The sequence below is a fragment of the Humulus lupulus genome, chromosome 3, assembly GCF_963169125.1.
Source record: "Humulus lupulus chromosome 3, drHumLupu1.1, whole genome shotgun sequence".
NCBI classification, from domain to species: Eukaryota; Viridiplantae; Streptophyta; class Magnoliopsida; order Rosales; family Cannabaceae; genus Humulus; species Humulus lupulus.
In genome coordinates this window covers 3,523,603-3,659,457 of record NC_084795.1, presented here as the reverse complement: position 1 = coordinate 3,659,457, position 135,855 = coordinate 3,523,603, and the positions used below count along the sequence as shown (strand labels likewise).

Here is a 135,855-nt window from a genome sequence, read left to right as displayed (position 1 = left end):
GTAGACTAATCTTTGCCAATGAATGTGAAATTCTGATTTTTAAAATTATCAACTGAATTTAAATAAATAATTTAATTAATGTGGAATTATTGAATAATTATTTGATCAGACAGATATTCTGATATATCAGGATAGAACGCTGATAGACCAGAATATACGAACAGCAAGTTAATAAACTTAAAGTAACATGACACAAGAAGTTTTTTACGTGGTTCAGAAAACCTAGTTCATGGGCTCACGCTCAGAGATAAAATCAATTAGTAAAGTCTCAAAAGTACAAAGAGCAATTGACTTATACAAGTTTAGACTCCCTCTAAAACTTTGTCGCAATCTTGTACTCCACTTTAATAATCTGATTTTGATAATCACTAAGAGCACGAAATCTCTTCTGATCTTGATGAGTGCTTACTTCATCCCGAATGAAGTAAGACTTATGAAAATCTTCTCCCGAAGACTTGTATGTCACGTACACAAGCCTTATGATCTGTTCAAGAATAAACAACACAAAGCACAAACAAACAAAGAAATAGTATACCAAAAACTACTCTTTCCAAATAAATATCTCTTCAAAAGCATAAGGTGTTAGAAATGGTGAAGATGTGAGAATGGCTGCTACTTAAGCCTAGTATTTATAGAGTTTAAAATCCCCTAAGCCAGTCAATCTAATTAATAGCCTAAATCAGACCAAATCGGGAAGTTACTCAAAATAACTTCTCATTTCATTTTCATTTACTGTAGGAATTTTCAGATGTGACAGACAACCATTCTGTAGCATCAGAAAATGGACGAACCTGGTCTTAAAACCCAACCAAGTTCATTTCGAAATTTCCTTCCTTTGGGCACAAGCTTCATTCAATTTCCTAGACATATAAAATCAACGAAAAATATACAGAGAATAATAAAAAATAGTAGAGACATTGTTAGTTTCTTTACATGGCAAGAGCGTGATTTGGTTCCATTATGTGTGGGTTTGATCAAGAAGATGGAAAATATGCTCATTAAGGATAAACTTGTTACTAATATTGATTCTACTACAAATGTTAATTAAGATCCAATAACCTACATGAGAAAGTGTTGTTCTTATACTATAAACATAATCATCATAATAGTACCTCAATAGATTATCTACCACTCAATCATTGATCATCATAGTAGTTTGATTGAAATATGTATCACTCAATCTGTAATCATCATAATCTCATAAAGATTAAGTTTTGTTTAACTTTATAAATTTTTAGACAAGTTGTCGAAACTCACGACTAATTGTCAAAAATGTATAATTAATTAGGATCTAATTCTACATGATAAAGTGTTGTTCTTATACTATAAACATAATCATTATAATAGTACCTCAATAGATTATCTACCACTCAATCTTTGATCATCATATTAGTTTGATTGAAATATGTACTACTTAATCTGTAATCATCATAATCTCATAAAGATTGAGTTTTATTTAACTTTATAAAATGTTAATTGAGATATATGTTCTTTTATTGTGTTATTGGAGCATTTTTAGACATTTCAAACATTTTAGACAACCTGTTGAAATTTGAGACTAGCTGTCGAAAGTTTTAGACAGTCAGTCAAAATTTTAGACTAGCTGTCAAAATTTTTAGACAAGCAGTCGAAATTTCAGATTAGCTGTCGAAATTGTTAGACAGGCAGACGAAATTTTAGACTAGCTGTCGAAAGCTTTAGACAGGCTGTCAAAATTTGAGACTAGCTATCGAAATATTTAGACAAGCAGTCGAAATTTCAAACTAGCTGTCGAAAGTTTTAGACAGGCAGTCGAAATTTGAGACTAGCTGTCGAAAGTTTTAGACAGGCCGTCAAAATTTGAGACTAGCTGTCGAAAGTTTTAGACAGGCTGTCGAAATATAACACAAAGAGGTCTGAAACGGAAACATCCAACACAAGTAGTCTATAACAGTTTGCGGTATACCAGAACAGTTTTATACATAAACAAAATACCATTCCATTGCCTTTGCTAATAAATATCCAATACAAGTCATACTATAAGAGTTTGATACATAAATAAAATACCATTCCATTGCCTTTGCTAATAAATATCTAATACAAGTCATACTATAAGAGTTTGATACATGAACATTGTCATACTACAAGGAGAAGATGGCTGTCCGGTAGAACAATTTTGAAAGTAGGTTATTGGATCTTAATTAACATTTGTAGTAGAACCGTTCAGGATGGCACCATTTAAGAGCTTCCAAGATCACCATCAATTCAGCAGTGAGAGGGGCCTGATTTGAGCAAACTTGGGAGGTGTAACAACGAACCACTTGTCCCCTATCGTTCCGTATGATTGCCCCAAAGCCCAGCAACCCCTGTTGTACACATGTAGCAACATCGATATTCATTTTGAGGAGTGCAGGAATAGGAGGCTACCAAATACTGCCTATAGGGGGATAATCCATTGTTGAGTTTGGCAACACAATAGGAGGTTGGGTCTTGTCAACTGCTTAACCAAGAGAGCGAATAGGCTTGTGAGGGAGGGGTACCCCAATGCTATGAACTTGGAGCTTTCTTGGAACTCATAGAAGAAAAGGCTAGTTGCTTCACACATCTTCATTGGCTCACGCACAACTTCATCTTGGCGGGTGCAATTACGTTCAAACCAGATCATCCACATAACACACAAGTAAGCTTCAACATCTTGTTTGGACAACTGAATAATGACTTTTGAGAGCACTTGATGGATCAGGGCTTTCCTCCAAGATTCAATCATGTTCCCTCATGGTATAAATGACCAACAAGAAGCTGAGTAGGGGCACCCAATATAACATGGGTGACTGTTTCATTCGAAACTCCACATCTGATGCACTTGGGGTTGATTTTTATGCCTCTTTCTTGTAATGCGTGAGCCACAAGAATAATGCCATGGCTCCAGGAAAGGATTTAAATCCTTGAGGGAACTTGAAGCTGCCATAAGACCTTCCACCATTCACTGCTACAAAAAAGGGCAATTGTGTCAGTCAAACGCGTCAGTCAACGAAGTTGACTGCTGCTGTTGACCAAGAATTAACATTCGTGGCAGTTGGGCACTGCCACAAATGCGGGAGCAATTGCGTCATAACGTACACTGACGGCGTTGAACGGGATAGTTTCATTAATGGGCCACTGACGCTGTTAACGGGACCGTTTGCATCAGTGACCCACTGACGGTAACAGTCCGTTTGCGTCAGTGGGGCACTAATGCAAATTCCAAAGTAATACATAATGACTAAATTAGTCAAATCTCCAATTTACGAAAGTGGTACCCCTTTCAGAAAAATTTAATTTTTCTATTATGAATTCGAACAATATTTTGAAAGTAAATACTAAGCAAGCTACGAGTGTAATGGGCACAAAAGTTGTAGCCCTATATCTTAGGCTTCTATGTATAAAATTTCGTGCAATTTCGAGTTGTGTAGAGGAAGATACAACTAAAATAATGAAAGATGCCTCAATATTAGAGGAAAAGCTTGCGAAAATTGCCATTGAATAGTGGAAATTTTTCATATGTGGACTTAAGGCTACGTTCCACCTCAATCAGAAGCATTTACCCATGAGGTGTCATGGGAGAAAATATCAAATGAGTGTAATACATTACGGAAAAATTAGTGAAATCTCAAATTTACCAAAGGAGTACCCCCTTTAAGAAAAAATTGATTTCTCTATTGTGAATTCAATTACTATTTTGAAAATTAAGACTAAGGAAACTACTAGGGTAAAGGGAAAAAAAGTATTAGCCCTATATTTTGGATTGTATGTATAAAATTCCGTGCAATTTCGAGGTGTGTAGAGGGTGTTATGACCAAAATATTGATAGATGTCTGAATATTAGGAAAAATCTAGCGAAAATCGCCGTTGAAAAGTGGAAAATTTTCAAATGTGGAGTTAAGACTCCGTTTCAACTAAAATATAAATATTTATCCATGAGATGTCATGGGGAAAAATATCGAACGAGTACAAAATGAGTATAATACATTATGACGAAATTAGTCAAATCTCTAATTTCGAAAAGGGTACCCCTTTAAGAAATATTCAATTTTTATATTATGAATTCGAGCAATATTTTGAAAATGAATACTAAGGAAACTATGAGTGTAATGGGCACAAAATTTGTAGCCCTATGTCTTAGGATTCTATGTATAAAATTTAGTGAAATTTTGAGTTGTGTAGAGGGAGAAACGACCAAAATACTAAGAGATATCTCAATATTAGGGGAAAATTTGCAAAAATTGCCATTGAAAAGTGGAAAATTTTCAAATGTAGACTTAGGCTTCCGTTTCAACTCAAATGAAGCATTTACCCATGAGATGTCATGGGGGAAACACATGGAACGAGTAGAACACAAGTGTAATACATTATGACGAAATTAGTGAAATCTCCAATTTACCAAAGAGGTACCTCTTTCAGAAAAATTCGATTTCTATATTTTGAATTTAAGAAATATTTTTGAAAATGAAGACTAAGGAAACTATTAGGGTAATGTGCACAAAATGTCTATCCCTATGTCTTAGGATTCTATGTTCAATATTTCGTGCAATTTCGAGTTGTGTATAGAGAGATATGACCAAAATACTGAGAGACATCTAAATATTAGGGAAAAACTTGCGAAAATGAACATTGAAAAGTGGAAAATTTTCAAATGTGGAGTTAAGACTCTGTTTCACCTCAATTAGAAGCATTTACCCATTAGATGTCATGGGAGAAAATATCAAACGAGTAGAACACGAGTGTAATACATTATGACAAAATTAGTGAAATCTCCAATTTACCAAAGGGGTACCTATTTCAGAAAAATTTGATTTCTATGTCTTAAATTCGAGTAATATTTTGAAAAGGAAGACTAAGGAAACTACTAGGGTAATGGGCACAAAATTTGTAGCCTTATGTTATAGGATTCTATGTACAAACTTTCGTGCAATTTCAAATCTGTAGAGAGATACAACAAAAATACTGAGAAATGTATGAATATTAGAGAAAAACTTGCGAAAATTTCCATTGAAAATTTTCAAATTTTCAAATGTGGATTTAAGGATCCGTTTTAATACAAATAAAAGCTTTTACTCATGAGATTTCATTGGGGAAAATATCGTACGAGTAGAACAAGAGTGTAATATATTAAGGCAAAATTAGTGAAATCTCCAATTTACCAAAGAGGTACCCCTTTAAGAAAAATTTGATTTCTATATTATGAATTCAAGCAATATTTCATAAATTAAGACTCAAGAAACTACTAGGGTAATGGGCATGAAAGTTGTAGCTCTATGTCTTAGGCTTTTATGTATAAAATTTCATGCAATTTCGAGGTTTGTAGCAAAAGACACAACCAAAATATAGAGAGATGTCTGAATATTAGGGAAACATTTGCCAAAATTGCTATTATAAAGTGAAAAAATTTCAAATGTGGGCTTAAGGCTCCGTTTCAAATCAAATAAATGCATTTACCCAAGAGATGTCATGGAGGAAAATATAGAACATGAGTGTAATACATTACGGCGAAATTAGTGAAATCTCTAATTTACCAAAGGAGTACCCTTTCAAAAAAAATATAATTCTATATTTTGAATTCGAGCAATATTTTGAAAATAAAGACTAAGGAAACTACGAGGATAATGGGCACCAAAGTTGTAGCCCTATCTCTTAGGCATCTATGTTTAAAATTGTGTGCAATTTCGAGTTATATAGAGGGAGATATGACTAAATATTAGGGAAAAACTTGCAAAAATTGATATTGAAAAGTGGAAAATTTTAAAATGTGGGCATATGGCTTCGTTTCAACTTAAATAATATCATTTACCCATGAGATTTCATGGGGAAAAATGTAGAACGAGTACAACATGAGTGTAACACATTGCGACGAAATTAGTGAAATCTCCAATTTACCAAAGGGGTACCCCTTTAAGAAAAATTCAATTTCTATATTATGAATTCGAGCAATATTTTTAAAATGAAGACTAAGGAAACTACTTGGGTATTCAGCACAAAATTTGCAGCCCTATGTCTTAGGCTTCTATGTTTAAAAATTCGTGCAATTTTGAGTTGTGTAGAGGGAGGTACGACCAAAATATTGAGAGATGTCTGAATATTAGGGAAAAACTTGCGAAAATGGCCATTGAAAAGTGGAAAATTTTCAAATGTGGACTTAAGGCTCCTTTTCATCTCCAATAGACGCATTTACCCATGAGATGTCATGGGAGAAAATATCAAACGAGTAGAACACGAGTGTAATATATTACGGATAAATTAGTGAAATCTTTAATTTACCAAAGGGGTACCCCTTTAAGAAAAATTTGATTTCTACATTATGAATTCAAGCAATATTTTAAAAATGAAGACCAAGGAAACTACTAACGTAATGGGCATGGAACTTGTAGCCCTATGACTTAGATTCTATGTATAAAATTTCGTGCAATTTCGAGTAGTGTTGTGGAAGATACGACCAAGATATTGAGAGATGTCTGAATATGAGGGAAAAACTTGAGAAAATTGGCATTGAAAAGTGGAAAATTTTCAAATATGGACTTAAGGCTCCATTTCAACTCTAATGGAAGCATTTACCCATGAGATCTCATGGGGAAAAATATCAAACGAGTAGAACACGAGTGTAATACATTACAGTGAAATTAGTGAAATCTTCAATTTACCAAAGGGGTACCACTTTCAAAAAAATTTGATTTCTAAACTATGAATTCAAGAAATATTTTAAAAATAAAGACCTAGGAAACTTCTAGAGTAATGGGCACAAAAGTTGTTGCCTTATGACTTATGATTCTATGTATAAAATTTTGTGCAATTTCAAGTAGTGTAGTGGATGATACGACCAAACTATTGAGAGATGTATGAATATGAGGGGAAAACTTGAGAAATTTGCCATTGAAAAGTGGAAAATTTTCAAATGTGGACATAAGACTCCGTTTCATCTCAAATTGACGCATTTACCCAAGAGATGTAATGGGAAAAAATATCGAACGAGTAGAACACGTGTGTAATACATTACGACAAAATTAGTGAAATCTACAATTTATCAAAAGGGTACCCCTTTCAGAAAAATTTGATTTCTATATTATTTATTTGAGCAATATTTTAAAAATGAAGACCAAGGAAACTACTAGGGTATTGGGCACAAAAGTTGTAGCCTTATGACTTAAGATTCTTCTATGTATAAAATTTTCGTGCTATTTCTAGTTGTGTAGTGGAAGATACGACCAAAATATTGAGAGATGTCTGAATATTAGGGGAAAACTTGCAATAATAGCCATTGAAAAGTGAATTTTTTTTAAATGTGGACTTAAGGCTCCGTTTCATCTCAAATAGAAGCATTTACTCGTGAGATGTCATGGGAGAAAATATCAAACAAGTAGAACATGAGTGTAATACATTACGACGAAATTAGTGAAATCTTTAATTTACCAAAGGGGTACCCCTTTCAGAAAAAATTGATTTCTATAAAATAAATTCGAGCAATATTTTAAAAATGAAGACCAAAATATTAGGGAAAAACTTCGTGCAATTTCGAGTAATGTAGAAGATATGACGAAAGTATTGAGAGATGTGAGAATATGAGGGAAAAACTTACAAAAATAGCCATTGAAAAGTGGACAATTTTCAAATGTGAACTTAAGATTCCATTTCAACTCAAATGGAAGCATTTACCCATGAGATGTGATGAGGGAAAAGATCGAACGACTAGAACACGAGTGTAATACATTACGACGAATTTAGTGAAATCTCCAATTAACCAAAGGGCGTACCCCATTTAGAAAATTTTGAATTCTATATTATGAATTCGAGCAATATTTTGGAAATAAAGATTAAGGAAACTACGAGGGTAATGGGAACAAAAGTTGTAGCCCTATGTCTTAGGCTTCTATGTTTAAAATTTCGTGTAATTTCGAGTTGTTTAGAGGGTGATACGACGAAAATACTGAAATATGTGTAAATATTAGGGAAAAACTTGCAAAAATTGCTATTGACAGGTGGAAATTTTTTAATTCTGGACTTAAGGCTCCGTTTCAACTGAAATAATAGCATTTACCCATGAGATGTCATGGGAAAAATTATTGAACGAGTACAATACGACAAAATTAGTGAAATATCCAATTTATCAAAGGGGTACCCCTTTCAAAAAAATTCAATTTCTATATTATGAATTCGATCAATATTTCAAAAATGAAGACCATGGAAACTTCTTGGGTAATGGGCATGAAAGTTGTATCCCTATGACTTAGGACTCTATATATAAAATTTCGTGCAATTTCGAGTAGTGTAGTGGAAGATAGACCAAAATAATGAGAGATGTCTGAATATGAGGGAAAAACTTGAGAAAATTGTCATTGAAAAGTGAAAAAATTTCAAATGTGGACTTAAGGCTCCGTTTCAACTCAAATTAAAGCATTTACCCATGAGATGTCATGGGGGAAAATATCGAACGAGTAGAACACGAGTCTAATACATTACAGCGAAATTAGTGAAATCTCCAATTTATAGAAGGGGCACCCTTTCTGAAAAATTTGAATTCTATATTATGAATTCGAGCAATATTTTGAAAACAAAACTAAGGAAACTACGAGGGTAATGGGCACAAAAGTTGTAGCCCTATTTCTTAGGCTTCTATGTTTAAAATTTCGTGTAATTTCGAGTTGTATGCAGGGAGAGACGACCAAAATATCGAGAGATGTTTGAATATTAGGGAAAAACTTGCGAAAATTGCTATTGAAAAGTGGAAATTTTTTAAATGTGGACTTAAGGCTCTGTTTGAACTCAAATAATATCATTTACCCATGAGATGTCATGGGAAAAAATATAGAATGAGTACAACACGAGTGTAATACATTTTAGTGAAATTAGTGTGTAACGCCCCAACTCCTGGGACCGTTACGGTGTGCCTTGTAAACAGTGCTAAACTCGCTAATCGAGTCGTTTGGCAAAAAACGTGAACTAAGTATGATTAGCGGTTTAGGGATTAAACATTTTGGTTAAGATGTAACGTTTCACTAGAACGTTTAATTTATACATTGGGATCCCGAAAATATAATTTAAGAGTTTATTACAGAAAATATTTACAACAGGCCGTTCTAAGTGGCAAAACAGGGTTCAACCCTAGTTCCACTTTAAACCTCGGCCGTGGCGGACGAGCAACTGCATATGTACACGTCATCACCTAAGCTCTCCAACTCAAGGATGGTCCAGCTTCCTCTTGCCTTTACCTGCACCACGTAGCACCCGTGAGCCGAAGCCCAGCAAGAAAACACAATATAACATGATATAATATCAACTATAACCACAGTAGCCATTTGGAACCAATGGCCCATCCAGATAGGTGACAATAGCCAAAAGTCACAATAATGAGCATCGCCCCCTCTAGCCACGTGACGATAGGGTCACCATGGCTCAACTGATAAGTGTTTCTTTCTTAAGCTTGGTTAGGATAGGTGCATGGTGATTAGTCACCAACATAACCTTCCTCGCGACTCTAGAGTCGAAACTATGGACAACGTCCCTTAGCCATGTGACAAACGGTCACCAGGGTCATATACCTTGGCTATAGTCATCTGGTCGTAGACCAGGCAAGCGCTTATAGTTCTCATTGACCTTCCGGTCGGTCTAGCATTAATACCCCATATGAGTCATTCAATGCCGACCTCGATTAGATCCAATCTTTAATCGGCCCAGCGCTCACAGCGCACTGCCATTTCTGACCCTTGGGTCGGTAAAACACGACCAGTGCTCAGCCCGTGGTGAACTCAACTAATAAGTCACAGCTTCACAGACGGATCTGACACCATTGTCGATTCTGACTAATAAGTCAGCGCCATACACAGGTAAGCCATGCCACCAAACATATATCACATGTCAAATGTCAAATGTCCATAAACAAGGTATTTAGCATGCTTACTAACAGATACCAGTACAATTAGGACTATGCATTAACACAGAGGCTCAAGCTGTGAACGATATCACATCCAGTATACAAAGCATGTCCTATTCACATGTTTCTTATGCATCATATGCAATATATTCAACCATCAACCATGCACCAATAACAGCCATGCATGTCACGTTTAATAGTCAACCAACATGCATCAAGAATAGCCATGCATGTCACACATAATAATCAATCGACATGCATCAATGATAACCACGCATGTCATACTCAGTAATCAACCAACATGCATCATAATAGCCATGCATGTCACGTTTACACAGGGTGCAGTTTTCTTACCTCAAAGTCGAGCTAGAACGATTTAAAGAACGACCCTTGAGAACGATCAACTTTTAGTCCTTTAGCGGTCACCTAGCCATAACCAAATATAAGGTATCATCAATAAAAATGATCAACATAAGTTCCCAAATCAATATCTAGCCTCCGGGACATCAATCCCCACTTAATCGGGTACTAGGTTCAACCCCGAGGCCTATGGCTTGAATCCCCAAGCTAAAAACATGTTTTTGGTCAAAATGGCCTTAAGGGCCGCGACCCTCCCCTGCTGCGCCGCGGCGTGCCCTCAAACAGAAAGGCCCCCCCTGCCAAACGCCAAGGGCCGCGGCGCACCCCTGCTGCGCCGCGGCGCCCAGCCCAGACCAGCTAAGTCGGCCACACGCACCAGAATCTTAACCCTGTGTTTTCCCTCTCAAACCAATCCCTCAAACCATCTCTAAACCTCCTCCAAGCATATAATTAAACCCATAGACAACACCCATAACCTCCCCTCATCAAAACCCAATCTTATCATCCATCAAAACCCCTTTGAATCCAAACTTTTAGTAAGAAATCAAAGCTGAAAACCAAAGAAGAAAACAGATTATCACCTGAGTTCAAAGGCTAAAACTCACCTCAAACACAGCTTTGAATCCCCTTTGATGATTGTTACAGGTTCCCTAGCTGCCACCTTTAATCCCCTAGCTCAACACCTCCATTTGAGCTCTCAAAATCCAAAGAAAGGTGAGGGAGGAAGCTTGTACGGGATGGAAGGGAGAAAGAGAGGATATGCTCTGTTTTACTATGTATTTCCACAGCTTTCTAAAACTTAAAAGCTGATATAAATCCTTAAGGTCAAAAGACCATATTGCCCCTAGGCCAAACAAACCCCTTTAAAGACTTCCAAGGGTAAAATCGTCATTTCCCGCTTATCTCGTTAATTATAATTAACGCTCTCTAATTCCCGCTATTCTCAATATTCCCAAATACCAATAAATCATATCTCATTACCCTTTAATTCCCGGTAATGCTCTAATCATTAAACTCACCCCGAGACTCACCCCGAGCTTAAACCCGTTATGACTAGACCGAACACTTACATCTCATGATCGTCTCATGTCGAATAGCTCGAACCAACCCACCTTATAATGTGGCTATATTAATTAATCACAAGCATGCACCCAAAATATACAATCACGCCCACAGTGGCCAAATTACCAAAATACCCTCACAATAATAAATTCTCCCATATGCATGCATTCACCATCATATAATAATATAATTCACGTAGATATACATATAATCATTAAATACTATAATAGATCAGTTATGGCCCTCCCGGCCTCCTAATCAAGGTCCTAAACCTTATTAAGAAATTTGGGGCATTACATAGTGGAATCTCCAATTTACACAGGGGTACCTCTTTCAGAAAAATTTGATTTCTATATTATGAATTCGAGCAATATTTTGAAAATGAAGACTAAGGAAACTACTAGGGTATTTGACAAAAAAGTTGTAACCTTATGTCTTAGGCTTCTATGTTTAAAATTTCGTGCAATTTCGAGTTGTGTAGAGGGAGATACGACCAAAATACTAAGAGATGTCTGAATATTAGGGAAAAACTTGCGAAAATTGCCATTGAAAGGTGGAAATTTTTCAAATGTGGACTTAAGACTCCATTTCATCTCAAATAGATGCATTTACCCAAGAAATTTCATGGGAAAAAATATCCAACGAGTAGAACACGAGTGTAATACATTACGACGAAATTAGTGAAATCTACAATTAATCAAAGAGGTACCCCTTTCAGAAAAATTTAATTTCTATATTATTAATTCGAGAAATATTTTAAAAATGAAGACCAAGGAAACTACTAGGGTAATGGGTATGAAACTTGTAGCCCTTTGACTTAGGATTCTATGTATAAAATTTCGTGCAATTTCGAGTTGTGTAATGGGAGATACGATCAAAATACTGAGAGATGTCTGAATATTAGAGAAAAACTTGCTATAATTGCCATTGAAAAGTGGAAATTTTTTAAATATGGACTTAAGGCTTTGTTTCAATTCAAATAATAGCATTTATCCATGAGATGTCATGGGGGAAAATATTGAAGGAGTATAATATGAGTGTAATACATTACGGCAAAATTAATTAAATCTCTAATTTAACAAAGGTATACACCTTTTAGAAAAATTCAACTTCAATATTATGAATTCAACAATATTTTGAAAATAAAGAAAAGGCATCGTCACCTTATTTCTAATTGTGGGTATTAATCATAAAAGTAAAATATGTGGTTATTTATGGTTAAAAATCTGAAATTTGAAATTAGCTAATCAGTTTCCTAATCATTTATTAGTCATCCACACCGAGGTTGACTTATTAGTCATCTATACCAAGTGTGACTTATTAGTCACCAATGCATAGTGTGACTCATTAGTCACCTGTTCAGGGTATGACTCATTAGTCATCCATATAGAGATAGACTTATTAGTCATCTATACAGAGTATGGTTTATAAGTCACCTACACAGAGTGTGACTCATTAGTCACCTAGAAAGAGATGGACTCATTAGTCATCTACACAGGGTATGACTCATTAGTCACCTATGCAGGGTGTGACTCATTAGTCACCCACTCCGAGATTGACTTACTAGTCATCTATTCAAGAAGAAGGTCCTCAGAGAATGACTCATTAGTATTCTATTCAGATGCAGGACCCCATAATCATTTATTTGAACTTATTTGCATGTATGATGAAAGCTATTATTGCTAGACATGCACATTATGATTTGATGACATGTTATTACTGTTCATGAGCATGTTGAGTTTTCTTGCTAGGCTTCGGCTCACGGGTGGGCTTAAAGTGAAACCCCTATAGAAGAATTCTCATATATATATATATATGGAGGATATTTTTTATTTTTTTATAGTAATTCACTTTAAGCCTTACCGGTAGGGCTCTTAGTGTTTTCGACCTATGAATAGTTTTCGGTGAGATTTTTTTATGACCGTGTATATTGTAGCTATTTCGAGCATCGGTGCGATTTTTAGAAAATTTTGAATAGTTTACAATACCGAAAACTAGGTTCAAATATATTGTTGCACGCGTGACTAATTCTTTTTATGTGCGTGGAAATCAATATATTTGAACATAGTTTTCGGTACTGTAAACTATTCGAAATTTTCTGAAAATTTGTAGGATGCTCTAAATAGCTACAATTTACACGGTTATAAAAAAATTCGCGTCGAAAACTATTCACGAGTCGATAAACATTGAGAGCTCCACCAATAGGGCTTAAAGTGAAGCTCCTGTAAAAAAAATTGTCATATATGTACATATCTCTATTTAAGTTATGAAAATGATTTTTTTTTTATCAAAGTGTTAAGAAAATATTTCCCATTTTCTTCTATGTACTCTTTTATTTTGTTATTTGCTATCAATAAAGAAAAAGATCAATATAGAAATGTTTTTTTTTAATTTTATTATAAATAAAGGTTAAGGGACAATTCTTTACGAGTTATAAATACTGAGAGCCTAGCTTAAAGTGAAGCTTTATAAAAAAATTAGCCAAAGGTTAAGATTTGCTTGACATGATATAGAATAAGTTTTACATATTAGTAACACAGTGGGATCATATATATATATATATATATGTATGTATATATTGCTTTTGAGATCTAGGAGATCTGTATCCACATGTTTATTAACACTATTTTTATATTATAAAGATGTTAATGTAAGTGCTTTGTCGTCTGTTACACCAATACATATAAATATAATAAGAACCATTGCCTAAGCTCAATAACACACAAAATATCATCAATGTCTTCCTCACTCAACAGAGCTTTAGTGGTTCTCTCATTATTATTACTTCTTTCCCAAAATACCCTATCCATTGTAGAAGCTATAAAGTTCCAAAAAATGCTACTTTTCAACTTATTAACGAAGGAGAATTTGGTCCATACGTGGTTGAATACAACGGAAACTATCGTGTTAAAGGCTTCTTCAACTCACCATTCGAACTTTGCTTCTATAACACCACCCCTAATGCTTTCACCCTTGCCCTCCGCATGGCCACCCTCCAATCCGAGTCGCTCTTTCGATGGGTTTGGGAGGCCAATCAAGGCAATCCAATTGGCGAAAATGCCACACTCACACTCGGAGTCGACGGAAACCTCATCCTAGCCGACGCCAACGGCAGAGTGGCTTGGCAAACCAACACGACCAACAAAGGCGTTGTTGGCTTTGAAGTGCTTCTTACCGGAAACATGGTTTTACGTGGCTCAAATGGTCATTTCGTCAAAATGTAAAGCTCCCGGGGACATTATAGTCAAAATTCCTAGAATTTCCTCTTTATCTCAATAACTCTCAATTTATCATCAAATAACATCTTCATAACTCAATATCCCAATAAAAGACCCCCATTATGACTAAACCGCTAATTTATAATATAAGACCGTCTCATGCCGAATAGCTCGAATATATCTCCATAATAATAGAATTTCATACACAAATCACAATAAACCCAATTATACAAATATGCCATCAACAGACCAAATTACCAAAACACCCTAATAATCAAATGTGGACCCACATGCATGCATATTACATCATATTATAATATAATTCACATAAACATGCATATTACCATTTAATAACATAATAAATCAATTATGGCCATCTTGGCCTCCTAATCAAGGTCTTAATCCTTATTAAGAAATTTGGGGCTTTACAATAGAGCTATCAATGAACCTTTCTGGTATAAAACACTCAGCTTCAGTCTAATAATTAGGGTCTCTTCCAATTGCCCATACATTAATAAGCTCTTAGTTTTTGCAGGTATCACATAACCATTTATTTCATCTCTTAATATTAATTTTACAAAAATTGCATAAAGTTTTTATCATTAAGGTGAAAAAATATATTAGCTAGGAATCGTTTATTTTTATTTTTAATTTATAGAACTGATATTTATTACTTAACTCAATGTCTACACATAGGAAGAGACAATGACCATTAAGTATTACATAAATAAACTATTAAAACACAAAATAAAATACATATAACAAATTCTAATAATAAAAGTCGAAGTAGCGAGCAATCCATAATAATAATAAACCAAACTGACATTTACATCAGTGGGATACTGTCATAAATTTGACATTTTTGGCAGTTCCAGCGTTTGTGTCATGGGATTCTGTGTCACATATAAAACTGACACAAAATCTTAATTGTGGCAGTTAAAAACTGACGCAAATAACTTTTTTTGTAGTAGTAAATCTTCAGGAGTAATGTAATTAGCTCTAATTAGCAAGACTTAAGCACCGTCAACCATCTATAAATAGGGTTGGAGTCTTGTTGTAAATACAAGCCAACCTATTTAAGCATGCAAAAATGTTGCCAAATTGTAAACCCTAAAAGAGTTTGAACTTTACAAGTTCTTAAATCAAATAACATTAACTCATGGACTAAATCTATTTAAAGGTCCAACCACGAAAAATTATTGTTTCTCTTTATTATTTGCTTCCATATCTCTTTAAATAATGGTGGACAAAAACTTGTTCTAACATTAACATTTCTTAATAAATCGTTATCCATTTTTTCTTCTAGTATATATGTTGTATCTTGGATATAATCTCTCCATGAGATGATCACTCATGGCAAACATCATAATTATTAGAATCAAGCTTAAGAAAATATGCGGACTCAAGAATCATCACTTGGACAAAGATACAATTTAAAAAATATTTAGTGGGAGCAAATTAAAAATATTAATAAAAATATTGTTGAAATATATATATTTTATAAGAATGAAAGTAAAATTTAAACTAAAAAATATATAAAATTCTGAATTATTAAAGAGTCAAGCAGTGTCAGTCACCTCAATGCTCCACTCATCATAATAATCACGTGTTAATATAACTTGTCCAAATTATTTTGTGAAAAATAAACTAAAATATTGTTCTTAAAGTATATTCGAATTTAATGGGCATGGCAGCACCAACCACCAAATGCATCATTTTCAAAAACCAAAGTATTAATTGTTTAGTAATAGAATAATATCAAAAAAGGATTCACGTGTATGTTTAAGCTATAAATATAATATATAATTTATTTAAGTATATATATATATATATATATATAGGGGCTTCACCTTAAGTTCTACCTGTAGGACTTTCAGTGTTTTTCTACCCGTGAATAGTTTTTGGCGCGATTTTTTGTATGATCGTGTATATTGTAGCTATTTAGAGCATTTTGCAAATTTTCAGAAAATTTCGAATAGTTTACAGTACCGAAAACTATGTTCAAATATGTTGTTTTCCACGCGCATAAAAAAAATTAGTTACTGGTGCAACAACATGTTTGAACTAAGTTTTGGTGCAACAACATGTTTGAACTAAGTTTTAGATACTGTAAACTATTCAGAATTTTCTGAAAATCGCACTGATGCTCTGAATAGCTACAATATACACGGTCATAAAAAAAAATCATGCCCAAAACTGTTCAAAGGTCGAGAACACTGAGAGCCCTTCCGGTAGGGCTTAAAGTGATGCCCCAATAGAAGAATTCTCCTATATATATATGGAGGAATTAATTTTTTTTTTAGTAATTTATTTTAAGTCTTTCCGGTAGGGCTTTTAGTGTTTTTGACCTTTGAATAGTTTCCGGCGATATTTTTTTTATGACCGTGTATATTGTAGCTATTTCGAGCATCGGCGCAATTTTTAAATTTTTTTGAATAGTTTACAATACCGAAAACTAGATTCAAATATATTATTGCATGCGTGACTAATTTTTTTTATGTGCGTGGAAATCAACATATTTGAACATAGTTTTCGGTACTGTAAACTATTTGGAATTTTCTGAAAATTTGCAGGATGTTCTAAATAGCTACAATTTACACGGTCATAAAAAAAATCGCACCGAAAACTTTTCACGAGTCGAGAAATATTGAGAGTCCCACCAATAAGGGTTAAAGTAAATCCCATATAAAAAAAAAATTGTCATATATATGTACATATCTCTATTTAAGTTATGAAAATGATTTTTTTATTTTTATCGAAGTGTTAAGAAAATATTTCCCATTTTCTTCTATGTACTCTTTTATTTTGTTATTTGCTATCAAGAAAGAAAAAGATCAATATATAAATGTTTTTTTTTAAATTTTATTATAAATAAAGGTTAAGATTTGCTTGACAAATATAGAATAAGTTTTACATATTAGTAACACAATGGGATTATATATATATATATATATAAGTGTGTAGATAATGGAAATTCTTGGTTTTAACGGTTTTTTTAATTTTTTTCAGTTAACTTTAACGGAATATTCTTATATTTAACAGAATATTCTTATATTTAAGAATAGATTGTAAACATGACTTAAACTTAAATAAATAAATAATTAAACAAATTAAAATAAGATATTTTTGAGATATTTTACTATGATAATTATTTAAAAATAATAAAATCATATATTTTATAACTTAAATAAAATTTAATAAAATTTAATATTATATTAAACATATAATATATAATCATTTGTTGTTACTGCCACATTAAAAAACTAGAACAAACATAAACTTAAATAAAAATAAATTAATTAATTAATTAAAATAAGATATTTTAAAGATATTTTATGATAATTTAAATAATTAAATCATATTTATTTAAAAATAATAAAGACATGCATATTATTTTTTTATCTTATAAATTTGTGTGATAGTTTATTTTTATCAAGTAATTTGAGCTTTTTTTATTCATCAAATTCACCAAAGGACATTGCGAGATATATTAGAATCTAAAAATAGTTGATGCAGATATACTATTGTCTATACTATGGCTTTTTCTATTCTTATTTTATTTCTATTATCAATTTTTTTTTAAATATTATTCTATTATATATATATGTCATGTAATCATGCAAATATATAACTATGTCAATGTTATGTTTAGATGTCATATATGTAAAAATTATTAATATAAATATTTATATATAATATAGAACTATAATTCATTTGATTATAAATATATATTTTAAAAAAAATAATGAACCAGTTTTTATTAAAATTATATACAATGTTTACAATTTTAATTAAGCAAACGTGCATTGCACGTTAATCTTACCTAGTATATATATATATATATATATATGTATATATTGCTTTTGAGATCCAGGAGATCTATATCCACATGTTTATTAACACTATTTTTATATTATAAAGATGTTAATGTAAGTGCTTTGTCGTCTGTCACACCAATACATATAAATATATAATAAGAACCATTGCCGAAGCTCAATAACACACAAAATATCATCAATGTCTTCCTCACTCAGCAGAGCTTTAGTGGTTCTCTCATTATTACTACTTCTTTCCCAAAATACCCTTTCCATTGTAGAAGCTAAAGTTCCAAAAAATGCTACTTTTCAAATTATTAACGAAGGAGAATTTGGTCCATACGTGGTTGAATACAACGGAAACTATCGTGCTAAAGGCTTCTTCAACTCACCATTCGAACTTTGCTTCTATAACACCACCCCTAATGCTTTCACCCTTGCCCTCCGCATGGCCACCCTCCGATCCGAGTCGCTCTTCCGATGGGTTTGGGAGGCCAATCGAGGCAATCCAATTGGCGAAAATGGCACACTCACACTCGGAGTCGACGGAAACCTCATCCTAGCCGACGCCAACGGCAGAGTGGCTTGGCAAACCAACACGGCCAACAGAGGCGTCGTTGGCTTTGAAGTGCTTCCTACCGGGAACATGGTTTTGCATGGGTCAAATGGTAATTTCGTGTGGCAAAGTTTTGATTACCCAACGGATACTCTTCTAGTGGGCCAGGCCTTACGGGCCGGGGCCCAAAATAAGCTGGTTAGTCGCCTCTCCGAAGCGGAGAACAAAGATGGGTCTTATAGCATGGTGTTAGAGCCCAAACAAATAGCACTCTATTACACTACCAAGAACTCTCCAAGCCCTTTGCTTTATTTCTCATCAACTGGGAGATTCGGCTCATTTCAAACCCCTCCAACGAACGCGACGTTGGAAGCGTCGTCGGACCGCTACGACGGTTTCGCTTACGATATGACGCTTGTTGTCTCAAACGGTGGTGGAAATTACATTCTTTCGAGACCTAATTACAACAGTACACTGTCGTTTTTAAGACTTGGAATAGATGGAAACGTTCGGCTCTACACTTACTACGACCACGTGGATTGGCGAGCGTGGGAAGTGACTCTTACCATTTTCGATAGAAGATGGACTTGGGAGAGCGAGTGCCAATTGCCTGAGCGATGTGGGACTTTTGGCGTTTGTGAGGACAACCAGTGCGTGGCTTGCCCTTCGGAGAATGGACTATTGGGGTGGACCAAGAATTGTCAACCCAAAAAGGTAAGCTCTTGTAAATCAAGTGATTTCCACTACTACAAAATAGAGGGAGTTGATCATTTCTTGAGCAAGTACACCAAGGGTAGTGTTGTCAAAGAAAGTGATTGTGGCAACAAGTGCACTTCGGATTGTAAGTGTTTGGGGTACTTTTATCACAAACAAGCTTCAAGGTGTTGGATTGCCTATGATTTGATGACTTTAACCAAAGTTGACAACTCTACTCACGTGGGCTACATCAAAACACCTAATTAATACAAGGTTGATTATTGTTATTGTTTTCTTTTTATTGTTGTTTGTTTGAAACTTTGGCCTCAACTTAGTTTTAAGCTCTATTGATTTAGAAGAACCTCATGCCAAATTCCAAGCCTCAGTCGAGGATATTAGGCTTTGGAAAAGATGGTCATTGAGTTCCTTTTTATAAATTAAAGAATGTTCCATATGAAAAAAAGGAAAAGATGCAAACTATGTTTCAAGGTAATGAATTGTGTAACACTTTACTTTTATTATGTATTGCACTCTACTCAATATTTTGAAACACAAGAAAATTTCCCACTACATCAGTTTTCACACACCCAATTGCAAAAGCTTTCAAGCCTAAAAAAAATAGAAGAACAAGATAACAAAAATGAATAGGTAGAAACTATATACCAACTCAAAGATAAGTGATTAAGGGTTAGTTTGTTATAGCTGTGCTGTGGGGAAAAACAGTTGTAGGTGTACTGTGGAGAAAAATAACTGTAGCTGTGCTGTGTGGAAAAATTGCTGAGTATTAGGTAAATTATAGATATTAAAGTGTTGTGAGTTGGAAATGCTGTAGCAGAGTGTTTGGTAAATTATATGATTGAAGTGTTGTTAAATATTAAAAGACCAAAATAAATGTTATATATATTTTTTTATTTTATTTTAACATTGTATCTATTTAAACATGTTAAAATTAAAATATATTTTTGAGAAGGTACTAATAAAGTGATCATCAACAAAAATATTATATTATATATTACATACATATAATTGTATGTATATTATAACTAGTCACTCTAGTTAAAATTCTAATTATAATGATCATAGTATAATAATCTAGTCTTGATATAATCATAAATATGTAAAAAAATAAATTATGCAAAACTCAGACTTTTTATGTGTTTAATTATTATTATTATTATTGCTAAATCATGAAATTAATATGTGTTTGATAAATTATAATTTAAAAATACTTTGAGATGAAAAAAATAATATTATCATGTTTAATAATTTCTACATTAAATATTTTTTAAAAAAATCTTTATATTAATGTGGTTTAATTAATATAAAATTACTAAAATAAAAAATGTTTAAAAATATCTAATAAATATAAAAATATGTTTAGAACAAAATAAAAATATTTAAAATTCAAATATTATTTATGTTATTATTAAGTAGATATATTTAGATGAAAAAATATATATTTAGAGTATAATTTTTTCAAAAAACAATTTTTAGCTGCAGCTTCATCATAAAATTTTTAATAAATTGTTCATAATGCTGCTTCTAGGACCAAATTGGCCCTAATTGCATTTAATAGTGAAAGCACTTTCATCATCAAGTTAGAATTAACTTTGATGAGACGTTTAGTCCTTGCTAGTGTAATTAATATTGATAAAACCAATGATTAATATTAATTAAATTGGATAATGAAATTAGGACAACCTTATCTGTTCACTTTCCAACCTTATCTTCATTTTCCTGTCTACCAAATTAAATTAGGACATAATTAATATATCAATTTATCTCTTCTATATAATAAGTGGGTAGATAACTAAATTTTTTAACCATTTTTTACTTTTTTTTTTAATGTTAATTTTAATGAAATATTTTTATATTTAACATAATATTTTTATATTTAATTGTAGTTTGTAAACACTTAAACTTAAGTAAAATATAATAAATAATTAAAAAATTAAAAAAGGATATTTTAAAGATATTTTACAATAATAATTATTCAAAAATAATAAATAATTAAATAAATTAAAATATGATATTTAGAGATATTTTACAATAATAATTATTTAAAAATAATAATTAAACAAGTAAAATATGATATTTTTAAGATATTTTACAATGATAATTATTTAAAAATAATAAAATTATATGTTTTATAACTTAAATAAAATTTAATTAAATTTAAACTCACTTATTAGAATATTAAACATATAATATAATCTAATATAAATTAACAATAATTTAAAAAAAAAAAAATTAGTAAAGAACTTAAATTTAAAATTCACGTATAATATTTAATATTATATTAAATATATAACATTTAATCTCTTGTTGTCTCCCCAATTTAAAACTAGAACAAACATAAACTTAAATAAATAAATAAATTATTTAATTAAAATATAATATTTATATGATATTAAAATAAATTTAATAAAAATAATTAATAAATTTTATAAATAAAATAACATATTGCACCTTCTTTATATATATATATATATATATATAAATTTTTACTATTGTCATTACATTATTTTATTGAGAAGTACATTTACATTATATTGAAGCCGCCGAAGAAGATCAAAAAATTGAGACAAAAATGCTTTACTGCAACTTTGACCAGGACAGAAGATTCCACAACTCGATCTGAATAAATGTTATCCAATACATATCCAACTGTTATCAAAGATAACACATCATTTGTCAAAGTTGGCAACTACCCAATTGAGGTCATAGTATCAGAACACAGATAAGCACAAATTATTTGCTATATATATGAACCCTTGCCCAAGCTCCATTAACACACAAAAATATCATCAAATCAATGTCTTCCTCACTCAACAACAGCAGAGCTCTACTCTTATTACTTCTTTCCATAATTACCCTTTCCATTGTCGAAGCCAAAGTCCCCCAAAATGCCACTTTCCAATACGTAAACGAAGGAGAGTTCGGTCCATACATTATCGAATACAACGGAAACTACCGTCCTTTGCCTATCTCAAACTCACCATTCCAACTTTTTTTCTATAACACAACTTCTAATGCCTTCACCCTCGCCATCCGCATGGGCACCCAGCGATCCGAGTCGCTCCGCCGATTCGTTTGGGAGGCCAACCGAGGCAACCCAGTTGGCGAAAACGCCACGCTCACATTCGGTGCCGATGGAAACCTCGTCCTAGCCGAGGCCGACGGCAGAGTGGCCTGGCAAACCAACACGGCCAACAAAGGCGTCGTTGGCTTGGAATTGCTTCCTAATGGGAACATGGTTTTGCACGACTCCAATGGTCGTTTTGTCTGGCAAAGTTTCGATTACCCAACTGATACTATCTTAGTGGGCCAGGCCTTACGGGCCGGAGCCCAACACAAGCTGGTCAGTCGCCTCTCTGAAACGGAGAACAAAAATGGGCCTTACAGCATGGTGTTGGAGCCCAAAAGACTCGCTCTCTATTACACTACCAAGAACTCTCCGACGCCTTTGCTTTACTATGATTTCTCGTCATTTGCTGGCAGCTCGTTTCAGAACCCTCCAACGAACTTGACATTGGAAGCTTCTTCCGACTCTTATGATGGTTTTGCTTACGACATGTCGTTTATTTCCCCAAACGGTGCTGGGGGTTATTTGTTCACAAGGCCCAACTACAACAGTACGCTGTCGTTTTTGAGGCTTGGGATCGATGGAAACGTAAAGATGTATACCTACTACGACAAAGTGGATTGGAGAGGGTGGGAAGTGACTTTCATCCTTTTGGATAGAGAAATGAGTAATGGTTGGGAGAGCGAGTGCCTGTTGCCTGGGCGATGTGGGACTTTTGGGGTTTGTGAGAACGATCAGTGTGTGGCTTGTCCTTCGGAGAATGGACTTTTGGGTTGGAGCAAGAATTGTGAGCCCAAAAAGTTGAAGTCTTGTAAGCCAAGTGATTTTCACTTCTACAAAATCGAGGGAGTTGATCATTTCTTGAGTAAGTATACAAAGGGTAGTTCTGTCAAGGAAAGTGAATGTGGGAACAAGTGCACTTCGGATTGCAAGTGTTTGGGGTACTTTTATCACAAACAAGCTTCGAGGTGTTGGATTGCTTATGATTTGATGACTTTGACAAAAGTTGACAACTCTACCCACGTGGGCTATATCAAGACACCTAATTAAATTTCTAGTTTGTAGTAATCTTTATTTGGGAATAAAGTGAATCCAACTCATGTTGTATAATTTGAGTCTTTTGAATTCATGATTCTAATTTGAATGTTTTTAGTCAAACTAATAAATAATACAACATGAGTATATAACTCGTTGGCTAACTTCGCATTGTATTTTTTAGGCATGAATTGTTTAGACCACTGATATGAGTTCCTATTCATAATTTTAAGTGTGTTTTACCATAGAAAAAAAGAGGAAAAAATGTAAACAATGTTTCAAGATAATAAATTATATAACGCTTTGCTTTTTTTCTTTTATATATTTATAATGTATTTGCAGTATGCTCAATATTTCAAATCTCATAAAATTTCCCACTACATCAATTCACACCCCATTGGAAAAGCTTTCGAACCTAAAAAAAATAAAAGAAAAAAAAAATAATAGAAATGAATTGCTGCAAACTATACACAAACTAAAAGAAAATGTAAATTAGTGAAATCTTCAATTTACGATAGGGGTACCCTTTCAGAAAAATTTGATTTCTATAATATGAACTCGAGCAATATTTTAAAAATAAATACAAATTAATATTTCGCGTTAATGTATTTTCCCTCATTACATTCCATGGTAAATGCTTCTATTTGAGTTTGAACGGAGCCTTAAGTCCATATTTAAAAATTTTCCAATTTTCTATGACAATTTTTGTAAGTTTTTCGCTAATATTCAAACATCTCTCAATATTTAGGTTATATCTCTCTCTAAACAACTCGAAATTACGAAATTTTGTATATTGAATCCTAAGACATAGAGCTACAAATTTCGTGCCCATTACTCTCATAATTTCTTTAATCTTCATTTTCAAAATATTACTCGAAGTCATAATATAGAAATCGAATTTTTCTGAAAGGGGTACCTCTTTGTTAAATTGGAGATTTCACTAATTTCACCATAATGTAATGCACTCGTGTTCTACTCATTCGATATTTTCCCCCATGACATCTTCTTGGTAAATTCTTCTATTTGAGTTGAAATAGGTCCTCAAGTCTATATTTGAAAATTTTCTACTTTTTCATAGCAATTTTCGCTAGTTTTTCCCTAATATTCATAAATCTTTGAGTATGTTGGTCGTATCTCCCTCTACACAACTTGAATTTGCACGAATTTTTTTACATAGAATCCTAAGACATAGGACTACAACTTTTGTGTCCATTACCCTCGTAGTTTCCTTAGTTCTTATTTTCAAAGTATTGCTCGAATTCATAATATAGAAATCGAATTTTTCTAAAAGGGGTACCCTTTGGTAAATTGGAGATTTCATTAATTTCACTGTAATGTATTACACTCGTGTTCTACTCGTTTGATATTTTCCCCATAACATTTCCCTGGTAAATGGTTATATTTGAGTTGAAACGGAGCCTTAAGTACACGTTTGAAAATTTTCCACATTTCAATAGCAATTTTCGCAAGTTTTTCCCTAATATTGAGACATCTCTCAGTATTTTGGTATTTTTTCCCTCTACACAACTCAGAATTTCACTAAAATTTATACATAGAAGCCTAAGACATAGGGCTACAACTTTTGTTCCCATTACCCTCGTAGTTTCCTTAGCCTTCATTTTCAAAATATTGCTCGAATTCATAACATAGAAATCAAATTTTTATGAAAGGGGACCCTTTTGGTAAATTAGAGATTTCACTAATTTCGCCTAAATGTATTACACTCATGTTATACTCGTACGATATTTCCCCCATAATATCTCAAGGGTAAATGCTTCTATTTTAGTTGAAACGGAGCCTTAAGTCCACATTTGAAAATTTTCCACTTTTCAGTGGCAATTTTCGTAAGTTTTTGCCTAATATTCTGACATCTCTTAGTATTTTGGTCGTATCTCCCTCGACACAACTCAAAATTGCAAGAAATTTTGTACATCGAATCCTAAGTCATAGGGCTACAAATTTCGTCCCCATTACCCTCGTAGCCTCCTTAGTCTTCATTTTCAAAATATTACTCAAATTCATAATATAGAAATCGAATTTTTCTAAAAGGGACACCTCTTTGGTAAATTGGAGATTTCACTAATTTCGCTGTAATGTATTACATTCGTGTTCTACTCGTTCGATATTTTCTCCCATGACATCTCATGGGTAAATGCCTCTATATGAATTGAAACAGAGTCTTAAGTCCACATTTGAAAATTTTCCACTTTTCAATGGTAAATTTCGCAAGTTTTCCCCTAATATTCAGACATCTCTCAGTATTTTGGTCGTATCTCCCTCTACACAATTCGAAATTGCATGAAATTTTATACATTATAATTTTAGACTTGTGGTTTACTTATCAACGTGTGTGGTTTATGTTTTTGGCTTATGATTTACATTACAAAACCTAAACAGGTAAAATAGGTACTGTGATTAAAAAAATGGATATTAATTAATAGTTTTAAAGTTTTAGGTAACTACACTTAATTTCTTGTTGTTTTAGAGGCTACTAGTCTTTATGTTCATTTATCTTCGGTGTTTGCTCCTAAATGAATCTCTTACTTCTCCAAGCTCTTCTCATTATTCCTCATATTCAAAGCCTAATTTTGGGTGAACATTAAGGATGTTTGGTTTGGTATATAACTAGGTACAGCTTGCACGTGCAGCACTTTGAATATGAGATTGGGTTGATATGGAAATATATTAATTATGAAGAAATAATTATTGTTAGATATGAAACTCCTTAAAGTTTCTATTCATACTAGAATAGTTTTTAATTCATTTGAAAAAAAGAAAAGAAAAGTTTTTAATTAAATATTTTGTCTTATTTTTGTTGTATTTCTCTTTTATATCCTCATCCTTCGTGGTGAAATAAATAAAAAAATGTTGTGTAATAACCCCCAAAACCTAACAAAACTTAAAGAAATCTAATCAAGTGTGAACATAGGCAAGTCTATGTACACTATCCAATCACTGGTAGACAAATTTCTTTCTCTAGAGCAGAAATTAATGATATGTCCAAGGAATATACCGAGGAATCAATAAGGGTATAATGGTAATAAAATATCAAGATAACACCTATCTTCTTCCGAGAAATGATAAGGGGCAATACTGGTGTCCAACACCAAGAATGTGTCATACTATTATTGATGAAATCTAATATCGGGTACTACACATTTGAATCTAATAAATATTATGAGGTATTACTAACTAATCATAAGGTGCCACCTCATATGGTGTTGGATACATTAAGGTGTCAAATAGCAACACTCATTTTCTTCTTCATGATTAGTTTGTTTGTGATACTCTATATTTATTATTAAACTAAATTATGTAAGTTAAGGTATTGGCAGGGCCGGCCTGGGCATAGGCGGGCTAGGCCCTTGCTTAGGACCCACCCCTACCTAGGACCCAAAAATATCATGTAAACTCTTAAGTGTGTTCAAAGAAAAAAAAATTAAATTATTTAAATAAGGTGGTGTTCAAGAAAAAAAAAATTTAAATAAGGTTCAGCAGCCTTTCCTTCCCAGCCGGCCCAATTATTTAAAATTACATAAAAAAAATTACATATACAAAATGGTTCATTTTTTTCAAATTTATTAAAACCGTCTTAGGCCCACTTTTTTTCAGGGTCGGCCTTGGATATTGGATTACACCGAAAATAATATGCCAACTTCTGATTGTATTGTACACCAAATAGTTAAATAGTTAGATATATAACGCATATTATAGGATATAACCATTTCAATTGGCATAAGTTGTGAACTTCATACTCTCGAATCATTATAATCTATAATGAAGTTGTGAACTGATCTGATTTAATATGCAAATAATGTGGATTATGTTACATCAATTACTTACTATTTTTAATCTTAAACCATTCATTGATATTAATATATTTCAAGACAAGCAAAAAAATTGTCGACAGATACCACAGTAAAAAATTGTCCCAATAATATTGTGTGGACAAAAAGAAGACAGGGAGAGTTGAAGACCAGACTACTTTCTGTGAATAAATTCTATGCAATCCATATCCACAAGTAAACATCATTTGTCAAGATTGTCAACTACTCATAAATGACCAAAAATTATTTGCTATATATATATATATATGAACCATAGCCCAAGCTCCATTAACACACAAAAATATCATCAAATCAATGTCTTCCTCACTCAACAACAACAGAGCTCTACTCTTATTACTTCTTTCCATAGTTACCCTTTCCATTGTAGAAGCCAAAGTCCCTGAAAACGCTACATTCCAATACGTCAACGAAGGAGAGTTTGGTCCATACGTTATCGAATACAACGGAAACTACCGTCCTTTACCTATCTCAAACTCACCATTCCAACTTTTTTTCTATAACACAACCCCTAATGCCTTCACCCTTGCCATGCGCATGACCACCCGCCGATCCGAGTCGCTCCGCTGATTCGTTTGGGAGGCCAACCGAGGCAACCCAGTTGGCGAAAATGCCACGCTCACATTCGGTGTCGATGGAAATCTCGTCCTGGCCGAAGCCGACGGCAGAGTGGCCTGGCAAACCAACACGGCCAACAAAGGCGTCGTTGGCTTGGAATTGCTTCCTAATGGTAATGTGGTGTAATTTCCTACACCAATACAAGAACAGAATCCAATATATGCAACAAGACAATGAGAATCAAAATATTAAACAAGAAACAAATGAGCAAAATGAAAAGAAAGAACTAATCTGATGGAGAAAATAGCCAAAGGCAATGGCTGATGATTCCTTTATTAAATCTCCAAAGAATGATACAAATAGAGTCACAAGAGCCTAGCTTTACACAATTACAAATCAGCTCACACTGAGAGGCATTGATCAAATACACAATGCTCTCTTTTACAACCCTCCAAAACTCTCTTTTATGACTTAGAAAATTCAGTACGAAAATGAAGAAGCTAGGACTCTTATTTATAGACTCAGATTAAAGCAAAATAAAGCTAACTACAAACATTACAGGTAATTAACTAACTAAACAATGACATGTCAGCTGAGTTGGACAAGTGGTTGAATCATCACAACAAATCCACCTTGATTTGACTACTTGGACAGCAGCAGCAGACATAAAGAATTGAGCTTCAAAAGGTTTGAAGATCAACAACAATTATCAATGTTTAGGAGATTTAGACAGTGTTTAAACTTCTGGAAGGTCACACTCTTAGTCAGCATATCAGCAGCATTATCTTCAGTGTTGACCTTCTTAGCATGAACCTGCCCTTTGGCAACAATGTCTCTTATAAAATGGTACTTGATATCTATATGTTTTGATCTTTCATGTAGCATAGGATTTTTAATCAAATGCAAAGCACTTTGATTATCACAGTAGATAGATATCTTACTTGAGTCAAAACCAAGTTCATGAGTTATACCTTTGAGCCAAAGTGCTTCTTTAAAGGCTTCTGCTGCAGCTATATATTCAGCTTCTGTAGTTGAGAGAGCAACTACCTTTTGCAAATTAGATTTCCAGCTGACAGCACCTCCACATACACAGAATACTAAACCAGAAAGTGACTTCCTGGTATCAAGATTTGCAGCATAATCACTATCTACAAATCCAATAACATCTCCTTCTTGTTCTGTTTTCTTCCCAAAAATTAATCCAAGCTGAGTTGTTCCTTGAATATACCTCAGAATCCATCTTAAAGCCTTCCAATGTTCTTCTCCAGGATTAACCATGTATCTACTGACTACATTGAGAGCATGAGCCAAATCCGGTCGAGTACAAACCATAGAATACATGAGGCTGCCCACAATGTTGGTGTATGGAACCTTTTCCATGTTTCTTCTTTCTTTCTCACTTTGTGGGCACTGATCCTGAGATAATTTGAAATGAGGGGCTAGAGGTGTTGAAACAGTTTTGGCTTTATCCATCTTGAACCTCTCTAATACCTTCTCTAAATATTTCTTTTGATGCAGCATAATGATTCCTGGTTCAGGTCTTTCAATCTCAATTCCAAGGATCTTCTTGGCTTTGCCAAGGTCCTTCATTTCAAACTCATTACTTAGCTGCAACTTCAGATTGTGAATGTCTCTTTTGCATTTGCCTACAATTAGGATATCATCAACATATAAAAGCAGATATATGTTGTTGTTTAAGTAGACACAAGGGTCAAAGTTACTTTTGACAAATCCAATATTAGTAATGAATTGGTCAAATCTGATGTTCCATTGTCTAGGGGCCTGTTTAAGACCATAAAGAGACTTCTTGAGAAGACAAACCTGATTTGGATTACCATTTTCAAAACCTTCAGGTTGATGCATAAAAATTTCTTCCTTCAATAAGCCATGTAAAAATGCAGTTTTTACATCCATTTGTTCCACCTCAAGCTTATCTCTAGCTGCCTTTGCCATTATGATTCGAATTGATGTTTGTTTCACAACTGGAGAGAATATTTCTGTGTAATCTATTCCCTCTTTTTGTGTAAATCCCTTGGCCACAAGTCTGGCTTTAAACCTTTCTTTCTCAATTCCAGGAATTCCCTCTTTCAGCTTGAATATCCACTTGCATCCAACCAGTTTTTTCTTCTCTGGTTTTTCAACTAATACCCAAGTGTTATTTTTCTGTAGGGAAGACATTTCTTCCTGCATTGCCTTCTTCCACTGTTTGCATTTGCTACTCCTCATAGCTTCTTCATATGTCAGGGGATCTGTGTCAATTTCTTCTTCTGCAACAGACAAGGCATATGCTATAAAATCAGCATATCCAAGTCTTTCTGGTGCCCTGATGTCTCTCCTTTCTCTGTCTCTGGCCAGTTGATAATTATCAAGATTGCTGGTCTCATCTGTGACTTCTACAGATGCAATTGCACCTGTTTGAGATCTATCCTCAGGTGTTGTAACAGTTTGATCCCTTTGAGCATTATTGGCATCTTCCACCTGAATTCGAGCAGTCTGATTTGTATTGACAGGTTGAGCTGTAATAGGTGTCTTCATTGGCATTTCTTCTTCTCTGAAAACAACATCCCTGCTCACTATGCATCTTTTAAATCCAGGTTCTAGGCACCATAGCTTGTAGCCTTTAACACCAGTAGGATACCCAATAAACATGCATTTGATTGCTCTTGGCTCTAACTTGTCTTGTTTAATATGAGCATAAGCTGTACATCCAAACACTTTCAAGTGTTCATAGGACTGTTTCCTCCCTGTCCAGATTTCTTGAGGAGTTTTAAAGTCTAAGGCTACTGAGGGACATCTATTAATTAGATAGCCTGCTGTAGTGACAGCTTCTCCCCAAAATTTCTTTTCCAAACCAGCTCCTTTAAGCATGCATCTTACTCTTTCAATGAGTGTCCTATTCATTCTCTCAGCTAATCCGTTTTGCTGAGGTGTTTTCCTTACTGTCTTGTGCCTAGCAATGCCCTCTTGTTGACAGTACTTGGTGAATTCATTGGAGCAATACTCAAGACCATTGTCTGTCCTGAGTTTTTTAACCTTTTTTCCAATTTGATTTTCTGTCAACTTCTTCCAATTAATGAAAGTTTCTAGAGCTTGATCCTTTGTTTTTAACAGTAATATCCACACCTTTCTTGAGTAATCATCTACAATACTCATAAAGTAATTTGCTCCACCTAGAGAGGATACTTTTGCAGGCCCCCATAGGTCTGAATGTAAGTAGGCTAGAGGTTCTGTTGTAGTATGTATTCCTTTGCCAAACTTCACCCTACAACTCTTTCCAATAACACATTCCTCACAGAAGTCTAGTTTCCCACTTAATTTTCCACTGAGCAGACCTTGTTTTGTCAGTTCTGTTATACCTCTCTCACTTACATGTCCAAGCCTTTTGTGCCAAAGTTGAGTCATGTCAACATCCTTTTGAACGACTGAAGCAGTACCTGTTATTGATTTCCCAGCTAGAAAGTAGAGTCCACCTTTAAATTCTCCTTTCATAACCAGTAATGAACCCTTCATAACCTTCATAGTGTTACTTTCAATCTTTATTACACAGCCATTCTGAGCTAAAGTCCCAACAGATAGCAAGTTCCTTCTCAGATTAGGAACATATCTAACATTTTGTATTGTTCTGATCACACCATCATGCATCTTTATTGTGACAGAACCAATTCCTCTCACTTGACATGCCTTGTTGTTTCCAAGTAGCACAGAACCACCTAAAAATTCTTTGAAGTCTCGAAACAACATTTTGTTAGGACACATATGGAAAGAGCAGCCAGAGTCAAGAATCCATTCATTACCTGAATTTTCACTCGATACAACCAAGACATCTGCAGAGTCATATCCATCAGAAACTACACTAGTTTCTCCTCTTTCTTGACTTTTATCTCTGTTTTGCTTGTTCTTCAAGAAGTAGCACTCAGTCTTGTAATGCCCTTCCTTTTTACAGTAATTGCAAAACTTTCCTGATCTGAATTTTGCCTTTGGTTTCTGGCTGTTGTGCCTCTTATAGCCATTGTTACCTTTTACATGCCTTTGATCTCTGTGTTCAGTCCTGCCTCGAGCAATTAACAGCCCTTCACCTCCTGCTTCAGATCTTTCTTCTGATCTTTTCTGAATTTCTTTTGAGTTTAAGGCAGCTTTCACTTCTGCCATTGTGAGAGTATCCTTTCCATACAATATTGTATCAACAAAGTGTTCATAAGATCTTGGCAATGAACTGAGTAAGATTATACCTTGATCTTCTTCCTCAAGCTTGACACCAATATTGTTCAATTCCAAAATGATCTTGTTGAAATCATCAAGATGCTTTCTGAGTTCTTTTGCATCATCCATCCGAAGTGTATACAACTTTTTCTTCAAATACAATTTATTTGCCAAGGATTTCTTCAAGTAAATTGCAGCCAACTTTTCCCATAGACCAATGGTTGTATCTTCATTTGACACTTCTCTAAGAACCTCATCTCCAAGGCTGAGCAAGATTGCACTATGAGCTTTTACTTCTGTCTCACTGAATTTCTCTCTGTCATCCTCAGCTTTCATTTCATTATTGGGATCAATGGCCTTCGCAAGTCCCTGATGCACCAAGAGTGCTTTCATTTTGATTCTCCAAAGACCAAAGTCATTATGCCCTGTGAATTTGTCAACTTCGAATTTCACACCAGCCATTCTTGAAGCTTTCTTGAATTCTTGAAGCAAGTTCTTGATTTCTTGGAGCTTGAAACCTGGCTCTTGATACCACTTGTGGTGTAATTTCCTACACCAATACAAGAACAGAATCCAATATATGCAACAAGACAATGAGAATCAAAATATTAAACAAGAAACAAATGAACAAAATGAAAAGAAAGAACTAATCTGATGGAGAAAATAGCCAAAGGCAATGGCTGATGATTCCTTTATTAAATCTCCAAAGAATGATACAAATAGAGTCACAAGAGCCTAGCTTTACACAATTACAAATCAGCTCACACTGAGAGGCATTGATCAAATACACAATGCTCTCTTTTACAACCCTCCAAAACTCTCTTTTATGACTTAGAAAATTCAGTACGAAAATGAAGAAGCTAGGACTCTTATTTATAGACTCAGATTAAAGCAAAATAAAGCTAACTACAAACATTACAGGTAATTAACTAACTAAACAATGACATGTCAGCTGAGTTGGACAAGTGGTTGAATCATCACAACAGGTAACATGGTTTTGCACGACTCCAATGGTCGTTTTGTCTGGCAAAGCTTCGATTATCCGACTGATACTATTTTAGTTGGCCAAGCCATGAAAGCTGGAGTCCAACACAAGCTGGTCAGTCGCCTCTCCGAAACGGAGAACAAAGATGGGCCTTATAGCATGGTGTTGGAGCCCAAAAGACTTGCTCTCTATTACACTAGCAAGAACTCTCCAACGCCTTTGCTTTACTATGATTTCTCATCATTTTCCGGCAGCCCAATTCAGGACCCTCCAGCGAACTTGACATTCAAAGCTTCTCCTGAAACTGATGAAGGTTTTGCTTACGACCTGTCGTTTACTACCCCAAACCAGATTGATGGTTATCTATTCACAAGGCCCAACTACAACAGTACATTGTCGTTTTTAAGGCTTGGGATGGATGGAAACGTTAGGATATATACATTCTACGACAAAGTGGATTGGAGAGCGTGGGAGGTGACTTTCACCCTTTTGGATAGAGAAATGAGTAATGGTTGGGAGAGCGAGTGCCTGTTGCCTGGGCGATGTGGGACTTTTGGGGTTTGTGAGAACGATCAGTGTGTGGCTTGCCCTTCGGAGAATGGACTTTTGGGTTGGAGCAAGAATTGTGAGCCCAAAAAGGTGAGGTCTTGTAAGCCCAGTGATTTTCATTACTACAAAATCGAGGGAGTTGATCATTTCTTGAGTAAGTATACCAAAGGTAGTGCTGTCAAGGAAAGTGAATGTGGGAACAAGTGCACTTCGGATTGCAAGTGTTTGGGGTACTTTTATCACAAACAAGCTTCGAGGTGTTGGATTGCTTATGATTTGATGACTTTGACAAAAGTTGACAACTCTACCCACGTGGGTTACATCAAGACACCTAATTAATACTAATATTATTGTGTTTTGAAACTTAGACCAAGTTTCTAGTTTGTAGTAATGCTTAGTTGGGAATAAAGTGAATCCAACTCATGTTGAATAATTTGAGTCTTTTGAATTGATGGTTCTGATTTGAATGTTCTCAGTCAAACTAGGACTAGGGCTGAACATCGGTCCATTTGAGCGATTTTTTCATATTATTAAATCAAAAATTCGATTTTCGGTATAGATTGGTGCAATTCAAAAACCGACCGACCAAATCAATTAAAAAAAAAAACCAACCGTTTTGTATCGCAACTTGGTCGGTTAAACCGACCAAACCGAAGTTTTTTTTTTCCATAATTTTTTAGAAAGTTTTAGATAAAAAATTTTGGATTGTTGGAATTCATTTTTGTGCTTTTTTAAAATACAAATACATAGAATATAGTTACATTCACAAATTTAAAAGTGTGAAAACATAATTCAAAGTCCATAAGCTTAACATAACCTACATATATTTATAATTTCGGTCAGTTTCGGTTTAAATTGATCGATCCACATGGATTTTTCAAACTAAATGAACAGTAACAGTTTACGCCATTTACGATTTTTTCGGTGTTCGGTTTAATTAGTTTTGGTTTTTTCAATGTTCGGAAGATCAGTGTACTCAATTTTTTCGGTTTTAGATTTTATGCTCAGCCCTAAGTCAAACTAATAAATAAATAAACATATGAAAATTGTAATAAAGCATGACTAGATAACTGGTTGGCTAACTTCAAATTTTAAACAAGCGGTCACAATTCATTGTATTGTTTAGACATAAATTGTTTATAGAGCACTGATACGAGTTCCTATTCATACATTAAAAGATGTAAACCATGCTTCAAGGTAATGAAATATATAACACTTTGCTTCTTTTTTTTTATAATGTATTTGGAGTCTGCTCAATGTTTCAAATCACATAAAATTTCCCCACTACATCAAATTCACACCCCATTGCAAAAGCTTTCAAACCTAAAAAAAAAGAAAAAGAAGATAATAGAAATGAATTGCTAGAAGCTATACACCAACTAAAAGAAAATGTGAATTGGAACATCACCATAAACGAATTACCACACTCCTTTTCGTTTACAACTACCAAAAGCAGCCACCGCCGCCATTACCACAGTAAATTTTTATACCGGCGACCCAAAAAATTGCTTGACAGATCAAGCGCGGGAAAATCTAACGAGCACATTCAAACTAAACAGGTATCACATCATTCTTGGACGAGTCTTCACATCTCAAAACAATTCCTTCAAGATTAGAGGGAAAGATACACTGCATATATTGGCAACCTGTTGTCAATGGCTCTGGCGGAGGGACGATCATGAGTACATTATCGTTCCTTTGTACAACTCCCATCACACTAACTGTGCTACCTTCCTTGATGTACCTACAAAAATCAAAAACTTTCTTGTAAACAAACATTTGGCACCACATTCCCAACTTGTGTTCTCCCAATAGTCCCAATTGTCAACTTCGGACTCTGTTTATACATTACTTTGTAGAAACCAAAATAAACTGCAGGATATAGATTTTTACCCTTCTTTCAGTCGCATTGTACGCTCATCGCTTGAAAGATTTTTCTCCCTCAACCACTTGGCAAACTCTGGAGACAAGTGTTCATTTGTTGGGTTCACATCAACAACGAAGGAGTCATCGACATACGGAGTCACCCTTGCTCCATAACCAGTCTTAACCAAAGCTCTCAAGCCAGACTGAAAGTCTGATATGTAGAAGTCTACCACATGCCTCTGACAACCAACATAGCAAAGATTTTAATAGGCTTGATATTTGTCAAGAATCAAGGAAACCAAACAGAATGTCTCAAAGTATCCACCAGATCAAACATTTTATTTTTAATAAGCTAATTCTATGATTAACATTTCCTAATTTTCTTGATTCATCTACCGTTAAGTTTATGTTAAAAAAAACCCTCTAAAGAAAGTCGGAAATACAGTTTGTTTGTTCATAAACTCTACAGTATTAGTCTAATCCAATAAGCTCCATTCAAAAATTCAACCTCTACCTATCAACTATAAAAATAAGTTTTACGGTATGACACAACATATCATAAAACTTAATAGTTACTAATTTTCAATATATTTATACTATGAACAATTGCAAAAATAATATCCTACTCACCTCTGAGGATCTGACTCCCCAAGTAAAACGACGATGTGTGGAGTTTGCTGGTTTCGAACCCCATCCTCGGTACTCATACAAACTCGTTGATGTATAGACACACCTAGGAATTTTTCGGAAGGATGATTCGAGAGGCACATTACCACAAGTAACCACCTGTGCAAGTGTTACAAAATAACAATGTCATAAATTTGAAACATACTTGTGCAAATGCAAAAAGGAAATATGGTAGTCAACCAGACCAATAAACATACTTGAAAAGGTAGTAAGCATAATGCTTTTTTACTTCTCTAGATCTTACCCTTTACCCTTGCACTCTGACTCTCTTCACTACATCTTTTCTGCTGTTTCTCCCTATTGCTCTCTGCCATATTCTCGAGACCATTACTATCATTTCTTCAGAGTGGAATTTATTCTGAAGTATTTGACAATTTCCACATGCTTAAAGTCTTTAAGAAATTCTAACCGAAAGAGTTAAGGTATTACCCCAACAATAATCAAAGTAATGACAAACTAATTACTCCCATTCAGAGAGAAACTTCCCATCTATTACTAAATGGAATATGGTTTAACTAAAGAAACCACTGTGACTTATCAGCAGGTTATGTCTCTGTCTCCAACAGTAATTGCAATATCCAAGTTCTATTTTTCCCACTTTAAAATTCAAACTTAGAGTTTCTCTGGAATTCCTCAATTAGACTCTTCACTGCATCTTTCCCACTGTCTTTTCCTATCCCTCTCCACCACATTCTCGAGAGATTTTCTGCCTAATCGAATGTTGGCTAGAATATTACTATCATTGTTCAAGAGTAGAAACTGCTATGATATATTTGACAATTTCAACATGCATAAAGTCTTAAGAAACACAAAGAATTAAGGCATTACCTCAACATTAAGCAAAGTAATTACAAAATACATAAGCTGTCTAAATAATTTTCCCATTTAGAGATAATCTTACAGTAACTTGTTTCATATGATGGAATAGGGTTTTCAGTTAACTAAAGAAAGCAGTCTCATGTCACAGCAGGTTATGTCTCTACACTAATAATTGCCCAAGTTCCAAAAAACTTCCACTTCAAAATCAAACATAAGAGTTTCCCTGGAATGCCCCTATTAAACTCTCATTGTTCCACTCTGCCCAACTAACAAAATAAATACCACAAACAGCAGAGGATTCTACCATCACATTCTGTAACAATGCATGTGATTTCTCTAAACAAATGTAGGATCGATCCTTCCAAAAAAAAAAAAAGATTAACTGCTCTATCGGTCCCCTAGACTAATAAAAAAATGTCACTTTGGTCTCTAAAAGAAGTTTTGATTTAGTTGTTGTAAAGTTTAAGAAAGTAGACAATTGCAGCTTGAAGTGCCAGGCACACACACACACATATATATAATAAAGTGCTTAAAAGTGGGTTGGTAGAATAGCAATAAGAAGATAGGATGAAAGAACATACCCCAGAAACTTTCACAAGTTGACCATTTTTTGCACTTCTAAGCTCAGCATCTGGATAACTAGAAATGAAATTTACGACAGATGTTCTGCCCCAACAAGTATTCCAAGTGAATAATGCGACAACAAAGGCAAAGAGAATCACTACAACAATGAGAAGAACGGCATTATGAACTGCTCCAAGAATAAAACCACCAGCTATGAAACCCATCACGAACAACAGTATCACAGACCAAAGTACTGGCTTTGGAAAGTTCCTCCTAAAGGAAAACTCATCATCTTGGCTCAGGGTAGTGACAGCCTGATTGTGAACGACAGCGGAACCAGGTACTTTCATTGATCCCATAGATTCTAAACTACCAGATACTCTCTTAGGGGGTCCAGATGAATTCTGAGGGCCAGAATGAATTGGCCCAGATGTTAAAAGGCCTGTAGTGGGAAGATTTGGAACAGGGCCAGAGTTTTGGCGAGTGGCTCCTCCTGATTGAGGGCCAGATACTTTCTTCATAGGTTCCCCATGTTTGTTCAATGGTCCAGAATTTGTCTTTTTTAATGCAGCTGAACCAGAACCAGAAGATACAGGACCTGAAGTATAAACACTACGACCCGCAGCATTAGATGAAATAGGTCCTGAATGTGACACAGCACCTCCAAACGATCCAGTCCTCGAAGGAGGATTGTTGATGTGTCCAGATTTCCTAGACTTTGAACCATCAGGGACATTTAACATTTTTCCCAACTCTCCTGACTTCTTAATATCACCACCAGTATAGGGCATAGCTGTTGAGCTCATTGTGGGAGTCCTCTCTTTTGGCTGCTCAGGCCGGCCTGATACATACAACCCATTGCTGAGCTGATGAGATGGAAATCTGGAAGCCATCGAGGTTCTTTAAGGAGCACAAAACTACAAGATAACTATGCTGCAATGATTCTCGAAGTCCTACTGCGGACACAAAAAAATTGGTCATTGAAAGAACCCAAAAATAAAAAAAAGCAAGAATACTATAAGTTATAAACCAACAATTTTTTTTAAATGAGATTACAAAAAAAAATACCAAAAATTAATAAGAAAAAGAAAAAAGAAGGGGAATTAAAATGAACCGTATAAGAAAGAAATGAAACAAGTGGGTTGTAGATTCTATACCTCTTTTAGTTCAAGTAAGAAATCTATGAAACAATATTCAAGTAAGTTATATTTTTCTTTCAACAACGTTGGAAAAAGGTTTCCACTTTCCAGAAAAAAAAAAATATTAGAAGGATTTTTTAAAATACCTACAGAAATTCTTTTCCAATTTATTTCCTCAAATAGCCTAATGAGAGAGTTGACATGATTTTAAAATATAGACTAATCATCAAAATCTTGAATCATGAATTTAGACTATTAAATTCTCCCATCTTCATAGAATTTTGACAGTTTCCAGTTCAAGAACCAAAAGATTCTACAGCTGGAGCAAAAGGAGAAAAAATAAAAAGACAAACACTTAAAAGGCTCATGAAAATTGTTTTATCAAAAATGACATTTTTTTTTTATACTAAGCTCCCCACCACATTTGGGGAATAGGGAAACTACAGCAATTTCTATGTAGATACCCAGAGAAACTTGAACCTCAGACCTTGTGGGAGCAAACCAAATGCCCTCAAATAGTGAGCTATAACTTTTGGGTTAAAGAAAGAACAACTTCCTAAAAATTTCAGAATACCATACTTCATTCCAGAAGAGTTGTAAACCATTTTAGTTTAAAAGCAAGAGTTACTTCTTAAATTTTGTCTTCATACATGTTTTGAGAAACTAGCAGAATCCTGAACATAAAAGCATAAAGATCAAACCTTTAAGATAACAGAAGCCACAAAAACCTATTACAGGGTTTCCTGTTCTCCTTTTAGTAATGTTCCAATTCAGACAACCATTTGGAGAACAAATTAACAGGGCACATAAGATCTGAATCACCTTTTGGATCTCAGAAAATTGAGCAAGGTAAAGGAAATGAGCCAGATATTATCTAAAACTGGCTTCAATACATTAAGCAGTTTCCCAAGATCCAAATGGAGTTTAACAGCACAGTTCAGTGAAAAAAATTCAGCCAAAAGTCCCAATAATAACAACCACAATATATTTTATGCCCACTTTTCAGTAATTTCTTGTGAAAAACTAACAAGCTTCAAACTAGAAGATGAAAACCAAAAAGAACATTTTTTTTCCCCTAAATAGAGCTTCAATTAAAAAAAAAGTACATACCCAGATAATCATTTGGAGAAAAAAGGCAAAGAACATTACAATGGCGAAGATCTAAACGAATGTAGCATAGATTTCAAAAGGGTCTTGAAGAGTTCAACAATGGAGTCAGAAAGTAAGAAGAGAAAAAGGGCATAACTGGAATAGTAAAAGATAGTCCATTTGCATACCTGAAGAAGAAGATGAAGAAGAAGCAAAGTTGTTCAATTGATCAAACACAGTGGTTGGAAGTGATAACAGCAGTGATTGAGCTGGTGAGAGACTGAGATCCCATCTCCATAGCAGTCACCATCTCTCTCTCTCTCTCTCTCTCTCTCTCTCTCACTGTAAAATAGTTTCTCTCTCCAAAGAGCCGCAACAACTGGTGGGTTGTCTGATCCTTCGAAATCCACCAAACTGAAAAGGAAAAGAAAAAAAACGTATTTAATAGAATTTAATTTTTTTAGAAAATAATATTTAAAAAAAAAAATATATATATATATATATACATTTGTTGCTTAATTTTGTTAAGACTAAAATTTTGTTCCAAATATTTATTAAGTTAAAAACAACAAAATAAAAAAGACAAAACTTGGTTACGTTTTTACAAAAAGATTTGGAACAATGATTAAGTTTATGCGTAAAGAGTCAGTAAATATCTTAGTATCTCCAAACAAATCAAAATCTTAATAATTTCTCATTTCAATAAAGGTATCTAATGTTAAAAAGAACATTATTTTGGAAATTTTAATTAATTAATAATCTCTTCTTTGTTTTTTTGGCCAAATATTAGAAGGAAAAAAATCTGAATTTTGTTGGGTTTTAAGGAAAAACTATTTTTGTAAATTTTTTTGTTTTATTGTTATATTTTTTTTACAAAATAATAACACATAACACATATGGTATTATTCTAACATCAAATTGACTTGAAATTTATAAAAATAAAATAAAATTATAAGACGTTTAGTCCATTACTTCGTTTACTTTTAAACAAAATCAAAATATTTACTTCAAAGGATTAAAAAAATTCAAAATTCAAATAAATAAATTTATTTCTTTTGTTTTTTAGTGTTGAAAAAAATACCATTGTAGTTGCCTTTTTCTTTAGTCAGAAAGAACAAAACACTATGATACTACTTTATTGTATGATTTTAAAATAGAGTGAGGAATTTGAAATAAACACCTCAGCATTAGATATTTTATTTGATTTTTTTAATATCACCTTTTTTTTAATTATATGATGAGAAATTTAAATTATACACCTCCATATTAGAATATTAATTTATATTAATTATGTTAAAGAATTGGCTAATCACATACAACTATTATAGTTTATTAGCTTCTCTTGTGGGAGAAGAATATTACAACTATGGGACCCACTATAACAATTCCTTAAAGAGCCAGCAATAATCTCATTTTCCTTTTAATTTAATTTTCTTAATTGTTAGGATTTGTATTTTTTTATGAAAAAAAAGGTCAATGTATAGTATTAATATTTTCAAAAATGTTTTGGGTTGCAATTGAATTTTGAACCCGAGCTCATTAGCATTTTTTAATTGGTGGGTGAACCGATAAAATTGCTTGCTCGTCAAATATTTTTTTTAAATTCAATATTGACAAACAATCTAGCGTGTTATTGTTTATGTTCGAAACGAAAAACAATGCTCTACTAATTATGATTGTGATAGCTATAAATTCATTTGTAATTATTATTTAATTAAAATTTAAAAAATGAACTAGTTTAAATTTATTTTTTAAAACAATATAAGTGTGGAACAATTTAGAAGTATTTTTAGATTTTATTAAGATATTTTGTGAATATGTTTTTTATCACATTATAATAATAGATTGGGAAAGTTAGAGAAAGATGGGGAGACATTATTTTATGTAGTGATATTAAATAAAGTTAAAATTGGAATAAAGAAAAGATTTATGATCATTAGAGTTTAAGTTTAATTGCAATAAACTTATGTTATAAAAATAGTTGGATGGTTTTTTCAATTCATTATTTTCGGTTTCCATAATGAAAGGTTTGGATTGGTAAGTATTCATTTATGGATGTAATAAATTATCCCTAATTTATGGCCAAGAAGAAATTCGTACCATGTTTCAATTTTATTAGATTTAATTATAAAGAGAAAAAAAAAAGCTTAAGCTAAAATCAAATATATAATCACACACAAACTCCTATTATTGGGAAATTTTTTTTTGTTGAGAAAAGGAGTTTTTATTTTAGTGAAATGATTCTTATAGAGTTTGTTTGCCAAATAGAATATTTTAAAATGATTCTTAAAAAAATAGTATTTTTGAGTTACTATTATCCAGGGCCGGCTATGTGGCTGTGCAATCTGGTCTATTGTCCAGGACCTAATAAATTAAATGGCCAAATTCATTTACCTACCTTTTCAGTTTTTATTTTTTTAAATAAATGAAATGAAGCGTTGTTCCCACTTTTAAATAAACGATTATTAAGTTACATTTCTAAAGGCTGTTTTTATTCTCAATTCCACTTTTAATGTTAAATTGTTAATTCATAAATATTTAGTCAAACCCTTAATTTTGTAAAATATATAATCGTAACAATAATATTTGAAAATATTATTAGTTTTTAGTTAAACTTTTTTTTTTGTTAGGAGCCCAAATTTTTAGATTAAAACAGGGCCTCCAAAATATTTAAGATGGCCTGCTATTAACATTAAATTAAATGACCCTCAATGTCATGATTATATCATATTTGTGTTTTAGGGATGTAAATAATTATAATTACAATGATGTTTGCCCTTATTTGTCTATATTATTTTTATTTTAATAAGTAGTGTTACTAAATTCGAATACGAATTATTATTAGGTGTTGTGTTAAAAATTGATTACTGATAATTAAAATAATTAGTAAATGTAATGAATTTGTGACATTTGGCTTAAATTATTTATCCTCAAATTGGAATTCGAACACAAAGGTATTTTCTAATTTGAATAAGGTCAAAGACAAACACAAGAAATCTATATAAGTAGATGGAAAAAAAAAAGTATTAGTAATATCCTTACATCCCAACATCAATTTATAAATTTATTAATATTCCATGTGATTAAAAAGAACATGATTCACATTGTTTTGTTAAATATTTAGAAAATTTACTAACATCAATATTCAACCTAATGTGAGACACTCGTAATTAATATATAAGGGTATTTCTACGGTGCAACTCACAATGCATCTTTTTTTGTTTGCACCCTGTGAATAATTTACGATGCGAAATTTTTTATGGTTGTGTATATTATAGTTATTTAAAGTATTCGGTAAATTTTCAGAAAATTTCGAATAATTTGCAGTGATGAAACACAAGGTTCAAACAGGTTGTTGTACGTGTGGCTATTTTTTTTATGCGCGTGGAAAACAATATGTCTGAACCCTATTTTCAGTACATTATTCGGGATTTTATGAAAATTTACAAAATATTCTAAATAACTACAATATACATAATCATAAAAAAAATCGCGTCGAAAACTATTCACAGAGTGTAAACAAAAAAAGATGCACCGATCCACCTCTCTTTGTGAGTTGCAACAAAGAAATTTCCTATATATATAACACATTTTGTCAAAAATAAATTGACATATCTACATTTTTTTTATATTTTGGGTTGGTAGGATTAATCACAAGTTCTTTATGTTGAATCATTAACTTTTTTTCAAAGGCACTTTGCTATCCAATAGATTATGAAAATACACTTGCATTTGCTTACATTGTTTACATTATGTATATTAGTAAGATGTTAAGCACTACTTGTCATTAGTATTAACTTATCACTAAAGTTGCAATTTTTATTCATTTAGATAGTTATATAAATATATAATTGTAGTTAATTATTTTAATTTTTTTTTTTTTAAAAGGGATTTTGGTATTAAAATTGAGGAAGGAAGGAGTACGTAATGTGAATGGGGAGTTGGTTTGGTTGGGTTGGGTCATTCTTTGATTATGTCTTAAAAGTCGTTTGAATGTCAAATCCTTGAAAATGAGTTTTTGTATTAATTAACCATCCATCACTATTTGACAATTCCCTCTCACCATATCTTTAGATTTACCCTTTCTCAAGGAGAATTATACTACAACGACTTCACTTTAAGTCTTAGGACTTTCAGTATTTCTTGATCTGTAAATAGTTTTTGGTGCGATTTTTTTTTATGACCGTGTATATTGTAGCTATTTAGAGCATCATACAAATTTTCATAAAATTTCGAATAGTTTACAGTGCTGAAAATTAGGTTCAAACATGTTTTCTACTCGCATAAAAAAAATTAGTCACTCGTGCAACAACATGTTTAAACCTAGTTTTTTGTACTGTAAACTATTCGGAATTTTCTGAAAATTTGCAGGATGCTCTAAATAACTACAATATACACCGTCATAAAAAAAAAATCGTGCCGAAAACTGGCTTAAAGTGAAGCCCTTAAAAAAAAATTCTCCACTATATAAACCAAAATTAGTAAAAAAAAAAAAACAAAAAAAAAAAAACCATCTCACCGAAATAAATTTAATTGATTAAATAAAACTAACACATCGTGTAATGTTTTGGTGCATAAGTTTAGGGCATCTTCAACCCATAACACTATATATGGTGTTGCACCAACATCAAAACTAAATAATCTTAGCATCATATTTTTTTCCCATTCCAATCACAACACTAAAATTTACACCAAAAAATTATATTTTTTATTATTATATTATTTTTTAAAAACATATAATTATAATATATATATACATTTAACAAATTTTATTAATATTATATTTAAAAAGTACAAAAATATACTAAATAATTTTTTGCCATCATCTTAGTGTCCCCTCAAATTTGAGGGGCTACTGTATATATCAGCATATATAATGTATAATATGCCGCCTGGTTAGAATGATATTTTGTGTAAAATCACCTCAAATTTAGTATTATCCAGTTCGGTTGGAATTGGCCACTGCACGCATTATTACTCTATCTATATAAATGTATAACTATTTTATAAATTTACAAAATAGAAAATCCTAATTATAACTCTTTGAATATCTATATTAGGGAAAAAAAACTAAAATTTGCATAAGCCTATAAATAAATAAATAACATCAATTGAGTTATAGACTTTGTTATGCTTTTGTGGTACACTGTCCAAGTCAATTGTTATGCAATTACCATTAAGGTTTTATTTAATTATTTTCTCCTAAAATTAACTAAGTAAATAGTGTATTAAAAGTACTAGAATTGACCATTTGTAAAGCTAGAAATTTCAAATTTATCATTAGTCATATCAAATTTGTTTTTCTTTCTCTATCAAAGCGTTTATATTTTTGTCAGCTTTTTCTAGTTCTATATGGGTTAGGTGAAGTTTTAAAAATTAATTTAGTTCCAACAAAATTTATTAAGATTAGAAGCAATCGTTTCTGAAAAACCATCATATGAACACTTGATTTTAAAAGATAATTTAGGAAAATTATACTTTTTCTCAATCTTTAATTTCAGATTTATTTTAAACAAATGCTTATTTTAAAAATTTAGAAAACATTAATTATTTTTAACATTATGTTTATCTCCTATTGAAGTGAGAGATTTTTTTTTTTTGGATATTTAATAAATATTGAAAATAAAAGGAATGAAAGCATAAATTAATGAAGCATAGTCCAACTAAATTGGAAAATAATTAATATAATAAGATTACTATGGATGTTTGATTTATATATTAATACATAAACTAAAAGTTTTATTTATAAATAAATGGATATTTTTCAATAAATTTGAAAAATCTGCCATTCTCCTGAAATTCTACATTTTTTTTTCTTTTCTAAACATTAATAATTGTTTAATTAGATCTTAATTTAGATGAGATAATATCACATGGGTCCTCAACATTTTCATAATGTGCCACTTAGGATTAGCATATAATATAAGTGTGATTTTATTATTTAGTGTAGAAAAATACTAAATACACTGTATTCTTAGATTCCTAATTTATTTTGCTGTCAATGGCATTAAATATAAATATGAAGAAGTTGAAAAATTAAAACAAGTACTTCTTTTCTTCTTCAAGTTTTTTCTTGATATTTATTTTCTATCTCACTTTCTTTGAAACCAAACACAAATTAAAATACTTAACTTGAATGTGCAACAATACATTAGGATGACTTGAGCAAAGAGCCTTGTCTTTTTCTTTGGTTAATTAGATCTTAATTTAGATGACTTAAGCAAAAAATGCTTTTAGCATGAAAATTATACAATAAACAAATAATCTTTTTACCATAAAAATGCATTTAAAATATGGTTTATATATTTTTAGACTCTGTGTTTTGTCTCATTAAATGTTTGGACTTTGTATTTTGATAAATTACTTTTTGGACCATGTGTTTTGTAAAATGGTTCAAATAGGCCCCTAAACTTGATTTTGATGAATAAAAAATTGAATATAACAACACAGTTCTTAGGCAGAATGATTATATTTTTTGTTTTGAGTTGTTAGTTTGATGAATTATTTGTGATTTTAGTTCAAAAAACTTTGATTAAAATCAGGTTTAGGAGTCTATTTGAACTATTTTAGAAAACACAGGGTCAAAAAAGTAATTTGTCAAAATACAGAGTCCAACACATATAATGAGGCAAAACACAGACTCTAAAAGGCATAAACTCTTTAAAATAATAGTAATGATATGTGCACCCAAAATATGCACCAAAACATTACACACAGTGACGTATCATTGTTTTTTAAAACAGTGGGTCCCAGTTTTAATGAATGTGATTGGCTTGGCAAACTGACACATCACTGCGTGTAAAGTTTGGGTGTATATTTTGAGTGCACGTACCATTACTCTTAAAATAAAAACATAACTGTTAGAACAATTTTGATTTAAAGTTCCTAACTTCTACATTTTTTTTATGAAAATTACAGCTGCAGTAAAATAAATAAATAAATAGACCACCCAAACAACAATATTTTTAAATTTATTAGAAAATACCAATTAGTGAACGATTCAAAAAAGTGTTATATTTATCTACCTTTATTGTGAACCACAACTTTTGAAATTGGTCGATGAGGATTTGCCCTTTTTAAAGTTGAGCTTTAAATCTTAAAACTCTACTACAATTTGGTGTTGATTTTGTCATATCCACTTATCCAGAAGAAGATTTATTTTTATTTTTTTCTTTTGGTAATTTCCAAGCCATGGCTATAAAAAATGATAACCAAACGCATCATGGGAAAATTTGACAAAAATAAAAAAATTAAGTATTTAAGAACACTCACTCAGGTTTCTGCTTTATTTTTCAAAATACATTATAAAAAAAATTTAATTATTTTTATTTTATCTTAAAATTTTTACATTATATCATACATCAATTTTTTTTTTCTCTAAATCATTTAATATTATATTTTTAAAAATATTTATAATGCACATTGACAAAATATAAATAAATATTGGTTGAAGTAGAATAGTTCTTCTCACTATTGCATAATTTGAAAAAAAAGAAGCTAAAATAGCTCTGTAGGCATTATTTTAGGTTATTTTGATGTTCTCTTCTCTATTAAAAAAATAAATATAAAGCATCACAATCTATTATGAGTATTCCAAGTGGTGGATCAAAAAAATTATTCACCCAATATGAAAACTAAGAATATGGAATATAAATAAAAAAAAATTAAATATATATACTAGATATAAACAACGTGCAATATGCACGTTTGCTTAGTTTTATTTATATAATTTATTAATTATTTTTATTAAATTTATATTAGTGTCATATAAATTTTGAAATAAATATTCTATTTTAATTAAATAATTTATTTATTTTTGTTTAAGTTTATGTTTGTTCTAGTTTTTGAATTTGTGAGTGACAACAAGAGATTATATATTTAATGTAATATTAAATATTATACGTGGATTTTAAATTTAAGTTTATTGCTAGTTTTAAAAATAAAAATTTGTTGCTAATTCACAGTAGATTATATTATATGTTTAATATGATATTATTCTAATAAGTGAGTTTAAGTTTAATTAAATTTTATTTATGTTATAAAACACGTGATTTTATTATTTTTAAATAATTATCATTGTGAAATATCTCAAAAATATCATATTTTAATTTGTTTAATTATTTATTATTTTTAAATAATTATCATTGTAAAATATCGGAAAAATATCATATTTTAATATGCTTAATTATTTATTATTTTTAAATAATTATCATTGTAAAATATCTCAAAAATATCCTATCTTAATTTTTTTAATTATTTATTTTATTTTATTTAAGTTTAAGTGTTTACAAACTACAGTTAAATATAAGAATATTCTGTTAAATATAATAATATTCCGTTAAAGTTAACATTAAAAAAATAAAAAATTATTAAAACAAAAAATTTCTGTTATTTATACACTTATTATATAGAAAAGATATATATTGTAAAAAAATTAATTATAAACCTGCTTGTTGAAAACTTATATCTCGTCTCAATAATACATATTACTTAATATTTTTGAGAAAAATCTTTTTCAATTTATAGCATTAATTTTATTAATTCAAACAAAAAAACATGTTTACAATATAACTCAAACAATTTACCTATTATTACCATGCAAGTTCTTAATTTTTTGTTTTAAGATATATGATAAAATGGGTGAATGAGAGTGTGGTAAGGCATATGAAACATTGATGGTTTATACCATTAGACCATCATACTTGCCGACCATCGATGAACTTATCGAATTAACCAACCAAAGTGAATAATTTTGAATTGGGAGAGTTTAACCCAAACTAGTTCTATTGGCTTAGGGAAAGCAAGTTGTGCTTGGTGAATTTGACTATTAAGTCCTAATTTTATGTTTGATTTTTAAAATATGATGATACAATTTTATGAATGGACAAAATAATACGTTAGAAATGATTATTTTAACCTAGGTAGAAGATGGGTTAAAAATAGTCTCATATTTATATGTTTTTTGTTCTCAATAAATGTGGGTTTCGTTTATTTTTGAATAATTATTTTTTGCATCTTTCAATTAAAATTGGTCACGTATAATTTATTATATATATATTACTAATATTGTTAAGGACATCAATAGTACCTAACACTATCTTATATGGCATATCATTACTAATATAATTTAGTATGAATCTTATAAAATATGTGGGATCCGACACTAAAACACCAATTAACATGAGGTGATATGTATAACATTGCTCATTTTTTTTCACTTATTACAAGAGAGTATTGCTATGGGACTTAATGGTGCCCAACACTACTTTTACTTTGGTATGCTCTATGATGTTGGACACTATTAGTACCCCACAACAACATCCTTCTCGAGATGAAGCGGGTTCATATTTTAAATTTATTTAGTTCCATCATTTTATCTTATAGAATACGAAACATAACTTAATATTAATCCAATCCAAGTCAAGAATAATAATCCAATCCAACTAATTGGTATGTATTTTTACAACCATGTCCCTACAGATTATTTTTTTTTAAAAATAGTCTTTATGAGTAATTTTTATATTTTGACCTCTCATTTAATTATTTTAGCATGAAATATATATAGTATTATATTCTTATTAAATAAAAATGTATAGAACAACTTAGGGGAGGAAAACATATAGGAAGAAGAGTATTCTTGATTCTTCCTTTTGTTCTTTTTTGGTAACCTATTTTTATTTTATTATTTTGTTTGCTTATGGTATATTGGAATAGTTATTTATTTTTTAAAATTTTCGACCAATTATCTAAAATTTTTGACTAGCTGTCTAAATTTTTCGACCACCTATCTAAATTTTCGACTATCTGTCGTCTAAATTATGAGAGACCATTTTGCAAAAAATTATTAAAACTAGGCTAGAGTGCAAAATAACTTTAAAAAATATGCCATTTTGCTAAGAAGCCCTAAATATTTATGTTTATTAATATTTTTGTTCTTAAATTAAATTTTGTTTCATTACATTCTCATTTCTATTTTCATTCCAATATTTTTATTATTTCCACCCAAACAATCACATTTTCCTCTTATTTCCTACCAAACAATTTAGAAATGATAAATTGAAATCTATGGTTCAATTCAATCTCTTATTAACTGCTTTAATTGTGATACCAATTCTCTAATATGTAATATGTGTTCATTTAGCACAAAAATAGAATGTTGTAGATATTCTCATGCACAAAAAAATAACTACTTTAATGTCACTTGTCCCTATGCTAGTCTCCCAAATTTGCCAGGTGATTATTTCATTTTCCAACTTTAACAATATATTATTATTTTGTGAGATTTTTAATGAGTTTCATTTTTCCAAATTGTAAGTGGGTTTTGTTTATTGAGTTTATACTTTTTTAGACCTGTATTTTTTCTTATTATTTGTTTAGACCTTGTATTTTAATAAATTATTTTTTAAACTATGTATTTTCTAAAATAATCCAAATAAATCCTTAAACTCGATTTTGATTAAAGTTTTTTGAACTAAAATCACAAATAATGGATCAAACTAACAACTCAAAACAAAAATAGAATCATTCTGCCTAAAATCTGTATTGTTATACTCAATTTTGTGTTCATCAAAATCAGGTTTAGAAACCTATTTAAACAATTTTACAAAACACAAAATCTTGAGGCAATAAACATATCTAAAATAAAAAAGTATAAACCGTTGTTTATTCAATTTTTTTTTTTGGGGTAAAAAATCACCTTTTCTACATCAAAAGTCAGTGGAGTCACTAGAGTGTGATTTGAAAGAAGTAAAATAGTCCAACCTTTATATAATATTAATTAATAGGCTTATCATAATGAAGCAAAGTATAGATTATTTCTCTAAAAAAAATAATAATAATAAAAAAAGTTTAGAGAAGAGAATAGAATGAATCAAATCAAACCATACTCTTGAGTCAAAAAAAGTAACAACAGTTAGTTATCACATAATATAATCTTTAACTCCATTGGTATCATAAAGCCCAACAAGAGTCAAAGGTCTGAGAGTTTACATATATTAAAACTACAAAAACCACTTCAAGTAAGTCACACACTTCAAACTAGTGAAATATAGCAAATCAAATCAGACAGACAGAAAGAACAAGTTGAAGAGATAAGAATCAAAGAAATATAGCTAAAGATAGAATACAGAGATTGGATCCATAAATCTGATTTACAAACGAATCTCACCAAGAATAGATATATCATCATCAAGGGAGTGAGGCCAAAAAAATATAAAAGTGGCAAGGACTGGAGGAAGGAACCAAACTAAAGGAATTATATAACACTTTTCTTTTTATAATGTACTGCTGCAGTTTCCTCAACATTTCAAACAGGTAAAACTTCTCACCACATCAAGCCACACCCATTGCCAAACCTTTCAAACCTAGGAAGATAATATAAACGAATTCCTAATAAAAAAGGAAAGAAAAAAAAAAACTATACACCAACAAAAAGATTAAGGGATATCACCATGAACCATCATCTCACTCATTTTCGTTTCGATCAACACAAAAGCCACCACCGCCATTGCCATTGCCATTGCCATTAGTATTGTTGAGTTTTAAACATGTTACCCGAAATGTTTCTCGAGAGATCAGATTGATGCCCGAGCAAGTTTATGGAGCGCATTCGAACTAAACTGGTATCACGTCATGTTTGGACGTGTCTTCACATCTCAAAACAATGCCCTCGAGGCTGGCGGGGAAGATACATTGGCCCCATTGGCATCCTGTTGTTAATGACTCTGGCGGAGGGACGATCATAAGTACATTGTCGTTTCTCTGTACAACTCCCATGATGCTAACCGTGCTACCTTCTTTGATGTACCTACAAAATCATCACTTTGCAGCTTAACAAGATGGACCCATCAGAGGTAACACAGTGAATTCTACTTCAGAGAAAATAAATTGGACTCGGCATAAAAATGCTTTTTACCCTTCTTTCAATCGCATTGTACGGTCATCACTCGAGAGATTTCTCTCAGTCAACCACCTGACAAACCCTGGAGACACGTCTTCATTTCCCGGGTTAACATCAATAACAAAGGAGTCATCAACATAAGGAGTCACTCTTGCTCCACCGCCAGTCTTGACCAATGCTCTCAAGCCAGATTGGAAATCGGAGATGTAAAAGTCTACAACATGCCTCTGAAAAGAATCACAAGAATGAATTCAGTGCAACACAGAATAATATACTGAATCACCCAAGGTGTGAGATTTCTCAACTTTGGCTCTTCTACCCCTCAAACAGTTAGATGACATCCATCTTAAAAGGAAAAGTGAATATAATCTGTAATGGGAAAGAATAGTAAAGCCATACAGCAAAGATGAACCACTTCACCAACAAATATGGCATATGCTTTATATATAGACAACAATAGAACCACCTTAATCTATCAAGCATCCCATTTTGATTTATCTACTTGGCAGTAAGTGGTATAATTTTCCTGAAAAAATAACTAATCAATTAAGCAAGAATTTTAACAGATTATCAACAGGCCATTACAATCCAAAGCTACAAGCTTAGCTAAAATTGTATACAATGACAATGCATATGGTTTTGAAACACTAGAAACATATTGAGTTATGTTCATGAAAGAATATGAACCTCAGATATCATTGGGTGACATTTAATCGTATAAAGCTTCTATTTTTCTTAGAAAACAAGCTAAGCAAGGTTTACCTCGAGAAAATCTCATGTGAATAACACTGAAAACTTCAAGTCAAACTTCAAAAACTTATGCTGTTTCCATTTTAATATATATATAATAATTGGAAATTAAGTTTTTTAAGGCGATAATTGGAAATTAAGTTCGGTCAGGAGTTATGCACAGTGTGTTAAAAAACAGCTGAACCATAAAATGATGTAAGTAAACAAAAGATCAATTACACACCTCTGAGGATCTAAGTCCCCACGTGAAACGACGATGTGTGGAATTTGCTGGTTTTGAATCCCATCCTCGGTACTCGTATAAACTCGTTGATGTATAGACACATCTAGGAACTTTTCGGAAGGATGACTCAAGGGGTACATTACCACAGGTAACCACCTTCAAGAATTACAAAAGGCATAATATTATAACTTGCAGGAAGCATTTTGTGCATATCCAAAATAACAATAAATGACATCACATTATTATGCATACTCACCAAGTCTTTCACGACAATATCAGTCATGCAACAGCAACGTTAATTTTTAATGATCCTCTTCCCTCTAAGTCTAACCCAACCATTATTTGTTCTCCCTGTTTTTCTACAACATTAGCCTCACTAATACATAGTTTACATTACCCTTACCGAAACACTTAATTTTTCTTTCTTTTTTTTCCAGAGTTGAATTCATAAGGTCATATGTGCCAATTTTGTGTCCTTACAGTCTTTCACTACATTGTAGAGTGGAATAGTGAGAGCAAGGAAAGAGGTGTGAAGGGATATAAGAAAGGGAAATGAACTATTGGGTTGTTTGGTATACATGAAAGTTGGAAAGAAAGAGCGCAAATTCCTGGGGTGCCGCACATCACAGGGAGACAAAAGGTAACTAATTTCAAGAATCTACCATCAAATAATTAAATTCTTATACAATAAACATACATATTAGTTAGCAACTGTACAGTTGCACCCTAGATACAGAATCGAAAAGAAGATGACGGGAATTTTTTTTTTTTTTGTTTTTGAAATTCATGCTATTCAGCTTATGAGAGATGTGAGACAACTTATGCTTAAAGTAATTTAATAGTAAATCAGAGATAGCACCCTAACAATTGAACTTTCTTAACTATGCGTATAGAAAATTATATGAAAATTATAGTGCGACGCAATCAATATAAAGAAAAGAGCATAAGGATCTTACTTACACCTACAAACACAAATAATAAATGAAAACTAAATCTACGGATGGCAGGAAAAAAAAAAAACAAAAAAACTTTATCAACAGCAGGAAAAAAAAAGTAAAAGCATTCTAGCAGAATTTGCTAAGCAACATACCCCAGAAACTTTCACAAGTTGACCATTTTTCGCAGTTCTAAGTTCAGCATCGGGATAACTAGAAATGAAATTAATGACAGCTCTTCTCCCCCAACAAGTATTCCAAGTGAATAATGCAGCAACAGCGCCGAAAAGTACCACAACAACAATGAGGAGAATAGCATTGTGAACTGCTCCAAGAATGAAACCACCAGCTATGAATCCCATTACAAACAACAGAATCACAGACCACAGTATTGGCTTTGGAAAGTTCCTCCTGAAGGAATATTCATCATCTTGGCTCAGGGTAGTGACAGCCTGATTGTGAACGACAGAGGAACCTTGTCCTTTCATAGATCCCATAGATTCTAAAGGACCAGATACCTTTCTGGGGGCCCCAGATGAATTCAGTGGACCAGAAGTAATCGGTCCAGATGTTATTAGGCCTGTTGCGGGAAGAACAGGAATAGGGCCAGAATTTTGTCGAGTCACTCCACCTGATTGAGGGCCAGATGACTTCTTTATAGGTTCCCCATGTTTGTTCAATGGTCCAGAATTTGTCTTTTTTACCGCTGCTGAACCACCCCCAGAAGATACAGGGCCTGAAGTGGTATAAACACCACGAGCTGAAGTAGACGTGATTGGTCCAGAATGTGAAGCAGCACCTCCAAACGATCCAGACCTTGAAGGAGCATTACTTATAGGCCCAGATTTCCTAGACTTAGAACCATCCATTGGGATATCAAACATTTTCCCCAATTCTCCCGACTTTTTTATATCACCACCAGTATAAGGCATCGCTACCGAGCTCATAGTGGGAGTCCTTTCCTTTGGCTGCTCAGGCCGGCCTGACACATAGAGGCCATTGCTGAGCTGATGAGATGGAAATCTTGAACCCATGACTCTTTCTCTGAGGAGCACAAAACCAAACAAAAACTATGCTGCAGTGATCCTCAAAGTCCTACTGATAAAAAAAGGCCATTGAGTGTTAATTAGACCCGGTAAAAGTAACAAGCAAACTGATCAAAATCCATCAACAGTTTCTAAAGATATCAATATCTGAACTAAGAGGGGAAAAATAAAGATTGGATTCGCCATGAACGATACTTCAAAAAGTAATATAATCTGGATGAAAATGTTAAGTTACACATTTAAGTATAAAAACTGTGAATGAACTAAATCTGCTATGACTTCTACTGTACATGGTAAATATGGAAGGCCAGAGACTTTGAAAGCTCTTATCCACACAATTGAATATGGTCTGGAAGAGTTTTATTTGCATTTGCTACATGAAGTTCAAAAGTTTCCCATGGATACACACCTAGAAGCTAGAACCCAAAAACATCAAATTCTTACTATCACTAAAAGAGATAGCTTGGAAGAAACAAAACATATATGTAATACTCAATGACTTGATGTAATGTTAAAGGAATATGATCATATTTTGTTATTTTAAACTTGGTGTTCTGAAAGAAAAAGGACATCTATTTATACAATATATACGTGTGTAACATCTTCCAACACCTAATGTTTGATTACTAAAAATAATACTATAAATAATTTTTTATACTTTCTATAAAGTTCCAAATCAGGCTTCAGCCATTTAAATAACAAATTTAGATGAACAATAAGATCTGAAACAAGAAAGAACTGGTTTTGGATCTCAGCAAAATGAGGCAAAGAAAATAAACTAAATCCAAAAGTTTGTCTACAAATGCTACTATATATATCCCAGCATTTTCCCCAGATCCAAATAAAGTTAAACAATCCAGTTTAGCTAAGAAGAAAAAATCCAACTAACAGGCATGAACAATGAAAACCCAGTAGTAAAAAAGCAAAATTTCCCACTTAAAAATAGTTTTCTCTGAAACCAAACTCAATATAGAGTAGAAAATAACAGCAAACCACATTTCAAAATAAACAACAAAAATTTACTATCATCCTCCCTATATAGAAAGGTGGTAGTCGTCCAATACCCTAATCAAAAAAACTATTTTTATGCAAAAGTAAAAAAAAACTAAAAAATCAAGCTTTGAGGCCTTAAGCAAAGAAAGGAGTCATACCCAGATCAACATTTGAAGGAGGAGCCAGAAATGGGGAAGATCCAGAAGAATGAGGAGAGGTTTCCAAAAGGGTCAAGAGTTGAGAAATGAAGAGAGTGAAAGAACCAGGTGAAGGGCAGAATGGGAATAATGAAGAAAAAAAGAGATAGTTTTTTGAATACCTGAAGAAGAGGAAGTGAAGTTGCTCAATGGATCAAAGACTGTGGTTGGAAGTGATAACAGCAGAGATTGAGCTGGTGAGAGACTGAGATCCCATCTCCATAGAAGTCACCATCTTTCCTTTCTCTTTCTTCTTCTTCTTCTTCTTTCTCTCTCACACTGTAAAATATTTTCTCTCTCTTTCTCTCTCTCTCTAAGGAGCCGCAACAACTGGTGGGTTGTCTGATCCGCAAAACCCACCAAACTGGGAAAAAATGGGATTTTGTACTATCGTTTTTCAATTTTTTTTACTTTTTTTTTTTCTTAAAAAAATAATTAATCTCTAATTTTAGTGTATTTATTCTTGTTCATTAATGATCTTAATATTCTCACTTCATCTTCCATTTTAAGATGAAATTATAAATTAATTAAGGAATTTACTTGTTGGGTAACTTTTGTTTTTGTAAATTATTGTTTTGGTAATTTTTATTTTCAATAATGCTTATATAATACTTTGAAAACATATATATTTGATATCCAAATTGTTAAACAAAACTGTCAGCAGTTATATATAATTTATAGTTTGTATGATTAAGAGTAATTTAATTAAATTGGTAAAATTTTATTAATTAAATTTGAGTTTTGATACTAAATATGTACAATTTGAAAATACATGTATCAAATATGTACAATTTTAAAATATAAGTACTAAATATGTATGATTTCAAAATTTAAGATACCAAATAAGCATTATTTGTAAACACAGAATATCAAAATGATAGTTTAAAAAATAACAAATGATTACCTAACCATTAATTAAATTGACATTTTATTCAAAATAATTTTTGACAAAATCTTATATTATACCAAGTAAAGTTTCTAAAATATTGAAACTTTATCGTACCCACTCATTTTTATGTGAAAAAAAAAACTTCTTTATAAGAAAAGATATTATTTTACATCAAAAAAATCTATCTATACTAATTACTATATATATATGTGTAAATATTTTTTTAAAATCAATACTTTTAAAACATGAGACTTTATAAAAAATATTTAAATATATTTACATTTTTGCATAGTAAAATAATAGAAGTAAAAGTGGTATAAAAATTGAGTATAATGATTAAAGTGTTAGCGTAAAGAGTCAGTCAATATTCTTAGTACTTTATACACCAAAATCATAATTATATGGTGTAAAATTATAAATGTTTTTAATATAGAAAAGCATAATCATCGTATATAAAGTATAGTAAAAATATATATATACGTATATATATTTACTTGGGAAGGAAAGGAATAATAATGGCTATTTAGTATTTGTGGCCTCGAATTATCATCAATATATTATATATTATTATGTCTTTTAATTTTTTTTGAGCCATTAAAAGTTATTCTTGAATCGTTGTTGATAATGTTGTAAAGTGAGACTTTTATTAAATTTTATCTTATGTGACTAACGAATTCCTGACTTGTTAGAGCAGTCACAGTGGTGTGGCTTATTGGGTAGCCATTGACCATTTTCTGACAAGCACCGTAACTTGTTTATTTTAAAGCACCAATAATATATTGGTCATAGTTCAGAGAACAAAAATTTTATACACAGGTCTTTAGGTGAAATTGAATAATATATAAATAATTTTTAAAAAAGAATAATAATATATTAATAAATAAATATAGAGAAATGTCGTACTCCTTCAAACGGTGCGAACATGCCAATTCAATCTTATGTATGTGATATGTCCAACCACTCAAACAAAACATTATAACACAAAATATTATCATTTTCCAAAACGATGTCGTTCTCAAGCAATACATATAATAATATTAGTATTATCAAATTTAGTTATTAAAGTGTACACTACACTTCATTTCACATCTTTGCAAAATCTGAAAATAATAATAATAATTATTATTATTATATTTATGTATACTCTATGTCACCTTAAATTCAGCCTGAAAATGAGATTTCGTAAATAGAAATTTTTTAAAAATTAACAATAAAAAAAAGAAAGTGAATTAGAGTACATTGCTTATACAATTAATATTACTATTTCTTGAGCTAATTAATATAAATTGTTATATTCAATGTATAAAAAACATTTAATATGAGCTAATAATTGTTTTTTCAATATGGTGGGTATGAATGAATATATACCATGATTAAAATAAATATTATTTTAAATATTTGAGTAAATAAGTTATCATTGAGTTTTAGTTACTTTACTTATACTCTACCCTTTTATGGATCATATTTTAATCTCGTAATTATACAAACATACAAAGTAATTTTTTTCAAGAAAAAAAAAGTAATTTTATAAGGTAAGTATTATTAAAAGTTCCAACTTTTAATGAAAAAATCACTTATACATATGTTATTTCCTATCACTAAAAGCCTCATTCTTAAAAAGAAAGAAGAATTGAGGTCAATGTAAAATAAAAGAAAATTGAGTTTTAATTAAATAAATAAGAAATAAATGTCAAAATATAAATATTTAGGCACATGTATATATAGATGGACCTCTTGACAAAATGATATATTTTTTTAAAGTCATTTTGCATTCTAGTCTAATTTTAATAATTTTTTGCAAAATAACTTTTCAAAAATTAGACAGCTAGTAAAAAAATTTACACAGCTGATCGAATTTTAGACAGAAGTCATTTTGCAAAAAATTATCAAAAGTAGGCCAAAGTGCAAAACTAATTTAAAAAAGAGCTTATTTTCACCAATTTCTCTATATAGATTGGTAGTGATATTTTTCAATTAAGTTATAATTTTTGAATAAGTAAGGTGAAAAAATAAGGAAGGACCCACAAATACCTTTCATGAGAGCATGTAATTATATTGTTTCCATTTTATATAAGAGTAGGTATGCATTATTACTCGTTGTTCAAATAACTATTCGGAATTCCTAGAACTCATTGGAAGGTTTGTTAGAAAATCAATTATCAAACTTGGTTAATCGTTATTTGTTGTTCAAAATGAATGATTTTATTTTTGTAATTTTTTAATTGTTACATAGTCTTAAAAATTGACTTAATCAAATTTCATTTATTATTTCAAAATATCATAATATAATATATTGCACAAAAAACATTACATATTAGATAAGTTTTTTCAACAATTTATTGATTTAGGATAAGATGTACTATATTGAAAAAACTAATCACACAAGTGCACCCTAACAAATAGGGAATCCTAGTAAAATTGTAATTTTTGGGTTCTCAATTTTATAAATTTTATTTAAATTGTATAATTTAATTTATTATTATTTTTAATTCATTTTATTTTTTTAAATTGATGACCCTAGGTTTGGGTTGGTACCTCTTAGCCCCAAAACGATATTTATATGTGTACAATATTTGTAGAAATTACACTACATATTAATTTTTATTTAAAAAAACCTTATATATTATTATAAAATCTTAACCTTAAGAAAAGTATGACTCTTTTTATTAGATTAATGAATTATAAAATGATATATATAAATAATACCATATATTCTTATTGTAATTATCATACAAAACATACCTTAAAATAAAAAATATTAGTATTATATTGATTGCATACAAATAAAACTTTTCTTTAAGTTGTTTAAGCCATACATAATAACTTACCTCATATAACTATATATTATGCAATAATAATCAAACAAAAACAAAAAAGGAAATAAATCAATACAAATAATATCACAAAATTAAAAAATAATTAAAAATATAAAATAGTGTATGATGTTCAATAACTGTAAGCATGTACAAACCTTCTCAAATAGAAATCTAAATTTTAATTTTTATAAACAAAAACAATGAATGTAATGTCATTAAGAAATAAAAAAATAACATTTATTAAAAAAATACTTGTATGATTGTAAACTTTTTTGTTTATAATTTTGGAATGCAACATGACAACTAAACCCGTTAAAAAAAGTTTTGAACGATTTTTAAAAATTAACATACTAAAATAAACGAAATTGTTAGGTTATACATCATGAATAAAATGAATATTTTGATTGTTAAAAAAACAAAATAAAACATGAACACATTTTAGGTAAATATAAAAGTTTATTTTAGTGACAATTCAACTTACATTAAACAATATGGTTTATTTACTTGTTTAATTGAACAATAAAATCATATAATAAATTAATTAGTTTTATTTAATTTATAATATAAAGTAAACTAATTTATTAAATTTGATGCCTAAATTAAACTTGTATGTGTAATTTATTTTATTTACAATTAAAGTAAACATGATGATTTAAACAAAACAATATATATAACAAAATTTAAACAACATGAGAAAGTAAATAATTTTGTTTATTTTATTAAATTGTGCATACGAAATAAATGTATTATGTATAGTTTAATGTATTTGGTTGGAGTTAAACGTGCTTATATAAAACTACTAATTTTCGTATATTTCGATGATAATTCATACATATTAAAATAAATTTGTTCATACATACTCAATATAAGGCTTATAAATAAAAGTATATTTTAAAAAACTGAATTTAAAGCATATAAAAAACAATTGAAATGGACGAAAAAAATAAATGTTTTATTTCAATAGAAATGAGCTGTTTAATGTGCATATGGAATATCAAGGTAAGTCTTGTCAACTTGCATTTTCAATCATTTTTTTAAAATAAAAAATCCATTATAATTGTGGAAAAAATCAAAATCATCATTAATTTACCATAATTAAACACAATCCAAATAAAATTATATAGTCTGATATTATTATTGTATATCTTATCATATTATATTATCCAAAATATAATTTTTCCTTTAAAATTTACATTTAGAAAAATTAACAGTATAGTAAAATCATATTTTTATACAATAACTATTAAAATTTTATATTTATACAAAATTTCCATAATATTCTAATTGATTCCTCCATAATATTTTTATACACAATTATTCTAATTGATCCCTCCTTCAATACCAAAGTGGAGGGCAATATGGGTTATAATTTGTTAATTTTCAAATGAACTTATTCTTACTTGTAGTAAGACTTGTCTATTTTGTTTTTATTTATTTAAAAAAAAAAAAGCATTATACTACATGTTAAATTTTAATAAACTTTTTTAGTTACTCATGTAATTTACATGTCCAAAACTATATGGTAACTTTTACATTACTTTTGAGTCTATTTTAGAAACTAATTAGTCATCATATAGTATAAAAAAAATACTCAAACTCCAAGTTACCATGAATAACTTATTAGAAAATAATACCAATTAGTTATTTTTTCATAACATAAACTTGGAGTTACTCCTAAAAAGTTACTTTTCATACATAACATAAACCAATTAACCAAATTTTGAAAATAAGCTTAAAGTTAATTAACTAAAATAAAGTTTTTTTTTTGTAAAAAGGTAACTAATTAGCATCATTTTGTATTTATAGTAACCAAATGGTTATTTTTTATTCCGGTGACGGCGATAAAACATATGCTTCCAACATATCAAAATGATTACATTGAATAGTAGGTTGCGATAATACCACTCTTGAGCCAAAATGATCAACGCTGTGGTCATAATTTTTTTAAAGTTATGGAGAAGAGAGAGAATTAAATGATTATTTTAGTGTTGACAATTCTTATATGATGTCTGTATTATTTTTAGGGATATTTGAGGTGAAAGTACTCAAATTATTAAGTTTGTAGCACTTAAGTACCCAAGTTATTTTTTTGCCGGCGAAAGTACATTCTGTCCATATTTTGTTGTAGCTGTTTATTTTGCCGCTAAGTCCATCACGTGATGTCAAATTTGCTTATAACCTGAGTACTTTTGCTGCAAATATCGCATAACTTTGGTACTTTTGCTGCACATGTCTATTAAATTATGTACTTTAACCATAAATATTCATTTAATTTGGTATTTTTACCAACATGTCACAAACACACTTAACGATTGGAACTGACGGCTACAAAAAAGCATAGACAGAAGGTACTTTCGCAGACAAAAAAAATAACTTAGGTACTTAAGTGCTACAAACGTAATAATTTTGGCACTTAAGCGCTACAAACGTAATAATTTGAGTACTGTTGTCGCAAATATCATTTATTTTATATGCGGTATAAAAACGTTATTTTTGTAATTAAATTTTTTGGGGTTAAATTTGTAAATAAAATTAATTATAGGTTTTGAAATGTAATTTTCTCTATATTAAATTCTTTTTATCCATTTTGATAATATTTCACGATCACTAGTCTAAGAACCAAACTACCTAACCCTAACCAAATCCAACCCTTTCTTGGGTGACTTCTCTTGTAGATTTGATTTATGAGTATCCTAGAACTAGCTAGACCTATAATTGTTTAGGTAAAAAAAATTATAATAATATCAAACCAACCCTAATTCTCACACACGTATATTATAAACCCTAGACGAAACAATATGGAAATAACGAATCAAATCAAAGGGTAATTGTCTTTTTTTTTTATCAAAATATTACACCAATTTGTATTGGATGATTTTGGAATAGAAGTAATAAAAGTGATATAGTACTTTCTAGATATTTCAATGTTATTAAGTTAAAAATCACATGTTATCTGGTGTGGTTGGGATGCACAAGCCTCATGAATTCATTTGAATTCATTTAATCTATTTTGTACTTTCAATAATGCAATTTTTGCTCTTATAGTATTTATGGGGAATAATCTTTAAGCCCTATCGATGATGCTCTCAGTGTTCTTGACCTGTGAATAGTTTTCGGTGTGATTTAGTGTTCTCGACCTGTGAATAGTTTTCGGTGTGATTTTTTTTATGACCGTGTATATTGTAGCTATTTAGAGCATCCTGTAAAATTTCAGAAAATTCTGCAAATTTTCAGAAAATTATGAATAGTTTATAGTGCCAAAAACTAAGTTCAAACATGTTGTTACACGCGTGACTAATTTTTTTATGCGCGTGGAAAGCAACATGTGTTGAACTAGTTTTCGGTACTGTAAACTATTCAGAATTTTTCTGAAAATTTGCAAGATACTCTAAATAGCTATAATATACACAGCCATAAAAAAAATCACGCCGAAAACTATTAACGGGTCGAAAAACACTGAGAGCCCCATTTGTAGGGCTTAAAGTGAAGTCCCTATAGAAGAATTGTCCTAGTATTTATATAAGAAGGTACACGTGATTGAAATACAAAATATTTTAGGCTTAAATTCGCAATACAATAAAAAAAAAAGTAACTCTCATAACTATAACAAGTATCTAGAAAATTTATTGGCAAATGCTTTATCTTCTTTTTGAAACAACCTAACTTGTATAAAAGTTTAGGGCAACTTCTTGAAAGTAGGCCGATGTCATTAGTTTCAGATCTAGCTTGTCATCTTTAGGTCGAGGTTTGGGTGAGGCCCTAGGTCTTGTTTGTCCTCTTGTTCGTCTCCTTGGTTCTCACCTTCAAAGTAGGGTTGATCTTGAGCAGCTACGAGCTTTAGGAAATTTACAATTTATCTTTATTTTTTTTTGAGTTTCTAGGGATTTTTTTGGGCTTTTATTTATTTTTATTTGAGGTTTTCTTTGATGTGGGGGCGCTAGCCTCTTTGGACTAGGGCCCTAGGCTGGGGCCTAGCCTGCCTATAGTCAAGTACGACATTACTTCAAAGAGTAAGTCAAGGTCAAGCTCGAGGTCTTCAAGTCAAGTCGAGATCAACATTAGGGCGTGTTCATTCTTCTCGCGATTTGCCCACAGCATCTATTGTGTCACTTATGTTGCTCCTACTCGATGAACGAACACACTATGTATGTCGTGCTAATTGGACACATGAGAGTAGCTTCTTTGATCCATTGGGCACATGCTAGTTGAACATGCAATAAACATGTGCTAATTGGACATGTCCATTAATAATTTATAGGCTTGTAGTAGAGTCTTGTGTTAAATGGTATACTAGATATTTGTTGTCTTTTGAGTTGTAATTGATTCAAGAGAGTCCAAATGCATCTCTCTTCTTGTAACCAGTGAATTACTAGGCAATAATAGTTGAATATAAACAAATAAAAAGCAAATTTGGTCAACTTAATAGCACTCCCATTAGAATAACTTATATCTATTTATATATATAAAAAAAGAGACAATAATAGTCAAATATATGAGCTAACTTGTGTGTTGGGTTAGCTGAGATATGGCATTGTGATTTAATGAAACTTTGAGGTACATTAAACAATATTCTATTAGAAAAGACAAAAAGAAAATTGTTAGGGTTGTAAGATTTTGGGAGATGAGCAGGGTGTGTGGGGTTTGGTCAAGCTTGCCCAATGAAAAGGTTTTAAAAATTTAAATCTTGTTTAGTTGTCAATTATTTGGTATGGAATTTGTTAAAAACTTTTGAAATACCATACATAATTAATCATTAATGATAGATAGTCTTCCACAACATTATAAATATTTTTCCATTTTTTTCTTGTCCCATTAACAACTCTAAGGACCAGCAAACCACAAAGTTAAAATCATACATGCATTAAACAAGGAAAAATTGAAGGAATAGTAGGAGGGAAAGACCACTTGATTTAGAAAATTTATAATTCTGTTTTAATAAAAAAAATAATAATAAAGTAAGACTAATACAAAAGAATTGGTACAGAGCACCGCGTCCGACTTTAATATTTTAAACTAAAATATGTGAAACTCGATATAATCTTCAATCAATCACAAAATGTCGTGTTAAGTGAATAGAATCGATTAATCGAATATTCTAATTTGATATTGTTTTTGGGCTAATATGAACCTTAAACATGATTTTGTGAAGAGTAATGATATGAGCACCCAAAATATGCATATAAACATTACACACAGTGATGTGACATACTAACTTAGCCAATCACATTTATTAAAACTAGATCCCTCTATTTTAAAAAGCATTGTCACGTTATTGTGTTTAATGTTTGGGTGCAGATTTTGGGTGTACATATCATTATTATTTTAGAGTAAGAGTAATTATACGTACACCCAAAATATGCACATAAACATTACACACAGTGACGTGGCAGACTAGCTTAACTAATCACATTTATTATAACTGAGATCCAATGTTTTAAAAAGCACTACCACATCATTGTATTTAATGTTTGAGTGCTGATTTTGGATGAAATATGTTTTAAAGTTTAAGATTTAAAAACCGAGTCATTATCCAATAATAATAACATTAATATGTTGAAAGTGGGGGATGGTGATAGGGTGTGGAGTTTGGAAATTGGACCACCATTTGTTCATCTATCCATACTATTAATGGGGTTGCTCACATGCAGACACTAGACAACCTTTCATTTTAGAGCCTCATTCACTAATCACCTTCATCCAACTTGGCTCACTCCTCACCATCAAATTCAAATTAATGCTTCTCAACCAAAGATCTTACTAAAAGGGAAACAAATAAAATTAGTTGCCCATAATTTAAAAAAAAAAAAAAACACTGTTAGAAAACAGTGAAAAGGATGGGCTTGAGAGGTTGGAGTAGTTGAGACACACACACACCACTTGGTAAAATCCATTTAAGACATGATTGGAGGCCTTTTCAGGTAAAATCCAATCTATTTCATATTTTTTGGTTTGGATACTCTTCAACATATTGGAAAAAAAAGTATTTTCCACCATCAAACATTTTGATGGAATGATCTTAATTTAGTCCCACATTTAAAATGAGAATTTCCTTCCTCTTCAAATTTATATATATATATGTTATATGTAACAAAAAGTAAAATTAGAGATGACTTTTACAATATGTACTTTTTATATGAATTAAAATAAAAAAATAATTAATATACACAGAATTATTTTTGTAATATTAGAAAGATAATATTTCTTTTAGGTATTGGACTTATATATTTAAAATTATGTTTTTTCTTTTAAAAAAAATTGTTTAAATTAGAATTATATTAGGCTTCAAATGAACGAGTTAGAGTTCTAACCGCTAGTCCAGTCATGAACACCAAAATGATGGTAATTTTAATACCATGTTTTTTTAGAACATTTACATCGTAACCCATATATAACAAAATAATATCAACTCTGTTAGTTATTTTTTTATATATTGAGATATTAATATTAATTAACATAAATAATCAATATTATTAATTTATTTTCTAATTAATTATACCTATTATATTTTAATTAAAATACAATCCTCTTAAATACCATATTTATAATATCAACTCAAAATCAATTACATAATTAAAAAGGGAAATTGTGGTTTAATCAAAGAAAAATAAAATGTCTAATCTTGGAAAGGAAAAAATTATCAATTTTTATTGCCTTATTGTTATTATTATTATTATAATAACATGATTAGTAGTGTTTGAAGTAACTTTCGAGTGTATATCCAATAGTTTTTATTACACACTATTATTACACAATAGTTTCGAGTGTATATCCAATAGTTTTTATTACACACTATTTTATTGATTATTATTTAGTATTCAAATTACATGATTGAGAATATATACTATATGGTATCTTTATACTGTATGTAGAATCATTTGTGTCATACCAAATTTTTTATTCCACTAACTAGTGTCCAACATACTATTTATTTAGGAAACCAACACTTTGGGTTGATTCCAGTTTTTATTTGCCAAATTTTTTAAGTTAGGACCTATTTTATACTTCAAAATCTTGAGAAATTATAGAGTAAGAAAATAATGTTTAGTAGGACAATAATCGTGTGCATTTTATTTTGCATTTTTTATTTTGTAGTATTTATAAGTTTATATTGTCAAGTTTTTTCTACTAATGGTATCCAAAAACTATGGTATTTATAAACATAGCTTTTATGGTCCATTTTTCTATTGAGATGTTTTTTTGGTTGGATACTTAATAAGATTTTTTCTACTAATTAGTATCTAAAGCATAGTATTCACCTTTTAGTATAATTGTTTACTCTTTTGGTATAGTTTTTGGTGTTAAAGTTTTCTACTATTTAGTATTCAAAACATAATATTGATTGATTTTTGTCTATTTTTTACTAACTTGCTTTTTAGTATTTTTTTTTTATATAAATGAATTTTTGTTGTTCTACTAATTATACAATCTATTTTATACTCTTTCAATTTATTGTTCTATAGATTGGTATCCAAAAATTGAACTAGAGAACGAAAAAAAAAAGAAGAATAGCATAAACATCATCCACTACATATTAGTATCTAAACAATTGCATCAATTACCAATGATTATCTAAATTATTGTGTATATTCCACTTTTCCCAAATTACAATGGTGATATATTGATAATAGTCAAACCATTTAAATGCAATCTCTTGCTATTCATGTGTAAATTTCGTAATAAAATTAATGATTTGTTAATAATATGCCATTTAAGTATGATAAAAAAAATAAACCATTTAAGGAAAGTTGTTATAGTAAATTAAATAATTTGGAAAAATTAAATTAAATAAAAACAGTTATATATAATATTAATTAATATGTTGTGGGTATATTATTTTATTTCAAAGAAAGTTGTTATTATTTACTTGTAATAGTATAGAGGTGTAAACTCGCCTATTTTTTTTTTCCAAAATTACAACACTAAAAATTACAAAAAAAAAAAAAAAAAAAATTCTACATTGTTATGTTCCCCACAAAATATACATTATATTTATTTATTTAATGGGACATCTTTCTTTTAAAACGACAACTTCTACAATATTATTTAAAAACGACAATTGTCATGAAGATACGACAATATTCTAAAAAGACAAATTGTCTGAAAACGACAACTGTTATGAAAAACTGAATTTGCAAAGAAAAACGACAAAGTTATTTTAAAACGACAATGTTTTAAAAAAAGACACTTGTCCTGAAAACGACAACAATATTTAAAAATGAGAAATTGTATGAAAAACTCCAATCTTAGTCTTACAATAGGAAAATGAAGACTAAGTATATAAATATGGGATTTGGTTATTTTTACAAGTAATGCATGACTGGTTACAGTAAGGACACAAGACTAGTAAGCATACAAGTTAAGTTACATAACTGAAATGGACTTTATACAGCAAATGGAGATTTTTACTCTGAACTAATTTTTACATCAGTTTGGTGTAGCCTCTCAAAAGATTTGTATATTATGAGTTCAAAAGAAAACTAGACTCAACTTTGAAAAAATACATTATTTTTTTTTCCTATCCAAAATAAAAATCTAAAAAATCAATGTGACAAAGCCCCTGCCAATTCCACATTTTTGCCATCACTCCATTTTATAAAGAAAGATTAGTGAAAATAGCCTATTTTTTTAAGTAGTTTTGCACTCTGACTTACTTTTAATAATTTTTTACAAAATAATTTCTCTCTAAAATTTGACCAGTTGTCTAAATTATGAGAGGTCATTTTACAAAGAATTATTAAAACTAGACTAGAGTGCAAAATAACTTTAAACAATAGGTCATTTTGCCGAGAAACCCTTTTATAAATGATTTTGTTGAATTGAGAATTCCAATCAACCTGTAAAGAAAATGTGAAATTAAAATTGACATGAATGCCTCACTCGAGGAGAAGGAAGCAATGCTCCATGCTCCCGAGCGAGCGAGCGAGACGAGACCAATATCCTCGCCAAAAGAAGGCAACACAGTTGCGATCACAAGGCAATTTCAGTGGACAGACCCATGTCCATTGATCGCAAGTAACCAAGTAATGATTTTTGGTTGAGAGAAAAGTAGCTGGCTGCCCATCAAATACCAAAAAAATGAATCTTTGAGCTTTGAACAACCAGCCTTTGCCTAATTAAGAACCAAAGATGCAGAAGACCACCAGATTTTTATTTTACATCAGTTGGTGTAACCTCTCATTTTTCATTTTCCCTCCAAATCCAAGAAATCATTTTAGCAAAGACAGAAAAGACACCTCAGATTATTACTCCCACTTTCTTCATGTCCTAATCAAAAGCCTATGTGCCCAGAATTGCAGACTTTAGTGTTGCTATTCCTATCCCTAACTCAAAAAACCATCTTGAAATGAAGATTTGTATCGAATCCTTATCAGGCTTCCAAGTTGAAAAGTAAACTAGACTCAATTCTGATCATAAAAATAAAACACAAACGAACCAACAAAATCAAGTTTGAGTTCATAGCGACGTGACAAATCCCTTGCTAATTCCATATTCTCCGAGAAGCAAAAACCTCTCAGGGACATGGAATAGCTCACCTTTTCTCAATAAACTATCGAAATAAGGTTTCAAAAGACTGTAGAACTAAAAAATAGAACAGAAATGCTGCAGTTAAGGAATAGCCAGAAAGAAAAATTAACTGAAATACACACCAATAGCACAGAAGACTCAAATCAAATGCAGTTGAGAAAATTTCAAAGGCGAAATTTAGTAACACACCTACCAACATGGTCATGAACGACACATATTTCAATTTACAATCCACTTTTCTGTATACTAACAATAAAATAAGCGCATATGTTTCCTCTGAACCACAATTACTTGAAATTTACTTTCTTATAAGAACCATATTTTGATTGGAGTCATCTCACCAATCACCAAGCACATTGTCCAAATCAATTTAACAGTTGTGAGCAAGCATAAACAGACTCTAGAGTTTTCATCATTATAAAAACTCAAACTTCATCTTCAAATTCATGGGGATCCAGCTCGGAAAACAAATGCTTTTATTCTACTAACTAAATAGAAACAATGATCTACATTAATATCATCTCAAGGAAAAGTAATTCCATTTGTGAAACAACTAACCAAACAATGGCACATATTACTTGAAATTTTCTTTCTTGTAAGAACAATAATTTGATTTTGTGTAAGCAAGCATAAAGAGATTTTTGAGTTTTCACCATTATAACAACTCAAACTTCGAACAAATGCTTTTATTCTATAACTAAATAGAAGCAATGATCTACATTAACATCATCTCATAGGAAAAGTGATTCCATTTGTGAAACAACTAAGCAAAGAGAGCAAATTTGGTGGCATATAAATTATGTATAGCTATTCGACCACTAAAGATTATAAAAACCTCTTTGTTCAAGCTAAAACAGTCAAAATTTTATATATTTATATATGAGCGAACTGAACTTGAAACTAATACAAAATATTCAATGAAAAACACCTTACTACCGAGCCGAGTCAAGAGCCAATCTTTTTCCCTCCGACTCCCTAGATTCCGGTGCTGCTACTGAGAATCGAGCCGAGCGTGCCGAGCACGGCGAACGCCAAGAGCGGACTGACATCCAATGTATCGAAAACCGGCGGGATAATGTTGCGGAAGAGGTTCAAGTAAGGATCACAGAGGTCTCTAATGGCCGAAAGCGGCTGCCGGTCCCAAGGAATGTTGGGGAACCAACTGAGCAGAACCCTAACCATCAAAACCCCACTGTAGATGTCGAGCCACTTGGACAGCCCGGCGGCCACGACAGTAAGCGGCGTGTTCAGGTACCCGCTGGGGCGGTCCCGGAGAGCCGCGAAAAACAGCGAGCCAGCGGCGGGCGCGAGGCTATGCGAGAGAGAAGAATTGAGGTTGAGAATCGAGAAGGAGAACTTACGAGCGACGGCGAAAACTAGGGCGCAGAGCGTGGTGAGCGTCCGAGTGGACCCGGCGAGAGGAGACTCGGTCGGGGCTTGGAACGTAGGAGGAGGAGTGGTGAGAGGTGCGGCGATTGGAGCTAGGGTTGTGCGTTTGGTGGCGCGGATGAGGAGGGGTTTGGGGTTTCGAGGGAGAGAGAAGGAGAGCGAGATTTGGGGGCGGGTGAGAGCGAAGTTGGTGAAGGTGATGGTGCGAGAGCGAAGCGAGAGTCTGTTGGAATGGGTTTTGGTGATTGGGAGGTAGAGAGGTTGGGAGGAAGCCATGAGAGCCGCGGAAGAAGCAGCAGTAGCCGTAGCCATGGTTGTGGGTTGGGTGAGCTTCGTTTGCTTCGACTGTGGATGAGATTAGCGCCGAACTCCAGAAACAATAGCAAATCTTTAACAAACTCTCCTTTTATTTTTCATACATACATGTGTAATTAATCAAATTTATTTAAGGGTAATTACTCATTTTGGTGAAATTTGAGATAGAAATAAATACATATACAAATTTGAGATAGAAATTTGACATGTGTTTTATTGGTAGTTAATTCAAAAATATAGTTTTAGAAAATTATTTTCAAATCAAATGATTTGAAAATATTGAATTTAAAAATAAATTATAAATTTTTGAGATCTTGAATGGTTTAGAGTTTTTTAAATTTGAAATTAATGAAATACAAAGAAAACAACAAATTAAAATTATTATTTTCTCTTTTGCTGAAGGATTTTAACTCAGTTTTCAAAAATAATTTTTTTTATTTTCTAAAACAAGTGTGCCAATTAAGTTTTCATGGGAGTTTTCATTTTTTAAGTTTTGAAAATGATAAAATCATTTTTAAATCTCTTACCAATCAAACCATAACACATTTGGACTCGATTTTTTGAAATCTACTAAAAATTACACGTGATTCGATAGTACTCGATGCCAATTTGATTATTCGATAGTCCTCGATGCCAATTCGATGAGACCTTCAAAATCAAGGTTTTTATGAAAAAAATTGATGTTGTTCGATGCAATTCTTACAATATAAGTAATTTTTTAGTCGGGTATCTCTTAGAGGTAATTTTATTTTTTTTAAGATCTACGTGTTTGAGATGTGTTTATATACATTTGAGAAATGTAAATTTAAAAAAAATACAAAATGCAAAACATATCTTGAAATGCCTCGTGTCTTCAAGATATGTTTTAGTATGTTTTCAAATTTAAACTTTGAAAATGTGCATGTGAACATCTAAAATGTGTAGATTTCACAAAATACAAAAAAAAAAAAAAATCACTAAAAACGGATACTTGAATGAAAAATGATGTCTCTTACAAAAATTACATCGAACCACCACCGAACCACGTCAATTTTTTTTATAAAAATCTTGATTTTGAAGACTCGATTTTTCAGGTCCGAAACTCTGAAATCTGTAGAAAATTGACTTTGCTCGCTCTAAATAATCAAGCAAAGTCAATTTGTATCTATTATCTAGAGTTGTATTTTCTATTATTCTCTTTATCTACATATTTCTATATTTACTTGTATTTTTAATTATTGAGTTATAATCTTATTTAATCAATTAACTTGTCATTTGTATTATTATACTTAGAATTATAAATATTTTACTACCATTTTATTGGCATACTATTTGGTTTACAATATTTGTCATACCTTTTATTTTATTTTTGGTTGTTAAATAAAAAATATTGTGAGATTTAAATATTGTATGTATGTTTAATCAAATTGATATTCTTGCTTATTTAAGCTTCGATTTAGTATATTTTTGTTAAAATTAACTTGATCATAATTTAAAAAAAAAAGGTAGGATAGGGGCAAAGACAAGTTAGTAAATAAATTAAAATTATTATATTATATATTTATATTAAAAAATAAATATAAAATAGAGTTTAGTTTATTCCATAATTGCCTCATTAGGAGCGAGTAATTACCCAATCCACATGTTAAAACAATGCTAAGTTTTTTCATTTGCATATGCTTTGAATGAAAATAGTTTATTTATTGTGATACATTCACTTTTTTTTTTGTTTTGTAAATGTGAAAAAAAATGAAATTTTCCTTTTGCAATTTATGGGTTTTTTTGAAGAAATTTTTTAAAAAGGAGGGACTAAATCATAATATATAGAAATATGGGGACAAATTGAGTAATTATTGATTTATTTGTTATTGGGTTTAAAAGAGTAAAACCCCCTGCGTTGCGTGGTTTCCCAGCTCAGTCGAACTGTACTGTGCCTCCTCTCCTCTGCTCCTTCCATGGCCGTGGGCGTGGACAAGCCTCAAGAAGAAGCTTCCATTGCCCGTTTCTACAAGGTTGTTCTCAGCTGGGACTATTTTCGTCTCATCAAAGAATCTAACGTAATCTCTCTCTCTCTCATTCTCTCTCATTTTCATCGTTTTTGGTATACATACACATGTTGTATGATATTGAATCGAGTTTTGATTTTGGTGAAACAGAAGAGGAAGCGAGAATTAAAGGAAGGAGGTACTTTGGGGCTGAAGAAAGTCAAGGATAGGTACGACGACGTTGATGATTACATCTCTACTTTTGAGCCTCTTCTTTTCGAAGAAGTTAAAGCTCAGATTTGTCAGAAGAAAGACGACGATGAAGGTACCTTTTCCTTCCTTTTCATCACTTTCCATCTTTCCTCAATTTCGTCATATAATCATGGGTTGGGCTTTTCTTTATTACATGTTCAATTTGGTTGAAATGTGTCACTGAAATCAGATATCTTTATCTTTGTTCGGCATTGCAGTGACAGAATGGGAGAGCAGAGTGGTCGTGGATTGCAATGAGGTTGATGGGTTTCACTTAGCAGTTGTTAATTATGCTAATGAAGAATTTATTTCGCAGAATGATCTATTGCTTCTTTCTAAAGTCAAGGTGATAGTTTGCATCATCTGAATTCAGTGTCTCTTTTTTGCATTTGTTAGATATTAAGGAATTAGTATTCTCAGTTAGACAGCAACTCATCCAGATGTTAGTGTTTTTTTTTTAAATTTAGTTTATTAGTAATCACTATTCTCATATCAGGTTTGCCTATTTCAAATCCATCTTCTTTTTATACAAGTTATGCTTCATTTTTTAAAGAACCTTTTTTTTATAAGACTGCTATGTTCTATTCTTAAACAACATTTTAGTAAGGGCAAAAAAGTTTTGACTTTAGGCTCTGCAATTTTGTTTTCAAGATCAGCTTAAGTATGTTATGTTACCCATGAAATCATGATTTTCGACCGGATCAATGGGTGTAATAGGCAACATATTTGCACTTTGTCCCCATGGTTCTGCTGGGTTTCAAATAACCAAATAGGTAGATATATCTGTTTGAAGTTGCTTTGGGTACTTATTTTAGGCGCTGTATACTGCAGTTTCAAGAGGGTGCAAGACTTCCAACAGCATATGTATTTGCTTTTGTGGAAAGTTGCCAAAACAACCGTATCATACTTAGAATGTTTCTGGCTGGAGAATTCACACCTGGGAAAAAAGATGTCATTGAGAATTCGTCAAGGCTTTCAAGTGTGCGGTCCTTGATTACATCTAACAATGAAGCAGACCGACTCTTTTACAGTATGAAGGTAATTTGAAGCTAGATAAATAGTAACAAGAAAAAGTTCAGCTTTTTGCTTTGTTAGTGTTACAAATTCTCTTATATCATTGCACTTAAATGGAAGCTGAACTAAGCCACGCTTAGAATTATAAAGCACACCTTCTGTCTCTGCTATACTTTACAATTATTGTTTTACTGTTTATGCAGATATGCAGTTTATCAACTATTACTCGTGAGTATGTAGCTCTGCAATCAATTGGCTCTCTCCCTTTTAAGGATTTGATAATAACAGCAACTGAAAAGAAAATTGATTTGGAAGATCATGCCTGGAAAATATCTAGACCTCTGGAGGAATATATAAAAGACACTCTTAATAATTCTCAATGGGATGCTATACAGGTTAGTAGCTATTTATAATGTCAAATATGGCTACTAATAGTACTACTTATTTTTGTGAGTGAGCTGTACTTGTGAATTAATTGTTGACTACCTTTACATGGATTCACTATGTAAGCTGTGGTCTTGTGGAGATGTGTTAGGAAGACGTGTCTCCTATTTTCATTTTATAGGCAACTCTCTATTATGTATCTCTAGGCAAAATCTAGGTTATTATATTTATTGTAAAAGAGTTTCCAAAATTTGTTTTAACAAGAAATATATGTATTTTATACTGCAGGCAGGTCTGTCGCGCAAGCCTTTTGTTCTGATACAGGTTTGTGTCTTCTCAAAATTTCTTGTTGACTCGTAAACGAAATTGCTGCTTTCTTCATTTTCAACACCAACTTACATAATGGTTGAAATTCGTGTCAATGATATTTCTGGACGATGAAATCTTGCCAAAATTGAAATAGTTTTGCAAGGAACCTGTGAAAGTAGGTGAAAAATTGATTCTTTATCTTGATATCCGTGCTTCATGTTTGAAAAATTAGAATGTGTCCTAACTTACTTTTGGTAATTCAACACTGTTTTTTCATGTGCATTATGTGGATTGTGAACTAGTGCTTTCATTTAGGGTCCTCCAGGAACAGGAAAGACACAAACCATCCTTGGGATTCTAAGTGCAATATTGCATGCAACTCCAGCAAGACTGCATTCCAGGTAAAAAAAATTGTTTGTCGCTGCACTAATTTTTGTCCAGTGTGGGAGTTGTTTTGATTTTAGTGATTATGAAAAGCAGTATATTACATATCTGGCGTTTTTATCTTGATGTTCTAATAGTTATCTAGTATCCTTTTCGTGCAGGCGTGGGTTGCTGGCCATAAAGCGTGGACCAAAATTATCTGTTCATGAAACGTAAGTGTTTTCTTATTGTTAATACTTAATATCTTCAATGGGTTTTTAGTTACATCTTTATTGTAGTTCTGTTACAACCATGCTAGTTAATTACTAAATTCATCTAATTTAACAATGTCCCATAATTCAAAAATATTATTGTTTTATTTGGGGCATTTTTGCACTTAATTTTCAATGCCACAGAAGTGTGCAGTCCCTTGTCTGGTATATGTTTTTTTTTTTTTGTGGTGTTCGCTTTATAGTGCTTTTCATATGTAATGTAGGAACAATCATTGGGGACGAGCAGCTCCATGGCTTGGAGGTAGTAATCCAAGAGATGACATAGTGCCTATTGATGGTGATGATGGTTTTTTCCCAACCTCAGGAAATGAATTGGTAAGCTCTGACTCAGGCTTTGCTTTGTATTTTTGTGATTTAAAAGAAATCTTATCTTTCAACTTCATTAATATCTGCAGAAACCAGAACAAGTCAATTCCAGCCGTAAATATCGTGTACGCGTCCTTGTATGTGCCCCTTCAAACTCTGCACTAGATGAGATTGTATTGCGAGTTTTAAACAATGGTAGCTCCCCCTTACCTCTTATTTGCGTGATTCAGTTCCTTGGTTCTTTGCTAAATGCAATTTTATTGTTCTTTTTATACTTTGATTTTCTATTATCTTGTTAACAAAAAAGAGAAAATATGCATAATATGGTAATAAATTATTCTTAATGCCTTTTGAAGTACATTCTTTCACATTTTGATGTTTTCACTTTGAAGAACTTGGAGCCTCAGCTTCCCCTTCAGTGTGTATGACAACATTTAGCATCTAACAAGATTTGTTTAGGATGATACGATGCATGAAATTGAATGTTTGTGTACAGATAGTTTTCATTGTGCATCATTCACCTGTAATTAATTGCTAGTGTTTGTGATGAAAATGACTTTAAGTAACATCTGTTATAATGTAATATCATTTGTAAATTCTCAGGCGTTCGTGATGAAAATGATCGCTCCTATAACCCTAAAATTGTTCGGATTGGTCTTAAGGCACATCATTCCGTCCGTGCGGTTTCCATGGATTATCTGGTATGTCTACACAAATCAATGGTTACTGAGCCCAAGCTCCACTTTTATATTATTATTATTATTGTTCAATGTGGTGTCTTTAAAAGGGAACAGTCGATGAGTGGTTGAGTTATTTATTAGTTGGATTAGACTGTTGAATTTTGGGAAGGTTTGTTCATAAACTGCGTGGCAGGACACTGCAAGATGTCAGACATATGATTGTTTTCTCAATTGTAAACATCTAACTTCCATAGGTAGTCTGCTTGTGCTTTAAGTTACCTTCTATTTCTTCTACCATGCAATTTTATGGAAGCGCCTACTGCTGGAAGTTGAGAAATACGGTTATACAAATAAGGTCTTCATTTTGCCATCCTGTAAGAAAAGAAATTACCAAATGGAGAAAAGTGATAATTGTAGGGTCTTCTTAACTAGAATTTTGTCATTGAAATTTAATTGCTGACAAATTGGGGAGCTTCTCTGCCATTATTAAAAGTCTTACTATACTTACTTACCACTACATCTAAGAAATCACTTCTTGTCATTGTCTCCCCCACCCTCCTCTATGTAATCAACCTAGATGAACTACCATCTTTCTGATATTTCCAGTTGTATATGCTTCTACTTTTGCTTTCAGAAAATGTCAATATTAGTAAGCTCTACTGAAAAATAGAGATAAATTTGTTTTGTAGTTAAAGCAAAAGAATGAAAGCATGGAGGCTGATAAAGAGAGATTTGGAGCTGCAGGAAGGGATAGGGATAGTGTTCGTGCTGCAATCTTGGAGGAGGCTGTAATTGTATGCAACTTTTCATTGTGCAAATGACATTCAATTGTTAAGGTTTTCTCTCTAACCATGTTCATTCACAGGTTTTCTCCACGCTAAGTTTCAGTGGTTCAGCTCTTTTCAGTAAATGGAATCGTGGTTTTGATGTTGTTATAATAGATGAAGCTGCCCAAGCTGTAAGTCTTGTATTCTTTTCTAGTTTAATAGTCTCCAAGATAGTGATGGATTAAATCATTGAGTCAATCACTAATCAATAGGGGATCTTAATCTGAAATTTTTCCATGGGTGTTTAGCGATTTTGAATTAAATATGTTTACTTTGATGGTCGGAGAAATGGCCAGTGTTGATGTTATCACGCATATAGATAATTTTTTAATTCAATATGTACTTGTTTTGTTTCATGTTAAATCTTTATCAGAGTAACCACTCACCATCTTTCTGCTTTGTTTAATATATTTTGCCAGGTAGAACCAGCTATTCTTGTTCCACTGGCCAATGGATGCAAACAAGTATTTCTGGTAAATTTCTGGTGTTACTGTTTTATTGGAACTTTTGCTTGCATGTTGGTTTCATAACCAAGATGGGTAGCTCAATCGGTCAGGCCTGTGGCTTGCTCCTACAAGGTCTGAGGTTTGAGTTCCTCTCGGAGCCCAGTTTTAAAATAATATTTGTTTTCTTGATTCTTTAAGTTTCTTTCACGTGCTTCTGCACTATGGAGCTTTTATCTCTTATCTTGCCATTTATATTTTGTTTTCCCCCTTCATTACGTGTAGGTTGGTGATCCAGTTCAACTGCCGGCTACTGTAATTTCTCCAATTGCCGGAGATTTTGGGTAAAGCTCATTTATTATGGTGTATCTTTATTATTTGTTTGAAAAATGCTGAAGCATAACTATTTATTCTCCTCTTTCTTGATTATCTCATTGAAGATATGGTATGAGTATGTTCGAGAGATTTCAGAAGGCTGGCTATCCAGTGACCATGCTCAAAACCCAGTACCGAATGCATCCAGAGGTTAGAAATATTTAGTTAAAACAAATATGAATTTTTGATAGATCTGGAGACCAATATTTCACTGATCTACATACCGCTGAATTTCTAAATAGGTTTAGATGTCATTTTTAGAAAAACAAATGGAACACGTTTATCTCATTAATGATTATAAAAATTGTATTGTTGTGATTCTCCCAAGAACTGCAACAATGAGTGCAAGTCCTACATGTATTAGTTGTAGACCTTGTGGTGCTTAGTAGCACAGGTTCCCATATCATTTATCTTTTTAATTATATAGGTTTATATGTGTGTATACCTAATTATAGGTTCACACATCATCGCTACTCTAATCTTCCATAGAGAAAATGTATTAGCCTCTTCATTCAGTTTTGAAAAATTGCTTATTCAAGTAGTAGTTTTCTAACATATGCAAGTCTTTTCCTTGAAACAGATAAGGAGCTTTCCTTCAGGGGAGTTTTATGCAGAGTCATTGGAAGATGGTCCTAACGTTAAAGATCAGACAAGGCGTTTGTGGCATGACTATCGATGTTTTGGACCATTTTGCTTCTTTAACTTGCACGAAGGGAAAGAATCTAAACCCCCAGGAAGTGGGTCATGGATAAATAATGATGAGGTTGAATTTGTTTTCCTCTTGTTTCAGAAATTAGTTAGTGCATACCCAGAGCTCAAATCAAGTCAGCAATTTGCAATTATATCCCCATACAGTGCACAAGTAAATCTCTTGAAAGAACGTTTTAAGACGACTTTCGGAGTTGATTCAGAGAAAGTAGTGGATATCACTACTGTTGATGGTTGCCAGGTAGAGTGTCATTTTTTTCCCCAAGCTAGATTATATTCTTTTTAAGATATGGAACCTTTGCAAGATTATTGTCATACGGGTCAACTAATTTGACTGGTGGTTTGTCTGGTTTACTAGGCTTAAATTATTGTTGAATTTTTGTTTTGAAGTTAAAACACAGCCAAGCTTTCATCATGTTACGTAGTTCTCTCATTATGTCATAGCTAACAACTTATCTATCTATATTCATTCATAATAAATAGCATTTATGTTTACATCGACAATCTGGGTCAATTTGGATATTTTATAATAAATGGGAAAAAAATTTGTTTCTGTTTCAGGGTCGTGAGAAGGATGTTGCCATATTTTCTTGTGTTAGGGCAAGTGAGAAAAACGGCATTGGATTTGTGGCTGATTTTCGGAGAATGAATGTCGGCATAACTAGAGCAAAGTCTTCTGTCTTGGTATGCCATTATTTTAACGCAGGATCATCAACTAGCATTATATATCACTTATCCTCCTACTCAAGACTGAAGTCTAGTGTTTGATCAGGTTGTTGGATCTGCATCGACACTAAAAAGGGGCGATGAGCATTGGAATAACCTAGTGCAAAGTGCAGAAAAGAGGGACTGCATGTTCAAGGTAAATATTGTCTTTACCGGGTGTTCATTTTTCATATTTTGACAAAGCATTAGCTACTCTTTTTTTTTTTATGACAAACTGACCATTTATTGAGCTTGAGTAGTTACCATTTAACTAACTACACTAGTGTCAAAAAGTTTGCCCCTTAGAAGATAATTTTCATGCAAAATGTTCTTCTTTTCCGCTTTACACACTTCATTCTAGTTCAATGAAACAGAAGAGTAATGCTGCATTGCATTCTGTACCACCTGCTAATTTGATTCTTTCTTTCGATGGATATCGGAATTCTATATTAATTCGAATTAAAAATGAAAAAGAAATCTAGGAATTAGAATCGTAGGAGTAAGAGCTGTCTTGCGATCATTTCAGATTGATTGGAATAAAGACAAATCAAATAGATGAAGCAAATAAATAGAATTGAGACATACTACTATGTCAATTATATATATATGGAATTGATATCTATTCTAGATATATAGGGGGTGTTTGGTACGAGGTTTGAGTTTGGGAGAGTAGAGTTAGAGGAGTTTAGATTAAGGGAATGTGAAACTCAAGTGTTTAAAGGGGTTAAGATTACCCTCAAGCTAAAAAATAGTACCCACTTGGAAACACAAACCCCCAAGCCATTAAAAATAAATTTACCAAATATGGGTTAGATTTAACATTCTCATTTCCACCAAACCGAACTCCCATACCAAACACCCCCATAAAGATAAGATAATAATGTTGATTGATATATATTAAATTAATCTCTTTTAAAGTTTCTGTCATATAACATGAATCATTGCTATTTTTTCTGGCGATTTGACAATCCTGAAATCCAGAAAGCTAACTCGTCCCTGGCGCAGGTATCGAAGCCGTATGCTTCATTTTTCAGCGAAGAGAATATAAAATCCATGGCAGTGAAAGAAGAGGCCCCAGCAGCATCAGGGAAGGCAACACATAATGCTGAAGAGGAGAACAATGCAGCTGCTGCATACAATCCAGGGGAAGCTGATCATGCACAAGCTGAAGACAATGATTATGGAGATGGGGACATGGACATGGATGATGGAGGAGGAGGCATGGATGATGAATGAGTCCCCAACTATTCAACTAACACCCAAAAGAGATGTAAATTTATATCTATTTTTTTTTATTTGAGTATTTTTCATTTTTATTCTTATAATAGTATAACCCAACAGTGGAAAATTTTGGAACATTCTGCATAATGCTTATGTATCAACAAGTCATTGTGTTCACAAACATTACCACACTTGATAACTTATGGTACATTATTATTATAGCTTTGTCATGACTCATGCTGATTTGATTGCCTAACACTTGATCAATAAGACTTTTTTCATTTTTATTTGGTTTTTGGCACTTCTCTCTCCAACCCCTTTTATTATTATTGATTGTTATGATGGCAAAGATGATAATGAAAATTTAATTTTAAAAAAGGCTTGTTAGATAATATTAATTTTAAAATGCAAATGATTCCAAGAATGAAGTTTGTGTAAATGTGAAAACTACAAAGGCCGCAATGGATGATCTACTTCATTCTTTAAAATACTTTCTAAAAGCACACTTTTTTTCTATTTTACTTCTAAGTTTTACATTATAACATATATCAGTTTCTTTATATATTTCTCTACATCATTTAAATATTATATCTTTAAGCATATTTTATTAATTAAAGTAAAATAAAATAATTGAAAAGGAAATAATAAATATATACTAAATGGGAGAGAGAAAACTTATAAAGAAAAATAATAATATTAAAATATTATATAAAAGATATATAAATGTTATGCAAATGTAGATATGAATTAATTGGAGTTTGTGCATAGTTAATATAAATATATGTATAAAGAAGCTGATGAAAGATGTTTTTGTGAGCTTTAGCTAAATATTATAGAGAAAGTGTATTAATACACCACCAAAACATAATTTTTTTATAATTTACCTTAAATTTTTACATTATACCATACATCAGCTTTTCTATTTTTTCTCTACATCATTTAAATATTATATTTTTTAAAATATTTTATTTATTTTAAGAAATAAAATAATTAAATATAATAGTATCCCACTCATATATATACAAAAGTTTATAAAAAAAATAATAAAATATTTATAGCTAGATAAATAGTGCTTCACCACATATAAAGAAATAATATTTATTTAGATAAAAAAATATATAATTTTACATCACCTATAAAATACTATTTAACAATTTTTTCTTTATATTATAAATAAATAGATATTTTATTGAGAGTGCTCTGAGACAATATAAATAAAGGAAAGAAGTTATTCCTACTAGACTTTTCATCATTACCTAAAGTGGTAGTGTTAGTGTACTTGGATTTTCATAAGAGACAAAAGAGATTTATGTCGACACAAACACCATCTAGAATTGTGTCACAAATAATATTGGGTTCTCAGAAATATCGGCTTAGATTGGATATTTTCACAAATACCATCGTGTCACCACATATGAAAATAAGCCTAAAAGTCTTCTACGAGTAACCTAGCAAAGGACACGTCTCCAATAAAGACACGTATACCAACCAACCATCTAACACCTTCTCTTTATTATATTTTTTCATAATAAAGAGAGTTCATTCATTGAAGAAGAGAAGAGAAGAGTCGAAAGAAAAAGATGGAGAGAGTTAGAGGGTGTTGTTTTCTGATAGTGTGTGTGGTGTTGGTGTTCTTTGCAAGCTCCATAATTGGAGAGAAAGAGAGTGGTTGCAGTGGTAGTGGGAGTTGTAGTAGTGATGAGTATGAAACGAAACCCACTACAGAATCTTCGACAGAGGGAGTCACAGCCACATCAAAGTTGGACAAGCTTAAAACTCTTCTCAAAACTGCTCAAACACACTTGTTTCCTCCTAATCTTGAGTAAGTTCTTCTCTTCTTCTCAGTACAATGCTATTACTTTTTGATTGTTTGTTTCGTTCGGAGAGAAAGTGATAATGGTGGGAAAAGAAAATTTGTTTAGGATCTTGTCTGAGGGCACTAGATCTTTTTAGCTTTTAGTGGAAACAACTAACAACCCATGTTTTAGATTTGTGTGAAGAATGTTGGGCTAGCTTTGGAGTATATAATTAAAAGTTGTATAGAGTAGGGTGTACACGGTCGTATTTTTTTTATTTTTAGTGCATCGGATTTGGATTTTGCGGATTTCGGGTGAAGAAAAGTGGTGGAGAATTCAGTATGAAATTTTCAGATTTTAGGATGATTTCGGGTTTGGCATGGTCGGGTTTCAGGTAGGATTTGTCCAAAAATGAGTTTTGGTAAAAAATAATTTAAGATATCATATTTTGATATTTTTTTATTTTTCACATGTTTTTTTAACATTGTTTTTTTTTTTAACTTTGTTAGTTTGGTAATATTGATTTTTTTTACAAATTGAATCTTAGTAATTTAAAAAAAAACATTAATTTTTTCGAATATTTTTTTTAATTATGTTCGGCATCTGAACCCGTGTGTTCTCAATTTTAAAACTCAAACCTGACTCGAGTTGATTTCACCCGAAATTGACGTGGGTTGAATTCATCCGGAATTGACGGGCTTTATAAAAAATTAGATTTTCAGATTGCGAGTCCGACGGGTTTTTCAAGAGTGAAATTTGATGTATTTGTAGTTTCAGGGGTGGTGAAGAAATTGGTGGTGGAGAGAAAGGAGCTGTAGGAAAGAGCTTTGACCAGGGTGTGGAGACAGTGGAAGGGTCTGCAAAAACAGCTGCCAAAATAGCTGGGGAAACTGTCACAAAGGCCAAGGACACAGTCCAACACACCTTTTCCAAGGATGATAGTTATGATGATCAACAAGCTGAGCTCTGAGCTTTGATCTACTTTGAATTTTTAATCATAATTAGTACTACTACTCTACTCTACTCTACTCTACTCTCTTTACTTGCTTGCTCTTTTCTAGTTTTATTATGTAACCCTTTTGGATTTGTTTGTGAGTTTATTATGTCATTTTGTGCATTTCTCTTTTTCAGCTTATTTGGCTATAGAATTTATTTATGTCATATCTATTTTCCAAATGTAAAAGGAACTATGATTAAGTAAATAAATAAATAAAAGTTGGAATTTATTTGGTCATACCACTCAATAGTGAAAGAATAAAATAGTGGTTGGAAATTGGAAAAGAATGAAAGGAATAATTAAAATAATAAGTTTGCAAGGGCCACAAACTGCTATCAAATCAAGTTATATTCATTTGCAGAGTATGAAATTAATTAAGTGCACAATTACCAATATTAGACCAAATATAAACTCATCTTTTATATTAACAGGGCACAATTAATTGTGAGGCGGAGAATTTGCGGGGAGTGTCTTCTGTTTTTGTTCTTATTTATATTTATAATTCCTGTTCCTGCCCAATTTTTGTTTATTCTTCCTCGGGGACGAAGTGGGGAATCCTGTAGAGAACCCATTTATTTAAAAAATAAATTTTAAAATAAAAATCGTAAATTATATGTAAATTAAAATATTGCACAATATTTATTATTTAAAACATTAAATGTTATCTTAAATAAAATTTAAAATATTAAAAAAATTACCACTATACTACAAAAACACATAAAGAAAAATATTAAATACATATAAAATATTATAAAAATTTAAACGGGGTCCCGTCGGGGCGGGGAGTGCTATTCCCGTCCTCGCCCCATTTAACATCCGGGGAATGAAAGTTATCCCCATCTCGTCCTGTTCCTTATTTAGACGGGGATTCCCCGCCCCATTAGGGGCGGGTCCCCGTAGAGCCCCGACTCCATGGAGAAAATGTGCATCCCTATTATCAGTGTTATAAAAATATAAATCTTTTGAGCAGAAAATCTACATCTTTTTAATAATTTATTTTTAAATTTCTTTAAATAAAATTTAAAAGAAAAGTAAAGTAGACTAATTTGGGAATATATTTAATTTCAGATCTTTAAAAAAGTGAAAAGAATATTTGTAGTATTGAGAAGAAAAAGAAAGTAATAAGCTTACAAATCTAGATAGGGATTAGAGAAAATAACAAACTCAAAAACCTCCTAGTTGTATCAATAAAATCTTGCATGGTTTTTAATAATTTCAAAATTAATTACATTTTTAATTTAAATATCATCAACATTTCAACTAATATTTAAATATTACAAAATTTCTTAATTTTTTTTTATCTTTATAGGGACTTCTACACATCAGTAATTAGTATTGACACAAAAATAGATTCATTACAATTGCTTGCTTCAATTTTTTGTTTTTTTTGTTCTTTCAATTATTACATTTAATTTTTTTTAATTATTTCATCAAATTTTATTGTTTTTAATTGTGTCATGTCAGCAAAGGTGGATGTGCAACTGCATATGCTAAACAGATTTGGTAATTTGGTTGCTTTGTTTATTTGATTAAAGTGTATATGCTTTTTTAAATTCTGTGTTTTTGTTCATTATTTGTTTGGACCCTGTGTTTTGATAAATTACTTTTTGGACTTTGTGTTTTCTAAAATAGTTCAAATAGACCCCTAAACCCGATTTTGATCAAAAATTTTCGAACTAAAATCACAAATAATTCATCAAATTAATAACTCATAACAAAAATAAAACTATTTTGCCTAAGAACAGTGTTGTTATATTCAATTTTTTGTTTATCAAAATCAAGTTTAAGAGCATATTTGAACCATTTTACAAAACACAGAGTCCAAAAAATAATTTGTCAAAACACATGGTCCAAACAGGTAATGAGGCAAAACACAGAGTCTAAAAATATATAAATCCTTGATTAAATGAAGTTAGCAAATAATTTTCTAGTGCTTGCCAAAGTGTATTTATTATTGGTTTGCATATGGCAATGGGATTGGCATAAATATATAGAAACACCAAACAAGCTAAATAGAAACACTTATTCAAACACATTTGAGGCCATGTCCCTTTCTTTGCAAAATTTTAACAAAAACACAAATCTAATTCCCCGTAAATCCATGTCTGTGATTTACTCGTTCATTTGTTCATGTTCATTGATCCACTGTTACGAAAGACGAAAGAGGTGAGAGAGATGGGAGAAGAAGGAGAAAAATGTAGATCTAAGTTATCTATGCAATGTGCTCGTCCATCTTTATCGATCTACTATCTTGAAGTATAAGATGATTTGAAAGATAATAATAAAGAGTAAAACTTACTCTCCTTTGTCCCACATTAACTAGAGAACACGATTTTACTCTTCATTCTCTCTTATATAAACTCACAAATCACCTTTGGCTAAATAGGGCATAGTCATAAAAGGGTAAAAGCCATAGATGTTGGAAATATATAAAAGAATCAAAATATCGTATAAAGAAAATAGGTCGAGAGCTTGTCACATTGAATATGAGAACATAGTTAGACAAAATTACAGTGGTTTTGTTTTAAATTGTTAATTTGATAAATTATTTTACATTTTAATGTAGAAAAACTTTAATCAAAATCGAGATTAAGAGTTTATTTGAACCACTTTACAAAACACATGGTATAAAAAGTAATTTATCAAAATATTATATTCAAACAAGTAGCGAGACAAAATGACAATGCCAGAAAGTATAAACTTTGTTTTTAATTATGCCATTTTATTTTTAATTTTTTAATTATGCCATCAACTTTTTAATGTTTTTAATTATATCATGTTATTTTACCCTCATCATCTATTGTTCACCTACTCCATCCCAAATAGAGTATTTTCGTTAAATAAATAAAAAATAAAATATTTTTCAAATTAAATAAATAAACAAAATACTATAAATATCGAACAGATCACATTATCCAATTATTTATCCACTTTTTCCCCATAAAAAAGGCTCAATTTCTTCATCTTCTTCTTCATCGTCATCCTTCTGTAAATGGCAAGATCTCTCTCCCAAACCCTAACCCTAACTCGTCACCTTTCCCCCAAATCCCCTCAGCCATCGTGTTCCTCCATCCTCCTCGCTCATCGCACCCAATCCAGTCTGCCCTCTCACACCAACGATCTCGCCGATCTAACCGACGCCGCATCTTCTTCCTCCGATCCCCTTCTCCGGAAGCTCGAAGACGCCATCCACCGTATTATCGTGCGCCGATCCGCCCCCGATTGGCTCCCCTTCGTTCCCGGATCATCGTACTGGGTCCCTCCCCCGCTCTCCCGTAACTACGGCCTCACCCAGCTGGTTGAGAAGCTAGCTAATCCCTTGACCGAGGAGGAGTCCATGTCCACCACCACTGTTAGGGGTTGGCCTTCTTCGGATTATTTCATTCAAGGTTCGATTCATCTTAATTATGGGTTTGGCATGTTTATTTGATGACAAATTCGATTTTTTTTTTATCGATTGACTGCATTTTCAACACTATAATCATTGGTGGTTCTCTTATATCTTTTTGGATTTGGGTTTTAGAAAAGGAAAATAATTGTATAGTTACACACACCCAAATCCATATATATAATCTTTGCTAAGAGATTGAAGAGCAATTGAAAAATGTTGTCTTGTTACACGAATTACTTTACATTTCTTTCAATGAATATTCCCTAAGCTTGATTTATACATTAGATTAGATGTTGCTTTTCAAGCTGAATGAATTAGTATTGTATTATCTTATATGCATTTAAACTTGTATTTGGTTTCAGGTGCATCCCCTCATCAGATAGAGTCAGTAGAGGAAAATTCCAATAAACTTTCTAAATCAGAGAACGATTAATAAGGATATGAGCCTTGTCTTTCCTAAACTTGGCATCTGGGGTGAGTTTTCTTGTAAACTTAGAACTTTGTGTTGTGTCAGATTGGAGTTTTATGTCTTCTTGTGTCTTAATATTTACATACTAAGATGATCTCTGAGTCAACAATAATCATTCATGTGTTTAAAATGGAAGGTTTATGTACACTTGTAAAAGCTAGTGATGCTAGCTTAAGATCATATAACCAGCAATGTTGAATTGTCCATGGACTAATTTTCAGAAACTGAAGAAATTAGTTGTTTTGTTTAACATTCTATTCTGTCTTTTTCATAAGTTTGTGCCATTGAAACAGTCAAATACTAATGATGTTGTGTTGATAATTCAGGCTTATCCAGACAGACAGATTTGTAAATTAATGTAGAACAAGGCTAAGAAAAGAAGAAAGAAAAAAGAGAATCTAAAGATCCGTTTTTGAGATGAGGGAATTTTCAATCAAAAGGATCTATCTGTACAGATGCAACCTGGTCGGTTAAGCATGAATAATAATGGTTTTTATTTGAATGTATTTTATGCTTTTATAAAAAATAAAAAAAATAGTGAGCCAAGAAAATGTTTGCTTTCAGTTATATATTTTTATATGTATTATTATAAACTCTTCCCCTTTAAGGTTGATTCTTATATATAATTTTTCAGTCCGCCCTATTTGAATGTATTATTTTATTAATTGGATTTTTTTTTTAATTAAAATAGGCTCTCGTAAGAGATGATTATGATCTTTGTTTTCATGATTGTTTATTTATCAAAATGATAAACATCCTTTTCAGTTTATCGCTTTGGTGTACTCGATTAGTTTAAATCTTTGAATTTCAACTTTGAGCAAATTAAGTCTTTTGACCAACACGGGTTAATTTTTTTACAAAATAAAAATAATAATTAATTGTTGAAATTGAAACTTTAGAAATCAAATTTCAGTAAGACTAGATTTTGTTATTATAAATAATTTAACTGTTAAATAAAAAACAAGAACTGAAATTGAAACTATAAAAATCAAATAGTAACTAGTGGTTGAGCTAGGTACCCTGTATTATATTAAACTCTGAAAACCAGAAGAGAAAGGAGAAAATGCCAAGTTTTTTTGTAATCATTTTGGAGAATATGCTATGTTTTTCAATCATTGTTTAGCGAATTTACTTATTTGGTACCTTCTATTTTTGTAAAGTATCATTCTGATACTCTTTATATATTTTGAAAACATAGATATTTGATAAAAATTTATTAATATGACTAATCTGTCAAATAATTTGTAACTCATAATTAAATTACCAAATATATATGATTTTAAAATGCAGGTACTAAATATGTATGATTTCAAAATGCAGTGTACCAAAATGATTTCAAAACTCAGTGTTCGAAATGGTTACCTAACCATTTGTTTATCCAAAACTAAAGTAACAAATGAGTTGCACCAACTAAAAAAAAAGTTCAAAAAAACTTAAAATAAACCACATGGATGAGTAACACAGAATTTGTTCAACCAGGTACAACAGCAACCAAGGGCTACAGAAACTTTGCTTTTTTGTTTCAAACTTCCTTTTGGGATACAAACAACAAATGAGCTGTACAAGTTCTGGCATGAAAGTCACAAACAGAACGATTTATTTACTAACAACATTTTGGTGATAAATATTGGTCACTATATCTTTTGATAACGAAAAAAAAGAAACTATGGGAGGGAATATGCTTGTCTAGGCACTGCAGACAGTGGTTGTTCTTGTTTAAAGGCCTAAACTCAAGCAAATAATCCGCAACTGTGCGTTGAAGATGTACGAGATCCTCGAGAATGAAAACCATATCTGAATAGATAAGTAAGAATTTCCTGAAGAAAAAACCAGTGGTTATTGTTATGATGCATCTTAGTTCATCTAATCTGAAACTATGGTGATAAAAAAAGGAAACGCATGAAGAAGAAGAACATCATATTAAAGTAAATTAACAAACAACAAAATAAGACAATAAGTATGACCATGGTGAAGTGAACCTATATGTTGTATTTACATCTAAGATTTTCAGGAGAACTGCCATAAGCATAACTTCTTTATTTTATTTCATAGTTAATAACTCCCACGAAAGAGAACACACATGGAAATCTACCAAAGTATTCGAAAGTTATAGCCAAAGACAGCCAAAAAGAAAAGGAAGAGAGCAATAAGACTGCGAAGTAATATCACTACCTTAGATGGTGAGTTTTACTACAAATAGATTGGATAACTTACCATACAAAACAGCAGAATCTTTCGACTTCCAAACTAAAAGAGGCCCAACATCCTCAGCTCGGTCACATGACTGGGGTCAAGTTCAGGAACATTCTTATTACCTTCTCGATCTTCTACAACATATTCCTGAGAAAAAATTACCTCGGATCAATCAGTAGAGAGATATCAAGATTCTAAGCTTTAACATATACTTTGAGTACCCAAATTATTAGTTTCAAAGGCAGGAGATAAAAAATAAAAAATAAAATACACTTTCTCAAAGAATAAAAGCAACTTTATCCTTCAGCTAAGGAATTGGTCAAACATTTCAAAAGCATTTTATCATAATTTCTCCATCAAACATATTACTAATTGTTCTATACAAGTCAAGTTTCAGCTTGAGAAGCTTCCGAGTAGAAGTTACCTTTGTTAGTTCTTGTTTAGCAAGAACATGGTAATGGCGTTCGCTGATCCTTTGTCCACATATTATGGCTATGAAGAAACCATAGAGCAAACCCACCAAAAGAATAGCCAAAACTGCAATCAAGACAGAAGATAGATTACAGTTACATATACTGCATCTGTGGGTGTGAAACGAAATCATGAATTAGTTCTACAACACTTGTTCAACATGTAATAATGCATATATTTATTTGAAAAAATTAAGAAGAAGAAGCTGTGCAACTAAGGACGTCAAACTCAGGTCATCCATCAACTTATTCCTACACTCCTTCAAGTCTTCATAAGAATCTACCATCATTTACCCACGAACGAAAACAGAGTTGTGGACATTTTGCTGAAATTCATAAATTTCAAGACATTAATATTATGCATAATACATTTTAAATTTTTGGGAGTTTGTAAACAGCTGGTGTTCATGTTAAACATCATGTTTCTTTGGTTCTTCCCTTTATACATGCCCACATCAAATCCATCTCATTGAATTCATAACTACATGACAAATTGCTTTGAAATGGTGCTAAATAATATCTTTGTGATTAAGCTGGGATAATGTTCTTGAAGATCATAAACACCTGAGTTACACATACATATCAACATATGTCAATAAGTACGAATATGCACATGCCTGCTTAATACATATACATGTGTAAAGTGAAGGAGAGAGATAGAGAGACAGAGCGAGTCAAGAAGAGGGTCAAGGCGTGCATACCAGCCATTGTATAAAATCCATATGGGTGTTCTTCATAACCAAACATTTCCCTAAGTTCTTCCCCATAAAAGTTATAAACCAGCACTCCTAAGAATGCCACAATCTGTTGAGACATGGCAGAAAAGCAGTCTTGAATCAGGCAATGAGCGACGTTATGAAAGTCAATTCACATGCTTAATTCAACAAAGCTAACTCCAAAAGGAAGAATTAACAAATCACAACTCAACCTTTCTTAAAGTGTTGATCAGTCTTTTCTATATATATTTCAGATGAGTTGCATAAGTTTTAAAAATAAGAACTAACTTAAATGAACTAAAAGAAAAAAACAAAGATAATCCCCATAGATAATTATACTTTCACACATCTGTCTTTTCTGTATAATTAAGTAGTCAAGAAAAACTATACAAAGGTGGCTGCCTTATCCCAATTTTCATGTTTGGATACCATCAGAGATCATAACCCAGACCTAATTGTCACGTGTATAAAGAGAAAAGAGAAAAAAGGAAGCAAAAAAGAAAAGTTACTGTCATTTCACTTATTCCAGAAAAAAACCACTATCTGACCAAAATAAAAGGTGACTCCCAAGCCAAAAGGATGTAAAACAAGTAACTTTCATTTCACACACACACACACACATATTATAATCTTTTACTAATTATGTGCTTAGTTTTGCATTTTAACTAATAACATCACTCAGAATCAACAATGAAAAACCATTGATAACTAAATAAAGATTAGAAATACTAATAATAATCAGTTTACATTATATTGTCCGTGATCATACCAGTTGAACGACAATGAAAATGAATGCATGATCCCTAGCAACAAGAAATTGGAATTTTAATCTCAACCACCAGCGATCAACAGGAACATTTGCACGTAACAAGAACATAGCCCTGCATTCAGTACAGTGAGCAAAGGCAAAGCCCTCCTGAGGAAAGAAAGAAATTGGTAATCTCTGTCAAGCCTCAACAAAAGATATTTCATTTCGCTAAAATAGTTTAAACAGTATAGTTTACTACTGCATATACAAAAATAAACTTAATTGTCACTAGAAAATCAGAATAATAATAATATGCAAACCCATGATTCCAACAGTTAGCAATTAAAAAAACAATTGGCAATTGCTAGTCACACACAAACAAACCAAAAAAAAATACTCACCTTTGTGGACCTCCAATTGTCAAGACACGACCTATGGACAAACTTCTGAGTGCCTTTGCAGTGGCAGGGAGCAATCAAGTCTTCCCCTGAAAGAAATAATGCACGTGGCCTTAAGATAGATTTATGGATATTAAAATAACAAACAGTTGCCAGCATATTGTATATAAGATTAAGATTATCTTTTCTTTGAATATTTGATTATTACAAACATAATATTTTGTTTAAGTTTGTTAATATTTTGGGGCGGGGGTCAGTGTGGTGTTGAGGGTTGGAAATTGCACAAAAATTCACAATACACAAAGTCACCATTCCAAATGGTGACAATGTCAGGTAACTAAAGAAATACAAATACAGATACCGAACAAATAGGAACTGTAAGACCTTCAGAATCGAGGCATATACGGCATTGTGGTTGATCTGCATTCACCAGTTGGCAGTTGTCTTCAACTCGAACATTTAGCCCATCTTCATCAGAGATAGCATGATCCCCTCCAATGGTTATGATTTCACAGGATGCAGAAGATTCTACCGATCTGTGCGAGCTCTCAGACTGGCATAAGATGGGCTCACGTTCTGAAATATCTTCATTATGACTATCATTTATAACTAATTGCATTTCGAAGCACTTTGAGTCAGGGTAATACTGATAAGGTCATTGCCAGAGCTATTGTACACATGAACCATCTCAAGAAAAACAAAGGAACCTGCAAGTGGAGACAATGTTACACCATTGTGCTCATATAAATCAAGGTGAATCACTCAATCACATATTAACTTAGCAGTATACTTATCATACATTAAATTTTGACAATTTGATATATCTAAGAAACAAACATCTCAACCTTCTCTATCAATTTTGTAGCCAAGAACACAATTAGCTCAACATTCAACACTAGGAGTCTGAGGATTAATAAAAAGATGATTCTAAGTTATATTACAAAAGTACCTAGAAAATTATAAAAACAGATTAAGAATCAGGTCCAAAAATTGGCCGGCCTAATTTCATTAAGTTCCAACTTTTTTTTTTATTTACTGGATACTTAATTATCAGACTTTTATCAGGGCTGCCCCTGCCCTCAATTCTCCCCTGTTCGACTCCCATCTCTTTGTCCCTACCATTTTCATAATTCTCTCTTCTTGGGCAATCAAGCAACCCAAAAACAATTAGAAACATCATAACAAATCCTCAGATAAAGTGAGAAGTAAAACAATCACAGAAAAGAAATTAACAGCAAGAAATGATCACTTCCAATATCCTAAAAACACAAAACTCTAACACCACTATCTACTATGAATTCCAGCACTGTTCCGAACAAATCAAGTTAATTAGAAGATCTGGAAAAAAGTGAATAGAGGCTTTAAAATAACCACACACACACACACAAAAAAAAAACAACAAATCATGGAATTGTAAAAACAATTTTTTTCCAAACGCGTAGCGAAAATTCAAAGCTCAGTTTCAATTCAACACAATATAACGATCACACACACAAATCAAATAAAAATGAAAACAGAAACCATGAGTTTGGAGAAGAAGAGAAATTGATAAGATATACAGACATGTACACACAAGAATTTACCTGAGATTTAACATTGTATGATGATTGTTCAAGCTTAAAACAATGCAATTATGGGTTTGAATTCGAGTGATAGGGTTTTCTCTTCAATTGACTCTCTTGCCGGCGTTTTCTTCAAACTATTTTTCGAAGTTTTTTTTTTTTTTAAATTTATTTATATATTTTTGGAGATGAAGGTGACTGGATTGTTAGTGCAGATGAGATACTGTTGGAAACCGATTGATAAGAAAATTTCACTTTAGCCCCTCAATTGTAAAGATTTATTGCCGTTTGCCCCTCATTTTTTTGTTCTTACAATCACATCCATCGTTTTTCTATGGCTCTTCAAATATTTAAGGAATATGAAAATTTTCTATGGTTTTTGTATTTTTTTTTTATACTAATATGTTAAAAAAAATGAAATTTCTTAAGAAAATATGAATTTCTACTTTGAGAATATTAAACCTAAAATAAAGATATAAAATTATAAGTGATATAATAAAATATATTTTAATTTTTTATATTTATGATGTTTTTTATTTTTATCTATTATTATTAATTTGGCGCCAACTAAAATTGACAGTTAATTATCGTTGTACAAATAAAGTTACATGTGTAAGCTTCATAATTTTACTACCTTTGAAATTTGGTAAAATAATATTTTGAAGTGACACTTTTTTAGTAAAATTATAAGGTCAAAATATATAGTATGTAATTTGATATATTAATGTTTAACAATTTAGGATACTATTTTATGATAAAATTAAATATGAAAAATGTAAAAATGGTGAGAAATTTAGGGCGTAAATTATATGCTATAAATGAAATAGTTACGATTAAAAAATTATTTTAAAGTGTCATTCTATTAATGTATATGAGCATTTTCTCATTTTATTGATTTTAAATTTGTAAAGTAAGTTTTTATTTTGGCGGTCTAAAGAAGACCACCAAAATAAAGATCGGGATTGTTAAATTTTCTTGTAATGGAAGCAAATTAAGAATTTATTAATATATTGGCTTTTAAAATAGGAAATTTATTCATTTGGTACCTTATGTTTTTGCAAAGGATCATTTTGGTACTCTTTGTTTTCAATAATGCTCATATGGTACCATGTATTTTAAAAATTATACATATTTGATACCCTAGACTCAGATTTGAATGATAAAATTTTGTCAATATGATCAAACTGTCATCAGTTATATGTAATTAAGTAATTAAATTTAAATTTGGAGCTTACATAATTAACATCAGTTTGATTAAATTGGTAAGATTTTATTAATTAAATTTTGAGTTTAGGGTACCAAATTGTACGATTTTAAAATACAAGGTACCATATGAGCATTATTGAAAACAGAGAGTATCAAAATGATACTTTGCAAAAACATAAGGTACCAAATGGTTACTTATCTTTTAAAATAAAAACATTAATTTATTTAAGTTGAGATATGTATGATTTTTCCTAAATTATAAGTATCATTTATGTATGGAAGTGCAAATTTAAATAAAGTTTGGTGACATGTCATTCCAACCCAAATGTCAAAAAAAAAATACCTCACACCCCAATGATTGAAATTCAGTTGGGACCCTAAGCTTTTTTGTTTAAATAAAGATTTTTTTTTGACAAGTGTTAGTGTATGATTTGAATATTCAAAGTAAGAAATTATTCTATGATTTTTTTTTTTGTTTAAATTAAACTTTTGGAATTTGAATTGGATGGAATTTGGTATATCTTCAATTTGACATGTTTTTCTAATAATGTAATCGCACAATAATTATATAATTTGAAGTAATTGAGAATTCTCAATTATACTTTATAATTTTCATAGCCTCGTGAGAATATTGTGTGTGATTATATTTGACATTCAAATATATTTTATATTTTAAAATATTGTGTAATTATTCAGATATGTAATTACACGAACTAAACATACAAAACGATATATTAAGATTAAGAAGAAGAAAATGAAAAAATAACTGCTAAACCAAAATAATGATTAATTAACTAATCACTTATTTTTAAACAATAATTTTGTTTGGTTTTTGGGAAAATGACTTTCGAGACCAATCATATATATTCTCGAAAACTTTTTTACTTTTTAGAAAACCCTAGACATTTTATTTGAATTTTTAACAATCATTTTAGTAAAAGATTATTTAAATAATAATAAAATTAGAAAAAGGTTATTTTATACTCTTCTTCTTTTTTATATATAGTATTATGATAATAGAAGATTATTGTAGATAGATTTAGATGTAAAGACATAATATAAAATAATAGTCGGTACAATAATAGATAGTTGCTTTGTTAGGTTTAATTATAATAAGTTGGAATTTTTTACAAAATATCTAAATATTATCTGTTATTATTAATTATTAGTTGGGTTGGGATATTACTAATGATATGATTGATGATCAAAATTAAGTAGAAAAGCTACAATTCATTAAATACTTAAGAAACATAATTAATAATAAGACCGGAGATTAATCAAACAAACGGTTGGGATTATATATCACATTCTTAAAACGATGAACTTCATAATTTTACTACCTTAAAGTGTTGAAAATTTGGTAAAATAATATTTTGAAGTGTGATTTTTTTAGTAAAGTTATAAGGTCAAAATATATAGTATGCAATTTGATATATTAATGTTTAACAACTTAGGATACTATTTTATGATATAATTAAATATGAAAAAGTAAAAATGGTGAGAAATATAGGGCATAAATTATATGCTATAAATGAAGTCACGATTTCAAAATTAATTTAAAGTGTCATTCTATTAAGGTATCTCTCTATTTTATTGATTTTAAATTTGTAACGTAAGTTCTTATTTTGGCGGTTTAAAGAAGACCACCAAAATAGGGGTCGAAATTGTCCAATTTCTTTGTAGTGCAAATTAAGAATTTATTAATACATTGACTTTTAAAATTAAAAATATTTATATCATTTACTTTAATTCAAGATCATGCATATATAAATGTATGAGCAAAACCATATGATTTTGTTAGATTTGGTTTCAATGAAAGAAAGATGTGAAATTTTAGAGAGTACAGGCTCTCACATTAATTTATTTAAGTTGAGACATGTTTGATTTGCTTTAGTAAGTGTTGAATAATGGAAATCTCTTTTTCCTAAATTATAGGTATCATTTATGTATGGAAGTGCGTATTTAAATAAGAATTGTTAAGGGGTACCAGTGATGCTCAACACTATAAAAAGGTGTTTGATATGAGGGAAAGTAAATGTGGGAATAAGAATTTAAATCCCTTCTTATGTTTGATTCAAATTTTAAGGAGGTAAAGTTAATAATTTGTGTGGGCCCTACATGTATTTTAAGGGTAAAGTGAACCATTTTGTACACAAGAGTTTCATATTACCTCCATCTTAAGCTCATCTACACTTTACAAAGCAACTCAACTACTCAAAACAAACATCCCTAAGTAGGTGACGTATCGCTATTAGTGCAATTCAATATCGGGTCTCACATATTTGAATTTAATAAATATTATGAAGTATTATTGATCAATTATAATGTGTCACCTCATATGATGTTGAACACATTAAGGGACCAAATAACAACATTTTATTTAAATTTAAATGTATAAGTGCAATAATAATAAGCTTTTGTCATGGGACCTTATAAAAAAAAGTTAAAGTTTGGTGACATGTCATTCCAACCCAAATGTCAGAAAAAATACCTCACACCCCAATGATTGAAATTCATTGGGACCCTAAGCTTTTTTGTTTAAATAAATATTTTTTTTGACAAGTGTTAGTGTGTATGATTTGAATATTGAAAGTGAAATTATTTTATGACATCTTTTTTTTAAAGGAATATACTATAATTAAGTAGTAATATAATTAAAGTCTAAAGAATGGTTTATCAGCTGGTAAAAATCATTTTGCTTAACCCAAATGTAAAGCTTTTGTTTAACTAGTATAATTAGGAAAAAATTAATGATAGGGGGCTAATAATAGTTCTCTTCTTCTAGTGGAATAATCCCAAATTAAAGTTTGATTAGTATATTTTCATACTATAATATTGAGAAATAAATATTTTTTTTTGTAGGGTGCGTTTGGAAAGCTAATCTGTAATTAGAATTGGATGAAATTCAGTATATCTTCAATTTGTCGTGTTTGTCTAATCATGTAATTACATAATAATTATATAATTTAAAGTAATTGAGGGTTCCCAATTATATTATCCAATTCTCATAGCCCCGTGAGAATATTGGGTGTGATTACACTTTGTAATTACTAAAAACTATAAATTTTAAACAGTATTTATTAGATAGTGTTATTTTTCTATGTAATTACTAACTGTTTTGTCAAACATGATAATAGAAATGATCATGTAAGTGATTACCACCACTTGATATCTAAACACACTTTGTATTTTAAAATATAATGTAATTAGTCAGATATATAATTACTACTATAATAATTACATAATTGTTTCTAAACACACTCTTAGTACAACAAGACAAATTACATGAACCAAGTATACAAAACTACATGTTAAGATCAAGAAAATGAAAAAATAATAGGTAAACCAAAACCAAAATAATGATTAATGAACAATCAAGTAAAATTACTTATTTTTTTAAAACAATAATTTTGTTTGGTTTTTGGGAAAATGACTTTCCATACCTGTCGCATATTCTCGAAAACCTTTTTACTCCTTAGAAAACTCTAGACATTTTATCTTAATTTTTAACAATCATTTTAGTAAAAGATTATTTAAATAATAATAATTAAAATTAGAAAAAGGTTATTTTATACTCCTCCTTCTTTTATATATAGTATTATGATAGAAGATTATTGTAGATAGATTTAGATGTAAAGACATAATATAAAATGATAGGGCAACACTTCGGTTTGGCTTCACCGGTGCAGTCAGGGCATAGTTCGGGCACTTAAATAATTTTTTTTCAATTTCTTTTAATGATCGTATACATTGTTGTTATTTAAGACATCTTGCAAATTTTCAAAAAATTTTGAATAATTTACGGTGCCGAAAACAAGATTGTTGCACTCGTGTGTAAAATTCAACAGTTTGAACATTGTTTTCGGCACTGTAAATTATTTAGAATATTTTGAAAATTTGTAGAATGTCTTAAATAACAATAATGTACACTGTCATAAAAAAAATTATTTAAGTGTCCGACTGTACCGATACAGCCAAAAAATTGGCTGCACCGAATTCTTATCCTAAAATGATATATAGTCGGTACAATAATAGATAGTTGCTTTGTTAGGTTTAATTATATATAATTATATCTTTAATTATGATAAGTTGGAATTTTTTACAAGATATCTAAATATTTTAAGTGTTATTATTAATTATTAGTTGGACCACAAAAGCTACAACTACGTACAGAACTCAAAATAATCTTACTAATGATATGATTGATGATCCAAATTAAGTAGAAAATCTACAACTCATCAAATACTTAAGAAACATAATTAATAATAAGTCCGGAGATTAATCAAACAACAGAGATTATTATTATTATTATTATTATTATCAAAATTTCATAACGCAGAAGCAAAAGCAGCTAATAATATTTTTGTTAATATCTGTTAACTTTAACGAAATATTCTTATATTTAACAATAGAGTGTAAACATGACTGAAACTTAAATAATATTAAATAAATAAATAATTAAACAAATTAAAATAGGGTAATTTTGAGATATGTTGTAATAATAATTATTTAAAAATAATAAAATTATACATTTTATAATTTAAATTAAATTTAATATTATATTAAACATATAATATATAATCGTTTGTTGTAACTGTACAATTAAAAAATTAGAACAAACATAAATTTAAACAAAAATAAATTAATTAATTAAAATATGATATTTTTAAGATATTTTAAATAATAAAATCATATTTATTTAAAAATAATAAAGACATATATATCATTTTTTTATCTTATAAATTTCAGTGATAGTTTGTTTTTTTATCAAGTGATTGAAGTTCTTTTTCTTTATCAAATTCACAAAGGAAATTGCGAGATATATTAGAAACTAAAAATAATTTATGCATATATATTACTATTTACACTATGACTTTTTCTATTATTATTTTATTTATATTATTAAATTTTTTTTAATATTATTGTATTTTACATATATGTCATGTAGTCAGGTAAATATATATTTATGTTAATGTTGTGTTTAGTTATTATATTCGATATATGTAGAGATTATTGATATAAATATTTATATACCAATTTTTATTAAAATTATAAACAATATTTACAAATTTAAAATTAAGCAGACGTGGATTACCCGTTAATTCTACCTGGTATATATATATATATATCTATATATGTGTTGGGTTTTGATTGGGTTTGAATTGTTTTTGATAATGAGATTCTTGGATTATGGGAGAAGGTTGACGATGAGACTGTAAGATGTGAGGATGACATAATTGTGGTCAAAACAAAACCGACCAGCATCGAAATAAGCGACATTAATGATAAAAAACGACAAATATTACTTAAAACGACAACATTCGGGAAACGACAATATTTGCGAGAAACGATGGTACATTTAAAAAACAACAATAGTTGTTAAAACGACAACATTTTTTAAAACGACAAATAATTGACAAGACGAAATAAGAAATAACCGACAATAATTTTTATAAACGACAATAGTTTCTCTTCTTCTTCTTCTTCTTCTTCTTCTTCCTCCATAACTGTTTTGAGTTTTGAGTTTTGAGAAACGATCAGACTGAGGAGTGAGGACCCAACCGAATCTCTCTGCCTTTCTCTCTTTTATTTTCAGGTAAATGCTTTGATCTATACTCTGTAATACTCTACAATTTGTATCTTCTTTTCCACTTTTTGTCACCCCAAATTCTTATGTAGAAATTTTTCTACATTCATTCATTGCAAACTCTAAAATTTGTGTTAGTTGTTGAAATTAAGCACTAAAAAATATTTTTTTTTTAATATTTGGGGATAAGGCTACAATCAGAGGTACCCGCTACTGCCTACTAGTATATGTATATGTATATATTGAAATTGAATCTTACATACCGGAAAAGAAAAGGTCATAAACTCTAACATATATATATAAAAGCTCATACTTGAATTGAATTTCATTTGATGATGGATTCGCCAATTTTCAGATTAATATCGAGTGTAGTGTTTGAATTTTGTAGTTATGGAGGAGCAATTCATTCTTAGGGTTCCACCATCTGTTGCGGAGCGTATTGAACGTCTTTTGAATGAGGATCCCTCTTGTTCTGAGGACAAGTCATTGGATTTGTCTTTTTCTGGTAAGATATTGTGCATCGTAATGCAATAATATAATCTCAATTTTGGGGGTATTAATCATGTAATTTGAGAATCTCAGAATCTTTACGGCGAAACATAGCCTCGTTTGTTTCTTTCCCATTTGTGATACTTTTGAATACATGCTTTTGGTATCTGATAACCATGTCCCCATATATGGTTTTTGAAGTCAAGAGTCCATAATCATTAAATTAGCTAGATTGTTGCTTTTTTTTTTATCTCCCAATCAAGTTGATAACTTTCAGATATCAGAATTACAGTTAGCACCCACTAATGTAATATTTACACAATTTGTATGGCGTAAAACATCCCATTCACTGTTTCTTTTTTGGTACTTTAAATTTGTGAAGTGGAATGGACATTAGTACCTATGTCCATGTAAGATTTGTATTTTGTAATATACTAATATCTCTCTACGTGAATTTAATGTAGTAAAGTAAACATCATACATTTGCTTTTGTTTCTGTCATGCAAAATACTTGGCTAGATTAAGTAAATATATCAGACAGGAGGAATTTGGCAGCTGGGATCTTTATTCATAGAAAATGATAATTTTATTTTGTTAAAAGGCATTATAATTATACAAGAAGGCATTGTTCATGTGTTGTTGTTTCGACATATGTCTGAAAGTCAATGCAGTAGCTTTTGCTATACTTTACTAGATGGATAATAATGAGGATGTCATTGTTTATAGTTTTCCAATTGTTGGCCAAGGGATCCTCTTTGTAAATTTGAATTTCTTTGCAGATGATGGTAGGACTGGCACATTTGTCATTGGAAATGAGAACTTCCCTGCATCTCTATTGGATCTTCCTTGTGTTGTGGAGTCCTACAAAACTTATGACGATAGCGTGTTAATCAAGACAGCAGATGTTGGTCAGGTACAGAGCAGATATTATTATGTAGTCGCAGACATGGTTGTTTCTTTTTTAGGCATCTGTATGAACTATTGAGCTTGTAACAGATGATTATGGTAAGAGAACCAGATGATGCTGCTCCAGACGCAGTGGAGTACAGGCATGGTCTCACCCCTCCTATGAGGGATGCAAGGAAGAGAAGATTTCGAAGGGAGCCAGATCTAAATGTATGATGCGTTGTTGCTTTAATATACATTTCAATATATTGTTCTGGAATATGAGAAGATAATTGCAGTTCGAATGTCACTTTGTAATAATTTTATGATTTATCAAAATTATGGAACTTCTTTAATGCTATACATGCTGACATTTTTATTTTATCTTGGTTTATATCTTTGCTGATTTAATTTTCTTTATTTTCAGCCTGAGCTTGTGCGGCGGGTAGAGGATGACTTGCTCAATATCTCAGCTGGTGGACCCACTGAAACTGTTGATATCCTTTTATTTAATGTATATGCTATTTATGTGAAAGGACTTGCCTTGATACGATGCTTATGTTTTTGTATTGTAATTCATGTTCATATCCTTCTGATTGATTATTCCTTGACAAAGTATTGCACATGTTGAAGTGGCTGAACCAGAGAAAAATGGCGAGGCAAATGCTCGTAATGCTAATAAGAAAACTGCGCCCGCACCCGTAGCACAGCCTGGTGATGTTCCAGATGCTGGGGCAAATGCCGGGGAGCCTGACAGAAGCGATTCTGATGATTCCGACGATTCAGTTTGATACAAAGCCTCATGTTGAAGCCAAACTTTGTATGTAAATTAAGCAAAAACTTCTGATCTGTTGTTTATGGTATCATTACAAGCATATCTTTGAGATCCTTACTGTCAGTTTGATTTTGCACATCTGCCATGTTTTCCAAAAAAGGATGAATTAATAACAGAAAATTTACTGATTATGACACTGCATGGTATAAACAGCTCAAGGCTTCGCTTTCTTTGCTGTGCCAAAATCATGTTTGGTCATTTATTATACCATGGTAGTAGCAGAAGCAGATCACTATAGCTTTAAGTGGCTCATCACGAATTAATATTAATATTTCGTTCCTCACCCACTGGTTTTTTTTTTTTTTTTTTTTTTTTTTAAAAGAAAGTGTATTTGGAACTTTGCTGTTTGCTGGGCATTTAATGATAGTTTCAGATGGATAGTTCGTTTCATAAACCTCATGATTTGATTCTTTTGGGTTGGTTAATCTGAAACGTGCTATTCTTATGATTTAAATAGAGAATTGTGGACTTATTATGATGCTTTTTTGTAGCTCTTAGTTATTGAACCAGACTTTGGAGTTTGCCCTTCACTTAAAATTCCATTGCACTGTTGGTGTAATAATCTAAGAGCTTTGAGAGAATAATTTCTAGAATTGAGAAAGCTACATTGCATCTTTAAATGAAAATATCATCATTCATTCGCTGAGTACTTTACAAAAATTATGCTAATTTCAAATGTCTCAAGATTCATCTCTGGTTATCTTTTGCTCATGGAGTAACACTTGTTCACCATAAAATTGAACAGCATAGGGAAAAAAAAATGAATTGCACACAATTCAGGATTTGTGTTGAGTTTGTAAAGTTAGAAGTGATTGTGCTTTAGAATCCTTGGCAAACAATGGATCTTACACAGCATTTTTTTTCTTCCTCTGGGCTGATATGTGTCGACTGCTCCAGAGCTCTGCTTAACAATGTCATTCTTGTTGGATTTGAAACAAGATATCAAGTAGACTTGTTACTGCAAATATTGCAGCATCTTTCTACAAACCACTCTAACCTGATTTTCAAAAACAAAGAAAGAATTCAAATTTGATGAGCTCCATAAAAGGGAAATGGCAAAAAACAAAAGAAAAGAAAAAGTTGTTAATTTTTAATGGTCAAGGCAGTTGACTGTTGATGCCTACCAGTCTTTTGGAAAATATAGTTGAAAAAAAAAACTCCCTTATATCTATTAGTTCTATGTGTTTGACTTAAAATTAGTTTGACTGATGGATGGGTGCATGCTTTGAGTTGAGAAATTGTCCAGTTGGGTTTGAATGGCTTTTGCATAGACTGATAACTGCATTTTTATGATATGTGATTCTAAAAACAATTTTATTTTCTGTTGTGATTGATTGAATCAGCCTTACTATTCTCTTCTCTTTTGTTGCAAAAACATGAAATTTATGGAATAACATTTGAAGTAACTTAAAGACTATGATATCCATTGCTCTTTCTGACAATTCTCAATGATAATTAGACTGCTTTCTGATCATCACCACAATGAAGTTACTACTACTCTTTAAGACTCTAAAATCCTACATTTGCTACTTAGAATCATTTCAATTCTTTAGTGAGATAGAAATGAGCTTACAGGTCTTTAAGGCATGAGCTTTTGGAATCCAAAATGTCAGGGTCTACAAGATCCAAGGAAAATACTGAAGGCACTCTGGGACTAGGCAGCTTCTTATCTTCCTGCAAAAGGTGAAGAAGCTCAGTGGAGTCGTGGCTCGAAGAAGGCGGTGAGAAAGGTGGCGACAGAGATGGAGACGGCGAGAAGAGGTACTTTTGGTTTCCGGGCCCCACGCTAACGGGAAGTGGAGAGGGAGGTGTTGGAGGAGATGAAGATGGAGAATCAAAACCATCTACTATCCTTTTCTCTTTCATTTTATAAAATCTCAAGAGACTTATTCTGACTTAGTTTGGGTCAAGATTGTTAAGACATGATTTGTTTGGAGGAGAAAGAAGGCTTTCTTTCCCCTGGAGGGAGTTTTACTGGTTTGAAACTTAGGTATAAACCTAACGGTCATTACAAGTCACATTGGATTTGGGCCAACGTTTTCAGCTGCTTATTCCTTGCTTGTGAAACTTTTGATAAAATTAGTTGGTGGGTCAAATTTAAATATTTTACTTGATTGTGAAAGTTTTGATGAAATTCATTTACTAAATTCTTGTAATATTTTATTTGTCTGCCAAATACAGGCTACTAGGAGACATTAATAGTTATACACATGAAAAAAAAAATTATGTTTTTAAGTAGCTGAATGAATTCCCAACAGTGCCACAAGTTCCTTTTTCTATAAGAAATCTTAATGCAAATGGATCTACTTCACTGGATGGAGACTTCTTCAGATGCAAGTTCCCAGAGAAAATGTTCAACTCTTGTTTTGGTGGGAATAATTGGGACAGTGGCCAGGCCAGGTGGGTTTGAACTAAAAACTTGCTTTATAGCAAAGAACAGAGGGAACTTATTGGTAGCGAATATTAGGGTTGAAAATCGGACAGTTTGGATTAAAACCGACTTACCAAACCAATTAAAGAAAAAAATCGACAGTTTTGAACTGCAGTTTGGTCGGTTAAACCAACTAAAACGAAATTCATATTTTTTTTTTAAATTTCCATAATTTTTTAGAAAGTTTTAGTTAAAAAAAAAAAACTAAAAAATTTGGATTGTTGGAATTCATTTTTGTGTTTTTTTAAAACATAAATACATAGATTATAGTTACATTCATAAATTTAAATGTTTGAAAACATAATTAAAAGTCCATAAGCATAATATACATATATTTATAATTTCGGTCAGTTTTGGTGCAAATCGGTCAGTCCACATGAATTTTTCAAACCGACCGAACAGTGACGATTTACACCGTTGGTAATTTTTTAAGTGTTCAATTTAATTAATTTTGGTTTTTTCGGTGTTCGGAAAGGTTTACTCGATTTTTCGGATTTTATGCTTAATACAAACTACTTAATCAAAGTAATATAGAGTTAATACAAACTACTTTAGTAGACCATTATTTACAAGTAGAACATCAAATCAAATCATGTATCATCCACTGCTTTGATACAGACCAACTTCAACCAAAACGATGTCGTTACAAGTCAAGCGTGATAACTTTGCCATTGGTGATGGGAAGGAGAAAGAAAAATTTATTTCATCAGCAGCTATAATAAATGCTATGATATAAGTGTTTGATCAATATTGTTTCTCTCCTAGATTGTAAATCTTCTAAAAATAAAAATGTTTACATTTTTCTTTCATGCCCGTCTCTTTGAATTAAAATTGCCAAGGAAAGTTCTATTTCTTTTCTTTTTTAGACAAGTCGATGATAAACTACATAGAAATGCTTGTCTATGGAGAACAAAAATTGATTACCAGGCACAACCAAACAGGTACAAAATTTTGAATACAAAATGCTATTTAACACATGCACTCGCTCTACGTCAGTGACAATAGCAAGATATAGAATACGATTATGAAACAAAACCTTTCCATGGAAAAGCTTGTAGAAATATGGGTTCAACCTAGTTCCTTTTTCCCCTGCCTCGTTTTGGTCCGACCACTACCCATTCGTCGTCCTCAGCTGCGGTTGTAAGTGATGCTGAGGGCTTTGGCTCATCTACTACCATCATGTCCGCCGAGCAAGAATTTTCTAAGGACTTTGTTGAGCTAACCACCATTTTCGATGAATGATCACCCACACCGACATCCTGTTCTTCATCATCGTCATCACTGTCATCATCCTCACCATCCTACACCAGTTGGACAGCAAATGAAAACATAATTATAAATTGAACCTCAGAATTCAATAAAATTCTTCCAAGGGACACAATGCCTGAATACACAAGTACAAAACAATAGTAGCAAAGTTGTCATAACATGCTAAAGCTGAGAGTGATTAAATTTCTAGTACTGTTTGGAAATTGAATATACATGTGTATTTGTTCTTGTTTAATTGCTTCTCAAGCTTTTAAATGTCAACCATAACCATCGCTAATGAAAATTCTAATGAGTATCAGGATTTATTTAACTGTATGATTATCTTGGGAACATCTTCAGATTAAGCAGCAAAAAATTTATCAAATTAATTGCAATATTCATGAATTAGCTAAATGGTGATTCCAAAACCTCCATGATGCAGCTTAGTGTTCCTAATCTCTTGTGAATTTTTTATAAACCTATACAACTCAAACAAAATTTACCTGTTTCACATGACGAACCGGAACTCTTCGATGATTGGCTTCCCTTAGACCTTCAATGGACTTAAAATTACCATCCAGACACTCTTCATGCATGATCATTAATTTTTCAGCTACCTATGTAGACGAAAACATAAAGTTTAAGTCAAAGGTGAAAACATGACTGCTTAAACTGGCAAATACAAGCAATGGCGAATTTCCCAAAAAGAAAGAGGAATCAACTTCACGAAAAGCTACGGCTTAAGTTTGAGCTAAGAAATCAATAAGAAGGAAATATAGTTCTTACTACCATCTTAGTGAAAATGTTAGAATGTGGAAAGTGGTGTAGAAGTAGAATGATGTGCATAGTAAGAAGTATGGAGTTCATCTCAAAACTAATTAGTAATGAATGGAGTAATTCGTACTCTTATAAATTGTTAAATATAATCACACTTTCCATGTAGGATATTAGTGGCTATTTTTGCTCAATAATCTTGGCTATTTTGGCTCACTATCCCCAAATCTCAATAGGCTCTTTTGACTCTCTTTTTTGACCAGTTTTTAGATTTAGATCGGATACATATTCGTTAGAATTAGAATATGAAAAGTGGTGTAGAAATAGAATGATGTGCATAGTAAAAAGTATGGAGTTACAACTCAAAACCAATTGGTAATAAATAAAGCAACCCATTCTTTTTTATAAATTGACACACACTTTACATGTCTGATATTTTCTATAACAGAAAACAAAAAGGAACTTATACATAAACGGTTGTTGTTAGTTAACTTAATCATGAAAATTTTGTAAGATTCAACAAGTCATACATACCTCCTCAACACTGCCATCGTCAACCTCAGTATTCAGAGATTGCAAACCTTGAACAAGCACCTCTTCTAAATCATCTATGTATAGAGGTTCTGAAAAAGGAACAGACTAAGATAACATCATCAAAATAAAATCGAAATTTTCAATACAAACTAATGTGAATGCATCAATTCTAATTTTCAAAACGTAAAGTAATACTATACAGTTTCCATCGAAATCCCATTTAAAATAAGAGTAGAATGAATCAAAATAAGATGAAAAAAGGGTATTGATTGCCTTCTAAGAGGTAAAAAAAAGACCTTTTCCTTTTCCAGTAGAGTGAGTGAACCAAGAGAAGATATCGGAATGGAGTTGCTGTGCTTTTTGGCGCGATTGACGGCCACCCCACTCGTTCTCGACAGCCAATTGGAGCGCCGACCATCGATACAAAACTATCCCAATACCTTCACTGAATATGGACCCTGACTCTTCCGATAGACTCTTCTCATAATTCATCTCTCGCTTTCTGCGAGTATATTCTACTTGCAAAACCCTAAATTCATCCAAAAGTTACCAAAACAATTCTTTCATTTTCACTATCAGATACATAAATTTCAACCGTAATAAAAGGAAAGCTATAAATAAATTGGAATGAGGCAGAGGATAATACCTGGATGATGGAGTGGAAGAAGCTCCAACAATGGAGTCTGGAGAAGAGTCGTATGGAAAAGAAGTGGTGAATCAGTATCAGAGAAAGAAAAAGGGTTTTAGGGCTTTATCATAAATATTATTAATTTCAAAGGACAAGAATGTCATTTCACACGGGTCGGTTTATAAAGTTGATATTTTTATTAAATGGAATTGGATTTGGTGTTTCAAAATCAGTCGATCTCCGAAGCCTTTTCCGGTGAGGAGTCATCTTTTTGTGGCGAAATCTCTCAGCCGATCTTTGTTGGCAGCCGTATTTCACCGTTGATTCTCGAAATTCCTCTGAGTCGAGCAATACCCAAGAACCTCTTCAATCAAATCAATCCACCGTCCTCCTCGCCTGAGTTATATCCCCAAAAATCGAAGCTTTTCTTCCATAACACAACCAACCTGCTTTGTAGGTAAGTTTAAGAAACTTCACTACTTCAGAGTCTTTAGAATTTGTGCTCCTCCTGATTAACCCTTTTTGGGTACCCAAAGGCTAAACCTAATTTTGCAGATTTCTTGTTCAAGACTAATTAATGTTTCTAATTCATTCGGTTCTGCTTTTATTGCTTAGTATTGGGTTTCAGTTCATTCATTTTGATCTGGGCTTTCTTTCGTGTTGCTTTCTTTTTCTTTTTTATTATCTAATTTACATTTGTTTTGTGCTAGGAGTTTTCAAATTGGGTGTTTATCTTAGTTTTTAGTACTATGCAAATTTTTATTGTGGATTGGTAGTTTGATTTTCATTGGGTGTTAGACCATATACTGTGTACACTGTTTAGTGTTGGTAAAAGTTTGTGATAAATGCACTTAGGGCTGCCTAGTCTCCTCTCATTTGTGGTAGTTCATTATCCAAAAGGCAAAGGTCTAGAGACATTCATGGCTTAAATGAGCTAGGCAAAAAGAAATAACAGTACAGAGCGGTATCTTTGTTTTCTTTCCTTTATTTGGTGATTAACAGTTTTTTATTTTATATCATCCTGCTAGTGAACATGTCAGAATATGATAATGTGGTTGTTGGGAAGCTGAAGCTCAAGGGAAAGGCTCTGGATGTGAAAGCTGGTGGTATGAAGAAAAAGAAGAAACACAAGAAGCTTCTTCAAGAACAGAAGTCTGTAATCACAGAAGATGATCTTTCAGCTGGTAGGTTTGTCTTTTTTTGTTAAGGCTGGCATGACTTTGTTATGCTAATTTTCTTTGGTTTTTCCCTATTTTTCAAGGGTCTAGGCTTGAAATTGATCGCTGAGGTCGTTGAACTGAATTAAAACTTGTTGCCTCCTAGAAATTGGGTGGTTTGGCCTATGCGCTATAGGCATACACTTGTTGGAGCTGTGAGAACAGTTTTTCCTTGCTATCAACTTTCATAATTATTTGCATTTATTTCTTTCTCTCGCACTCGCTCACTTTCCTGTAACTGCAATTATATGTGTTTTTACATCTTCATTTGCACCATTGCATTTGAAGTAAAGGTTCATGTCTAAGTGTGAGTATCAGTTTATGTGTAGAAACCGTTTATTCTTCTATTGCATGCATGTATTTGTGTTTCACTTGGGCATTTTCATTTGCATGACAATTTCCCTTGGTCTGTCTCGGCAAAACTTCTTATAATTTTAACAATGAAATGAATTCAGTAGCAGTCAACATAGTTTTACTTTTATCAATCATAATTTGAGTTTGAATACTATTATATTATTATGAATTATGTAGGTGGTGGAAGTAGAGAATTGACAATCAATCCTGATGAGGATGAAATCAATGATAGCATCAGCAACAGCAAATTGAGTGAAGAGGGAAAGACTGCTACTTATGATCATAATCTGACAGCTGCTGAAAAAAGATACATAGAACAAAGAGAGAGAATAGATAACCATAAATTGGCCAAGACTGCTAACAAATCTCACCGTGATAGGATTCAGGATTTCAATCAGTATCTTGCAAACATGAGTGAGCATTATGACATCCCTAAAGTTGGTCCAGGTTAACTAATCAAGCCAAGCCTATCATTCGTGTCATGTCTTTCTCAACAATGTCTTTGTTTACCAATATTGTTGGGCAGATTATGCAACTTTTATGTATTTCTTCTGTTCTGTTCTGGGACTCAATGATTGTTTTCTGTTCTATTGTGAGATGTTTATGTGGTCTAACCACAGGTGGTGACAAGTTTGATACACAACTACATGTTTAACTGTACTAAAATCTATTCAAACTTGTATAATATACTAGATCATTTTAATGCATAGGATAATTGCACAACAACTCAATCCATGGAAATTGAGTCTATGGCTGAGTAGTAGAATTTGCAATGTCATGGTAGCCACTGGGATCAAATACAGTAATAGATGGAAAAGGCTATAATTATAAGTTACGGTTAACCTTGGCTACTTATGAACTTCATATGCATTCAAAAAACATCTATATTTGTACAAATTTCCAAATTATCCAGAAGATTATTGTGAAAGAGATGTTTAATATAATAATGGATAAGAACAATGGAAAGTCAAAATAAAACGAAAAACTTGGTAACATACACCAGCATCAATTTAGTAGAAACAATTTATGTGCTGAAATTAACTTTTGTAACTTCAAAGACTGGTGCTTGACAAAAATCCCATTTGGTATTTGTGAACTTGGCAGTACAAATATAGAAAAGAAAAAGAGAAAGAAGCCTCAAAAACAGGTTATATGACAGCCCACCAAGATGCCCAACAAAACATTTCAAGGATGTTATACTTTACTACGCTTCCACAGCACAAACTGAAAGGAAAGCTACGAAACTTTATTACATTCCCTCAACTTTTCATCTCATTGCATTTGCTAATATAAAACTTATTTTGGTTATCTAATGGTAGCATCTCAGTTCAATGACAAGCAAAAGCCACAGACTGATTGATAATAATAATAATAAAAATGAGAAGCAAATGATAATAATAAATAAACAAAACACGTAATCTAGTAGAAGGCGTAGTTCTCTGCAGCAGCCCCAGGCCAGATGATCTTATAGATACTCCTGACAACTGGAAGAATGGCAACTAGAGCAATTTGGAGCTGTTCTGAACTGCTTGTTTGAACCGATATCTGACCATTGAACTTGTTGTTCAACCCTGCACGAACGGCCACCTTGTAGTTCCTCCCAAGAGAAAACTGAGACTGCAAATTAGCCCCCAATGCCAAGTCCCCACTCCACTTCACCAAAGACAGACCAAGTGCGGATTGATTCTGGCCAATGGGAAAATCTGCCTCCCTCAGACGCACTTCTAAATTCGCTCCATATGCCGAGTCACTCTGCGATTTGACAATGCCAGTGGTGCCCACCAACACAACTCGCTTCCCAAGTCCAATCTGGTCCTCAATTTTGAATCCAGTGGAAACATTATCACCTAAGAATGTCACAGAAGCTCCAGCAGTTGTCCTGTTCTTTCTGAAACTTTTGAACTTGGTCTCCCCCCGGACGATGTATGCAAGTTGTTTTCCAATGTTTTGAATGTCAAAGCCCGCCATACTGGAACCATTGTCACCATACTTAGCAGCAACTGAGGAATCCAGATGGATGTTAAATTCTTTTTTATCCTTGATAATTTGAACAGCAACAGCCCCTGGAAAACGACTTACAATGGCAAGGTTATGCTCAAGGTAGACACTGTCATAACCGCAATCATGATCCCACCCATGCGTATCCAATACTGACCTTGCCAGGAACTGCGAAGTTGGCTCCAAGAACCGGTACCTGTAAGCTGGATTATCACCATCAAAAGAAGGTGGCAGAGCCATATCAGGTAAGGCAACTGGAACAGCAGCAGGAGTTCCATTTTCAGGGTCATCTTCACCAGCAAAAGCCAACTCTTCAGCACTGACCTTACCACCCCTCTTCTTCATTTCTTTCATCCGTTTCAACTCCTCTCTCCATTGCTTCTTTTGAAGGAGTTTCACCCTATAATCATACTCTTCCATATATGCCTTCTTCTGCTCTTTGCTCAGCTTAGCAATCTGGAAATTCCTGAGAGGCTTGAATGGTGGAAGCTGATCGTACTCATCTTCTTCTTCATTGTCAGAATCGGACAAGTCATCCAAATCAACATCAGAGTCACCATTTTCTCCACCTTGATCAGCTGGCAATTTTGGATGAGCACGAGACTGCAACAACCAGGACAGCAAGTATGGAAGGGGCGTTCAACAGAAAAAAGTCTGGATCCATTTGAACTAGTTATAGTGATATTGCCACCATCTGGGGCAGCACCTGTAGCTGCTTTCAAAAGAGCTGCCAATGCAGCAGAATCAAACATCTCTTTCCCACCTCCTTCATCATCAGTGTCGACTTCTTCATCCGAGTCTGTCACAATCTGACCGTCGATTCTCTGCGAATGGTCATGAGAACTGTCAGCGCCAGAATGAGAACCTACTCCTGAAGCTCGTTCCAACTCTTCCAAGAACTGTTTGGCAGAGCTTCCAAAGACAATATCTTCGGTTTCACCATCAATCTCATCATACTCCTCAGGAAGTTGCTTCTCATCATCTTCATCTTCTACCATTATCTCATGGCTTATAACAGAGCTTGGCTCTTCAATATTACTTCCGGCATTATTTGATAATTTTTCATCCTGCACCTGTTCATCTTTTGTTAAATCAGAGACTCTGTTCACAACAAAAGTTTCAACTGCATCACCTGACAAAACTTCATTATCAGCACCTTTCTTAATCACGAGGCTGTTCTGCTGAACATCAGAATCAGCTTCTAACCCCCCTCCTTCTCTTCCTGATATGTTCTTCGTGTCAACTTCTTCAACACCACCAATAACAGGCTCCACCAAAATATTTGCACTGGATTCAGAATCTGCAGGCATCAACTTCGGACCAACTCCATCACCTGACAGAACTTCTTCATCATTAGCACCTTTCTCAGACACAAGGCTGTTCTTCTGAACATCAGAATCAGCTTCTAGCCCCCCTTCTTCAGTTCCTGATATGTTCTTGGTGTCAACTTCCTCAAGACCACCAATAACAGGCTCCACCAGAACATTTCCATTGGATTCAGATTCTGTAGGCATCAACTTTGGACCAACTCCATCACCTGACAGAACTTTTTCATTATCAGCACCTTTCTCGACCACGGGGCCGCTCTGATGAACTTCAGAATTAGCTTTTAGCCCACCATCTTCTCCTGCTGATACGTGCTTGGTATCAACTTCATCAGGACCACCAGTAACAGACCCCACAACATTTCCATCAGATTCAGAATCTGTAGGCATCAACTTTGTGCCAACAAATTCTGCAGAACCAGGGCCAAGGTTCCCGCCTCCTGGAGGCTCTACACCTCTAATTTCAGCTTCATCAAGTTCTTCTGAAACTCCAACATCGGCTTCTCTTGAAGCTGGGACATTAAGCTGCGCAGCTTTCACCACTGACTCATCTCCGCCAAGACTCACCCCATCTTCTTCGACCAACTTCTCATCATTCTCTTCTAAAATGACAGAGTTATCTTTACCATTCCCACCATCCAAAATTTTACCGTCTTCTACTTCTACCTCCTCACTGGCCCTAAACTCTGACTCCCCACCATCAAAATCCTGACTTTTCTGCACCACCAATCTCTCCTCACCAACACCATCATCGTAATTCAACCCTCCCAACACATTATCCATTTCCCTTTCATTATCATCCCTACTAACACCATTTTCTGTCACCAAGTCCCCATAATACGAGTTGTCAACTGTTCCCGTCTCAACCAAATCCTCCACTTTCTCAGACCTTCCACCGCCACCAGTTTCCAAACCCTCCAAGGAACTCTCAGCCCCAACTTCATCCCAATCCTCACCCAACTCCTGAACCTTTAAAACCCCAACTCTCGAACCACCCAAACCATACTCGACTCCGTCATCATTATCACCATCATCATCGTTATCGTCGTCATCCAATGAAACCTTGGCAATTGGCCTTTCAACATTAAGCATAGTATCAACCCCACTAGAAACAGGCTTGTCTCCATTATCAAAAGGTGAAACAAAAGCGTCTGGAGAATCATCGACGTCGGAATACTGATAAGGAGAATAAGAATAAGAAGAACCTGTTGATAAAGACGAAGAAGGTGGCAGCGTCATGGTGGTGGCGTCAGGCGAAGAAGGCTTCGGGTCCATTGGAGAAAGTCAAGACGGCTACGGAGAATGAAGAGAGAGAGAGAGAGAGAAGGATTTGAGGAGTGAGAGAGCTCGTCTGAAATTCTGATGGAGCTTTGGGTTGGGAAGGAGTGAGACAAGGCTGTGCCTATTGCCTGTGCCGCGCGCGGCTTTGGATTTTAGACTCTCTCGCTCTCTGCCTTTTGTCTCATTTCATATTTTTTTTCTTTTTCTTTATTACATTTTGCACCCTATGTTTAATTGATTAGTTGCTTGGTCCTTACTTTTTTAAAATTTAATTTTTAGACCCCATATATTATCAAAATTTTAAAAATAAGTCCTTAAAAATCAATGATAGTCAATATATTTTTATAGGGACCCTGTATTCTGCAAAAATGACCCATCAAATTATGTATTTTATTAAATGATAATTTAGACCGTATGTTTTATAAAATAGAACAAATTAATATACTCTTGACTATTTTGTTCAAATTATTTTTAAATATGAATAAAATACTTTAACTTTTTTAATTAGTAAATTAATTAAATACATAGAAATTATTATTTTTTAAATAATTAAAAAAACTATTTTAAATAAAAAAAAACATATATATTTTATAAGTAGATAATCAAATTTGAATTAAAAACAATAAAACTAAATTTTAAAAAAAAAATCTAAAAATCAATCGAACTAAAAAAATATTAAAAAAACAATCAATTCATGCTAAACAAAAAAATTAACAGTAAATCCTACACTTAAAATCAATTCATGCTTTTAATTATTAAAATATATTATATATTAATTCAACCAATTCGTCAAAGGAAATTTCGATATTACCAAAATATCTTTTGTTTTTTTTAAATTAAATTAATATATAAAACCAAATAAAAATAAAAATAAAATGTATACTTTTAATTATTAAAATATATTTAAACTAATTGAAAGCTTGAAAAAATGATTTTAATACCAAAAAAAAAAAACAAATAAACCAATTAATTAATTTTTAACATCAAACAATCTAATTAATTAAAACATTAACCATTAAACTTGAAACAAATCAAATTAAATTTAGTTTTTTTTTAAAGCACTCCTTGCTAATCTGGATTTTCGCTGTCAGACTTGGAGGACAAGTTTATAATATTATTTTGGAAGATTTATTATTAATTTATTATCCATTAAGTTATATGTTTTATTTACAATCAAATTAAACCTATTTTATTGCCATATATAAATTGATTTTATTTATGAAAGTCGCTATTTTAAAAAAAAATTGTCAATTCCAAAATTCAAAAATGAAACTTTCCTTACATAAATTAAAAATTAAATAGTTTATTTTTATTGAGAACTCTATAAACAATATTTGTATATCTACTCCAATATTCAGAATTATTGATTTATTTGGATACTATTTTGTATCTTATTTTATTTTTATTTTTATTATTTATTATTTTAGCCCCTAAAAAGTTATATATCTTACCAAATGGTATTCTATACGCGTTAGGATACCATCTGATACTTATATATTGGTATTATATGTAATTATGTACTAATTGATATACAAAATAATTTATTGTTATCGTGTATATTATGTATTTTAAAATCGCGTGATATCATATAATTATATATAGTTAACTATTAAATAATATATTTTACAGTGTGATAACAAAAGTATCTTAACTAGGAGGATCTAAAATTACATGATATCATATTATTATATATAATTAACTACTTAATTAATGGTATAGTTTGTTATGTGATACCAAAAAGCATTTTATATGTTCTACAACACTATAAGTACTAACCCACATTAATTATTTAGATGATTGTTTTTCTTCTACTAATTGGTATCTAACACCCAATATCTTTGTTCATTTTTCTACTATTTTGTATTTAACTTCTTTTTTTTTACTATTTCTACTAATTGGTATTGAACACATAGTATCACTATTCATTTTTCTACTATTTTGTATTGAAATATTTTTTTGCATTTGACATTTTTTTAATTGTTTTTACTAATTGGTATCTAGAAATTGTATCATAGAATAACTCCAGGAAATATCAAAAGCATAGAACACCATAAATATTGTCAACTGTTAATTAGTATTGATACATCTATATGTACTTTTTTATGTTCTACTAAATAGTATCCAAATCATATTATTGAATGAGTTTTTGGTGTTGTACTACATATGGTACCATTTCTACTCTTTTCGTATATTGAAATTTGAATTAATGTAATTTTTAATTGAATATTTTTTACAATTAAAATTTTTTTGAATAAGTTTTTGTTGATCCACTAATTGGTATCTAGTAGGGATGCCAATTTAACATGCGAGATAAGGTCCCTGTGGGGACCCGCCCCTAATGGGGCAGTGGCGGGTAACATGACCCTCGTCCTATTTACATTGTAATTTATATTTTTAATATAAAGATTATTAAAAATATATAATATAATAATTTATATAAATATATATTTATTAATGATATAATTTAATGTTTTTTAATTATTTTATATTAAAAAGGCTGTTCTTCTGAACATCAGAATCAGCTTCTAGCCCCCCTTCTTCAGTTCCTGATATGTTCTTGGTGTCAACTTCCTCAAGACCACCAATAACAGGCTCCACCAGAACATTTCCATTGGATTCAGATTCTGTAGGCATCAACTTTGGACCAACTCCATCACCTGACAGAACTTTTTCATTATCAGCACCTTTCTCGACCACGGGGCCGCTCTGATGAACTTCAGAATTAGCTTTTAGCCCACCATCTTCTCCTGCTGATACGTGCTTGGTATCAACTTCATCAGGACCACCAGTAACAGACCCCACAACATTTCCATCAGATTCAGAATCTGTAGGCATCAACTTTGTGCCAACAAATTCTGCAGAACCAGGGCCAAGGTTCCCGCCTCCTGGAGGCTCTACACCTCTAATTTCAGCTTCATCAAGTTCTTCTGAAACTCCAACATCGGCTTCTCTTGAAGCTGGGACATTAAGCTGCGCAGCTTTCACCACTGACTCATCTCCGCCAAGACTCACCCCATCTTCTTCGACCAACTTCTCATCATTCTCTTCTAAAATGACAGAGTTATCTTTACCATTCCCACCATCCAAAATTTTACCGTCTTCTACTTCTACCTCCTCACTGGCCCTAAACTCTGACTCCCCACCATCAAAATCCTGACTTTTCTGCACCACCAATCTCTCCTCACCAACACCATCATCGTAATTCAACCCTCCCAACACATTATCCATTTCCCTTTCATTATCATCCCTACTAACACCATTTTCTGTCACCAAGTCCCCATAATACGAGTTGTCAACTGTTCCCGTCTCAACCAAATCCTCCACTTTCTCAGACCTTCCACCGCCACCAGTTTCCAAACCCTCCAAGGAACTCTCAGCCCCAACTACATCCCAATCCTCACCCAACTCCTGAACCTTTAAAACCCCAACTCTCGAACCACCCAAACCATACTCGACTCCGTCGTCATTATCACCATCATCATCGTTATCGTCGTCATCCAAGGAAACCTTGGCAATTGGTCTTTCAACATTAAGCATGGTATCAACCCCACTAGAAACAGGCTTGTCTCCATTATCAAAAGGTGAAACAAAAGCGTCTGGAGAATCATCGACGTCGGAATACTGATAAGGAGAATAAGAATAAGAAGAACCTGTTGATAAAGACGAAGAAGGTGGCAGCGTCATGGTGGTGGCGTCAGGCGAAGAAGGCTTCGGGTCCATTGGAGAAAGTCAAGACGGCTACGGAGAATGAAGAGAGAGAGAGAGAGAGAAGGATTTGAGGAGTGAGAGAGCTCGTCTGAAATTCTGATGGAGCTTTGGGTTGGGAAGGAGTGAGACAAGGCTGTGCCTATTGCCTGTGCCGCGCGCGGCTTTGGATTTAGACTCTCTCGCTCTCTCTGCCTTTTGTCTCATTTCATATTTTTTATTTTTCTTTATTACATTTTGCACCCTTTGTTTAATTGATTAGTTGTTTGGTCCTTACTTTTTTTAAAATTTAATTTTTAGACCCCACATTTTATCAAAAATTTAAAAATAAGTCCGTAAAATCAATTATAGATCATATATTTTTTTGGATAAATATTATTTTAGATCCTGTATTTTATAAAAATTACCGATCAGACACTATATTTTGTTAAATAATAATTTAGATCCTGTATTTTACAAAATAGAACAAATTAATAAGCTTGACTCAATTTTGATCAAACTATTTTCAAATATGACCAAAATACCCTCAATTTTTTTAACAAAACACACAATCCAAATTGTCATTTAACAAAACACAGAGTCCGACCGATCGGTAATTTTTGCAAAACACAAAGTCTAAAATGGTATTTATCCTATTTTTTAATATGAACTCGTTTTATAAATTAGTTAATTAAAACTTAAAAATAATTTTAATAAACAAAAAAAAACATTAAATCCTAGACTTAAAATCAATTCATACTTTAATTATTAAAATATATTATAAGTTAATTCAACCAATAATAGTAAAATAATAGGGGAGTTTACACATCTATTCTAATGGGGTAACTTAATTACAATAATGTTTTTGAAAAAAATAATATAACCAAATCTAATAAATTACTATCATATATAACACATATAAAATAATTAAATTAAATATTTCAATTCCCTTAAATCACTCACTATGACAAGCTTCCTAAAATATCTAGTTATTGACTAAATAAAATTCAATTACATTATTTAAATTTAATAAATAATTAATATTTTTTATATAAAATACAACTACTATTTACAACCATTCTTAAAGAAAAATTAATAACAAGTTACCATTATTAGTGATGATGTTTACACATATGAGTAGATACTAATTAGTAGTTAATATATACGTTTAGATACTAATCGATAGTTGATAACTTTGATCGTGTTACTTTTGGTTTATCGAAGTTTTTTCATAATTTAGTTTCTAGCTACAAATTAGTGGATCAACAAAAACTTATTCAAAAAATATAAATTGTAAAAAGTATTCAATTAAAAATTACATTAATTCAAATTTCAATATACCAAAAGGAGTAGAAATGGTACCATATGCAGTACAACATCAAAATCTCATTCAATAATATGATTTGGACACTGTTTAACAAATTTAAACAATAAAAGTATTCAATCAAAAAATATATCAATGAAAATTTAAAAATATTAAAAGAGTAGAAAATATATATATATTTATATATATATATATATATATAACCATTGATACGTTTTGGTACCAATTAATAAAAACAATTAAAAAAAAGTAAAAAAATGTCAAATGCTAAAAAATATTTCAATACAAAATGGTAGAAAAATGAACAAAGATACTATGTGTTCAATACCAATTAGTAGAAATAGTAAAAAAAAAATAGTTCAATACAAAATAGTAGAAAAATGAACAAAGATATTGGGTGTTAGATACCAATTAGTAGAAGAAAACAAATAATTTAAATAATTAATGTGGGTTAGTACTTATAGTGTTGTTGTAACGACCTCCTTTCTTAACATACATATATATAGAGTAAAAACAAATTTTAACCTAAATATGACAATACTGAAATTCTGAATTTACAAAAACTTTATTAAACAATACATAAATAATGTTTATAACCTTAACCACACAATACTCACAACTAGATAAAAACTTTATCTTACATACAAATCTTAATACTTTTATAAATCATTTTCGTGGCGTTACTACACCTTAACGTAGAAATGAAAATGTATCCAACTGATAAATTGAAAAGCTTTATGTAAATTACAAAGTTCATGAAATACTTTTTAAAGCTTTAAGTAAATGATAAAGTTCACAAAATACTTTTAATGAAATATAATAAAACCAAGTTTCTTGTTTATTTATAAAATAGCATAGCAGAACTCCACTCCCTTCAGGTCAGCCCCATATGTACAGTCATGTTGGCCCCACGTATACTCATCAACAGTTTATATTTGGGGTCTCTTACCTACAATACAAAACATTATCTGATGAGCTAAGGCTCAGTAAGTAGAATAACTACCTCATATGCATTAAAATAAACATGCAACATGCTATGTATTCTCTTTCTTTCTTTCACTTTCCTTTCTTTTGGGCCCTAGAGGATGCTGCTGCCGGCATTACATAGGGAATCACATTCCCACCTGAACATAAACATGATAATAGGGAATTTCTCCCTCATAAACATTCATCATATAGGGACGTACATCTCCCTCCTTACATTTTTGGGACTTAGGTCTCCCAAGCAGCACCTCTACTTTAACGTTTTCAATAACTTGTCTGTGAACATTAAGCGTGCTTATGCATAATATAACACTCTTGAAAATAACTTATGCATAAGAACAATATGACAGATTAACATATAAAGCATATAAATGCACATAAGACACATAAAATACTTGTATTGTAGATGAGGATTCTACTTACCTTGCGTCTTGATAAAACAATCGAAATTGTTAGCTTCCTGATAAAAACACAAACTATTAAATTACATAAAATCTACATTATGAAATGTTAGCTTAATATTGTTATTATCCCATTTTTCCTGTTTTAGTGCTTATTTTATGTCCAGGCGTATGGTCATACTATAGTTGTCCATGACAAGGTCCTGATCTAAAAGTCGTGGTCATGGTCATACTGAAAAGTCCAGGTCATAATACTTGTCCATAATAATAGGGAATAAGGTCATAAGAGTCCATAATAATAGTCCAAAGTGTGACCATAGCCTATATAAGTTTAGTATTATAAAGATACATAAAAAAATAGTTTATATTTCAATTTTGGCATTTGTAAAATATGACGACATGGTAAAATAATCCATATATAAATTTTTTTGCATTTTAATGGCATAGTAAAGTAATCTATATAAATTTTGGCATTATAATGGCATGGTAACATAATCCATATATAAATTTGGCATTATAGTAAAATAATCTATATATAAATTTTTGGTATTATAACGGCATAGTAAAATAATCTACATATAACTTTTGGCATTATAACGTCATAGTAAAATAATCTATATATAAATTTTGGCATTATAACGGCATAGTAAAATAATCTATATATAAAATTTGGCATTATAACGGCATAGTAAATTAATCTATATATAAATTTTTGCATTATAACGGCATCGTAAAATAATCTATATATAACTTTTGGCATTATAACGGCATAGTAAAATAATCTATATATATATAATAACTAAATAACTGAAAATAAAGGCTCGGGAAGAGCTTACCTAAAAGGTTTTCGTAGGCTAGCGTTATGGACAGAACTTCGCCTAGATCTCCGAGGTTTAGAACTTTAGAAGGATGTTAAGAAGATTTTTGGGTATAGTAAGAGAAAGGAAAATGAGGTCTTTGTGATTTCAAGATGAGTTTTGGAAGGGCTATTTATAGGAAAAACTTGGGATACTATTCTAATAAAATATTAAAAATAATAAGCATAGTGGAATAATAACATATTCAAAATATCAAGCATAGTAATTTGCTTAAGTCATCAATGTGTCACTACTGCATCAACATGTGGAACCCATGGGGTGGACCCCGCTGTGGGACCCATGTGGACCCTACTGTGGGACCCTTGCGGACCCCACTGTGGGACCCACTATGAATAGTACCCGGTGAATAGTAAAAAAATAAAAATTTCTCAATCTTCTTATATTACTTAGTCCAGCATTTTTGACTCACAAACTTTTCTGAAAAAGTTTCTCTAACACCCATAAATTAATTATTCCCACCTGTTGGTTACTTCAACAACTTAGAATTGTTAAAATCCCATAATAGAAAACAACTACACCCCCAACGGTCATGAACACTATTCACCAACGGTCATAAACGGCTAGTTTTTGTCCTATAAATACTTGTTCCTTCAACCATTTATTTGCACAACTTCTTCACCTCTTAACCTTCTATAAAAATTCATCATCAAAACATGAATTTCTCTTTATTTTTCATAACTTTAGTGATTGTTTGCTTGTATTTAGCATCATTCTATGGGTGTTATACTAATGAAATGCCCATGAATGTTATAGTTGCATATTCATTAGTTATTCTTCCACTTTACTTAATAGCTCTAACATTCGGTTAGCATTGTAATGCACTTAAAAGTATGAATAAAAACATCTTCTCTTATCTTTCATAATTGTTATAATTTGTAAAAAGAAAATGGGAGTTACAATTGTAGAACATATAAAATGCTTTTTGGTATCACATAACAAACTATACCATTAATTTAGTAGTTAATTATATGTAATAATATGATATCATGTAATTTTAGATTGTCCTAGCTAAGATACTTTTGCTATCACATTGTAAAATTTATCATTTAATAGTTAACTATATATAATTATATGATATCACGCGATTTTAAATATATATAATATACACAATAACAATAAATTATTTTGGATATCAATTAGTACATAATTACATATAATACCAATATATAAATATCAGATAGTATGCTAATTAGCTCGTATAGAATATTAAGAATAAGTGATAAAATATGGTTGCACACATTATTAGATAAAATATTAAATAGTAATATGTATTATAAGATAATACTAAATTATATAGTATATTATATAATATCATATTTATTAATTATGTAGTGGTATACTATTATCAAAAGTGAGTGGACAAGTAGAACAACAATAATTTTCAAGGAATTAATATTTTGATACCATTTGGTAGGATATATAACTTTTTAGGGACTAAAATAATAAATGATAAAAATATTAAAAAAAATAAGATACAAAATAGTATCCAAATAAATCAATAATTTTGAATATTGGAGTAGATATACAAATCTTGTTTATGGAGTTCTCAATAAAAATAAACTATTTAATTTTTAATTTATGTAAAAAAAAGTTTCCTTTTTGAATTATGGAATTGACCATTTTTTTTTTAAATAGTGACTTTCATAAATAAAATCAATTTATATATGGCAATAAAATAAATTTAAATTGATTGTAAGTAAAACATAATAGGTATAACTAATTAGAGAATAAATTAATAATAAATCCTCCAAAATAATATTATAAACTTGTCCTCCAAGTCTGACAGCGAAAATCCAGACTAGCAAGGAGGGCCTTAAAAAAACTAAATTTAATTTGATTTATTTCAAGTTTAATGGTTAATGTTTTAATTAATTAAATTGTTTGATGTTTTAAAATTAATTAATTGGTTTATCATTTGTTTTTTTTTTTGGTATTAAAATAATTTTTTTCAAGTTTTCAATTAATTTTAAAATATTTTAATAATTAAAAGTATACATTTTATTTTTATTTTTATTTGGTTTTATATATTAATTTAATTTAAAAAAACAAAAGATATTTTGGTAATATTGAAATTTCTTTTGACGAATTGGTTGAATTAATTTATAATATATTTTAATAATTAAAAGCATGAATTGATTTTAAGTTTAGGATTTACTGTTAATTTTTTTGTTTAGCATGAATTGATTGTATTTTTAGATTTTTTTTTAGATTTTTTTTAATTTATTTTTATTGTTTTTAATTCAAATCTGATTATAAAATAAAAAAATTTACACTCACACACCTTATAATATAAATAATTACTAATTTAAAATTAATATTTTAATATACTAATATTATAATATTTATTAACCTAAATAACAAATAATCAAATTTTATTTACTTATTTATATTTTAACATACACCCGAATTACATTTAGAGTAGTTTACACATCTATACTAATGGGGATAAATAATTACATGTTTGTTAGTGATAAAAATATATACCCAAAAAGAATAAAATTATTAACATATATAGAAAAATTAATTTGACTAAATAAAATATTACACTTTTCTTAAATTACTCAGTAACATAATCACACTTTCCTAAAATATTGTATTAACCAATTATTAAATTTATAGTAATTTCATTTATTCTTAGTTATTAGCAAAGCATCATTGCGTTGCATTCAAACCAGCCTCATATCAAATATATCAAATATGAAAGTTGCCATAAAACTCAAAATATAAAAAGTGGAGATCAAATATTTTCGATACTGTTTTGTAGTTGTCTATTATTTATTCTATTTTTTTTTTTAATGTTTCAGCTCAATCTAATACAAGCATAATAGGCTTTACAACATTTTTATACTGTCTGTAATTAAATATAATAAAAATCTTCATTATTTGAATATTATAGATTACACTTAGATTGTTATTTGTGTTGTTTGATACTAAAAAGTAATTTTTTTTTTAATGTTTTGGATACAAAATAGTAGTTATTTTGTATGAGCATGTTTGTACCTTGTTTGTAAGTACAATGCCAAATGATTTTTTTTTTTATGTAATATAAGTGTGAGTATATAATTATATAAAAAGATACCACTAAGTATATAATTACATGCATGAAAATTTGTTAAGTTATAAAATGTTTAAACAGATAAATATATGTAGAATATCATGTAGAATCAAAATGTGTGGATAGAATATCATTTAGTTGGTAAATATGTAGAATAGTATGTAGTTTAAATTATGCAGATTTTTTCTTGTATGAAACCATATGGTACCATTTAGTATTAAACTATATAAATATTTTAAAATAATGTAAGATTATATACCATACAAATACAAAACTCAAAAAATTAGGAATTGAACACTCTCTTTCAATATACCAAATCAATCGTGAAATGCAAAAAAAAAATAAGGAGAAAAAATTATTTAGTATTGTAAAGCAAATCAATTAAATAAGGAAATAGTCAATGTTAAAAAATAAGTAGGTATAATAAATAAGTATATATTATTAGATACACTATTATAATTTGCGATTATTTGCATAGCTTAAATTTCGCAACAAACACATTATTAGATAATATATTATATAGAAATAGGTTTTATAGGATACCAACAAGTATCAAACTATATAGAATATTGTATAGTATCATTTTATCAATTATGTCATTATGTTTCATTATAATGATTATGAAGTGAGTAGTGTATTTTGATACCATTTGGTAGCTCATTTGATAAATAGGTAATCAGCTAAAATATAATATAACTATTTTTTTACAATAATATATTATTTTATTCTCATTTGCATACATAACATTTAGCCTTTTTATTTATTTTTCCATAAATTTCAAATTGCTCATTTGTTTTTCAAAACACAATTTCCAACAAATTATGTTAATTAATTATTTATAAATAATTTTTTAAAATAAATTAAATAAAAAAGTTCAATATAATTTCGCAATCATCTCTTATTCAGGGAGCGGAGGCTCGAGAAGAGTTAATGGGTTTTCGGTGTAGTTAGTTTGGCCCTCACGTTTCACATTTGTTTTTTGCTCGGGCTAATTCTCAAGATTCCACCACTGTGCGTAGCATTTTATATATTTATGAGAAGACTGTTAGACATCCGATTAATTTGGATAAATCTCCTATTACTTTTAGTCCGAATGTGGATGAGGTGGGTAGAGCGAGTGTGTTGGGATTGTTAGGTATGGTGGTGGTGACACCTCATGATAAATATTTGGTACTTCCGAAAATGGTGGGGCATAATAAGCATCATACATTTTAGGGGATTTGTGACATGGTGTGGAAGAGAGTTCAAGGGTGGCAAAGATCTTTCTTTTTGACAAGGGGGTAAGAAATCCTTATTAAGGCGGTATTGCAATCGATCCCTACTTACCTTATGAGTATTTTTAAATTGCCTATTGCCTTATGTGATAAGCTCCACTCTTTAATTCTGAATTTTTGGTGGGGTTCTATGGGGCAAAAGCGCAAAATACCATGGGTAAAGTGGTCTATGGTTTGTAGACCAAAGGTGCTTGAGGGTTGGGGTTTCGTGATCTTCATTTGTTTAATAGGGCTCTTGTGGCTAAACAGGTGTGGAGGTTATTACAGAATGGGGATTCCTTGGTTGCACGGTTTTTAAAGGATAAGTATCATAGGGTTTCTTCTCTTTTGCTTGCAGTTGATCGGGGGTTCAGCTTGGTGCGGGCTACGGGGTTGTTAAATGAGGGTATTAGGTGGAACGTTGGTGTGGGATTTAGATTGACGCTTTTAATGATCCTTGAATTCCTAGGCTTTTTTCTTTTAAGCCATAGTCTCCAAAGTCATTTACTTCTCATCTTGTCAATGAATTTATTTTGCGTGAAGAAGTTTGGAACGTTGAGTTGTTAAAACAAGTGTTTCTCCCTTGTGATATGTTGGCTATTCAATCTATTCCATTAGGGTGTCAACAAGTGGATGATAACATTATATGGCATTATGATAGTAATGATGAATTTAGTGTAAAGGATGTGGATGATACCATTATATGGCATTATGATAGTAATGGTGAGTTTGGTGTAAAGTCAGCTTATGCTTTAGCTCTCAATACTAGTTTGCTTTAGCTCTCAATACTCGTTTACATTCAGTTGGTTTTTCTTCTAGTGGATTGTCTAAGCGGTGGAATGGTATGTAGAGTTTAAATATATTTCCTAAAGTCAAGGTGTTTTTGTGGAGGTTGTATCATGATGCTATTCCAGTTGCTTTAAATTTGATTAAACGGAAGGTTTCGATTGAGGCTTATTGTGCTCAGTGTAATTTGGAGCAGGAGATTGCGCTTTATGCTTTGATTTTTTGTTCGTCGGTTCGTCATATTTGGGTGGATATAGGTGTCTGGAAGCTCCTTAAGTCATGGTCTCGGGGTTCTATGACTGATTTATTAGTCTTCTTATTTTATAATTGTGATTGGTCTACATTTAAGTTGTTTGTTGTTACCTTATGGTGGATTTGGGTTGAGTTGTATGTTGTTACCTTATGGTGGATTTGGGGTGATGGGAATTCTGATTTGGTTGGGGTGCTATGTCTAGGATTGATTATGTGGATGTGTTGGCTTGAAATGCTCTATAGGAGTTTCAAGGATTGCATAGGAAGAGTTTGTTAAGTTCATCTTTAGTTCGTGTTGTCAATGTATTTCGTGCTTGGCAAGTTTTGTCTGTGGGGATGATTCAACTTAATTCGGATGCCTCAGTAGTGAATGTGAATGCTTTTATTGGAGTGGATGGTATGATTAGAGATTCTGAGGTTGTTCTTTGGGCGGCACCGACTGTTGGCAATTTTCTAATTAGTGTGACTGAGTTGTTGGCATTGTATTATGGCCTACGAGTTGCTTTTTAGCTTGGGATTACTATTCAGGGTGGCGAAGTGTGATTCTACTATTGTGGCTGCATAGATTCATAAGGGTCAGGTGTTGGCTGTTTTAGTTCTGGTGTGTTTGATGTTATTTCTTTGTTAAATGTTGTAGGTGGTGGCTCTTGTGGTTCTATTTTGCGGTTCTATTTTGCGTATTATGAATGGGGTGACTCATGCAATTGCTACTTCTATTCCTAGTTATATGGGTGAACATCTTTGAATTTTTGTCTGTAATAGTTGATTTTGCTTAATAATACTCGTTCTTTTTCTCAAAAAATATACAAGGCTAGGAAGGTTCACACAGTTGTTGGTGTAGTTTTTCTTACAAGCACCAATACGAGTGTTGTTACGTGCTTAAGAAGCATCTACGAGAAAAGCCATATTCATATTTTCATTGTTCAGAAAATTGAAGTTGAAAGCTTAAAAAAACTTAAACAAAACCGATTCTAAATAAATAGTTTCATTCATACTCTACAGCGGACATCTACCAAGATAGACCAGAATCTACATAGAAAAACCACAATCATAGATGGAGTCTTGTCTAGATAGAAACTCAACTCTAAGAAATGAAAGATGCAAAAATATTTACACAACACAAACAAGATGGAAAACAATAAGGTCATTGAATATGAGAGAAATACAGCAAATTTGACACCATTACAAAAATAAGAACATGATAACATTTTCTCAGTAAAGTCCAGGGATGACCCTGTGAAGAACAATCTCACAATACAGTTTCTAGGACATGGTGGATTGTCCAGCTAATTCCCACCTGCATGGACAAGAAAACTTTGTTTTTAGAATTTTAGCATTTGACAAGTTAGGACAGTGGTTCAAAGAAGAAGAAGAAGAAAGCACCCTCTATCAGAAAACCAAACCATCCACATGGTTAGACTCCTCATTTTATTTACGACTAATGATAAATGCACTCTCAATTTGCACACTCAAATTACCCATCATGCTGTGTAATTTGAATTTGAGTGTGCAAATTAAAAGTGTTATCTATCATTTTTCTTTATTTACATAGTGTGCCCCTTTCAAGGTTTCCAACAATTTACAACATCCTGCCGGACCAAGTAGGCCAACTACAGCATGCTCAACCCGAGTTCATAAACAAGAACAATAAACAAAATACAGTTAGTTCATATTTACATCAGAGCCTGAAAACTTACCATCCTGGAGTTCAAAGAATGCTGTTTTTTGTTTCCCCAGTTGTGCTCCAGTTTCCAGCTTCCCACCAAAGAAACTTAGCATCATACACTAGCATCACTACAGTAGAGACAATGTATCTGCTAAAATCAACTTTTTTAAAGACTGGTGCTTGAAAAATACCCCATTTGGTATTTGTGTACTTGTAGCACAAATATAGAAAAGAAAAAGAGGAAAAGTTTGAAAACCAGATTATAAGAAAGCCAACCAAGGATGCCCAACAAAACATTTCATGGATGTTGTACTTTACTACGCTTCCACAGCACAAACTGAAAGGAAAGCTACCAAACTTTATTACATTCCCTCAACGTTCCATCTCATTTCATTTCCAGTACATTTCACCGTGCAAATATAAAACATTTTTGGTCATCTAATATGATAGCATCTCAGTTCAATGAAAAACAAAAGCCACAGACTGATTGATAATTATGCAAATGAGATAATAATAAAAATGAGAAGCAAATGATAATAATAAATAAACAAAACATGTAATCTAGTAGAGGGCGTAGTTCTCTGCAGCAGCCCCAGGCCAGATGATCTTATAGATACTCCTGACGACTGGAAGAATGGCAACTAGTGCAAGTTGGAGTTGTTCTGAACTGCTTGTTCGAACTGATATCTGACCGCTGAGCTTGTTGTTCAGCCCTGCACGAACAGCCACCTTGTAGTTCCTCCCAAGAGAAAACTGAGACTGCAAATTAGCCCCCAATGCCAAGTCCCCTCTCCACTTCACCAAAGACAGACCAAGTGAGGATTGATCCTGGCCAATGGGAAAATCTGCCTCCCTCAGACGCACTTCTAAATTCGCTCCATACGCCGAGTCACTCTGTGATTTGACAATGCCAGTGCTGCCCACCAACACAACTCGCTTCCCAAGTCCAATCTGGTCCTCAATTTTGAATCCAGTGGAAACATTTTCACCTAAGAATGTCACAGAAGCTCCAGCAGTTGTCTTGTTCTTTCTGAAACTTTTGAACTTGGTCTCCCCCCGGACGATGTATGCAAGTTGTTTTCCAATGTTTTGAATGTCAAAGCCCGCCATACTTGATCCATTGTCACCATGCTTAGCAGAAACCGAGGAATCCAGATGGATGTTAAATTCTTTTTTATCCTTGGTTATTTGAACAGCAACAGCCCCTGGAAAACGACTTACAATGGCAAGGTTATGCTCAAGGTTGACACCGTCGTAACCACAATCATGATCCCACCCATGGGTGTCCAATACTGGCCTTGCAAGGAACTGAGAAGTTGGCTCCAAGAACCGGTACCTGTAAGCTGGATTATCACCATCAAAAGAAGGTGGCAGAGCCATATCAGGTAAGGCAACTGGAACAGCAGCAGGAGTTCCATTTTCAGGGTCATCTTCACCAGCAAAAGCCAACTCATCAGCACTGACCTTACCACCCCTCTTCTTCATTTCTTTCATCCGTTTCAACTCCTCTCTCCATTGCTTCTTTTGAAGGAGTTTCACCCTATAATCATACTCTTCCATATATGCCTTCTTCTGCTCTTTGCTCAGCTTAGCAATCTGGAAATTCCTGAGAGGCTTGAATGGTGGAAGCTGATCGTACTCATCTTCTTCTTCATTGTCCGAATCGGACAAGTCATCCAAATCAATATCAGAGTCACCATTTTCTCCACCTTGATCAGCTGACAATTTTGGATGAGCACGAGACTGCAACAGCCAGGACAGCAAGTATGGAAGGGGAGGTGAACGAGAACGAAAGCCAAAGAGCTTCCGGTGATCCACCGACTCCTGTGGTTTTGAGAGGTTACTTGCCTCAGATAATATCTTCATAGAATAACTCAAAAGCAACAACTGAGATCTCCAAGCTTGACCATTAGGGAGCACTTTCTGACCATCCCTATTCTTTCTACAAGAGGGATGGTTCTCAGCCAGAGATATAGGATTCATCAAACTTGGACTCATAACCCTAAGATCACCAACAGCTTGCCCAATGGTCTGCTGGACAATTTGAGACCGCTGAGCAACAAACAATTCATAGTTCAGGGGCGTACCCGATGGTCCATCAGGTGGAGAAGATGCGGCATGAGTCAGAGTAACAATGGCACTTCGCCAAATTGAAGGGCCAAGAGCAGAAGTGATTGATCTTAACATTGGCAAATCATTAAGATCTCTGCTTTGAGTGTCCAGCCTATCCACGTAGAGGACAATATCAGGTGGGCATTTCTTTGTGGCATTCTTTACTGAAGATAAAATTTTACGATTAGCACTCTGCTCCATTGCAGCTGATTTGAGACCCGGGGTATCAAAAACCCGGATCTTGACTCCATCCACTGTTCCAACAATTTCCTTCACACTGGTTGTGGAGGGTCCAAATGCATAAATTGGGGTCTTCTCTTCTCCAAAAATAGAGTTTATGGTGGCACTCTTGCCAACACCTGTTTTCCCAATAACGAGTATGTTCAAGGAAAAGTCCAAATCATCCTTCCCCTCTGATTCAAGCTGGAGAGCCATCGCCTTTGCACTTTCCAGGCTAAATGCTTGCCCGGCTTGTCTTCCCGAAACAAGTGCCAATCTGTATAGAACCTGCCTTGCTATTGAATCCTCAATTGAACCACCTACTCTCTTAACAAGTCTTAAGTACTTCACCCTTAACTGCTGAAACTTCTCCAGTCTCTTTTTATCTTCCTCACTTAAGTTGTTCTCTGATTCTCCTCCAACCGTGAGATTTGACGGAGAGAAAATGTTAGAAAGAGGACGGGAGGCTGGCTTCACTGAAGGAAGTGAAGACCCCAGACCAGCAGGGCGCTCGACAGAGAAAAGTCTGGATCCATCTGAACTAGTTATCGTGATATTGCCACCATCTGGGGTAGCACCTGTAGCTGCTTTCAAAAGAGCTGCCAATGCAGCAGAATCAAACATCTCTTTCCCACCTCCTTCATCATCAGAGTCGGCTTCTTCATCCGAGTCTGTCACAATCTGACCGTCGATTCTCTGCGAATGGTCATGAGAACTGTCAGCGCCAGAATGAGAACCTACTCCTGAAGCTCGTTCCAACTCTTCCAAGAACTGTTTGGCAGAGCTTCCAAAGACAATATCTTCGGTTTCACCATCTGTACCCGAACCATCAATCTCATCATACTCCTCAGGAAGTTGTTTCTCATCATCTTCATCTTCTACCATTATCTCACGGCTTATAACAGAGCTTGGCTCTTCAATACTACTTCCGGCATTATTAGATAAGTTTTCATCCTGCACCTGTTCATCTTTTGTTAAATCAGAGACTCGGTTCACAACAAAAGTTTCAACTCCATCACCTGACAAAACTTCATTACCAGCACCTTTCTCAATCACGAGGCTGTTCTGCTGAACATCAGAATCAGCTTCTAACCCCCCTTCTTCTCTTCCTGATATGTTCTTCGTGTCAACTTCCTCAACACCACCAATAACAGGCTCCACCAAAACATTTGCATTGGATTCGGAATCTGTAGGCATCAACTTAGGACCAACTCCATCACCTGACAGAGTTTCTTCATCATTAGCACCTTTCTCAGCCACGAGGCTGCTCCTCTGAACATCAGAATCAGCTTCTAAGCCCCCTTCTTCTCTTCCTGATACGTGCTTGGTATCAACTTCATCAGAACCACCAATAACAGGCTCCACCAGAACATTTCCATTGGATTCAGATTCTGTAGGCATCAACTTTGGACCAACTCCATCACCTGACAGAACTTTTTCATTATCAGCACCTTTCTCGACCACGGGGCCGCTCTGATGAACTTCAGAATTAGCTTTTAGCCCACCATCTTCTCCTGCTGATACGTGCTTGGTATCAACTTCATCAGGACCACCAGTAACAGACCCCACAACATTTCCATCAGATTCAGAATCTGTAGGCATCAACTTTGTGCCAACAAATTCTTCAGAACCAGGGCCAAGGTTCCCGCCTCCTGGAGGCTCTACACCTCTAATTTCAGCTTCATCAAGTTCTTTTGAAACTCCAACATCGGCTTCTCTTGAAGCTGGGACATTAAGCTGCACAGCTTCCACCACTGACTCATCTCCGCCAAGACTCACCCCATCTTCTTCGACCAACTTCTCATTCTTCTCTTCAAAATTGACAGAGTTATCTTTATCATTCCCACCATCCACAATTTTACCATCTTCTACTTCTACTTCTACCTCCTCACTGGCCCTAAACTCTGACTCCCCACCATCAAAATCCTGACTTTTCTGCACCACCAACCTCTCCTCACCAACACCATCATCGTATTTCAACCCTCCCAACACCTTATCCCCTTCTTTATCATCACTACTAACACCATTTTCTGTCACCAATCCCCCTTGATACGAGTTCTCAATTGACTCCGTCTCAGCCAAATCCTCCACTTTCTCAGAACTTCTACCTCCACCAGTTCCCAAACCCTCCAACGAACTCTCAGCCCCAACTACGGCCGAATCCTTACCCAACTCCTGAACCTCCAAAACCCCAAGTCTAGAACCACCTAAACCATACACGACTCCGTCATCATCATCAGCATCATCATCATCATCGTTATCATCGTCATCCAAGGAAACCTTGGCAATTGGTCTTTCATTTTCACCACTAAGCATAGTACCAACCCCACTAGAAACGCCCTTGTCTCCATTATCAAAAGTTGAAACAAAAGTGACTGGAGAATCATCAACGTCGGAATACTGATAAGGAGAATAAGAATAAGAAGAACCTGTTGCTGTTGAGAATGAAGAAGAGGGCGGCGGCGGCGGCGTCATGGTGGTGGCATCAGGTGTAGAAGGCTTGGGCTCCATTGGAGAGAGAGATAAGGATTTGAGAAGCGAGAGATAGAGAGAGAGAGTAGCTCAGAGGCTTAGTCTGAAATTTCTGATGATAGCTCTTCGGGAGGGAGAGATAAGGCTTTGGATTAAACCTCTCTCGCTCTCTGCCTTTTGTCTCATTTCATATACTTTTTTTTCAAAAAAAAAAATATATATTATTTTTATTCTCATTTGCATAAAATAAATAGCAATTTAGTCTTTTTTTTTTGTTCAATAAAATTTCAAAATATCTTATTTGTTTTTCGATTTACTCAATTGAATTCCCTTTTTTCATAAGCCATTTATTTTGTTAATTAGATTTTTAAAAAATTGTTGGATAGAGATTGATTTATGCTTTTTACTTTTTTGACAAATATTTTTTTAAGAAATAAAGAAAGAAAAATAGTGCTTTAGGTTGTAAATTGTATTATTAGCATTTACTAGCCGCCCTTAGCTATCTCCTAGTATCTAGAAGCCAAATATTTGTGATGCTTTTGGCTTTCAAACAAAACAAAATTAAAATCATTTTTAAAAAAAATTATATGTAGTTTACTAAAGTACCTTTTTTTAGGGAAATTTACTAGTGTACTTGGGTTGTGTGATTTTTTTCGGTTTATACTTTTTTTTTTTTTTTTTTTTTAGATATTTTGTCTCGTTATCTGATTAAATAATGTATTTTATTAAATTATTTTTTGGACTCTATATTTTCTAAAATAGTTCAAATAAATTCCTAAACTCAATTTTGATAAAAGCTTTTTGAACTAAAATCATAAATAATTCATCAAATTAACAACTCAGAACAAAAATATAATCATTCTGCCTAAGAACTGTGTTGTTATACTCAATTTTTTGTTCATTAAAATTAAGTTTAGGAGCCTATTTAAACCATTTTACAAAACACATGGTTCAAAAAATAATTTTTCAAAACACAGGGTCCTACACATGTAATGAGTCAAAATACAGGGTCTAAAAATGTGTAAACACATTTTTTTATAGGTGTCTATCACAATAGGAAAATTTCATCTACAAAAGTTTAATGTTTAGCGAAAGGATATGCAAGAGATGGTTTGAGATCTTAGAGAATTTTTATTAGAGTGCTAAAAAAGTGATATATTGTTATATTTAGCACATTTTAGTAAAATTATCACTTTAATAGTATTCTAAAAAGTGTGCCAAATTTAGTAAGTCAAATTTGACACAATAATAAATGTTACTTTTTTTATTTACCATATCACCACTAATTTATTAATTAATCATTAATAAATACTTTTTTATAATAAAAAAATAAAAAAGATAATAAATTAATTTATAAAAATAATTTAATAAATTATAAATCAGTAAAATATTTAAGATAATAAAGTAAAATATTTATAATTAAAATTATAAAATAATATTCTAGAAACATATTGAAATCCCTTAACATAATCGTCTAACCATAACATAAATGTGTATATAATAACAAGACAAAGTCAAATTAGCACAAGAAAAGCCTTAGAAATAATTAAAATTAAAAAATTACATTAGTAGTTTTAAAGAAGCTAAGAGAGATTTAGTTGATTTCACATTAGGTGCTCAATCATCTCTAAGACTTTTAACCTATAAACAAAAGATGGTGAAATTAAGTATAGCAAATGTTAAATTTGACTTTACAATTTTAAAGTAAAGTAAATAAAAAAATATATAGTTATGATATTGTTAACTTGGTTTTTTGCCAGCAATTAAAATTAGATAAAAACTTAATAAAAAAAAAACAAAATACTGGATTTACGTGGTTCAGGTTATTAATTAGAAATGATATGTGCATCTAAAATATGCACCCAAATATTACACACAGTGACGTGTCACTGCTTTTTAAAACAGTGGGTCCCAGTTTTAATAAATGTGATTGACTAGGCCAAACTGTCACATCATTGTGTGTAATGTTTATGTGTATATTTTAGATGCACATATCATTACTCTATTTATTAACCCTAGTCCACGAGTCACTTGTATTAGGATGATAAAAAAATTGCACAACTCAAACTTTCTTGGTTTTAAGGTAGCGTTTGTGCTCACTCCGAAAAATGGAAATACGATCATTTACAATGTGTGCCCTAGCCCTATTTATAAGTAGTTAGGACATTTAAGGTCATTAATTGGAGTTGATTACAATTATCATCTCTTAATAGAGGTTTGTTGTTACATAAATAACCACATTTGGCATTTAATAAGTTGGTGGACTCTAGCGTATCTTAGTGGGCCCAATACAAGGAAGTTCAACCCACAATTTTGTTGGGGAAAACACCCCTTACACTATCAAGGTGGTAGCTGCACGTTTTATCATGTTAGGCGGCGGCGTGAGACATCTTTTTTGCCACTTGTACGAA

The 135,855-nt window shown here is 31.9% G+C and overlaps 14 protein-coding genes, 1 long non-coding RNA gene and 2 pseudogenes across 22 annotated transcripts; 8 read left to right on the top strand and 9 right to left on the bottom strand.

Moving 5' to 3' along the window:
• Nucleotides 1-18,534: 18,534 nt before the first annotated feature.
• On the top strand, nt 18,535-19,851 carry LOC133820888 (epidermis-specific secreted glycoprotein EP1-like). The gene has a single exon (XM_062253457.1). It carries the CDS (start codon nt 18,535-18,537, stop codon nt 19,849-19,851), a length of 1,317 nt encoding a protein of 438 aa, XP_062109441.1.
• A 2,516-nt stretch (nt 19,852-22,367) lies between these two features.
• LOC133821798 (epidermis-specific secreted glycoprotein EP1-like) lies at nt 22,368-23,868 on the top strand. Its single transcript, XM_062253948.1, has one exon. It carries the CDS (start codon nt 22,400-22,402, stop codon nt 23,717-23,719), a length of 1,320 nt encoding a protein of 439 aa, XP_062109932.1. The 5' UTR covers nt 22,368-22,399; the 3' UTR covers nt 23,720-23,868.
• Nucleotides 23,869-27,825: 3,957 nt separating this feature from the next.
• Nucleotides 27,826-34,339, top strand: LOC133821797 (epidermis-specific secreted glycoprotein EP1-like; annotated as a pseudogene).
• Nucleotides 34,340-35,032: 693 nt separating this feature from the next.
• On the bottom strand, nt 35,033-40,406 carry LOC133821796 (uncharacterized membrane protein At1g16860-like). Of its 2 annotated transcripts, none has more exons than XM_062253946.1 (5): nt 40,194-40,406; nt 37,795-38,733; nt 36,338-36,493; nt 35,735-35,946; nt 35,033-35,585 (listed from the first exon to the last, which is right to left on the bottom strand). In XM_062253946.1, exons 2-5 carry the CDS (start codon nt 38,668-38,670, stop codon nt 35,393-35,395), a joined length of 1,437 nt encoding a protein of 478 aa, XP_062109930.1. In that variant the 5' UTR covers nt 38,671-38,733; nt 40,194-40,406; the 3' UTR covers nt 35,033-35,392. The 2 variants fall into 2 exon arrangements, with proteins under 2 accessions (XP_062109930.1, XP_062109931.1); XM_062253947.1 differs by lacking the exon at nt 40,194-40,406 and adding an exon at nt 40,027-40,168.
• Nucleotides 40,407-51,102: 10,696 nt separating this feature from the next.
• LOC133821795 (uncharacterized membrane protein At1g16860) lies at nt 51,103-56,413 on the bottom strand. 3 transcript variants are annotated; one of them, XM_062253943.1, is made up of 5 exons: nt 56,171-56,413; nt 53,968-54,910; nt 52,878-53,033; nt 51,920-52,131; nt 51,103-51,811 (listed from the first exon to the last, which is right to left on the bottom strand). In XM_062253943.1, exons 2-5 carry the CDS (start codon nt 54,844-54,846, stop codon nt 51,619-51,621), a joined length of 1,440 nt encoding a protein of 479 aa, XP_062109927.1. In that variant the 5' UTR covers nt 54,847-54,910; nt 56,171-56,413; the 3' UTR covers nt 51,103-51,618. The 3 variants fall into 3 exon arrangements, with proteins under 3 accessions (XP_062109927.1, XP_062109929.1, XP_062109928.1); XM_062253945.1 differs by having other exon boundaries at nt 53,968-54,907; XM_062253944.1 differs by lacking the exon at nt 56,171-56,413 and adding an exon at nt 56,010-56,164.
• A 13,599-nt stretch (nt 56,414-70,012) lies between these two features.
• On the bottom strand, nt 70,013-71,062 carry LOC133821794 (ylmG homolog protein 1-2, chloroplastic-like). Its single transcript, XM_062253942.1, has one exon. The coding sequence runs from the start codon at nt 70,977-70,979 to the stop codon at nt 70,254-70,256; it is 726 nt and encodes a 241-aa protein (XP_062109926.1). The 5' UTR covers nt 70,980-71,062; the 3' UTR covers nt 70,013-70,253.
• Nucleotides 71,063-72,857: 1,795 nt separating this feature from the next.
• Nucleotides 72,858-81,113, top strand: LOC133821793 (probable helicase MAGATAMA 3). The gene is made up of 20 exons (XM_062253940.1): nt 72,858-73,018; nt 73,118-73,271; nt 73,417-73,544; nt 74,030-74,236; nt 74,416-74,607; nt 74,885-74,920; nt 75,221-75,306; nt 75,451-75,501; nt 75,765-75,876; nt 75,957-76,062; nt 76,471-76,568; nt 77,237-77,341; nt 77,413-77,505; nt 77,794-77,847; nt 78,103-78,161; nt 78,258-78,342; nt 78,773-79,141; nt 79,462-79,584; nt 79,673-79,762; nt 80,611-81,113. Exons 1-20 carry the CDS (start codon nt 72,917-72,919, stop codon nt 80,839-80,841), a joined length of 2,481 nt encoding a protein of 826 aa, XP_062109924.1. The 5' UTR covers nt 72,858-72,916; the 3' UTR covers nt 80,842-81,113.
• Nucleotides 81,114-82,366: 1,253 nt separating this feature from the next.
• Nucleotides 82,367-83,752, top strand: LOC133821792 (uncharacterized). 2 transcript variants are annotated; one of them, XM_062253938.1, is made up of 2 exons: nt 82,367-82,648; nt 83,394-83,752. In XM_062253938.1, exons 1-2 carry the CDS (start codon nt 82,407-82,409, stop codon nt 83,590-83,592), a joined length of 441 nt encoding a protein of 146 aa, XP_062109922.1. In that variant the 5' UTR covers nt 82,367-82,406; the 3' UTR covers nt 83,593-83,752. The 2 variants fall into 2 exon arrangements, with proteins under 2 accessions (XP_062109922.1, XP_062109923.1); XM_062253939.1 differs by having other exon boundaries at nt 82,369-82,648; nt 83,400-83,752.
• Nucleotides 83,753-86,539: 2,787 nt separating this feature from the next.
• LOC133821791 (uncharacterized) lies at nt 86,540-88,122 on the top strand. Its single transcript, XM_062253937.1, has 3 exons — nt 86,540-87,008; nt 87,373-87,484; nt 87,806-88,122. The coding sequence occupies exons 1-2, from the start codon at nt 86,612-86,614 to the stop codon at nt 87,441-87,443; spliced, it is 468 nt and encodes a 155-aa protein (XP_062109921.1). The 5' UTR covers nt 86,540-86,611; the 3' UTR covers nt 87,444-87,484; nt 87,806-88,122.
• A 768-nt stretch (nt 88,123-88,890) lies between these two features.
• Nucleotides 88,891-93,742, bottom strand: LOC133821789 (uncharacterized). 2 transcript variants are annotated; one of them, XM_062253935.1, is made up of 8 exons: nt 93,588-93,742; nt 92,389-92,711; nt 92,008-92,093; nt 91,628-91,774; nt 90,844-90,946; nt 90,097-90,209; nt 89,694-89,819; nt 88,891-89,296 (listed from the first exon to the last, which is right to left on the bottom strand). In XM_062253935.1, the coding sequence occupies exons 2-7, from the start codon at nt 92,621-92,623 to the stop codon at nt 89,727-89,729; spliced, it is 777 nt and encodes a 258-aa protein (XP_062109919.1). In that variant the 5' UTR covers nt 92,624-92,711; nt 93,588-93,742; the 3' UTR covers nt 88,891-89,296; nt 89,694-89,726. The 2 variants fall into 2 exon arrangements, with proteins under 2 accessions (XP_062109919.1, XP_062109920.1); XM_062253936.1 differs by lacking the exons at nt 88,891-89,296; nt 89,694-89,819; nt 90,097-90,209 and adding an exon at nt 90,243-90,468.
• Nucleotides 93,743-100,220: 6,478 nt separating this feature from the next.
• Nucleotides 100,221-104,884, top strand: LOC133821787 (transcription initiation factor TFIID subunit 7). 3 transcript variants are annotated; one of them, XM_062253933.1, is made up of 7 exons: nt 100,221-100,368; nt 100,748-100,864; nt 101,628-101,761; nt 101,845-101,964; nt 102,161-102,232; nt 102,360-102,553; nt 104,182-104,884. In XM_062253933.1, exons 2-6 carry the CDS (start codon nt 100,750-100,752, stop codon nt 102,522-102,524), a joined length of 606 nt encoding a protein of 201 aa, XP_062109917.1. In that variant the 5' UTR covers nt 100,221-100,368; nt 100,748-100,749; the 3' UTR covers nt 102,525-102,553; nt 104,182-104,884. The 3 variants fall into 3 exon arrangements, with proteins under 3 accessions (XP_062109917.1, XP_062109915.1, XP_062109916.1); XM_062253931.1 differs by lacking the exon at nt 104,182-104,884 and having other exon boundaries at nt 102,360-102,871; XM_062253932.1 differs by lacking the exon at nt 104,182-104,884 and having other exon boundaries at nt 100,286-100,368; nt 100,732-100,864; nt 102,360-102,871.
• Nucleotides 103,176-104,434, bottom strand: LOC133821788 (protein PROLINE CONTENT ALTERNATIVE 22). Its single transcript, XM_062253934.1, has 2 exons — nt 104,142-104,434; nt 103,176-103,565 (listed from the first exon to the last, which is right to left on the bottom strand). Exons 1-2 carry the CDS (start codon nt 104,432-104,434, stop codon nt 103,511-103,513), a joined length of 348 nt encoding a protein of 115 aa, XP_062109918.1. The 3' UTR covers nt 103,176-103,510.
• A 1,051-nt stretch (nt 104,885-105,935) lies between the features above and the next one.
• LOC133821785 (uncharacterized) lies at nt 105,936-108,339 on the bottom strand. The gene is made up of 5 exons (XM_062253929.1): nt 108,202-108,339; nt 107,852-108,084; nt 107,556-107,644; nt 106,751-106,864; nt 105,936-106,300 (listed from the first exon to the last, which is right to left on the bottom strand). Exons 2-5 carry the CDS (start codon nt 108,045-108,047, stop codon nt 106,073-106,075), a joined length of 627 nt encoding a protein of 208 aa, XP_062109913.1. The 5' UTR covers nt 108,048-108,084; nt 108,202-108,339; the 3' UTR covers nt 105,936-106,072.
• A 52-nt stretch (nt 108,340-108,391) lies between these two features.
• Nucleotides 108,392-110,461, top strand: LOC133821786 (uncharacterized). The gene is made up of 3 exons (XM_062253930.1): nt 108,392-108,640; nt 109,212-109,367; nt 109,932-110,461. The coding sequence occupies exons 2-3, from the start codon at nt 109,217-109,219 to the stop codon at nt 110,204-110,206; spliced, it is 426 nt and encodes a 141-aa protein (XP_062109914.1). The 5' UTR covers nt 108,392-108,640; nt 109,212-109,216; the 3' UTR covers nt 110,207-110,461.
• A 491-nt stretch (nt 110,462-110,952) lies between these two features.
• LOC133821723 (translocase of chloroplast 159, chloroplastic-like) lies at nt 110,953-118,078 on the bottom strand (annotated as a pseudogene).
• A 1,548-nt stretch (nt 118,079-119,626) lies between these two features.
• LOC133820887 (uncharacterized) lies at nt 119,627-121,700 on the bottom strand. The gene is made up of 3 exons (XR_009887213.1): nt 121,588-121,700; nt 120,774-120,810; nt 119,627-120,315 (listed from the first exon to the last, which is right to left on the bottom strand). It is a non-coding gene; the product is annotated as an uncharacterized LOC133820887 (long non-coding RNA).
• Nucleotides 121,701-128,979: 7,279 nt separating this feature from the next.
• LOC133821784 (translocase of chloroplast 159, chloroplastic) lies at nt 128,980-133,618 on the bottom strand. Its single transcript, XM_062253927.1, has one exon. It carries the CDS (start codon nt 133,481-133,483, stop codon nt 129,203-129,205), a length of 4,281 nt encoding a protein of 1,426 aa, XP_062109911.1. The 5' UTR covers nt 133,484-133,618; the 3' UTR covers nt 128,980-129,202.
• Between the last annotated feature and the right edge of the window lie 2,237 nt (nt 133,619-135,855).

What these genes read in the sequence shown, in the direction of transcription:
- LOC133820888 (XM_062253457.1), top strand. Translation starts at nt 18,535, where the DNA reads ATGTCTTCCTCACTCAGCAGAGCTTTAGTGGTTCTCTCATTATTACTA.
- LOC133821798 (XM_062253948.1), top strand. Translation starts at nt 22,400, where the DNA reads ATGTCTTCCTCACTCAACAACAGCAGAGCTCTACTCTTATTACTTCTT.
- LOC133821796 (XM_062253946.1), bottom strand. Translation starts at nt 38,670, where the DNA reads ATGGCTTCCAGATTTCCATCTCATCAGCTCAGCAATGGGTTGTATGTA. An exon ending in AACTTGTGAAAGTTTCTGGG is followed by an intron (nt 36,494 to 37,794) that starts GTATGTTCTTTC and finishes ACACTTGCACAG; the next exon opens with GTGGTTACTTGTGGTAATGT. An exon ending in ACAATGCGACTGAAAGAAGG is followed by an intron (nt 35,586 to 35,734) that starts GTAAAAATCTAT and finishes TGATTTTTGTAG; the next exon opens with GTACATCAAGGAAGGTAGCA.
- LOC133821795 (XM_062253943.1), bottom strand. Translation starts at nt 54,846, where the DNA reads ATGGGTTCAAGATTTCCATCTCATCAGCTCAGCAATGGCCTCTATGTG. An exon ending in AACTTGTGAAAGTTTCTGGG is followed by an intron (nt 53,034 to 53,967) that starts GTATGTTGCTTA and finishes TAATTCTTGAAG; the next exon opens with GTGGTTACCTGTGGTAATGT. An exon ending in ACAATGCGATTGAAAGAAGG is followed by an intron (nt 51,812 to 51,919) that starts GTAAAAAGCATT and finishes ATGATTTTGTAG; the next exon opens with GTACATCAAAGAAGGTAGCA.
- LOC133821794 (XM_062253942.1), bottom strand. Translation starts at nt 70,979, where the DNA reads ATGGCTACGGCTACTGCTGCTTCTTCCGCGGCTCTCATGGCTTCCTCC.
- LOC133821793 (XM_062253940.1), top strand. Translation starts at nt 72,917, where the DNA reads ATGGCCGTGGGCGTGGACAAGCCTCAAGAAGAAGCTTCCATTGCCCGT. An exon ending in ATTGCGAGTTTTAAACAATG is followed by an intron (nt 76,063 to 76,470) that starts GTAGCTCCCCCT and finishes GTAAATTCTCAG; the next exon opens with GCGTTCGTGATGAAAATGAT. An exon ending in TCTTGGAGGAGGCTGTAATT is followed by an intron (nt 77,342 to 77,412) that starts GTATGCAACTTT and finishes GTTCATTCACAG; the next exon opens with GTTTTCTCCACGCTAAGTTT.
- LOC133821792 (XM_062253938.1), top strand. Translation starts at nt 82,407, where the DNA reads ATGGAGAGAGTTAGAGGGTGTTGTTTTCTGATAGTGTGTGTGGTGTTG. An exon ending in TTGTTTCCTCCTAATCTTGA is followed by an intron (nt 82,649 to 83,393) that starts GTAAGTTCTTCT and finishes ATGTATTTGTAG; the next exon opens with TTTCAGGGGTGGTGAAGAAA.
- LOC133821791 (XM_062253937.1), top strand. Translation starts at nt 86,612, where the DNA reads ATGGCAAGATCTCTCTCCCAAACCCTAACCCTAACTCGTCACCTTTCC. An exon ending in TTCGGATTATTTCATTCAAG is followed by an intron (nt 87,009 to 87,372) that starts GTTCGATTCATC and finishes ATTTGGTTTCAG; the next exon opens with GTGCATCCCCTCATCAGATA.
- LOC133821789 (XM_062253935.1), bottom strand. Translation starts at nt 92,623, where the DNA reads ATGCAATTAGTTATAAATGATAGTCATAATGAAGATATTTCAGAACGT. An exon ending in TATATGCCTCGATTCTGAAG is followed by an intron (nt 92,094 to 92,388) that starts GTCTTACAGTTC and finishes TATTTCTTTCAG; the next exon opens with GGGAAGACTTGATTGCTCCC. An exon ending in CTAAACAAGAACTAACAAAG is followed by an intron (nt 89,820 to 90,096) that starts GTAACTTCTACT and finishes ATTTTTTCTCAG; the next exon opens with GAATATGTTGTAGAAGATCG.
- LOC133821787 (XM_062253933.1), top strand. Translation starts at nt 100,750, where the DNA reads ATGGAGGAGCAATTCATTCTTAGGGTTCCACCATCTGTTGCGGAGCGT. An exon ending in GAAGGGAGCCAGATCTAAAT is followed by an intron (nt 101,965 to 102,160) that starts GTATGATGCGTT and finishes CTTTATTTTCAG; the next exon opens with CCTGAGCTTGTGCGGCGGGT. An exon ending in GACCCACTGAAACTGTTGAT is followed by an intron (nt 102,233 to 102,359) that starts ATCCTTTTATTT and finishes AGTATTGCACAT; the next exon opens with GTTGAAGTGGCTGAACCAGA.
- LOC133821788 (XM_062253934.1), bottom strand. Translation starts at nt 104,434, where the DNA reads ATGAAAGAGAAAAGGATAGTAGATGGTTTTGATTCTCCATCTTCATCT. An exon ending in AGCTCATGCCTTAAAGACCT is followed by an intron (nt 103,566 to 104,141) that starts GTAAGCTCATTT and finishes TTTGAAAATCAG; the next exon opens with GTTAGAGTGGTTTGTAGAAA.
- LOC133821785 (XM_062253929.1), bottom strand. Translation starts at nt 108,047, where the DNA reads ATGAATTATGAGAAGAGTCTATCGGAAGAGTCAGGGTCCATATTCAGT. An exon ending in CTCTACTGGAAAAGGAAAAG is followed by an intron (nt 107,645 to 107,851) that starts GTCTTTTTTTTA and finishes TTCCTTTTTCAG; the next exon opens with AACCTCTATACATAGATGAT. An exon ending in CGGTTCGTCATGTGAAACAG is followed by an intron (nt 106,301 to 106,750) that starts GTAAATTTTGTT and finishes CAACTGGTGTAG; the next exon opens with GATGGTGAGGATGATGACAG.
- LOC133821786 (XM_062253930.1), top strand. Translation starts at nt 109,217, where the DNA reads ATGTCAGAATATGATAATGTGGTTGTTGGGAAGCTGAAGCTCAAGGGA. An exon ending in AGAAGATGATCTTTCAGCTG is followed by an intron (nt 109,368 to 109,931) that starts GTAGGTTTGTCT and finishes TGAATTATGTAG; the next exon opens with GTGGTGGAAGTAGAGAATTG.
- LOC133821784 (XM_062253927.1), bottom strand. Translation starts at nt 133,483, where the DNA reads ATGGAGCCCAAGCCTTCTACACCTGATGCCACCACCATGACGCCGCCG.